Below are 132,708 nucleotides of genomic sequence, written 5' to 3'. Positions count from 1 at the left end.
AAAAAAAAAAAAAACCCAGAATACATTTCCCACTAATATTTGTTTTATTATTTATACAGTATTCTGCCTGCATGCACACCTACAGGCCAGAAGAGGGTATCCGATCTCACTATAGATGGTTATGAGCCATCATGTGGTTGCTGAGAATTGAACTCAGGACCTTTTGGAAGAACAGTCAGTGCTCTTAACCTCTGAGCCAGCACTCTAGCCCTTCTTATTTTTTATGATCTATTTGTTTTTACGTATGAGTGCTCTGTCTGTATGTACATCTGCATAGCAGAAGAGGGCATCAGATCACATTATAGATGGTTGTGAGCTAGGAATTGAACTCGGGACCCGGTACTCTTAACTGCTAAGCCATCTCCAGCCCCTTGTTTTATTTTTTTCATGTGTTTGTGTCTGTGTGTGGGTTTGTACATGAGTGCAGGTGCCACAGCGGTTAAGAAGAGAGTGCTGGATTCCCCTGGAGCTTGAGTTATAGACAGTTAGCCTGTCATGATGCTGGGAACCAAACTCAGGTGTTCTGCAAGAGCTGACATGCGCCTTACTGCTGATCAGTGTCTCTGGCCCAATTCCCTCACTAAAGATAGGCAAACTGAAACTAGAAAAGTTCTGGCACACATTCAGAGCTCTAATTCATCCTCAAGGCAGGTCTTCCCTTCCCCACCTCCCCAAGAGGGACTTTCCAAAGCATCCATTTGATCAGTTCACAGTCCTGCCGAGCAACCCTCAAAGAGTAACACGCTGGCACGCTTACCCCGTGACAGGCTGAATCTTACCCTCCTAATGGCAATCTTAGCCTTCTAACACTATTTGGCTTCTTGACCTAACCTGAGTTTTCCTTTTTGAGAGAGGGTCTCACTTAAATAGCAGAGAATTTTGAATTTTCATTCTTCCTACCTCGGCCTGGACCCATCTTTGTGTAAGATGGTTCTGGTGAAAGATCCTGAGGTGCTCCGTTTCCCTATCTCCAGTCACCCCGGGCTAGCCCATGACCTCTATCCAAGCAATGTTCCTATTTACTGCTCATTGCTGTAACTTCAGCATCTAGCACTGTGTGGGACAGTCTAGCAGTCACCGGCTCAGTCTCTGGCGAACGCATGTTCAAGTAAGTGTGGAGTCAGACAGCGAGATCCAAGTGGGGAGGCGAAGTATCAAAAAGTGGGTGTGTGTTTATGACGGACGTGCTGACACATGCCTGCCTTCCGGCACTTGGAAGGTGGAGGCAGAGACAGAGCTGAGACCCGGCAGGACTTGTCCAAAAAGCAAGCGGGTAACAGCAAGTACCCCTGTAGGAGTAAGGCGAAGTGTGTGCAGAAAGCAGAGAGAATTAAAAACAGGATATTCGCTCCGAACAGCTGCACCAGGCCAAGCTCGGTCCTGTGAAGGTACGGGCCACCTCCACAGTCAGAGGGGCCGTGCAGCCTCCACAGCGCACCTGACTCTTGGGGCGCAGCGCCCCGAAGCCACAGGAAGAAACAGGCACAGGGAGCCGCGACCCTAAGCGGGGAGAAGCGTGATGACCGTGCGCAGCCCGGGCCAGGGTGGAGAAACTCGCCCCGCAACCCGCAACCCGCCCGACAAGGAGGACGCAAAAGAATACCTGGGACTAGAGCCGGAAATGACGTAGCAGCAAGCCAACCAATCGGGAACCGCCTGACTCTGAGTCCCGCGAGGGTCACCGGGAGGCAAATGAGCCAATCAAAACGCGCCTTCTTGCAGGCCGCGGTGGTTGGCTTGGTGATTCACGTGATAGTGCGGGGTCGCACGTGACCGCGCCCTTGGCGACACGTGACCCGCCCGGCGCTCGGCAGAGGGGCCTTCTCGGCAGCGACGGTCGGCGTTTGGGCGTGGGTTGCGGCGGGGTTGGCTGGTGACCCGGGTCCCGAATTGCCCAGGGGCCCCGGGGCGTGGCCGCAGCGTGGGGGCACAGGCTGCCAGCATCCCGCCGCCGTCCTGAAGCATCCGGGAGGCATCCCGATGGACACAGGCGGCGACGGCAAACCCTCCCCACCTGGGCCCCGTGGAACCAACACACGCTAACGTACATGGGCCGAGGCGCTTGCTAAGTAAATAACTGCGGAGGAGCAGAACTTCAGCGATTCTGAGCTCCGCCTTTCCACTCCCACCCACTGGGCACCTTATTTCTCCGTTTTTAAGACAGGGTTTTGATTGATTAAGTAAAACGGAATGAGCTAAGGGCAAGGCGAAGGTGTATTAATATAAATGCAGTTCTATTGGGAGCATCGAGGGAGGGGAAGGGAAGCGGATGCTGCTGGCTGTGGAGGGAGGGAAAAGGGCGGTGGGACCAGGAGGTCGGGATTACACAGAGAAGGTGCTTCTGGGAGAGAAGCCCCGCCCCTAGAGGGCTGGGGATGGCGGCCGCGCCCCGCAGCAGGTGGGGACTTTAACAGGTTTCCCGAACTCAGGTCGCCCCCGCCTCTGCCTCCCGAGTTCTCAGAGTAAAGGCGCGCGCCTCCCGCCCAGTGTAGCTGTTCTTTCTTTCTTACACCTGTCTGTGTTTCAATCCATGAGTCTTACTGTTCCTAGGGCCTAAGAACCTGGAAATGTGTGCGGGTGCCCTCCGGGCTCACAGCTAGGAAAGCCCTAAGGATGCCTCTTGCCCACTGCTTCCTGCCCAAGATACTGGTAACCTGGAGTGCGCTATAAGAAACTTAGACACGGTGCTCTTCCCACTGGTAGAGTTTCTTGAATAATAAACTGGCAGTCTGCATCGCTTTTATTGACTGATTTGTTGAGTGGTCCTGATTTCACCCTCTTAACTCTCAAATCACACATACACCTCACACTGTGATCTATGTTACAGTATGGCTTCACAGGAATAGAGTTCCCTGAGTTCACAGAGGCCTTCCCAGAGGCAGAGGCAGATAGCTGCTACAAATGCAGTGTTTGTTGTTTTGGTTTGTTTGTTTTGAGAAAGGGTTTCACTGTGTAGCCTTGGCTGTCCTGAACTCACTTCGTAGACCAGGCTGGCCTTGAACTCACAGAGACAGGACTGCCTCTGCCTCCTGAGTGCTAGGATTAGAGGCGTGCACCACACCACCTGGCACAAATGCAGTTTTAGGGATTAAGGAATCCACCTGGAGAGCTGTTGGCGACGAGGAGTCAGGAGCTCTGGGACCCAGGCCTCGGGTGTAGGTGTTCAGCTGTACACTGGGCTAGATAGTTGAGTGTGTGGGTGGATCGGCGGCCTCTCTGCCTCACCGAGGGGTCAGCTTGGACCTGCTGTCGGCATCTTGGTGTCAGGCACCCCCGTTACACGGCCCAAGTTAGGGTGCTGAGCCCTTCATCCGCCTGGTGCATTTGGTGAGTTCGAAAGCTGCTTTTTCCGCTGTTTTTAATCTGCCCGTTAGGCTCCTTTGTTCGGTCGGGCGAGTGCGGACATTTTACTTTTAGGAACAAGGTAGGTGTCGGCATGTGCTTCACCTGTGGTACTGGACAGGAAGTGGTATCTAGGGGCGTGTAAGGTCGCAGCCGTCCTGCCTCCGCAACAGCACTCAAGGTGGAGTTACTGCTGCTTGTAACTTGGGGTCACACTGTGAGGACTCTGCCACCTTCATTTATCTGTGTGTGTGACATGCATGTGCACGGTCAGTGTGTGCACACCATGTGTGTGGAGGACAGCGTGCGGACCCTGGAGATCAACCCCACGTTGTTGGGCTTCACTTTATCTTTTTTTTAAGATTATAAGGAGATTGTATCATTTCTCCCTCCAAGCCCTCCCACGGACTTTGCACCCTTTCAAATTCACGGACTTTTATTTCATTAGCTGTTATTATGTGCCTGTATGTGTACACATAGACATTGCTGACTAGAGCCTGCTCAGTGTGTGTGCTGGCCATGTGTGTGTTTTCAGGGCTTCAGGTAAACAGGTTGGTATTTGATAAAGGGTAGGTGTGCTCTTGCTGAGGGAAGACTGTTCCTCCCATTCCTAGTTGCCTGTGGTTGGTTCCTTGTGCAGGGTTGAGGCCATCATTTTGGCATGTCATCCTTGTTCAGCTCATGTTTAGGCAGTGATGCTGGTGATGAGACTTTATGGGTGTAGCCTCTGACATTCCTCACAGCAAACTCCCTGTTCCTCTGGCTCTTAGAGTCTTTCTATCCCTTCTGTAAAGTTCCCTGGGCCTTAGGCACAGATGTTTTTTAATTAGATTCGCTGGGACTGGGCTCCACAAGTCTGCGTTTTGACTGGCTGTGATTTTTTTTTTTTTTTTTTTTTTGGTAGTGTTCCCCATCTATTGCAAAAAGAAGTTTCCTTGATCAGGGCTGAGAACTCTATTTATGTGTGGGTATAAAGACAATGTTTAGGTTGTTATGGATGGTATTGGTTTAGTGAAGTGGTGGTTGCAGGTTCTCCATGACCTGTGAGTTCAATAGTGCCCGATAGTTAGGCAAGTTTCCAGTCCTGAGCATGTTTTCCGTCTGGTTGAGTGGGTCTTTGCTCCAGTTAGGGAGCTGCTGGTTGCTGCCGAGGTTCTGCGTGCCACTGCTACGCCCTCAGGGGTATCATGCCTGGCCATTGTTGTGGTTCACGGGCATCATGGTTGAGTAGGACTGTGGGAAGCTTGCCTGGTGCCTTCTGCTGCCATGACTGCTAGTCCTCTGGGAGGAGGCATCCAGGTCAGTCCCAGCTCAGGGGCTTTGGGCCCTGTTTCTAGAGTATGTGGTGTGTTCGGCAATAGGTTCAGGTTGTTTTCGTTTTTACAGTTTTTCTTGTTCTTTTTTTTGGTGGGGGGGCAGATGTACTCTCATGTAGGCAAGGCTGGCCTCAAACGTAGCTAAGAATTCCCTGGAACTGCTGCTTTTCCTGTACCCACCTTCCCAGGGCTAGCGTTAGAAACATAGAGCGACCTGTGGTGCTGGGGCTGAAGCTGAGGGCTCCACACACACCGGGCGAGTACTCACCGGCTGCAGCACACCAGAGTTCTCGGCTCAGTTCTCATAGAAACAACCGCTTTCGTATTTATTTTTTATGGACCTTCAGGAAACGGAATTAAATTACATGGTTAACTGAAGTCAACTAAGACAGAAAAGACCAATTATTGGGTGATGATTTATTGTTTTTCATGATTTACCTAAAGCACTGCTTATCTGCCGAGAATGCCTTCACTTGCTGCCTGATACAGAAAAGGTGTGGGAAACAGCTGGGACGGGGGTCCCTGCCCGAAGTAACCTGCTGACGGATACGTAAGCGTCTGTAGAATTTCACTTGCTTTCCTGCCCCACCATGTGGTTCTTGAGTAGAGAATGAGAGTACAAGCCGGGCCCCGGAAGAAGACCTTCAGAATCAGAAGCTCCCCTGGTTTCAGTCACTGAAGACATCTTCACTGCCGTCGTTGGTGTTGCAGTGCTTATTCCAGAAAAGCCCCTGCAGCCTTTCTGGAGGCCCCTCCAGGTGGCCAAGGGAGCTGTGAAGCCCAGGACCAGAGCCTACGACTGCAGGAGGGTGAGACTAGGTAGGGTGCCCACACCGGGTAAGCAGCCTGGGGCTAGGCAGGAAGTGCTGGTGTGGGCGTGACCACCCTCCAGGAGATGCACACAGAGCCTCCATGGGATACTGAGGTGTCACTGGTCTCCAGACAAACGCCCCAAGGGGATGCTGAGGCACTTGTATTGGTTTCCAGAGAAATAGACAGACTAGGAATTTTTAAATGACTCAATTATTTTTATTTTATGCGCATCAGTATTTTGCCTACATATATGTCTGTGTGGAGGTGTCAGGTCCCCTGGAACTGGAGCCACAGACAGCAGTGAACTGCTATGTGGGTGCCGGGAGCTGAACCTGGGTCCTCTGGAAGAGCAGCCTTCTCTCTCCAGCGCCCCCACCACCTCTGCCCCAGCAATTTAAAGTTGGAATGTGAAACTTCTGGTGGTGAAGGAGCGTGTGGGTGCTTGTAACGACCCCACGGCCCTGTGACTGTGGCATCCAACTGGGCTTCAACCCCTGCTTCCACTGAGGTCCTTTCATCTGAAGGAGCACTCAGGTCTCATCATAGGAGGGACCAAGCGCGGGCTTATCTGTGTGGCCTTAAGGTAAGACCTCTTAAATCACTGCAAGGTGGGGGCCGAGGTGGGTGGTGAGACAGGCACCTGCTTGAGGGGGAAGCTGATCTTTGCCACCCTACTCACCACATGGGTCAGGCACAGAGAAATTCCTATTTAGGGAAGTCTGGTTATGGGGTTTGCACAGCCCTGATGTGAGGCCTGCTCGATAAAGACACCAAGGGAACACCCCCATCAGCTGCCCCACAGGAAGCTCTAATTGTCAGTACCCTGTGGTGCCAAGGCAGTCACAAGACCACCTGATCCTGACCATCCAAAGACATCTACCCCACCACTGAGGGAAATGGCAGGCTATTCTGTCATCCAAGAAGATGGCAACTGGTAGCTGGAGAGATGGCTTAGTGGTTAAGAGCGCTGGCTGCTCATCCAGATAGTCCTGAGTTCAATTCCCAGTAACCACATGGTGACTCACAACCATCTGTAATGAGGTCTGGTGCCCTCTTCTAGCATGCAGGCACACATTCAGGCAGAATACTGTATAAATAATGAATAAATACATCTTTGAAAAATAAAAAAAAGATGGCAACTATGTCATCCAGCCACATACCCCCCAAAAAAAGTCCCTCCATTATTGTGAAGAATTTTTAATATAAAATAGATTTTCTCCTTATAGTCAGACTTAAAAAATGATCCAATCCCCAAATCAGGTATGGAACCTTTTGCTGATGGGTGCCAGAGCCTACAACAGGCAGAACAGTCCCTCATCAACAGACTCAAAGCTCTCATATATTGAGAAGGGAGACTGCTTACCTCAGGGGGGAAAGAAATTAAAAACAGACCAGATCTTTCAGGGGGCAGGGCTGTGGCAACGGTGCACTGGCAGGCTCCCACAAACAGCCCAGGTCTAGTCTGGGAAGACACAGACCCTCAGCCCTCTGCCATTACCCCTTGGAAGGTTTCCACTCCAGGTGCTCTCAGAGCTGCACTCAGGTAAGCCAGGAGAAAGAGAATGAGCAACTGATGAAGGGGCTTCTAAAAATCAGGAGAACTGGCTGGTGACCACAGATAGGAAAATCAATCCAGAGATCACAGCAAACAGATCTCTGCAAGCAGAGACAAAGCCATGATTACCACCAGAGATTTCAACACCCTTCTTGAAATAATTAACAGAGCAAGTGTACTGGCAATTAGCAATGCAGCTCTGGCTAGAGCACTTGCTAAGAGTGCAGAAGAACCTGAGATCAGGTCAAAGCACAAAGAAGCAGAGGAGGAGGAGGAAGAAGAAAAAAAGAAATAGATAGAGAAAAATTAAAAACACTCCCAACCAACTTGGAATTTTCTACTTACTCAAGAGCTGTGGCACATCCTAATACCCCTCAAATGTTGAGGGCCAGAAGGTACATCTGTATTGCAAGTCAGGCTGAGGAGATGCTGGTTCAAGACCAAAAAGAGGTGAACACGAAGCCGTGGGCCATACCCTCGGAAAGAGACGGAGGAAAAGGATCCGGAGAGCCTGGCGGTAAGGACTGCTGTGCAGAGGCTCCAAGATGTCGAGCAAGAAGGAGACCGAGACCCAGAGACTGGCTTTGTCCAGGTGTGTAGAGTTGGCGACATGGACCCCAACACTTGCTGGGAACATAAGGACTGGGTAGGAGAGCTGGAAGTGTTCAGGGCTGAGCTCATTGCATTTGTTTCCAAGGTATTTGCTGGAAAGAGCAGCAGAGATATGGCGCTTGCAGAGGTGTGACCGAGTTTCTTCCTCTTGCCTGATTTGCTTTGCTTTGACCTGGCTGAGACACGGTATTACTACGTAGCCCAGCCTGTCCTGGGATTTGCAATGTCCCTGCCTGTGCCTCTCTAGTGCTGCGATTACATCGATGCCCGTCCCTGACCCGTTTAAAGAGGTAGGCTGGGTGAAGGAGGTGGAATCAGGAAGGCGTGAGGCGATATGGGGATGGGCACCCGGGAGCAGTGATCTCAGCTGGGGACACCGGTTCTGGGAAGAGATATGGATGGTTCTACCAGAGGGGAGAGGAGAGGTACTATCAGGCGCGTCGAGGGCTTGGGTGAACTGTCTGCCCAGGCCGATACTCTTCGGCAAATCTTCCCCGTAGGTAGTGGGATATGGGCTGAACCTCAGACTGGTATTCTCTAGGCGACAGGGCGTAGTGAAACAGATGAATGTGGAGATGGAGGTGGAAAGAAAAAGGCCCTAAAAGGGAGAGAAAATTCCCGACCACCAGAGGGCGCAAACGGACTGTTCTGTTCCTGCCGGAGAGCGGAGAGGATCTCCAATTCCAACCTGCTAGTCTTGAAACTTCTAAGACTTGGATTTAGTTCAGTCCTCACCCTGAGGTCCATTTAACACCAAACCAAGTCTACGGCCATACTACCCTGAACGCGCCCGATCTCGTCTGATCTCGGAAGCTAAGCATGGTTAGGCCTGGTTAGTACTTGGATGGGAGACCACCTGGGAATATCAGTGCTTGCTGTAGGCTTTAAACACACACCAAAACAAAAATCCACCAAACCAAGACAGAAAGGGAGGGTGGGCGGTGGATCCTGCAGCGGGGTGAATGCCGGCTGGGTCCTCCAGCAGCGCCTACCTCCCAAATGGTATAGTCTGTCTGAAAGTGTGGCAGGGAAGTTCAAACCTTTCCATGCTCTGTGAGACATTCCTGTACCCCTCCACCCCCACTGCTCCCATCCCCAGGCTGGGAACACACACTAAGCAAGTGTCCCGTGTTCTCTAGGCCTGATAGTTCTGTCAGAGGACTCGGAAAAATGACCCAACGCCAATCAGGTATGACAGGGCACTCCACAGTTCTAGCACTGGAATGACAGGCCAAGAGAGGAAGATGGCTCAAGTCTGGAGTGAGCATGCCCTATGTAGTGAGTACCAGGCCAATCAGGGATACATGAGAAGGCCTTGAATAAAAAAAAAATAAAAATAAAAATAAAAAAGTCCGGTATGAATTCAGAAAAGGCGTACATAGAAGCACAGCCTGGAGATGCTGCTTTGCCAGGGCCGCACTGAGAGACTGTGCTGTCCACGGGTTGGTAGAGGGGGCAGAAGGAGGAGGATGGGTCTCATACCACGTTGGGCCTGAGCAGAACTCCATGCAGTATTATAAAGGGATGTTGGGAATGGACATGATAAAACTGGTATAGCACCAGTTTATGACAAAATGAGTCACCATCATCCCACATCAGCCGAAAAAGGCTCTCTCCAGCACCTCTCCACAAGTGAAACCAGGTCCTTTCATGGACCAGAGACTATGGAGAGGCCAGGGTAGGGGTTCAGCTGAGTCCTATGCCATGAGTTAGAAGGGCACCTTCAGGCAAGTTCCACTTCCGCATCAGCCCTGTCTCAGTCTGGCCAGCCTCGGGGGTGATGCCCTTAGACGTCTCAGCAGCCTGTGTGCAGCAAGCTGCTACTCAAGCTTGGCTGTTCTTGCTGTATTAAAAACAAACAGGTTTAGAAATTTCAAAAAGAAAGAAAAAAAAAGCAAGCAGGTTTGAGCCATTTGTGAATCCGTGTAGTCAGATAATTTCTGTCTTCTTTGGAATAATAAAACAATCCACAGTCAAGCCTGCTGTCTGTTCCTTGACGACCTGAAGCCAGGTTTCAGATGAGTGTGTCCCTTGGGTGACTGAATGGCTGCACTTCCCAGGCACATGCTGACTCATGGTGCAGCCAGCATGCTGTCAGCCCCCACCCCCATAGTCCCTGAAGGTTTCTGGAGGTCAGGCTGTCGTCTCTGCAGGCTGTGCAGAGGGAGACAGTAACACCTGGCGGTAAGTGGACATTCAGCATGGGTCACTGCTGGTAGGTCAGCACCTCCATAGTACCAACACATCAAAGCTGCTTTGGGTCTGTCCTCTCACGTCTGGAAGATTCTTTAGAACATATCACCCCAGGGCGAACTAATCGAGGGAGGGAGGAAGTTGGGGATATTTATCTGTCCTCTCTCACAAGCTTCTGGAAGAGTCATCTGAGTAGTTTCTGGGCTCCATCAGCAGCCTCTGGGACCTGGCACTGGATGCTTGTACAAGGAATAAGCATATTGTAGGGCTCTTCGTTTTCCAAAGATGATTTGGGAGAATCAAATCATACCATCATCATCCCACCAATCAGGACTCAGCTTTCTGACTCTGCATTATCATGTTTTAAAAGATGACTTTGGCTTAGTTCCCTGTATGATGAAGAAGCAAGTTATGGATCTGAACTTTCAAAGGCCAATAACTATTCCTAAGAAAGCAAGCAGCTGGATTTTGGCCTTTGAGTTTTCTGTGTATGGGGGAAGGGGTGGGGGTCAGAAGCAGGGAAACTTCATTGAGAGGCATCCCAGGCCCTGCCTCCTGCCAACAAGATTCTTAAGTCCATAGAATGGTTGTGGAGATTCAGGGCTCCGGGAGTTCAGGCTCGGTCCTCCCCTTACGGTCACATCGTCCTTGTTTGGTAAGTGTCCTCAGAAGCCGGATCCCTTCCCAGCTCGATGTTACCTACCAGTCAGGTTTCTTTCGGCCTAATCTTGGGCTGCACTTCAGTCCTCCTCCACCCAGACATAGCCTTCCCTTCCCTGAGGCCAGTTCCTCAGTTAAGAACACCTCCCCTCACTCATGGCAGGCTGGTCAACAAAGTAAGTCCAGGACAGCCCAGGCTACACAGAGAAGCCCTGTCTAGAAAACCAAAACAACAAAAACAAACAAACAAAAACCAAACCAGTTTAGCAAGGTAATTGTGGGCACGCCCCTCATCTCCTCTCTCTCTGAAAAAACTCCCTCATGTGTATCTGATAACGAGTGGGCGGGCTGATGTTGATGTTGGCACTCCAGACTCATTCATTCTTTCACTTGTTCATTCAGTGGGAGAACGTAGATTGTTTAGAACAACAGCAGGTACAGGATGAGCTCTTATTAAACGTCAGCTCTCGTCGGTGCATCCTTCATACACTATTTAAGGAGCCTGAGGGGCTCTATGATACTCTGTCACTCAGCAATGGAGACAGACGCGATTCCTGGGCCACTCTAGGGTGGAGAGACGCCGGTTTCCCCCCTCCTCGCATATGGACTACAAATCCCAAAAGGCCACGCGGTGCCGCACCTAGCCCCTCCTCCAGGCGCATGCGTAACGTCACGACGCAGACCGCGAGCGGGCGCCGGTGGCTGCAGCCAGCGGGCGGGGCGGGGCCGGCGGGAGCGGCGGCCTTTAGGGCGGAGCCGGCTCCGCTGTCCGCAGTCGGCCGCGGGCTAGCGGACACAGCGTCTTCGCTCGTCCGTCCCTCTCGCTCGCTGCCCCCTCGCGCCGGAGGCCGCCCTTCTCGACTCTCTCTTTCTCTCTCTCTCTTTTCTCTCTCCCTCCCTCCCGCGAATCCGCCATGTCGGAGCCGGGCGGCGGCGGCGAGGACGGCTCGGCCGGCCTGGAGGTGTCGGCCGTGCAGAATGTGGCGGACGTGTCGGTGCTGCAGAAGCACCTGCGCAAGCTGGTGCCGCTGCTGCTGGAGGATGGCGGCGACGCGCCGGCGGCGCTGGAGGCGGCGCTGGAGGAGAAGAGCGCCCTGGAGCAGATGCGCAAGTTCCTGTCAGACCCGCAGGTCCACACGGTCCTGGTGGAGCGCTCCACCCTCAAAGGTGCGCGGCTCCCCCTCCCTGGTCGCGTGGGGCGGCGAGGGTGCCCGGACCGCCAGCGCCCGCACAGTGGGGTCGCTTTGTCTATGCGCCTTCTCAAGATGGCCGAGTTGGGTGGAGACGGCGTCTCCCGGGCCTGCGGCCGGGCATAGGGCCGCATCCCTGCCTCCGAAGTCACATGAGCTTTCCGGTTTCGATTCCAGGCTCAGCCCGCTTTGGGAAGGATGTGTTTAGGGTAGCCTAGGTGCTGGCCCCTGATTGGGCTCGGGGACCGGTGGGTTGGAGGGAGCCGGAGCGGCCAGGCCCTGTGCACTCAGCACCTCTGCTATCTGTCGCTGCCTACCGTGTAGGCCACGCAGCATCGTTGCTGAGTGGGTGCATCCTCCCCATTTACAAACCAGGAAGCCCAGTCCCATGGCTTGGTCCAAGGTCACCAGCAAGTACCGGACCTTAGACTAGACAAATACCAGTTTCCAGACCATTGCTTGTTTTGCTGATCATGACTTGAAATTGTTGCTTAGATGACCCTAATGACAGCCCTGTAACATTTAAGTCTGATGTCAAAGATCTAAAAACGGTTGGTTACCTAGTTGGGGAAGGAGGCAAAAAAGCTGACATGCTCCACTTGAGTGCCCCAGTAGAGACGCTGTCAGCATCCCTAGATTCGTCTGAAATCTGGAGCTTGCTTCCTCCTTGGGTCTCTAAAACCACTTTGTAGCATCTGGGTAGCATGTGTGACACGCTGGTGGATGGGTGTGGCATCCCCCTCGGAATCCAGAGGTGCTGTCTTAAGGTAGCCCTTCGGGATTGGAGATGGTCTGAGAACGCTTGCCAGCAAGTTCCGTAACCGTGGCTACCCTTTTGGATAGTTTGTATCCTTCAGGAAAGTTTGTATCTCTTAAAGGCTATTCTTATTAACAAAATGTTCGTTGTGGCTTTGGTTTGGGCCAGAAGTTAGAAAACAGCAAAATATTTTTCTTTGAGCCAAACGCAATGTTTACAGCATTATGCTAGGTGTCTGTTCAGTTAGTGTGGTTTAAGGTAGTTTCCTTAGCTTTTGGGGTTTGTATTTATCTCTGTGTTGAAATTACTAGTGTAAAAAAGGGGAAAAAAAAAACTTTTGCCCAAAAAAAAACCTTGTAACTATAGAAAATTTGAAACATACCTGAACTAAAAATCATCTGAAATCCTTACCGGGGTAGAGTGCCACGTGCCCTTTGACCCATACTTTTTTGGTCATTGGAGAGAGCTGTGTGTGTGCAAATACATCATTTTATTAAAATAAATTTTAGCGTATGTTTTTAAAGATTTTGAGTAGCTTGATTCCAGCTAATTCTTCATATTCTTTGTTGCACGGTTTGTGTGATTTTAACACATAAGCACACAAAACCATGAGTCATGATTTCTCTTTTTGAAGAAAATTCCCAGGTTTTGTTCTTTGCTCTAGAGAGGTCATTATGCATTTGTTTTTCTCATACATATCAATCTTGTACCAAGGGTGGAAATGGAACAGTGTCTACGCAGTGTACGTTTCTCTCAGCCAAGTGACATCCAGCTTCCCAGCTAGGTTCCATAATGACTTGCACTTTTGAAAGTTGACTAAGGAATTTTGACCGTCTTAGACTGAAATATTTTTGTTTATCAAAATCTTAGGTGTATTCCTAGTAATTTAACATATCATCAGCTTCTTGTTCACTTACAGAAACACAAGGAAAGATTAAAACTCCAAGTTTATGCCTTAAGGTCTCCTTATTAGCATCTGTGTTATCTGTGCCGAGGATTGCGTCCAGGACATTGCACACGCGAAGCCCACCCTTTTTGCTGTTGATGTTGTTTATTTGCTTGTTTGAGAAGTCTCACGGAGTAGCTCATGTTGGCTTGGCTTGGAGCTATGAGACCATGCTGACCTCACAGAGCTTACCTGACTGTCTCCTGGGGTCTGCAAAGCACATGTTGTAACATTGAGCTGGCCCTGTCCCTGTGCAGACCCTGGGCCCTTGCTAGGAGGGCTTGGTTTGGGTGGTTCTTAGGAGTTCACATTGGCTCTGCACTTAGGTATGTGAGGGCAACATTGATTGCAGTGAAAGGTGAGCGAATACTGCTAGCTGTGAGTAGTGATATAGCTGCTTTCCTGAGCTGGGAACGTTGTTTTTATTAAACTTTTTTTGGATGATTTCTTCTTGTTCTCTATGTGCATTGGTGTTTTTGCTTGCATGTATGGTTGTGTGAGGATGTTGAATTCCCCTGAAACTGGAGTTACAGACAGTTGTGAGCTGCCACATGTGTGCTGAGAATTGAACTGGGTAGGATCTTCTAGAAGAACAGCCTGTGCTGTTAACCTCTGAGCCATCTCTCCAGCCCAAAATCTGTTTTTAATTCTAGCTACCCCTCCTTTCTCTTTCTCTCTTTTTTCAAATGACAAATTCTCATGTAGCCCAAGGTGGCCTCAGACTCATGTAGCTAAGGATGGCCTTGACCTTCTGATCTTCTGCCTCAGCCTCCCAGTTGCTAAGGGGATTCCCACCATGGTCAGTTTTTACTGTGGTGCTGGGGAGAGCGTGCAGGATTTAATGCATACCAGGCAAGTGCTTCACTAGCTGAGCTGTTGAAGGCCTCTCCCCACTACCCTGCTTTAAAGAAATTTCTAATCACCACCAATATATAGAGACATTTTTTATGTCGCCAAATGTGTTCTTTTTTTAAGCTACCCCAACCACCTATAAACTTTGCATTGAAGTACAGAATTCTTCAAAGTGTAGAAGAAAGATGGTGAATTTACAGCTTATTTTGATGGTGAAGCTTCAGCAAGTGAGCAGATGAGTTACAGCTGTCACTTAAGAACTCTCCTTTCTGTAGTTCTAGTCTGAGAGAAATAGTTTTCTTCTAGATAAGAAGGCATTTGACTCCTAACCGGGTGCTTTACACTCTAAAGGTGTTTTTGCAGCACTTCTCACTATGGGTGCAGGTTTCTCTTGCGCCGTGTTCCTGGCAGGTTGGTGGTATCTAAGGAGCATAAGGGCTGTGCCTCTGTGACTGGTGTCCTCCAGCTCTGTGAGTGCTCGGCAGAGATAGGTAATCCAGTGCTGAGTGTGTGTGTGTGTGTGTGTGTGTGTGTGTGTGTGTATGTGTGTGTTGAGGGGGAAGAGGTTGCCACATGCTTGTTCTCACTTAACTCCGTTCTTATTCTTCACTGCTGGAAATGGCTGCTCTTAGTGTGTGTATCTTGAACTGGCAGCACAGTGTTTCCTAAGGTAGGTGATTTAGGTGTTCAGCTCTTCATTAGTGCAAGAAGTTTTCACATTTCACATGAAGCCTTTTATGAGTTCCAGCTTCATAGAAACGTAGCTGTGTGGAGATATAGGAAAATTGTTTCTGTGGGTTTTCAAAAGTTGTTTTTCCAAGGATTTAATATTCATGAGAAATTATGAAATCCAGTAATTGGTGGCTTGAGGAAATTCACACAGCCGTGGGCCCTTGAGGTGATGAGGACTGCTGGGCCAGGAGCACAGCCAGCACAATTTTCCTCTAATCTGGTCAGTCTTCAGATTGTGGATGTTCAGCCTGCACTCATTTCCATACTTACTGCCTCACGTGGTTAATACAACGATTACTAGATCAACAAGAAAAGTTTTCTGTACTACCTCCGTACTATCCAGGCACTTGAAGGAGGCCTGGGCTCACTGCCGGGCTGTCGGTGTGCAGGTGGCTTACCTTTACAGGGCAAGGCAGTCTGCGGCCAGGCAAATGAGAGTTGGCAGTGCAGTGAGAGGGCAGAGTGTCTCCACTGCTTTTTAAAACAGTAAAAATGGGTGGCCGAGAGCCCAGGAGAAAATCAGCTCACCCTGTTCATCACTGAGGAGTGAAGCTGGAACGCTAAAAGTGTGAGCCTGCTTAGAAAGAGGATGTTGTTAGAAAGGAAGAAGGAAAGGAAGGAAAGGAGGGAGGGAGGGAGGGAGGAAGGAAGAAAGAAGGGAGGGAGGAAGGAAGGAAGGAAGGATGTTGTTTCCTTTTTTTAATTGAAAACATTTTCCCATATAATATATTTTGATTATATTTTTTCTTCCCTCAGTTACTCCAGACCCTTCCATTCCCCTCCCCATACAGCGTTGTTCTTTTTCTCTTTCAAAACAAAAATCAAAAGACCAATAAGACCAGAAAAAAAGCCAAAACTCAGTAAAATGAAACAAAAACTCCACAAAAAATACCACTGAGTGGGCATATAGGCCTGCCCTGCAGCATGGTTGATTACCAAGGCCTTGGGACTGGGATGTTGCCTCCGTTGGTAGGGTGCTTGTGTAGCCTCTGGTTTGATTCCCAGCCCATGGTAGTGCACGGCCGTAATCCCAGCACTTAAGAGTGGAACCAGGAGGATCAGGTCAAGCTGGATTCCGAGGCCAGCCCAGACCACATGAGACCTGTCTCCAGAAAAGAAGTACTGAGTACCAAGTTCCTTAGGTGTCAGTGACGCTCCTTTGACGTGAGCTCCAGGTTTCTATCAGTTATGAGTGCGGAGTGCGGTGCAATGCTTCCTTAGTGCCTTTATGCACACCTTCAGGTTGAGAAAGCCTGGCTTTCTCAGAGGTCACTGGTGTGGCAGTGAAATCATGGTCCTCCGCACCAGAGGTGACAAACAAATAAAGCTGAAGCTGTTGCATGAGAAAGATGGTTCCTGTGGTGTGATGGTGACCATCATGACACGGTATTGATTTGTTTCACATTTTAAAGGGGAGAGAAGATGAAAGAAAAACCCAGGAACTTGTAACAAGTTATGTGGTATGGGGTGTGAGGTGAATGCCTTCATCTGGGCTGTGGCAGAAAGTTGGGAGGAAACTTTACTTTAGCAATTAAACCTTGAAAAGTACCAAGCTTTATCTCTTTTCCTGCTGCGCAGTCCCACACTTGATGAAATGCTTACTTACTGAGGTGAGGGCAGTGCAGTTCTTAGAGCAGTTGGGTGTCATTAGGGCACAGTGTGCTCCTAATTTTGCACTAGTGTTTGAGATGTGTTGGTCTGCCTGCAGAAGCAGGCCCATCAAATGCTGCTGCCAGGCGGCCAGTGTCCACCAGTGTAGCATGCAGCTCAGGAACTGGGGAGGCCGGCCCAGCGCTCCTGAGCCCTGCTCAGGAAGCCCTGACGTTTGATTCTTCACCTGTGTTAACTGTGCGTTAACTGGCAGCTCACAGGTACCAGGAAAGTGATTCAAGATGTATTGAAATGTGCACCTGACAAACATGTAGGTTGTGTCTATAGACAAGCTTCTGTAAGCTTTTGCTTCTTTGAGACAGGATTTCTCTGTGTAGCCCTGGCTGTCCTGGACTTTGTAGACCAGGCTGGCCTGAAACTCCGCCTGCCTTTGCCTCCCAGAGTGCTGGGATCACTTACAGGAGTGTGCCATGGCACCAAACATCTTCCCAATTATTAACAATCAGTAATGAATTGTCCTTCCTCAACTTTAAAATTAAAATTTTTACAGTAGTAGAATGTCAACTTTTTTACGGTTTAGAAGATGTAATAGTGTACAGAGAAACAAAAGGGAGAACACACACAGTTTTGGAGGCAGTCTATAACTCTAGCTAACATGGAGCTTACTTTGTAGACCAGGCTGACTGCAACTTGTGATCCTCCTGCCTCTTCCAACCCAGTGCTGAGATCACAGGTGTATGCCATCAAGCTTGGCCTTTTGTAAAGAGCATTTGGTAATAATGTATTAAACATTAGGACATGCTTTAAGTGGAGTATCGGCATATTCAGATTTTGATTTCTGCAGTTACCGAGTATGTACAAGACTGATGCGGATGTGTTTCTCTGACTGACTGGCAGTGACTTCCCCGAGTTATTCTCACGGGTGCTGCTGGAATTTCACCAAAGCTGCAGGACTGTCTTCGAGTTCTTCCTGTCTGAGGATTATGTCACTGGGCGTGCCTTCCCGAGCCCGCCTGAGCGGCTTTCTGCTGCACTGCAGTGCTCCTAGTGTTGAGCTGCAGCATTTGCTACAAAGCCCTGATTCACCTGCCGCCTGCAGTGGGCCCTAGAGCCCTGTGGATTAGGAAGTATTGGCGGCAGGTTGAGACTCGGTGCCTGGCTGCATCTCTTCTGTGATTGCATTTGTGTGAACGATGACTGTTGGGGAAGAAATGCTTCAAAGTTTTCAGTTGTGTCAGGATTTCTTTTAGTGGTTATAGAATGTTCTTTTATTGTCTGTGATACTTCAGTGTTATTCTGTGATGCATTTTATATGATCGTGGAAAATTTAGAGAGAGAGAGAGAGAGAGAGAGAGAGAGTGTGTGTGTGTGTGTGTGTGTGTGTGTGTGTGTGTGTGTGTGTAATAAATAGCCCTGTCCATCTTGGAACTCATCCACCTGCCTCTGCTTCCCGAGTGCTGAAACTGTCTTGCCCAGCAAGACAGTGTTTTGTAACCCGTGCCTTGACAGTTGTAGTTTGGGACATGTCTTTATGTGCTTGCAATTTAGAGACTGCAGGCATAGGTGTGGCCAATCTCAGGCAGCAGGATTATCTTGTAATATAGCTGGATTTGAGTGGTTGAGAAGACACTTGATTTATAAGGGGCTTTTTGAATCGTTTTTTTAAAGTTAAAAAATTAAACACCTCCTTAGGCATTCTAAAGCTATTTATTTGGACAGGTCCAGGGTAGGATGGCCTCTACAAGAAGAACATGTTGGATCTCTTGGCAAAGTGTGCCTTCATATTCTGGATGAATGAGCCCAGGCTCCATGCTGGGCCCTGCATAGCACTGGGTGACAGCTCCTGAGGGTCATGCTCCAGATTCGTAGACAACCGAGTGCTGCTGGGGAGCCATGCAGTGGGTAGATGCTGACGGTCTGCACCTTCAGGGGTTGCTTTTCAGCACTCACCCACACTATACAGTCTTTCCTCAGCTGAGACGCAGAGTATTAACACTCTAAGCCAGGCCAGTGGCACACGCCTGTAACCCTAGCACTCCAGGAGACAGAGACAGGTGGATCTTTGTGAGTTTGAGGCCAGCCTGGTCTACAGAGCGAGTCCAGGATAGCCAAGGCTATACAGGGACACCTTGTCTCAGAAAACAAGAAAAACAAAACATAAAATAAAAAGATAAAAATAAAAAGAGCAGAGAGCAGGGACTCTTATGCCATAAAGAGGTGGCATGCAAAATAAATAAATAAATAAATAAATAAATAAATAAATAAATAAATAAATAAGGAGGTGGCATGCAGCCTCTGGGGTGGGCACTGTCTTATATTATCAGTGTGCCTGAGGCCTTCAGGGTACTGTTGGAAGATGCCAACTCCCACATAAGGACAGTTATTTAAAAAAATAAGAAGTAATACTAGGCATACTAGAATGTTCTGCTACCCACTTCTTTCCCCCTTCCTAAAATTATATCAAAAACAATTGTTTGGAAAAAATTGTCTCTTGGATAGATACATATATATCATGCTTTTTAGTGTGAATTTTTGAAGTTAGCTTACAACAAATGATTTTTATTGTGACATTTGCATACATGGGTGTCATTTTGCTTTATCATTCAGCCCTGTTCCCTAGTGCTCGCCCCTGCTCCCCAAATAATTCCACTTGTATTTTCATTTCACATGTACACCATTACCCTTTTTACTCCTTCCCCACTTAAGATTGCTTCCTCACCTCTCAGTCCCTTTTCTACTTCCCCTCCAACTAAATCCAAAGCCCACATAAGAGAGAAGACATCTCATCTTTGAGTCTGCTTTATTCACTTAGCACAGTGATCTCCAGCTCCACCCATTTTATGCAAATGTCATGATTTTGAGTTTTGCTTTTGCCTCATCTTAAAACTAACAAAGCAGACAGTGTTTGCTCTGGCTCTGTGTTTTATATCTGAATTTTAAGGTTTAATTGCTGAAAGAAGCCTTGTGGCGCACCCAGTTCAGTGTTGCATGCCCTTCTCTGCTAATGACGTTCACACCACTTAGCTCTGTTAGCATCTTCTGTTAGGTTTATCGCCTTTTCACCCACCTCATGGCTTAAAAATGAAGGTGAGGCTGATGTGGCTCGTGCCTTTAATCTCACCATTCAGAAGGCAGAAGCCAGCAGATGTCTGTGAGTCCTGAGCCAGTCTGGTTTCCATAGTGAGTCCTACGCCAGACAGAGCTATCCAGTGGAACCCTGTCTCCAGGCTATTAAATAATCCCGTTAAATGAATTTGTAGATTATAGAGTTTGCTAATGCTGGTATTTTACATGTCTGAGTCATACATGTGGAGATAATTTATGTAGAATGTTCACATGCCTTGGAGGTTATTAATAGAGAAGTTTGCATTATCTTTTAGTCTTACTTTATTTCGAGAGAGTCTCGCTATATAGCCCTGCTGGCTTGAAACTGTAGATCCAGCTTGCTTTGAGCTCACAGAAATCCTCTTGTCTGTGTCTCCCTGGTACTAGGATTAAAGGCTTGTGGTACCACACCCAGATCATTCTTACAATTTTTTTCTATAATTTTGATTTTTAGTTTGGAAGTCTGGTTCTCTTGCCTCTGAGGCTGTTTACTGCTAAGTTCCAGTAAGCTTGTTGTGTGGCCTGTGTGCTGTGTGGACCCTATATGGCCCATGCTTTCCGTTAGCTTGAGTGGAAGAGGAGCTTCTATCTGGAGCCCACAACAGACTGACAGGTGCTTGACAGGCAAAGGGAAAGCTGGGTGACTGTCTCTGGGAATATTCCTTGACAGCAGTCTTCCAGGGCAGGCTGAACCCTTGACTAGCCCTGCTGTGTGCTGGTGAGAGGCTTGTGTAGAAGTCTGCATTCTCGTGTGTGCTTTCCAGCTGAGTGTCTTGGAGGTCATTTACACCGTACATGCAAAACAGGGCTAATAGTCCTGCCAGCCTAGGGCTGACTCTGTGACATGGAAATGCTTGTCATGTCATGTATTAAGAGCGGAGTATAAGCCAGGGCATGGTGGCGCATGCCTGTAATCCCAGGAGAGGCAGAGGCAGGGGATCTCTGTGATTTGAGGCCACTCTGGTCTACAGAGCCAGTCCAGGACATCTAAGGCTACACAGAGAAACTCTGTCTCGAAAAACAGAAACAAAACTAACTAACAAACAAAGGTGAGTATACAGCTGAGCAGACCACACTTGGGATGGAGAGAAATTTGTATTTTTGGGATACAGAGAGTGAGTCTAGTGGCCAAGAACAGTGAAAATTTGGCTAACACTTCTAGACTGCCCACATCTGATCTCTTACTAATCTTCGAACAACCCAGACCCTCACTGTTGCCTGGAAGATACAGAGAAGGTAGCCTCCTTGTCCCCATGATCACACAGCAAACAAATTCTTGATTTAGGAGTCAGGAAAAACAGTTGCCAGTACCAGTACCCTGGGACTTCAGGGTAGCGTGAGGTAGGCTGAGTGAGGATCAGTCTCTAAGATTTGATAAGACTTGATAAGAAATTGGAAATGCCAATGTGATTTGATAATACTATTGTGATTTGTAGAGGACGTTGGTGATGAAGGAGAAGAGGAGAAAGAATTTATTTCCTACAACATCAACATAGACATTCATTATGGGGTGAAGTCCAATAGGTAAGTACTGTGCGGCCATTATGATAATGTGCCACTGGTCTACTGCCCATGAATACACCTTAAGCACAGCCAAGACTTCTAAGTCAGTGTAAATTCTGAAACTTTCCAATTCTAATTGCCATACATGGTGCTGGTCTTATGCTTTGTGCTGTCATGTACGAACTAGTAGTTTCGGGTTTCTGTCACATTTTATTCTTTAGTTTAATAATAATGTCTGCTTTTATCTTATTTTTGTCATTATAAATGAGTAGTAAACATTCTTGTTAACTACATTGTTGGCCTATTTTTTTTTTTTTTAGGATAAATCCTTCAAACTAGTATTACTATTACATAGGAAAGGCATCGTTGAAGTCTTAATGCATGTTGCCAGGTTCACCCTCTAGAAAGTTTATATCAGCTTGTCGTCCCAATAGAAACATTCAAGTTTCCATAGGTGAAAACTGTCATTATTCCACACTGGCAATCAAAACTTCTTAAGCAGTTTCAAGACTACAGAGGAGTTGCTTAATGGCACACACTGTAATCCCATCTTTTAGAGGGCTGAAGCTAGGGATCTAATGCCTGGGGCTAGCCTGGTCTGCATAGGAGGGGACAACTTTTTCCATGGGAAAAGAAATAAGGGGGGAAAGGGTTGCAGAAGATGTGTGTGGATATTGTGTGACTAGAACTCTGAGATAGGAGTTGCTAGCATTTGCCATGCATGGGCTGGGGAGGTACGGCGACATTTGCCTGCAGCACTGCGAAAACACGTCTGTCAGTTTTCCCTTCAGTCCCCGTCTTTTGCAGTACTGAAAGCACGCTACCACTTGATAGGCCACAGTGCAATCTTTCCTCCACTTCCGCCATGTGGGTTCCAGGGCGGAAAACTGAGGGATTGGACTCAGGTTAGCTTGACATGAGGGGCCCTTATCTATTGAGCCATTTCATTGGCCCATGTGATATGTGTAGGAAAATAGGAAATCTAGTTGAAGGGGAGTCTGGAGGTAGGAAGAGAGGTAAAAAAATAAGAAGTGAGGCTGGGAGAACTGGCCAGTTCAGCAGGTGTAGCTTTTGGTTATGGAAGCTGACAGGACATTAACAGTTCTGTGGTGCACTTTGCTACAGATGAGATTGAGATGCAGCTTACAGTGGCTTGAGCGGTTGGTTTTAAGCCAGAACTCTGAATTCTGCCAGCCTAGTTGATAACTTTGTCTGGTGTCATGGGGACATGCTATAACCATGTTCTGATACTGGATACAGGCATTCTCTCACAGTGGGAAAGGACAGTCACAGTTAGAAAAGCAGCTGCTCAGTCTGGTTGTTTGGTTGGTCTGAGACAGGGTCTCACTCTCCATTCCTGTCTGGCCTGAAACTCAGAGATGCTCCTGCTTCTGCCTTCTGAGTGCTGGGATTAGAGGTGCGTGCCACCACACCCAGCTCAGTCTGCTCTTAAGTTAAACACTCAAAGTTTTAACTTGTTTCAACCCAAAAACTATAGTGGTTAAAACTAATTAAGAATGGGGCTCCTCTGTTGTTTCTTCTTTTTACTTTTTAGCTTGGCATTCATCAAGCGAGCCCCTGTGATTGATGCAGATAAACCAGTATCTTCCCAGCTCCGGGTTCTCACTCTCAGTGAAGACTCACCGTATGAGACCCTGCATTCTTTCATCAGTAATGCAGTGGCTCCTTTCTTTAAGTCCTACATCAGAGAGTCGGGCAAGGCGGACAGGTGAGAACTGCCTTCTTACTGCATCTTGGCTCCATCGAGTCAAAGGTGCAGCTCAGTGACACTCAGCAGACCTTAAGGAGCGCTGTGAAGGCCAGCAGTGCTCTGACTTTGAGACTCTCCCTTCTTTGTAGGGACGGTGATAAGATGGCTCCTTCAGTTGAAAAAAAGATTGCAGAGCTTGAGATGGGCCTCCTTCACCTGCAGCAGAATATTGAGATCCCGGAGATCAGCCTGCCAATTCATCCCATCATCACGAACGTGGCAAAGCAGTGTTATGAACGAGGAGAGAAGCCCAAGGTTACAGATTTTGGTGATAAGGTTGAAGACCCAACTTTTCTTAACCAACTACAGTCTGGAGTTAATCGGTGGATCCGAGAAATTCAGAAGGTAAGGGCACTGTAACCAGTGTCAGATGGTTTGCCTTTCAATGTCTTTGGGAAACTGCCCAAGTTCTTGTGTTGTGATATTGTGATGGTAGGAGCCCCTCCTGCTTAGAGGGATGTTCATGCAGGGCCAGAGTCTGGACAAAGTTTACTGTGAACTGTGGGAACATTTAAGCCAACCATCTTGCCAAGCTTCAAAACAAACCCGTCATGTGTATATGGGAGGGATTACCAGTCCATGTCATCTTGTCTTCAAAGGTGACCAAACTTGACCGAGATCCAGCATCAGGAACCGCCTTGCAGGAAATCAGCTTTTGGCTAAACTTGGAACGTGCGTTGTACCGCATCCAGGAGAAGCGGGAGAGCCCCGAGGTCCTCCTCACTCTGGACATCTTAAAGCATGGCAAACGTTTCCATGCCACTGTCAGTTTTGACACTGACACAGGTAAAAACCAGAACTAATAATCTGATGCATTAAGTTACTGATCTTACCTCCTAAGATCTTAGATGAGAATTAGTAGATGCACTGGGCCTAGTGGCTCAGGCCTGCAATCCCAGCAGAGGAATCTGGAAGGCAGAGGTAGATGGATCTCTGTGAGTTTGAGGACAGCCTGGTCTACATAGTGAGTCCAAGACAGCCAGGGCTACATAGAGAAGCCCTGTCTCGAAAGAAAGAAAGAAAGAAAGAAAGAAAGAAAGAAAGAAAGAAAGAAAGAAGGAAGGAAGGAAGGAAGGAAGGAAGGAAGGAAGGAAGGAAGGAAGGAAGGTGAGAGAAAGAAAGGGGCTGGAGAGATGGCTCAGAAGTTAAGAGCACTGGCTGTTCTTCCAAAGGTTCTGAGTTCAGTCCCCAACAACGTCATCTGTGATGAGATCTGGTGCCCTCTCTGGTGTGCAGGCAGAATGCTCTATAAATAATGAATAAATAAATCTCTGAGAAAGAGAGAGAAAGGAAAGAAAGAAAACAAAAGAAAGGAAGGAAGGAAGAAAAAGTTAGTAGATGCAGTTTGGGATCAGACCTAGGCTTGTTTGTACCAGTGTTTAGACACTCCCTAAACACTGCTATTCTGACTCTTAACTCTTTAACTTCTTTCTCTTTCTCTTAACTCATCTTATCCTCAATTTTTATAAAATTCTAGGACAGGTCTCCTCACGTACACATTTCTTTTCCCTTCATAGCCTTTGAGAAACTAAGAGTTTTTAGGCCTGAAAATAGTGAGCCTGGGACTTGCCCTCCTGTCTCTTTGCTGTGTGGTTGCTGAGTAGTCAAGTTAGCTTTTAGTCTGGACGGGAGATGACCATTGCCTAGTGCAGAAGAAGGAGGAAGAAAGAGTCAGTGTTGCTTTTCCTCCTCCTCTTTCCTTGACCTCCTCCACTTTCCTCCTCATCCTAAATGGTGTCAGTAAATGCTGGGCATGGTATGTACATTTCAGTCTCAGCACATCCTCTCCCTGCCCCCAGCGTTGAGAACTGACCCAGTGTCTCTCAGGTACTGAGTAAATGCTCTTCCAGCAAGCTGTCCCCAAACCTAGTTACAGAGCTTTGGAGGTAGAGGTAGGATTGACTCTAAGTCAAGGCCAGTCTGGTGTGCATAGCAAGATCTTTGTTTTAAAAAGACCAAAGGATATAAGTGTAGCTCAGTGGTAGAGTGCTTGCCTAGCAAATGTTGGTCTTGAGTCCAGGCCCCACTAGTTTGTTTTTTTAGTATGAATAGTGGGAGTGAAGTTGCATTGGTGTGTACTAAACAGAAATGTTTGGCCTGTGAAGAATTTCTATAGGCTCCATAGCCACAACGATCAAGTAATTAAGACCCACTTCTTTCCTTCCCACAAAGTATGATACGCATAATTTTAAGTGAGGGAACTTAAGGTAGAGCCCCCTAGGCCGCCATGACCACCTTAAAAATGTGGGCTGCATTCACCGATACTGATATGTCTTTATGTAAGTGCTGAGCATCTTTCAGCCCAACTCTGCTCCCTGACCTCCAAAGCAGCATTTCTCTGCGTAGCCCTGGCTGTCTTGAAACTTGTATTGTAGATCAGGCTGTCCTCAAACTTCCTCTGCCACCTTCCTCTACCTCCCAGCACTGAGATTAAAGGCATGTGCCCACTATGCCTTGCTTCAACTCTGCCCTTAAGTAAAACAAGTCCACACTAAGGTGTTGATTTTTTTTTTCAAATACGATGAATGATTTTTCTGTAACTAAAATATTTGCAGCTCAAAATACATTTCGTAGTTAAGACATGACTTTATTACTTCCCATGAAAGCCGTTTTTCTTTCAATCTAGGTCTCAAGCAGGCACTGGAAACAGTGAATGACTACAATCCTCTGATGAAAGATTTTCCTCTGAATGATTTGCTGTCTGCCACTGAGCTGGACAAAATAAGGCAGGCACTCGTTGCAATTTTCACACATCTGAGAAAAATCCGAAACACAAAATACCCCATTCAGCGGGCCCTGCGCCTTGTGGAGGCCATTTCCAGAGACTTGAGTTCTCAGCTGCTCAAAGTCTTGGGCACCAGGAAGTTGATGCATGTAGCTTATGAAGAGTTTGAAAAAGTAAGTCATAGTTCTTAGAAAACCACGCTGAACCAGTGAGGTAAGTGTGGCGTAGTGACAAGCACATCTCAAATTGCCGTAGGTCATGGTGGCTTGCTTCGAAGTCTTCCAGACATGGGATGATGAATACGAGAAGCTGCAGGTGCTGCTGAGAGACATCGTCAAGAGGAAGAGGGAGGAGAACCTGAAGATGGTGTGGCGCATCAACCCGGCTCACAGGAAGCTTCAGGCTCGCCTCGACCAGATGAGAAAGTTCCGTCGCCAGCATGAACAGCTGAGAGCTGTCATTGTCAGAGTCCTCAGGCCACAAGTATGTCTGTCTCAGAAGTTCACATACTCCTTGGTTTGATGCCTCCTTTTAATTCTTTGAGAGAATTAAGTACTTCGTGCTTAGTGTTTTTCATTAGTTTACTTTTGTCACTTGTTGTCCTTGAGATCTCATGATGCTGCATTATGTCGTTTAAGGGTTGGAATACTTAGTGTGCTCACATGAGTGCAGCTCAGAGGCCGAGCACTGGCCTGCTGTATGTGAGGCCCTGGGTTCCCCACCACCGGCAAATACAAACAAGCCAGTGCGTAGGTGCTCCACCTACTCCTTCTGCCCTTCACCTTGACTACACAAAGCCAGACGCCCTGGGCTTTAGATTGTAGTGTGTGACTCCAACAGTCTTTCAACAGAATACCATAATAAATTATGGGTAACTTTGTTTATCTCTGAGCTTTGTTAGAGCAAGTCTGTGGTTCTTTTTTCTTTGTACACTTTTGGGGTGTGGTGTTTTGTTTAGTTTTTATTTTGTCTTCTAGCATGAGGACTGAACCCAAAGTCCTGTGCATGCTAGTCAAGTACTCTTGCTGAGCTATATCCTAGTCCTGTGTATAGACCTTCTCCTGTCTTCATTCCCTCTCCCTTTTTACCAGTTCTTTCCTTAAGGTAAAAAATACAGTAGAGACAGAAATGTGCAAGGAGATCTTTATAATGTAGTCATGGTTGAATTGTGATTATAAAGTAATGAAGGTTTAAAAGTCTGTATTGCTGCGTAATAATCCTGTGCTATACATATGACAGACTAAACCTCATTTGCAAATATTTTTTGTTCCTAATTTTTATTTTAGGTCACAGCAGTTGCACAGCAGAACCAAGGAGAGGCACCTGAACCCCAAGATATGAAAGTGGCTGAGGTCCTCTTTGATGCTGCAGATGCCAATGCTATTGAAGAGGTGAACCTGGCCTACGAGAATGTCAAAGAAGTCGATGGGCTGGATGTGTCTAAAGAAGGTACAGAGGCTTGGGAGGCTGCGATGAAGAGGTACGATGAGAGGATCGACCGTGTGGAGACCCGCATCACTGCCCGCCTTCGAGATCAGCTTGGCACGGCCAAGAATGCCAATGAGATGTTTAGGATTTTCTCCAGGTTCAATGCACTGTTTGTCCGCCCACACATCCGAGGAGCCATTCGTGAATACCAGACCCAGCTGATCCAGCGTGTAAAAGATGACATCGAATCTCTGCACGACAAGTTCAAGGTCCAGTATCCGCAGAGCCAAGCTTGTAAAATGAGTCATGTCCGTGACTTGCCTCCTGTGTCAGGGTCTATCATCTGGGCTAAACAGATTGACAGACAGCTCACTGCCTACATGAAGCGAGTGGAAGACGTCCTGGGCAAGGGGTGGGAGAACCACGTGGAAGGGCAGAAGCTGAAGCAGGATGGAGACAGCTTTCGGATGAAGCTCAACACCCAGGAAATCTTCGATGACTGGGCAAGAAAGGTTCAGCAGCGCAACCTTGGTGTCTCAGGGCGCATCTTCACCATCGAGAGCGCTCGCGTGCGGGGCCGCACGGGGAACGTCCTCAAGCTAAAGGTGAACTTCCTTCCAGAGATCATAACACTGTCCAAAGAAGTCCGAAACCTCAAGTGGCTTGGCTTCCGTGTGCCACTTGCAATTGTAAACAAGGCTCACCAAGCCAACCAGCTCTACCCATTTGCCATCTCACTGATTGAGAGTGTCCGGACTTATGAACGCACCTGTGAGAAGGTGGAGGAGCGCAACACCATCTCCTTGTTGGTGGCCGGCTTGAAGAAGGAGGTGCAGGCCTTAATCGCAGAAGGCATTGCCTTGGTGTGGGAGTCCTACAAACTCGACCCCTATGTGCAGCGCCTGGCAGAGACAGTGTTCAACTTCCAAGAGAAGGTGACTTACCGTGATCCTTCAGTGTTCGTGGTTGATCTAGTCGCTAAGTCAGGAAACACGCTAGTTTTCCACAGCAGTCTGTAAGATTGACGCTAAGGCCACTGAAGCTGGGGGAGGAGAGTCATCTCCTAGCTGTTCACTGGTGGAATGGGGCATGCTGCCGAGCAACACCCTGAGAAACAGAGGTAGAACAGGACGTCAGATGCTGAGGGGCATGTGGGTACAGCTAGAGGGAGAGTGTCTCCAAACCTGTAGTAGGACTGCTTGTTCCCATGGCCAGGGCAGAGGGAGGAAAGAAGTTCATGGTGTTCCTAGCCCTTCCTTTTCTTCCTTGGGGCCATGCAGAGGACACAGCATCCTCACTCCCAGCAGCTAGGGCTGGCTGCTCATGGAGAACTGAGGAGAGTTCTTTATGACAGGAGTGTGAATAAGCCATAGAGCAAGTGATATTTCCATGCTAAATGCACCCTCCTCCAGGTGGACGACCTACTGATTATTGAGGAGAAAATAGACCTGGAAGTCCGCTCCTTGGAGACCTGCATGTATGATCACAAGACATTCTCAGAAATCTTGAACAGAGTCCAGAAGGCAGTGGATGACCTGAACCTACACTCCTACTCCAACCTGCCCATCTGGGTCAACAAGCTGGACATGGAGGTACACGGCGGGCTCCAAGCACTTTCCGCCTCTGCTGGCTCTGTGGCCTTAGTTTGTCTGGAAAGGATTTTTCTTAGATATTTACTTGGCATGTCCAGTTTCTCCAGAGCCCCTCAGCTAATGCCACAGCCACATGTTGGGCTGCAGAGGAGAGTCCCTCCTTTTGCTGGATACTTGACAGGGTTCTGTCATTCTTTTCCTCCTGTTCATGATTTAAAGTCCTTTTTGGTGGTGCTGGGGTGGAATCCAGGGCCTTGCTCAGCTCCCAGCTCTCCAGGCACCCTTCTCTGACAGCTGCCCCCTCCACACCTAAGGCTGCAGACAGTGAGGCCAGGGCCAGGCGGTTTTTCTTATCGCTGTGTTTGGAGAGGACATGTCACTAAAAAGGCCTAGGCAAGGACCTGTTTCATAGCAGAGGTTCCAGACTGAGCTTGGCTGGTCCCCTCACCTACAAATTTAAAATGGTATCTATGCCCAGGATACTGTACTAAGGAAAGTTAACAGTCTACAGATGCTGTGGGTGTCCCTCAGCCAACAGCACATTCCTGGGATATTGTGTGGCCTAGGGCATACTGGTGGCAAAGACATGCAGATTTTGCCTGTCTTTAAACAGGAAAATTTGCCTGCTTCTGAACAGAGGGAAGGATTTCTTGTTGAAGAAAACGGCTTGATCGCCGGGCTGCAGGGTTTCTAGTTTCATGTCTAGAGCTACCTTCTAGCCCCCATGACATCACTTACGTGAGTTTTCCATCATAACTAGCAGCTATCGAGCTAATAGCTGATCTTCAGCATGGTGTTAAGTCTCCTTGTAAATTAGGAGCTGGGAAGTCTGGCAGGTAGTTGACGAGTCCCAAAAGTGGCGAAAGCAGACAAGATGAGGCTGTGGATGTGATGGAAGTGAGACAGGACTGAATTGGAAACTTGACCGTGGCACACCTGCCCCCTTCTCACTCTTGTGCTTTGTGAGCTGACCTTCAACAGCAGTGGCTCAGTGACCCCACTTCCTCTGTAGATTGAAAGGATACTGGGTGTCCGTCTGCAAGCTGGCCTTAGAGCTTGGACCCAGGTTCTTCTTGGACAAGCTGAAGATAAAGCAGAAGTCGACATGGACACAGACGCCCCACAAGTTAGTCACAAGCCTGGTGGAGAGCCAAAGATCAAAGTGAGTATCTCCCATGATGCTCCTCAGTGTATAGCAAGCGGATCACAAGTTCAAGGTCAGCCTAGGCTTTGCAATGAGACCCTGTCCCAAAAACTGCTGTGCAAGGCAGTAGTGGCACACGCCTTTAATTCCAGCACTCAGGGAGGCAGAGGCAAGTAGATCTCTGTGAGTTTGAGGCCAGCCTGGTCTATAGAGTGAGTTCTAAGACAATTAGGGCTACACAGAGAAACCCTGTCTACAAAACAAAACAAAACAAAAAGTGCTTATGACGGCAAGGTCAGAAGGGTAGCTCAGTGTTAGAGTGCTTGCTTAGAATGTGGGAGGCCTAGTCTGGATCCCTGGCACTGGAGCTGGGACTGCGTGTGTAGTGCTTACAAAGACATCACCTGACAGACAAAGCATTTAACCAGATGATGAACATTAGCAGCATCAGTGACGTGGGTACCATCACATGCTGGTAATGCCGAGCGATGGCAAAGGCACCTCACAGCTGCTTTTTTCTCCAGAAAACTTACAAGAAAAATAGAAGCTCACCTGAAGGTCAGTCTGCACAGCCTCTGACCAGAGCAGAAAATGCCATAGGTGGGAATGGGTTGAGGAGATAGGACAACTAAATTGGAGTGTATGGTGAAGCAGGCAGTATCAGTGTCAGTGAACCTGCTGAAACACTTTGCACTTTCTTTGCAAATCTCCTGACAGTTTAAGATAATTTCAAAACAGAAAGCTGTAAAAAACTTAAAAGTCTATTTTAGGAAGCATGCGTAGGGCATGTGTACCGTTGCATGCTTGTGGAAGTCAGGCCACCTAGAGGGAGTCCAATGGATCCTAGGGTTCAAACTCAGTCGCCAAGGCTTAGCAACAGCCACCTTGACCAGCTGTGCCATCTTACTAGCCTGTAAGCGTGGTTTTTAGGATATTGTATCCTGGCAAAATGATGAATGTGTCTAAGTGCAGATAACGGTACAGCTCTGGACTAGCCTGAAGCACTGACCAGTAGCACAGATGGTGGACAAATCAGCCGTGTATAGTTGGCAGTAGTGCCACTGCTTCAGTGATGCTGTTTCTCAGGCCTCGAAGTCTTATTGAACGTGTGGATTTCCATGAGTACCTACTGTGCGTTCCAACCCAGGCACCAGGACACCTGGAGCGGATGAGGGGTGCCTGTCCCCAGCCTCTTGTGATCTTAGAGGGACAATATGAAAAAGCCCAGGAGTGCATCTGATAAAGTGACAGGCTTTGTGGTTCTAACCAAAGATGTTATAATTTAGACAAAGAAGGTTGTTAAGAACCAAAACCATTTTATTGAAGTATGTTGGTGAGTGAAAACAAAACCTTTCTTTTACAGAACGTTGTTCATGAGCTGAGAATAACAAATCAGGTAATCTATTTGAATCCACCCATCGAAGAGTGCAGGTACAAGCTATACCAGGAGATGTTCGCCTGGAAGATGATCGTGCTATCCCTGCCCAGGATCCAGAGTCAGAGGTACCAGGTAAGCTTCCAGGGCTCCAAGCACGTGCCTCTGATCAGCTCTCATCTGGGACTCTGATTGCCACCTCTTCAGTGTGTCAATACATGTCTTTTCCATACTCAGGATCCCGAGGTTCCATGTCCTAAGGGAAAGCTTGGCATTTGCAGCCTTTCTCATCACTTGAAAATTTCCTTCATGAACTTCTTTGGTTGTTTTCAAACAGGGACTCACTGTAGACCAGCTTTGCCTCAAACTCAAGAGTCTCCTGCCTCTGCCTTCTGAGCTCTGGTGTTAAAGGCATCTGCCACTATGCCTGGCCTATGACCTTTTTTAATAATCCCAGTTCCTACTGTTTTCCTCCCTATTCCTCTGTTGATTTGTTTATTTTTGGATATAGGGTCTCACTGAATAGTCCCAGCTGACCTCCAGTCTCAGCCTCCTGAATACTGGGATGGCTACACCAGCTCCTGCTTTCAGAGACATGTTCAAGCACATGTAGAAGTAGAAATCATGAGCTCCTGCCTGCAGCCTTAGTTATCACACATAGCTCTTCTTACTTAATCTGTAGATCCCTCTGACAAGTGTAAAGCAAATCCTAGATTATAGTCTTCCTGATACAGTTCTAGAGCCAAAGGAAACCCCACATTTAGTCTCTTATTCTAGCCAATGTCACTTTTATGTAGGACCAGTGGTTTTCAAAAAGATTCCACAGCTCTGCCATGAAGACTGTTTTAGAATTCAGCAATTCTGCTAGAAACACACCCTTCAAAATTAAAAGTGTGTGTGTGTATATTTTATTTTACATGTATGAATATTTGCCTGAATGCATATATGTTTACCATGTGTAACTGGTTTCCATGTCAACCAGAAGAAATAGTTGCCTCTCCAGATGCTGGGAACTGAACCCAGGTGTTCTGGAAAAGCAGCCAGTGTTCAGGACCACTGGGCCATCTCTCCAGCCCCAAAACATACCTTTTTCTCTTTGACTTTGATCATAAATATCACTCTTTAAGGGCTTGTTTGTTGTTTTAATTACATTTCTCTATTTGGTGTGTGGGCATACACACTCTCTCTTACATATCACAGTGAGAAAGTGGAGGTCAGGTACCCACTACCTTGTAGGTTCATTTTGAGAACTGAACTCAAGATGTAAACCTTGGCAGCAAGTGCCTACTGAGCCATCTTCCTGGTCCTTATAGTATGGTTTGCCCAGCTAATCAAAACCAGGCTATGAGTTTTGGTTTTGGGGATCCTGTTTGTCCAGTTCTGTGTTTAAGGGTTTTGCATTGTCTTGTTTCTGTCCAGACTGGACAGATGAGAGCTAGCCTGACTGTGGACAGTAGCGCTCACAGTGTCCTCAAGCCACTCTGCTGACAGTCCTCTCCATATTCGTACATGCAACCCTACCCTTCTATGAAGCCAGGCCCATCTCTGCAGTTGCTGATTTCCATCTCTGTTGGTCCCATAGCCATGACTTGGTACCCTACTTGCTCCCTTGGGTTTGCTCTTCCTCTGCTCCTTCCTCTCTTATCCTTCTTCCCACCCAGTCCAGAAATCATGTCGCCCGTGGCTTCTGTTAACACCATCTTTAAAGTTCATCCTGGTCTGTTTCACCAGTCCCTGTTCCCACTCCATCCAAGGAGCACCATTGCCTTGGCTTACTGATGTTTCTTTCCTCCTACCATTCTCTCTGCCTCTGCTCCCTAAAATCAGTCTTCCTTTAGGAGGTGACCCTGACTTTGCTCCTGTGAGCCCTCTTACAGCCTGCCATCTCTTGAGGAAAGCTGTGGTCCTGGTGCTTGTTGGCCCTATTGTTACCTGTTTGCCTTCCTGACCTTAGTTTCTGCTTTCCCCTCCTGGCTCCGCTCTGGCCTCGCTACACTCTTGCCCTCAGCCCTGCAGACTGACTGCTCAGGGGGCTTTGTTATGAGGCACTCTCTGTGCTCACAGACCCTGAGAGAACATATTCCTTCCACCTTTCCAATCTCTGTTCACATATCACCTTCTGATGAAGCCTTTCCTGTTTTCTGTTGAAGGTAGCTCAGTTGTAGAGTGCTTACCCAGCATGCTCAAGGCCCCTCTGTTCAATCCCCTGTACTATAAAAAATGAACAATACACAACCATTCCCTGACCCATCCTGTACTCGCTATGCTTTTCCTACTTGTTCTGCATAGGCTTTCTTCCCATATAATGGTCTGTACATAAATGTCCTTTGTCTCTTCTGCAGAGTGTGACTTAACCTGAGTGGGAGTTTCTGTTTATTGCACCTACATTGGGGCCTGGCATGTAGTAGGTACTCAGGCAGTGCAGGTGGACCAAAGGTTCCTTGCGTTCTTTAGCTAATCTCACCTTGTGCCATTAGTGACTCCACGTTTTCTGGTTTGCAGTTATTCTGATGTTCCCTTTATTGGTTTAACAAGCTAAATATAATCAGATTTCTCATTACTTGTGGCTAAGGAAAATAGATATTATCTCTTAGTGCATTTTGAGGGTGATTTTTCTTTTGAGTCATTTTCAGGAAGAGGTGACTGCAATTTGCATTGTATATACTAACATTCATGTTGGCTTTGGTTGGTCAGGTGGGAGTACATTATGAATTGACTGAGGAAGAGAAGTTCTATCGGAATGCGTTGACACGCATGCCTGATGGCCCCGTTGCCCTGGAAGAATCGTACTCTGCGGTTATGGGCATTGTGACTGAAGTTGAGCAGTACGTGAAGGTAAAGACACCTGATTCCATCCAAATGCCATGGATAGTCTATTCTTAACATGCAAGAAGGTCAGGGGTGGTGTTTAGAGGCATTGGGTTCAATCCTCAGCACCACCAAAAAAGGAAGAAAGAGAATACAGAAAGCTAAAAGGTCTTGATAGAGAATAAGGCTTAATGGGCAATGCTTGCTTTATTTATTGGTCTGTTTGTTATCTAGCTGTCTGTCTGTCTATTTTCTATATTTATTTATTTATGTTGAGACAGAATGTCCTTATTCTAGCCCTGGCTGGCCTGGAATTACTTGCTTTGTAGAGCAAGCTGACCTAGAACCTGTAATTCTTACATCTCCTGAGAACTTGGATTACACACCTGTGTCACCACACCTGACTGAATCTTCCTAGGTAGCTTTGGATAGTCTGGAACTATGTAAACCAGATTTGCCTTGAACTCACAGAGATCCACCTGTGTCTGCCTCAGTGCTAGGATTAAAGGAATGTGCCACCACTCAGCAATATTAGCTTATTTTAAAACCAAGAGTGAATAGTAGGGTAAATCTTGTGGTTTTAGCTATGGTTTTTAAGAAAAATAAATTTTACCTTTTGCTTTATAAATTCTGGGACTCTGAAGTGAGGTTCTCTAATGATGTGAAAACATGAATTTGGACTGTGAGCATAACAGTTACTGGTATATTAATAATAGTCTACAGAACTGCAGACTAGATTTGAACTGTTTCTTTTTTCCAGGTTTGGCTTCAGTACCAGTGTTTATGGGATATGCAGGCGGAAAACATTTACAACAGGCTGGGGGAAGATCTCAACAAGTGGCAAGCTCTCCTGGTCCAGATAAGGAAAGCCAGAGGAACCTTCGACAACGCCGAAACCAAGAAAGAATTTGGACCAGTGGTGATAGATTACGGCAAGGTGAGCTCAGCTTGTTCTCAAAGGTGGCAGGAGGCTTTAAGAGTAGTATTGGTGTTTCGCTCTGAGTTGCAGCTTAAACACACTCCAGGAAAGAGCTGATCGAGTGCTGCTGTCCACTTGACCTGCAGGTCCAGTCCAAAGTGAATTTGAAGTATGACTCTTGGCATAAGGAGGTCCTCAGCAAATTTGGCCAGATGCTGGGGTCAAACATGACAGAATTCCACTCCCAGATCTCAAAGGTGAGGGGAGCGGGGTGTTGCCCAGGGAATTGGCAGTTGCAGGTTAAGCCTGGCACCGTGTTGAAATACAACCCTCTCTTCAACAGTCTCGCCAAGAGCTGGAGCAGCACTCAGTGGACACAGCCAGTACGTCTGACGCAGTGACCTTCATCACCTATGTGCAGTCTCTAAAACGGAAGATCAAACAGTTTGAGAAGCAAGTTGAAGTGAGTTCTCATATTTGATTCATGAAACAGAGTGGTTTCAAATAATCTTGGCTGAGGTTGGGCTCTCAGAAGTTAGAACAAGCAGCTGTGACCATAGTATAGATTCCTCAAGGCAACAATGGAGTATTTCAGTTGGCTGCTGCTGGCTTACCTTAGTGTCGCTGGCTGTTTGACTGACAGTAGTGTGGAGACCTACACAGCTTAGGAATTGACCTAATGGGGGCCACAGGGGATGAGAAAATTGTGTTCTGAGGGAACACTGAGGGACTCGATACCTGAAGGAACCATTCTTACAGTGTGGTCGTCAACTGCCATAGCCACCTGATGAGCTTGGTAGAATGCACCATGGAAAGCCTGGGGTGGTGGCGCACACCTCTCCTTCCATAATTTGGGAAGTTAAGGCAGGAAAAGTATGACATTTAGGCCAGAATGGTTTTCCTAGCAAGATCTTGTCTCAAGAGGCTGGTGGAGAGCAGAGGTGTGTCTGAGCGGGTAAAGCTGCCTGCTGTCAGGACTGATGACCAAATTCTTCCTAGAACCACATGGGAAAGGAGAGAACAGACTTGTACAGGTTGTCCTTTGCTTTCCATACACGTGCTATGATACATGCCTGTGCACCTATATACATGATAAATAAATGTAGCACCATGAGAGTCTAGGAGTCTGTACTTTAAAAAGCTCTGTGGGTGATTGTTATGCACAGTTCAGTTTTGAGAGTTGCTGTCTGTTTAAATCTGTTCCTGTTTCCAAGTGCTTAGGATTTGAGTATTGTGTTAATTCAGGAGAAAGGGAGGAAGTACAGTACAGGGTACTCTCTCTGCCCACTTGGTGGTGTCAGGTGTAGTAACTGGTAGGCCACTCCAGGCATGGCACAATGTCCTCTGACCACAGTGATCTTATGTGGGCAGTTGTAGAAGAGCAGATGCTTTGACCTTTGTGTTGTGTGGTCACAGGGAGCATTCTCTTTTGTTTAGATGTTGATAGTTATTTCTCCTGCTATTATAGAAAAAAAAAATTTTTTTTCTTTTAACTCTCAAAGCTCTACCGCAATGGTCAGCGTTTGCTGGAAAAGCAAAGGTTCCAGTTCCCACCCTCTTGGCTTTACATTGACAACATCGAAGGTGAGTGGGGGGCCTTCAATGACATCATGCGCCGGAAGGACTCTGCTATTCAGCAGCAAGTGGCGAACCTGCAGATGAAGATCGTGCAGGAGGACCGAGCTGTGGAGAGCCGCACCACCGACCTGTTGACAGACTGGGAGAAGACCAAACCTGTCACGGTGAGCTTTGCTAAGCCTGCCAGCCAGCAGCACAGCATGAGTTCTTTTGTCAGACACAGGAAGCCGTGCTGGGGCTTAGCGTTTCAGTACTAAAAACGTGTTTGCCCTTCAGTAACTAAGAGGCTGTGCTGTCAGCAGTCATGTAGGCGGAGGCAGAAGGGTCATTCGAGTTGAGTGAGTTTAGGGCAGCGTAGCAAGTTACTGTTGCAGTAAAAAGCAAGATGCTGGAAACACAACTGGTAGAGACCTCACCCAGTGTGTGGATGCCCTGAATATCTGCAGACGCTAAATGTGAAAGCCAGGGTAGTATTTATTTACCCTGAGTGGTAGTCATTTAAGCCAAGAGGTGGTTTTATCTATTTACATGTGTCTACGGGTGTTTTGCCTGCATGCATGTCTGTGCTCTATGTGCGTTCAGTGCCTCTGGAGGCCAGAAGAGGGTGTCAGATCCCTGGGAACTGAGTCAGACAGTTGTGAGCTACCATGTGGGTGCTAGGACTCGAGCCCAGGCCCTCTGGAAGAGAGCAGCCAGTGCTTTTAACCACTGAGCTATCCCCCCAACCTGAGGAGGTGTTTTTAAATGGTTAAAATTAGTTTTAAACTGTCCTTGGGCATACTGAAAATTTAAAATTTGATTTCCCTAAGCACAGCTTAATCTTTACAAGGTAGGTGCTAGCTGTGTATGTCATGGAGAGGCTCTGTTTTGTCGCTTTTGCCCCTCCACTGTCTTTGCACCCCAGTGTTCCCCTCTGCTGAGGCAAGACTGTGCTCTGGCTATTTTAGGGCAATCTGCGCCCTGAGGAGGCTCTTCAGGCCCTGACCATATACGAGGGGAAGTTCGGCCGGCTGAAGGATGACAGAGAGAAATGTGCAAAGGCCAAGGAAGCATTGGAACTGACGGACACGGGACTCCTCAGTGGCAGTGAAGAGCGTGTTCAGGTATGCAGCTGCAAGGGAAGAGTCTGCTCTGGCAGACCCTACTACTGTCCACTCATCCCAGGGACCCTGCCGTAGGCTGAGGTGGTTGTAGTTTGTGTCTGATGAGTGAGTTCTTTAATGCCCAAGTTTAAACTGCCTTGCTGCTGTTCTTGATCACAGGTGGCCTTGGAGGAATTACAAGACCTCAAAGGTGTTTGGTCAGAACTGTCTAAGGTCTGGGAACAGATTGATCAAATGAAGGAGCAGCCATGGGTCTCAGTTCAGCCTCGCAAGGTACTTGTTGAAGTACATGTCCGTGAGTCTGTCTGTCTGTTAAACAGTCACAGGAAGAACTTTGCCAGTTCACAAGCTGCCACCTATGTCCTGCATGTTTTATGTAGTTCGTCCAGACTAAACCTGGTGTTAGAGCCATTCAGAAGGCTAGAGCTCAGCAGGTAGAATGTTTACCCAGGATGTACAAAGCCTTAGGTTCAGGCCCCAGGGTTCTGGGTGGTGGGGGCAGGTGGGCCTCTGTAAGTTCGAGGCTAGCCCTGGATACATTCATGAGGCCATGTGTCAGAGGAAAAAATAAACAACAACATAGTGTGGTGGTGGTGGCGGTGGTAGTGTGTGTGTCTGCCTGTGTGTCTGTGTGTCCGTGTCAGTGTCCATGTGTGTATGTGTGTCTGTGTGACTCCATTCTCTTGTGTCTTATGACAGCTTCGACAAAACCTAGATGGCCTGTTGAACCAGCTAAAGAACTTCCCTGCACGGCTTCGGCAGTACGCCTCCTATGAGTTTGTCCAGAGGCTGCTGAAAGGCTACATGAAGGTGGGCAGCTACCACGCGTGGGTGCAGGGTGTCTCTTCAAAAGACACCTGCTCATGCAGCTGTGTGTCCCTGAACAGATAAACATGTTGGTGATTGAACTGAAGTCTGAGGCACTTAAAGACCGCCACTGGAAACAGCTGATGAAGAGGCTTCATGTCAACTGGGTCGTTTCTGAGCTTACCCTGGGCCAGATCTGGGACGTTGACCTTCAGAAGAACGAAGCTATTGTGAAGGATGTCCTGCTGGTGGCACAAGGGGAGATGGCTTTAGAAGAATTTTTGAAGCAGGCAAGTGATGGGAGTGAGTAGCAGGCTGTTGTATGGCTCTAACCATGTAAGGTGAAGCTTTGTCTCTTACAGTCATCTCTGTCCCTAATGTCTGGTGCCCCTGCAAATGTTGCGTGTTGATTTGTCCTGGTAATGGCCTCTTCCTGGTTTCACACAGATACGGGAAGTATGGAATACATACGAACTGGACTTGGTCAACTACCAGAACAAATGCCGCCTGATCCGAGGCTGGGATGACCTCTTCAACAAGGTCAAAGAGCACATCAACAGTGTATCTGCCATGAAACTCTCTCCATATTACAAGGTAGTGTTCTGCATGCTTGAATTATACCTGAGATGTCTGTTTACTTAAAATGTGGGTCAGACAACTTGAGGGTTCTAATTTACAGTTTTCAATGAGCTTTGGCATATCCCTGAGTGAAAGGTTAGCGTGTGAGCTCTGCCCTCCTGTGCACCCACCAGGTTTTTGAGGAAGATGCCCTGAGCTGGGAGGACAAGCTGAACCGGATCATGGCTCTCTTCGATGTGTGGATTGATGTGCAGAGGCGCTGGGTCTACTTGGAAGGCATCTTCACAGGCAGTGCAGACATCAAACATCTGCTGCCTGTGGAAACCCAGCGTTTCCAGAGGTACAGCTGCAAGAGGGATCAGGCTGGCAGGCCTGAGAGCCCTCTGCAAAGGCTGACCCAGCTCTGCTTTGCTCTCTAGTATCAGCACAGAGTTTTTGGCTCTGATGAAAAAGGTATCCAAGTCTCCGCTTGTGATGGATGTTCTGAACATACAGGGGGTACAGAGGTCTCTGGAAAGGTTGGCAGACCTGCTTGGAAAGATCCAGAAAGCATTGGGAGAATATCTGGAACGAGAGCGATCATCTTTCCCCAGGTGAGCCTGAGACAAATTCAAGTTCAGCTTGAATTTCATCTTTTCCTGGTGTTGCTTAGTTTTGATGTCAAGGATTTTCATAGCCAAGTCATTGACTGAGTCATCTGCCTTGAAGCACCCATTTCTAACGCTACTTGAACTCCTGGTTTTTCAATCTTATTAAGCACCATTAAGCTCATTTTCCTCCTAAGCTATTTGTCACTCCGGGGTCTAGCTCTGCTATCTCCTAAGTGGTCTCTTTCTTTCTAAGGAGTTTGCTTAGGGTGAGTGGAGCAGATGCTGTCAAAATAACTTAAGTGAGTGACATTGAATTTTTCCAAGACTTACTGTAAACCTGTCTCTCACCAAGCCCTGGCAGATGTTTGTATGAGATCTGAGTTCAGGCTGGAGGTCTTTCTTCCAGTGGCTTTCCCCTGTGCATGGGCATTTTGCTCAGTCCCCCTGGGTGCACCAGGCAGCTGGGTTATTTTGATTTCAGGTTCTACTTTGTGGGTGATGAGGATTTACTTGAGATCATTGGAAATAGCAAGAACGTGGCGAAGTTGCAGAAGCACTTCAAGAAGATGTTTGCTGGCGTTTCCAGCATTATCTTAAACGAGGACAACTCTGTAGTCCTTGGCATTTCGTCCCGAGAAGGAGAGGAGGTAGGCTCAAGATGTTTGTTTCTTAGGAACTTGTCTCACACACTTGCACTTCTTCATTCTTAAAATGCCTTTTTATCTTCAGGTGATGTTTAAAACTCCAGTGTCTATCACTGAACACCCCAAAATCAATGAGTGGCTCACTCTGGTGGAAAAGGAGATGAGAGTCACCCTGGCTAAACTTCTGGCAGAGTCTGTTACAGAAGTGGAGATTTTTGGAAAAGCAACTTCAATTGACCCAAATACCTACATTACTTGGATTGATAAATACCAGGTAATCTATAGAAGCAAGCAGGCTGAAGATGGAAACTCTGACTGACTTGAAAATGACCCTTGGGAACCGGGCAGTGCACCTGTAGTCAGGCTCTTTGGGAGGTGAGACAGGAAGGCCAGTTGGAGTGGTGAATTCAGAGCCAGTCCAAGCAACATAGTGACGCACACCACTTCTCAAAAAAAGTGACCCTGTGGATCTCCTGTCTTTTTTTTTTTTTTTTTTCCAGGCTCAGCTAGTGGTATTGTCAGCCCAAATAGCCTGGTCTGAGAATGTGGAGAATGCTCTAAGCAGCGTTGGGGGAGGAGGTGGCGTGGCACCCTTACAGTCCGTGCTGAGCAATGTGGAGGTCACCCTCAACGTCTTAGCAGACTCTGTCCTCATGGAGCAGCCCCCTCTCCGAAGACGGAAACTGGAACACTTGGTGAGTCTCATACCTGAGCCCCTTATCACCTTTCAGGCCAAAGAGTGAAAGGAAAAGATGCCTTAAAATGTGCCTTTTGTATCAAAAGAAAAGCTGGGAGTTGTGGCCCACACCTGCAACCTTAGAATTGGGAATCAGCAGCAGGAGGATCAGGAATTGTAGGCCAGCCTGGCTTAGGTGATTGCCCATGGTAGTAAGTGGACATAGGCATTCAGTGTGCACTAGAATAGGGCTTGGTTCTCCGTTCCTCTGTAAAGCTGATCGTGGTGAAGGCTAGGTTGAGACAATGCTTGCTGCACAAGCATGAGGACCTGATGAGAACTGCTCCTAACGAGTGACAACACCCAGAGTTGACCCCGGCCTCTGCACACACACACGCATGCATGTGCACATCAGACCCACAGAAGTAAGGCCGTGTGGTATGGAGGAGTCAGGTGACTATGGGAAGAAGAACACGACCACCTTTTAAGGTTTTCGAGACAGGGTTTTTCTGTGTAGCCCTGGCTATCCTGGAACTCACTCTGCAGACCAGGTTGGCCTTGAACTCACAGAGATCCACCTGTCTCTGCCTCCTGAGTGCTTGGATTAAAGGCATGTGCCAATACCACACCACCCAGCTATGGCCAGCTTTTGAGTGTGTATGCTTTTTTCTTGTCACCATCTTCCCAGTGGGGTGGCTACAGCAGCATGGTGGCACAAGCGGGCAGCCCATGGGGTGGACATGACAGAGTTGCTGTCTGTGACATTCAGCTGCACAGACTTGTTGCTTACAGTGGGAAATGTGATACTGTTTCCAGTGTCCCCACCAGTGAAGTTCTGTTTGGAATTTGGAATATTTGCTGCCAGTCACTGTAACTGTCCTGAATACTACTGTAAACTTGATAGTCTGCAGGCTCAAACAGCACAGTGTTTCTTTAGCTTATGGCAATTTCTTTACTTCCTCAGATTACAGAGTTGGTTCACCAAAGAGATGTTACCAGGTCCTTGATCAAAAGCAAGATTGACAATGCCAAATCTTTTGAATGGCTCAGCCAGATGCGATTTTACTTTGACCCTAAGCAAACTGACGTGTTACAGCAGCTGTCCATTCAGATGGCGAATGCCAAGTTTAACTACGGCTTTGAGTACCTAGGTGTTCAAGACAAGCTGGTTCAGACACCCCTCACTGACCGTTGCTATTTGACAATGACACAGGCTTTGGAGGCCAGGCTTGGAGGTTCCCCATTTGGTAAGATCTTATTTTGACACACTAAGCTGATGGTTTGGATGCATTTCTTTATGCCGTGGTTTCAACGTTGTAAAATCTTCAATTTGCTTACATTTATCATACCTGAATTTCAAGATAAATTTTACTGCTCTCATTAAGCCAAGTATTTACAACCAACTAGGTAGTGGATTTGAGTTCTAAATTATTTTTCTTTCAATAATAGGGCCTGCTGGAACTGGGAAGACAGAGTCCGTCAAAGCCCTTGGCCATCAGTTGGGGCGGTTTGTCCTAGTTTTTAACTGTGATGAAACCTTTGATTTCCAGGTAAGAAATTTTTGCACATCATCTTAGAACCATTAAGCCTCCCATCTCCTAGCCCCAGTGCAATGTACCTTCTCTGCTGCTATTCTGAACTGCTCAGGGCCCAGCACACACTGAAGGAGCTTGACTTTCATTGTCTCAAAGTTAACCATTATTGTCTGAAATGGCTATTGCCTGTCTGTCTGTCTGTCTGTATTTATGTGTTTGACACTGGGTTTCCTTGTAGCCCAGGCTGGCCTAGAACTCATTATCCCCTATCTCAGCTGGGCCAGCAGGCATGCACTGTTACCTCTAGCAGTAATGTCCTCCCTTCCCAAACCAGGGACCTTTAAACATGCTAGGCAGGTGCTTTACCCCTGTGTTACACCTCCAGCTCTAGAAGGGAAGCCTTTTGAGCTAATGCTTGATGCCTGTGTCTGAAAACAATAAATGTTATGGAAAATGTTTCTAAGCTTAACAAAAAAGTGATGGAATAAAAATTACAGTTTTATCAGAGGGGTTTTATTGACACAGGTTGGAAAGAGTGTTTCTCAGTCCGTCTTTGTAAGGACATTGCTTGTATGTGACTGAGGAATGACTCACTGCGTGTCCACATTATGCTGCTCTCATTTTGAAGGGGGAGGTTGTAGGTTTCAGAAAGCCGTGACCTGCTCAGAGTTGGACAAGTTAATCATAGTTAACAGGCTGCACAGCTCGACTACAAAGATGACTCCCCACAATCCTGGAGGCCAGAGGCCCACTGTGGTTTTGGTAGAATTGGCTCCTAGTGAATCCTGTCTTCCCTGCATGTAGGTGCTGCTTTTGCACCCACTGAGCGTGTGCCCTTTCCTCTATGCAGAGAGGAAGGGAGGGGTGGCCGGAAGGGTGGACTCCGGTAACTTAGTTCTCCCTCCTAAGTGTCTTCCTTAGTTTTATCTCCTTAGGGCATGTTTCCCAAGTACAATAACCCTGTAAGTTAGCATGTGGGGAGATGACGCTGGGAAAAGACACGTCAATCCATAACAAATGGTTGAAGCCTCTTTGCTTCTTTTCACTCTAGGCGATGGGACGAATCTTTGTGGGGCTTTGCCAGGTTGGCGCGTGGGGCTGCTTTGATGAGTTCAACCGCCTGGAGGAGCGGATGCTCTCGGCTGTATCCCAGCAGGTGCAGTGTATACAGGAGGCACTGCGGGAGCATTCCAACCCCAACTACGAAAAGAGTAAGGCTTCTCTGTGGTTTTGGCTTTGTTGTGTGTGAGGGTTTTTTTGTTTTGTTTTGTTTTATCACTGAGGATCTGAAGGTAAAATCTGATGTGAGCTCATTTACTTATGGCAGCTTCCTCCCCTGGACAAGCAAGTACAGTGGCGCATGGTTGGAGACTGATATGAGGGCTGGTTGGTTTGGAATCATTTTTGTTTCCTGGTGCTGGCAGTAGTAGTACCAGTTTCTATGGGTCCTGGAGCAGAGCATCCTCTGCAAGGCTGAGGCCACGCTCATTCCTCTCCACACACATATCCTCCAGTGGCCCTCAGGGGTCTTTTCCTTTGAGCATCACTGGGAAAGCCAACCTCCTTAGCCATCTGTTTGACCTCAGTGCTTCTACCGTGTGGTTTGTGGAGTGAGTCCTCTGTCAGTATTAGGAGTAGCTCTTCTGGAAGGCTCCAAGGCAGCTTTGCTTTCTGCAGCTAACAGAGCCTAGGCACATGTGGCTGAGGCAGGCTTGGTGCCATATGATGTCCTTACTATGCAGCTAGGTGGGCAGGAGGCTTTCTCTCCACACCTAGTCCAGCCATCTCTTGTTTACTTTTTGTTTTGTTTTTCAAGACAGGGTTTCTCTGTGTGGACCTGGCTGTCTTGGAGACCAGGCTAAGCTCAAACTCAGGTCCACCTCCCTCTACTTCCTAAGTGGTGGGATTAAAGGTGTGCTACACCACTGTCTGGCTTTTTTGTTTGTTTGATTTTGTTTCTTTGTTTGGTTGGTTTTTTGAGGCGTTTGCTGTTTTGGTTTGGTTTGGTTTGGTTTGGTTATTTGTTTTTTTGAAACAGGGTTTCTCTGTGTAGCCTTGGATGTCTTGAAACTCAAATCTATAGACCAGACCTGCCTTTGCCTCCCTAGTGCTAGAATTAAAGGTATACGCCACCACCGCAGGGCCTCTGGTTTACTTTTATACCATTGCAATAGCAACTTATGTTACAAAGATTTTTCAAGACCTGAAGAAAACAGGACTATCCGTACAACCCTGTAGTCCCTCACAGAATGAACATACACATTCCTAAGTAGCTCAGGCGGCTGGAGGTTTGTCTTGTAAGTTGAGCTAATGCTAAGAAAAGATGATTCTCATGATCTTGGCACTCAGTGTCACTTGCATTCAGGACAGGTTTGTTCTGCTGTTGTCCTTGTTGACATTCAGCATTTTTGCAGTCAGTGAGCATCTTGCCTCTGCTGCATTGATAGCTACTCTCTGTGTGCCTGACTTTGGCAGTAATCTATAGAGGGGTTGGCCTAGCTGGTGAGGGCAGCCTCTGTAAAGCCTCTCCGTCACCCCACGAGTCGTGGGATTTGGTCTTGTGGTCAGTACGGAAGAAGTGATGCTGTCATTACAGACTTTGAGGTGTTTTCTTCTGGTGTCTTCAGTAAGGTCGTGCCATCTAATTTCAGCCTCAGCCCCCATTACTTGTGAGCTGCTCAACAAACAAGTCAAGGTCAGCCCAGACATGGCTATCTTCATCACCATGAACCCAGGCTATGCGGGCCGCTCAAACCTCCCTGACAACCTTAAGAAGCTGTTCCGGAGCTTGGCGATGACCAAGCCGGACCGGCAGCTGATCGCCCAGGTCATGCTGTACTCACAGGGCTTCCGGACTGCTGAGGTCCTCGCCAGCAAAATCGTCCCCTTCTTTAAGTGAGTAGTGAGAGCCGTTCACAGGCATGTCTGTAGCCAGTGGCTGATGCCCTTGTCCAACCTGCTAGTTCCAGTTCATAGTGCCCGCTTCTTTCAAACTCCTGTCTCATTCCTCGACTTAAAATGCTGCTTGCTTAAAGGGTGCCTTTTGTTTTGGTTTTGGTTTTGGTTCGAGACAGGGTTTCTCTGTGTAGTCTTGGCTGTTCTGGACTTGCTTTGTAGACCAGGCTGGCCTCAAACTCACAGAGATCCACCTGCCTCTGCCTGCCTGAGTGCTGGGATTACAGGCTGCACCGCCATGCCTGTTGCAAGGGTGCTATTTTTAAGAAACCTTTTTTCTCTTTCAGACTGTGTGATGAGCAGCTGTCTTCTCAAAGCCATTATGACTTTGGTCTTCGGGCTCTGAAGAGTGTGCTTGTGAGTGCAGGCAATGTGAAGAGGGAGAGGATCCAGAAGATAAAGAGAGAGAAAGAAGAGAGGGGGGAAGCCGTTGATGAAGGAGAAATTGCTGAGAATCTACCTGAGCAGGAGGTTTGTACACATAGGCTTTTGTTGTTTCTCCTTCACTCTGTAGACCAGTGTGGCGTGGAAGTTGAACTCCCTATACACTGTGTAGCCTAGGCTAGCCTTGCACTCATAGCTGTCCTCCTGCCTCATCCTCCCAAGTGCTGAGATGTTAGGTATCCACCACCACACCCAGCTTACTGTGTTCTGTTGAAAACATGAATGTTATGGAATTTAACAAACGACATGTAGGTCAAGACCTTGAGTTCTCAGTGTGATCTTCTGCCTGGGTTTCTCCCTCCCACCCCCACAGATTCTGATACAGAGCGTCTGTGAGACAATGGTGCCCAAGCTGGTGGCAGAAGACATCCCGCTGCTCTTCAGCCTCCTGTCAGACGTGTTCCCTGGAGTCCAGTATCACCGTGGGGAGATGACAGCCCTTCGAGAAGAGCTGAAGAAAGTGTGTCAGGAGATGTACTTGACTTATGGGGATGGAGAAGAAGTTGGCGGAATGTGGGTTGAAAAGGTACTGTAATTTCCTGTTCCCAAGCACAGGCTTCCAGCCATCTGAGACCAGTTCACCAAGGCCAGTGTGGCCATAGTGTGACTTAAGATTTTCCCTTTATTAACACAAGGAGCAAAGCTTGAAATGTCTTTTACATGTAGCACTAACTCTAAAATGCTGACTAAAAGTATGATTATAGTGAAAATTGGTTTATGCTCTAAAATAAATCTACTTAAGGATTTCCTGGTCTCGTGCACTAAGTTTCACTTGACAGTCAACCATGGTTTCCTTTCTAGACCAGTTTCTTTGCTTCCTCTGGGTCTGGTTATTTATACCCAACTATGAATATTGACCTGAGTATTCTATATCAGAATAATTCTTTCCATTTGACCTTTTGTCATTCTTGGAGGGTGTTTGGATGTTTCCATATTGAGAAAACAGACATCTCTTCCGCTGGCCCACACTTCCTCCCTGGTGTAGAAATGTCTTTGAGATGTGGTCCCCATTCTCACATGGAGTTTCCTGCTTTAGGAATCCAGAGCATATGTTTCCTGCTTACTGTCAGCAGAAGTGGTCGCAGAGCCTGTCTCTCTTCCCCTGAAGGTCTCAAGTGCTGATCTCTGGCCCTGCAGGTTCTCCAACTTTATCAGATCACCCAGATTAATCATGGCCTGATGATGGTTGGGCCTTCAGGAAGTGGGAAGAGCATGGCCTGGCGTGTGCTCCTGAAGGCTCTTGAGAGGCTTGAGGGTGTGGAGGGCGTAGCCCACATAATTGACCCCAAGGCCATCAGCAAAGACCACCTCTACGGAACCTTGGACCCCAACACCAGAGAGTGGACAGATGGACTCTTCACACACGTGCTGAGAAAGTATGTTCACTGTGGTTGATGTTGAGATTTTAGGGACTGTAGGATCCAGACCTTGCAGTCCCCGCGTTCATTGTCTTCCTCACCAAAGTCCACACAAATAACAGAATCCATTGGGGAGGGTAAGCATTTTAAATATAGGATTCCTGGTTTGAGGAAGCCGTTAAATTTTTTTTCAAACCAGGATCATAGACAATGTGAGAGGTGAGCTGCAGAAGCGCCAGTGGATTGTCTTTGATGGTGACGTGGACCCTGAGTGGGTGGAGAACCTGAACTCCGTGCTGGATGACAACAAGCTCTTGACGCTGCCTAATGGAGAGCGCCTCAGCCTGCCACCCAATGTGAGTAGCTGCCAGTGTGCCCAGCTAGGAAGCTGGCTCTGGAAAGAGGCTCCTTAGGTCGCAGCCCCCTCCACTAGTTACAGCTGGAAAATAATAAGTGGAGCATTCCAGAGTTCAGTGGCTTACAAGTTTTAGGTGTTTGCTGCTTGCTGTTGTTAATCTGTTCCTGTGCCTGTTTTGTAAGTTGAGCTATGTCAAAGGTGTGTGTGGAGGAGCACTCAGTGCTGTCCACAGTTCAAGTGCCCACTGGGAGTCTTAGACCCATCCTTGCAGATGAGGTGCTGAGTGGCTGGCTGCCGCTGCAGTTGAGTGGGGCCTGAAGGATTGCCTGACGGAGGGTGTGAAGGAAAACAGTGTGAAAAAGATGGGCGTTTGTGTGAGGATGATGCTTATGGCTCAGAAATAAGCCGAGGATTCTGAGTTCAGTCTTAAAGTGTGTGCTTCTTACCATCCTTCAATAGTGTCACCAGGTCCCTTTGGAGACTGGTGGCTCAGTAGATTCTGACTCTGGTTAGATAGCTTGATCTTGTGAGAAAAATGACTCTGAGGTGAAGGGTTTGGATTCTGATCTTCTAACTAGAATCTTAGCCCCACTGTTGGGCAGGTGGCCTATGTAAGTGCAGATAGAATGGGCCTGTCCTTCAGGTGGATGAGTTTGGGTGTGTGGAACGTGGGAGCAATGTTTATAGGAGACGCCTGCCCATTGAGGCTTGCCATGACAGCACCTCATGAGGCAGACGGGCCTCCACACCTCCAGGAACTTCCCACCAGGCATCGTTTCCTACCCAGATTCTCACGGAGAGAGGCTATGAGTATTGTAGTCATGTGAATTGTAGATGTTTATTTTTAAAATGCAAAAAAAAAAAAAAAAAAAAAGGATACTCTTTCAGTATGCATATAAGAAATTTTAATATTCAAGTTTCTGCCAAATTTCTATCATTTAATTTATCTAATTCTTTGTCCAAGGTGCGAATAATGTTTGAAGTGCAGGACTTGAAATATGCAACCCTGGCCACAGTGTCTCGCTGTGGCATGGTGTGGTTCAGTGAGGACGTACTGAGCACAGACATGATCTTCAATAACTTCCTGGCCAGGCTACGCAGCATTCCCCTGGATGAAGGGGAGGATGAGGCACAGCGCAGGCGAAAAGGCAAAGAAGACGAGGGTGAAGAGGCTGCTTCTCCAATGCTACAAGTATGCGGGTTGCTCATCCCTGAGGGTCACAGGCTTGGGTCTAAGAGGGTGGGAGTGAGAGTTGTAAATAGCCAGCTTTGCTTCACAACAGCTTTTGAGAAAACTCTTGGAGCCACTTGCAAACATTAAGAAATGGTTATTATAAAACTTAAAGTGAAAGAGTCATGACTCAGTGGTAAAGACACTTGCCTCCATCCTGTTAGTCTGAGTTCAGTGTCTGGATCGCACATTGTGAAGGGACAGAACCAACTCCCGCAAGTTTTCCTCTGGCTCTACTGTATATTATGGCTCGCTCTCTCGCTCTCTCACTCACTCACTCACTCTCTCACACATACAAGATAATTTTTTAAAAGGAAGGAAAAATGTGAAGTGCTCTTCATTTACTTCATTTTTCTTTGTAATTCATGAATGCCTGCCCTCCCTTGTTAGGGGTGAGATGTAGCCTGCCTGAAGAGCTATTAAGGTAAAGAAGTAAAGGATGAGGGTTAGCTGTTGTAGCATTGCCTGAAATTTTTTATTTTAGAGTCACATGACACACACACCCCCCCACACACACACACAGACTTAGGAAAGAAGAAAAAAACCACAGCAAGTTTTTTAAAACAGGCTCTCACTATGTGGCTCAGGCTAGCCTGGAGTTCACAGTCTTCCCACCGCAGTCTCCCGGGTGCGGACTCCTTCCAGCAATTTAAAGTGCTTGTTGTAAATTTTTGTTCTCTCTTTTAGATTCAGAGAGATGCAGCAACAATTATGCAGCCGTATTTCACGTCCAATGGCCTGGTCACCAAGGCCCTGGAGCATGCCTTCCAGCTGGAGCACATCATGGACCTGACGCGCCTGCGCTGCCTGGGCTCGCTCTTCTCCATGCTGCACCAGGCCTGCCGAAATGTGGCCCAGTACAACGCTAACCACCCTGACTTCCCCATGCAAAGCGAGCAGCTGGAGCGCTACATTCAGGTCAGGGCTGGGCTTGGGAGCTCGGGTCCTGAGCAGCGCCAAAGCGTGTCACTTCAGTGTGCTGTTTCCTGGGGGAGGCAGGGCTAAGAAAGGTACAGAGCAGGCTTCAGAGCAAACTCTACCATCACTGTCTTCATTTTGTTCAAATTTTTCTGTAGCGCTATCTGGTTTATGCCATCCTCTGGTCCCTGTCTGGAGACAGCCGGCTAAAAATGAGAGCAGAGCTGGGCGAATACATCAGGCGGATCACCACAGTGCCACTGCCCACTGCACCCAACATTCCCATCATTGATTATGAGGTAAGCACAGCCTGTTGCAGCCTTCCTCCAGCTCCCCTATGAGTGTGATTTGTCCAAGAACAGCCTGTTATGAATGCTGTATCTTTAGTGTCTTTGGTTTTGCAAGACAGTGGGGAGTGTGGGTTAGCCTGGCCTGTCCTTATGTTGGAAGATCTAAGCTGCGATAAAGTGAGCTAGCCCTGAGGAAAGGAGGTGCAGTAGCCATGGAGTGACTCATCCCCATCTTGTGTGCAGGTGTCCATCAGTGGAGAGTGGTCACCGTGGCAGGCCAAGGTGCCTCAGATTGAAGTGGAGACACACAAGGTCGCGGCCCCCGATGTTGTTGTGCCAACACTAGACACAGTCCGCCATGAAGCTCTCTTGTACACCTGGCTGGCAGAACACAAGCCCCTGGTCTTATGCGGCCCTCCTGGGTCTGGGAAGACCATGACGCTCTTCAGCGCCCTCCGGGCCTTGCCTGACATGGAGGTAAGGCCAGGAGATGATCCAGACAGAAGCTTTAGGGTGAAATGTGTGTTTGGGCTTAGTCACTCACATCTGTGCTACTTACCCAAAGGTTGTGGGCCTTAACTTCTCAAGTGCCACTACACCAGAGCTGCTGCTGAAGACTTTCGACCACTACTGCGAATACAGGCGCACGCCTAATGGCGTTGTCCTGGCTCCAGTTCAACTTGGAAAGTGGCTGGTCTTGTTCTGTGATGAAATCAACTTGCCAGATATGGATAAGTACGGTACCCAGAGGGTCATCTCCTTCATCAGACAGGTGTGTGTACACCAGTGGCCTTCTCCCCACAGTGTTTGTCACGTACATCTTGCTCCTAACTGTAACACGCCCTTCTCCTTCAGATGGTGGAGCACGGAGGTTTCTATCGTACCTCAGACCAAACATGGGTGAAGCTAGAGAGAATCCAGTTTGTTGGGGCTTGCAATCCACCCACTGACCCTGGGAGAAAGCCCCTGTCACACAGGTAGGCAGATCCATGGACTTTGACCACTGTGTCTCACACACATGCACGAGGTCCAGAACTGTTGTGAACATAGCAGAGTGCAATCTTACTGCAATTACAAAGGTAGCAGAAGTAGAGAAAGATGGGCTGGTGAGGTGGCTCAGCGAGTGAAGGAGCTTCCTGCCAAGCCTGACAACCCAAGTTTAATCCCCAGAACTCATAGGGTGGAAAGAGAGAACAACATCCACAAGTTACCCTCTGACCTCCGCAGGCACGCTGTACATGTGTGCTTGTGTCCCCACTACTTAATTGACTAAAGTAAACATAAAAAAGATTTCAAAGCATTGCTTATCAAGTGATTTCTCCTGAGTTAATTGTCCTGTACTGTAACCAAGAAGACCAGTTAAAAGAAAAAGCATTAGCAGCTGGCAAGTGGTATGTGCTGTAATCCCAGCCTTGGGAGGCTGGGCCAGCTGAGCTCGGAGTGAAACCATCTCAAGATGTTAAAAAGCAAAGCATTCGGGCAGAGGCGGTGCTCTGGTGCTCTAGTGCCTGATGTGCAGAAGGTGGGTGCTGGGTTCGATCCCTGCAGCACCACAAAAAATAGCAAGGGAAGGAAAGAAAAATGAGAGGGAGGGAAGGGGACATTGACTTTATGGGAATAATGAACTGCTCACACCCATCTGCAAGGCCAAAGTGAGGCTGGAATAAGCCTGAATTCTCTGCTTGGTTATTCCAGGTTGTGTAGGCTTCCTTCCCATAGTTACGTCAGACCCTACCCCAGCAGTGTGTGTTGCCAGTTAGCTTTGACGTGGGTCCTGCTGGTACATTAGGAGTGACAGTGACTGAGTCCTGGTGAGGTCTAAGCTGTGCTGTTCCGCTGCAGGTTCTTGCGCCATGTGCCTGTTGTCTATGTGGATTACCCAGGACCAGCCTCGCTGACCCAGATCTATGGCACCTTCAACCGAGCCATGCTGAGGCTCATCCCCTCGCTGCGCACCTATGCAGAGCCCCTCACTGCTGCCATGGTGGAGTTCTATACCATGTCACAGGTACACCTCGCCCAGAATTCTTTTCCTTTACAGCAACAAAACCTGCAGAAAGACTGGGGTCCAGCTAGGTCTGCTGGCATAAGCTTGTCATCTCAGCTACTCAGGAGATTGAGGCAGGAGGATTGCAAGCACATCATTTGATATTTTTTTTTGACATTTGAAAATCACATTGGGGTGGTAGTGAAATGGTTCAGCTGATAAAAGTACTTGCCACTAAGCCTGATGACCCCAGAAACCCATATGATTGAAGGAGAGAATCAGCTCCTTCAAGTTGCCGCCCAATAGCTCTCCACTCTAGTGTGTGCACAAACACACACACACACATACACAAATGTAAATACAATTTTCTCATTTTTTAAAAACTACATGTTAGATTCAGGCATGATGATGTATGCCTTTAATTCCAGCATTAGGAGGCAAAGGCCAATGGATCTCTGAGTTTATGCCAGCCTGCTCTACAAAGTGAGTTCCAGGACAGCCAGGGCTACAAAAAGAAAAGACAAACAAACAAACAATTAGATCTTTGGACTGGGGAGGTAGCGAGGTCAAGGATAGCCTATGTTACAAGAGACTTTGTCTCTAAGAAAAAAAACAAATAAACCTTTTTCCTGTTGAAGTGTTGTATGAGTTTTGACCTGTGTGGCCCTTTAACAGGGTGCAAACTGTCTTTGCTAACACTGTCTGCAGTGTTTTGGTTCTCTGCTACTCTATACTGCAAGGGCTTTTATCTGTGCATTTAATTGCTTAATTATTTTTGAAGGGCATTTTATAGTATAAGCATTAATTTAATTTTTTCTATATTTTTAAACTTATGTGTACAGAAGTTTGATCTGCATGTTTGTCTGTACCAAGTGTGCAGTGTTGAGGAGGTCTGAAGAGGATGTCAAATCCTCTAGGACTGGAGTTTGAGACAGTTGTGAGCCACTATGTGGGTACTGAGAATTGAACCCTGATTTGTTAGGAAGAGTGGCCAGTATTAACCACTGAGCTATCTCAAAATCCTGTTTTTTATTTCTGTGGGCTTTCCGTTTGTTTGATTTCTTCTTTTTGAGACAGGGACTTCCCGTGCAGCCCTGGGGCTCGTATATAGACCAGGCTGGCCTCAGATTCAGAGAGCCTACTTTTTCTGCCTCCCCAGCCCTGGGGTTAAAGGCATGTGCCACCACACCAGACCGTTGCTTTGGTTCTTTTGTATTTTGTTTTGTTTTTAAGATAGTGTCTTATGAGCTGGCCATGGTGGCACACAGCCGTTATCCCAGCGTTCAGGGAAGCAGGAAGCAGGCAGATCTCTGTGATTTTGAGGCCAGCCTGGTCTACAAAGCAAGTCCAGGACAGCCAAGGCTGCACAGAGAAACAAACAAACAAAAAGATTGTGTCTTATGGATCCCAAGCTTACCTTGGACTTATTATGCAACAAAAGGCAACACTGAACTCCACCTCCCACATGCTGGGGGCCAAAGGTGTGCTCCGCACCTGGTCCTACATGATTATTTCAATATAAAGTGAGAAGCTTGGATCATTTTGTGGTATAGTGCTTTGTTGGGTTTGTGGGAGGGGAGGACTGTCTTTGTCTTCTGGCCTTTCTGAGAGTTTATTCATTTTATCAAGTCTCAGGGGTGGAACCCAGGGCCTCTCACATCCTGAACAAGTGCTTAGCCGCAGCACGCCCAGCCCAGCTGTTTCAACCTTAGCAATGCTTACTCGTTTCTTCTTGACCACTTTAGGTCTAGATTCTCTTTACTACAGAATTGTTTTATAGCACTTTACTTTTTAGCCTCTTCTTTATCAGACGTTTACCCGAGCTTCCATTTTCTCATTCCTGTAGGAGAGATTTACTCAGGACACGCAGCCACACTATATCTATTCACCCCGTGAGATGACGAGGTGGGTAAGAGGAATCTTTGAAGCGCTGAGACCCCTGGAAACATTGCCTGTTGAAGGCCTCATTCGCATTTGGGCACATGAAGCCCTCCGTCTCTTCCAAGACAGGTAAGGGAAGCTGAGGACCCTCTGATTGCATTCTGGAGTCTTGTCAGCACTGTGCCAGGCTGGGCCACCCCTGCAGGAACCAGGCCATGTTCATGGCGGGCAGAGCAGAGGCAGCCTAGCATATTTTTATATCATCATAGCCACCTCCAGTTCTCTTTTCCATGAGATTGCTTAGTATTTGCTGCTGCTGTATGACTGGCCAAGGCATTTCATGGACCTTTTAAACTAACACCCCATAAACACAGCCATAGGCTCTGTAGAATGGAGTCACTGGCAGGGTCAATTGTTTCCCTACAGCTCCCTAGTGTTCAGCTCCTTCCTGCCTCCAGCCTCTGTCCTCTTAGGCAGTCTGCTCTGCTGGCTCTAGGGCATTGGCTGGGCAGTGCCAAGGGAGGAGCGGGTAGGGCTGAGTTGAGTCTCAAGCAAAATGCTGCTTTTGCCTTTCAGGGAGTCTTAGAGATTAATGATATTTTTTGTTATCTGAACCTTTTTTTTTGCCATCTTTATAGTTCAGTATAGTTTTCATTTATTTTTAAGGTCAGGGTTTCTCTGTGTATCCTTGACTGTCAAACTGGACTCACCTTGTAGACCAGGCTGGCCTTGAACTCACAAGAGATCTGCCTGTCTCTGCCTCCCTGAGTGCTGGGATGCTGGGATTACAGGCGCATGCCACCACACCCAGCTAGTTTTCATTTTATAGTAAATATATTTTTCCTTCTTACTCTGGCCTGTCCCTCCCTCCTTTTCTTTTTCTTTCTTTCATGTTTTTAATCTCATGTATCTTAGTATAAAAATCTTTTAGTTATATGTTGGGGTTATTTCTTTTTATGAAATTAACTTTAGTTTTCTAAACAGCAGCACTTTTTTGTTGTTTTGAGACAGGGTCCCAGTATGTAGCCTTGGCTGTACGAAACTCAGTGCGAAGAGCAGACAGGGATTCTCCTGCATCTGCCTGCTGAGTGCTCCGACTGAAGGCGTGTGCCCACACATAATGTGCTTGCAGTGTTTCTCAGGGTGCATATAAGGGCCTTCCAGTGCAGTCTTCCTGCAGAGGGCTCCAGCCGCCGCCTTTGGGCTTCTTGCCTTCTACCACGTTGCATTTCAGAGAAATGTTATAAGGGTACCTGAGGGGGAAGCCTCAGAACATAAGGGTGAGCCTCGCAGAGCCAGCACAGGCCTGTCATCCCAGCACACAGGAGGATCCTTGCAGTAGAGGGAGTCTGAAACCAGCCTGGCTGTGTGAGAAGGTCTTTAATAACAAAACAAAGATCTGTAGAAATAAACAAGAGTGAGGGCACTTTTATCAGCTGCTGCTTTGGAAAAGGCCTTTGTTATGTGACCTGTCTTCTCTGTTGCACACAACAAAACTGTAATTATTATTACAGGGTACCACATAAAGTTTTATTCCGACTCAACAGAAATAATTGTACATGTAAATTCTGTTTTGGAAGCCTAGCATGATTGCACATACCTATAAAATCCTAGCACCTGAGAAAATGGGACAGGATTTTAAATTCAAGGCAAAACTGGCTATAGAATGAGACTTGCCTTGCAGAGCAGGTGTCTTTTGTCTGCTCTGTTGATTTTACAGTAGATCCTCTATAGCACTCTGCAGGCTCCCAGATGCAGGTAGAACATTGTTCTTAGTAAGTATAAAGACAGATTTGGGCTGATGTGTCCACCACACAAGAAGCTAAGGATCACTTGAATAGGCATTTATCATTTGGCATTAAGAAACTTAATGGGGTTGGAGAAATGGCTCAGTGGTTAGGAACACTGACTGCTCTTCCAGAGGACACAGGTACAATTCCAAGCACCCACATGACAGCTCAGAACTGTCTATAGCCTGGATAAGACAGAAGAGGTTGGGGAAAAAAAGGAACCAAATTTATCATTTCACTTATTAAATCAGTCATGTGCAGTGTCAGGTGCCAGGGTTCCATACTTAGCATCAAAATGTCAGATTGCTTAAGCCGCAGTCCCCAGAAACTGAGAAATGGAGATAGCTCTCAGCCCCACCTCATGGCTGCTGTCCCCAGGCCTCAGTGGCTCTGACACTTGTGCTGCTGTCCTTACAACAGGCTTGTGGAGGACGAGGAGCGGCGCTGGACTGACGAAAACATCGACATGGTTGCTTTGAAGCACTTCCCTAACATAGACAAAGAGAAAGCCATGAGCCGACCCATCCTGTACAGCAACTGGCTGTCAAAGGTAACAGACCACAGCTCTTGAGAAACTCTTCTGGTCTTCTGTCCCTTTGGTTAGAGTTATCCTCTGATCTGGAGATCAGATACAGTTGCATGTCTCACTGCTCAGTGGTCTTGTTGATTAATGTGCATGCTGCCTTTTTTTCACCCCCAAATAGGATTACATCCCAGTAGACCAAGAAGAGCTAAGAGATTACGTCAAGGCCAGGCTGAAGGTCTTCTATGAAGAAGAACTTGATGTTCCCTTGGTCTTGTTCAATGAAGTCCTTGACCATGTGCTCAGGATTGACAGGTAGGCTTTTGTTGTCCCTGCTGAGTCCTCTCTCTGGCCCTGTGCAGATTGATGCTGACTTCTGCTGTCTTCCCAACACCTCCACCTCAGCCTTGCTGCTTAGCACCTTCCCCTCCTCTCTCAGACCAGGTTCATTGTCCTGACTTTGACTCTAAGAACCTTTCTTCCTCTAGAGGCCCGCCACCAGTTAGCACCCTTCAGCCTCCAGCTAGAGCTGGGTTCATCTCCTGTCGTTGCCATCTGGAGGGCAGGGCTGTGTCTTCCTGGTCTTTGAATGCCTGCTAGACGTGTCATACAACAGCTGCTCACCAAATCCTTTAATATACAGATTTAAGTTAAGACGTGGTGAAAATGTTGCAAACACCACTTCAAATGAGAAGTGAGGTATACAAGCCTGAAATTTTATCTCCTCTGATAATGTTTCAGAATATTCCGACAACCTCAAGGTCACTTGCTTCTGATTGGTGTTAGTGGAGCTGGGAAAACCACCCTATCTCGTTTTGTCGCCTGGATGAATGGCTTGAGTGTGTACCAGATTAAGGTAGGTGTTGAGCAGCCTCAGTCTCGGAGATGGAGTCTTGGTTCTGCCCGCAGCTGTTGGATGGGACAAGCCCTAACTTGGGGCTGCTTCTGTAGGTCCACAGGAAGTACACAGGGGAAGACTTTGATGAAGATCTGAGGACAGTGCTGAGACGTTCTGGCTGCAAAAATGAAAAGATAGCATTCATAATGGATGAATCCAATGTCTTAGATTCTGGGTTCCTGGAGCGAATGAATACCCTGCTGGCCAATGGAGAGGTAAAGGAGCAGTGTGTTTAAGGAGATGCACGGCGTCTCACTAGGAGGTGAGTGAGCCACAGTGAGGCTGTTGTATCCCCAGGTTCCTGGGCTCTTTGAAGGGGATGAGTATGCCACGCTGATGACCCAGTGCAAAGAGGGGGCCCAGAAGGAAGGCCTGATGCTGGACTCGCACGAGGAGCTCTACAAGTGGTTCACCAGCCAGGTGATCAGAAACCTGCACGTGGTGTTCACCATGAACCCATCCTCAGAGGGGCTCAAGGACCGGGCGGCCACGTCACCCGCCCTTTTCAACAGGTAGTGCTGACCTATGCTGGCTCCGGGTCTGACAACTGGGCTTCTGTGCAAGGCAGGCCTACTTTTGGGAGGTTTTTTGAGATGTGGGCGTCTTTTTCAGGTGTGTGCTCAACTGGTTTGGTGATTGGTCCACTGAAGCCCTGTATCAAGTTGGCAAAGAATTTACCAGTAAGATGGACCTGGAGAAGCCAAACTATATAGTGCCTGACTACATGCCGGTTGTGTACGATAAACTCCCACAGCCCCCCACACACCGGGAAGCCATTGTGAACAGCTGCGTGTTTGTTCATCAGACACTTCACCAGGTGTGTGCAGTATTGAGCGCAACACAGAAAGCAAAGCTAAATGGATTTAAAGTAGACCTTTGGGACCTCCACATCTGGCCTGTACTATCATACTTTGCCTCACAGCTTCATGACATGAGACTGCCTTCTTCACCCGGGGCCTTGTTCCCTCTATGGCAGGAGGCTCGGTCTCCCTAAGTGGTCAGAAGGGGACCAGTGAGGTGGCTCAGTGGGTACAGGTAAAGGAGAGGACCTACCTCCTGAAAATTGTCCTCTGACCTTCACACAGGAACCATGGAACACGTGCCCACACAGACATGTTATGTACACAACAGTACAAATAAGTACATAAATAAATGGCCAGGTGGGCAAAAGCTTTGCAGGCTTTGGGCGTCAGCACCGCTGTTGAAGTGCAGAAGCCCCATATCCTGGGTAGAAAAACAGGAGTGGCTATAGCAGTGAGTCTTCGCCATCCTGCACTGGAGAACTGCAGTGGTAGCCATGCCCTGCTGACCTTAGGGGGCTTTCTCCAGGAAATCCAGTGTCCTGTCTGTTAAGAAAGCTTCATGAAACACACGCAGAGCTGTGTGTGTAGCCTATCACCTAGTGTTCGCACAGCCATTCCAGTTGCCCTCTTTCTGACATCTCCCAGCCAGCAACCAAAGCTGTCCATCACATAAAACATTCCTAGTCTTTGTGCCCACTAAAAATGAGCAAAAGACGCCTAGGCTCCACCTTTGGTGAACATACCTACAATCCCAGCGCTCACTTGAGACACTAAGACAGGGTTAGAACTCAAGATGGCTGAGCATTTAAGAGCACTGGCTGCTCTTCCAGAGGACCTGGGTAGGCCCAGCACCTACGTGGCAGCTCACAGCTTTAATCCCAGTCATAAGGGGTCCAAGACTCTTCTGGCCTCCTTGGGTGCCTGCTATGCACATGTACACAGGCACACAAGTAGACAAAATACCCATTTTTTTTTTTTTTTAATTCAAACAAACAAAAAAATTCAGGAAAATGTGTATTGCGACCTATGTTACATGTTAAGACCCCATCTCAAACAAACAAAAGACCAAACCTAGCTGACATTAATAAATCAATTGTAGAACCTTTTCATGTAAAATATACTTCTAAAGCATGTGTGGTGGCCCACACCCATAATCCCAGGGCTTAGGAGATAGAGGCAAGAAGACCAGGAGTTCAAGTTCAGCCTTGGCTATATAAGTGAGTTAGAGGCCAGCCTGGGCTACAGGAAACCCTACTTCAAAAAAAAAGAAAGAAGAAAGAAAGCAGTGTCTCTAGGATGGCATTTTGCATGTTACTCACCCATATTTAAGGCTGTGAGCTGTGGCTGTCCTGAGTGTGGTGATTAGGGAGGGCTCGGCCCACTCCCTCTGTCACTGCAGTCTAACAAGAGTTGAGGCTGAGGAGTGCAGAGTTGGAATTTGTTCTTTAAAAGGCTAATGCACGCCTGGCAAAGCGAGGAGGCAGAACGATGGCCATCACACCTCGGCACTACCTGGACTTCATCAACCACTACGCCAACCTTTTCCACGAGAAGCGCAGCGAGCTGGAGGAGCAGCAGATGCACCTAAACGTCGGGCTCCGAAAAATCAAAGAAACTGTGGACCAGGTAGAGAGGAGCGGCAGCCCCGAGAGGACCACTGCGCCGTCGCTCGCTGCGCTGTCTCTGAGTGTGGTTCTGTTCCCTAGGTGGAAGAACTGCGCCGTGACTTGAGGATCAAGAGTCAAGAGCTGGAAGTCAAGAACGCAGCGGCCAATGACAAGCTGAAGAAAATGGTGAAAGACCAGCAAGAGGCTGAAAAGAAGAAGGTGTGTGCCTTTATCCCAGGGCCTCTAACCTCTAACCTCTAACATGCCCACAGACTGGGCATGTGCCGTCTGATGCCAGTGGGAGGCTGTGTGCTGGCGGGAGGGGAGCTGCTTAAGGTTCGCTTAGCGAGCTCACCAGGGCTCCAGCCCTGTGCACCTGAGCCATCCTTGCTTTCCAGGTCATGAGCCAAGAAATTCAGGAGCAGCTGCACAAACAGCAGGAAGTGATCGCAGACAAGCAGATGAGTGTCAAGGAAGATCTTGATAAAGTGGAGCCTGCTGTCATTGAAGCCCAGAATGGTATGTAGCGGCTGTCAGGGCCTGGACTCCGCTTCACTGAGGACGCTGTGTGGCACATATTGCACTTGGGCTTCCTGTGAGGCTCAGTGGCATACAGTCCTGAGGGTGTTGTAAGCAAACATCCGGAGCCCTTTTAAGCCCTTTAGCCTGTCTCCATCTCTTAGAGCAGTGCTCATAAACACTAATCTGAATTTACTGTAATGAAACCCTTCTTGTAAGAGAAAACTAGCAAAAATATGTCTTGATGAGCCTGGCGGTAAAAACTTGTAATCACAAGTACTAGGGAGGCCAAGGCAGGAAGATCTTGAGACCCTATCACAAAAAGTAAAAAGTGGGGCACTGGAGAGATGGCTCGGCTGTTAGGAGCTCTTGCAGAGGACCCAGGTTCAGTTCCCAGCACCCACACGGCAGCTCACAACTACCTATAACTCTAGTGTGACACCTCCGGGGTCTCTTCTGGCCTCCTCAGGCACAGCACACACATGGTGCGCATACATACCTATAGGCAAAATATGCGCACCACGCCTTTAACCCCAGCACTCAGCGACGCAGGCAGGCAGGCAGGTCTCGGAGTTTGAGGCCTCCTGGCCTACATTAATGAGACCTTGTCTATAAATAAAAAATATTTTAGCCGAGCAGTGGTGGCGCATGCCTTTAATCCCAGTACTTAGGAGGCAGAGGCAGTCAGATCTCTGTGATTTCAAGGCCAGCTGGTCTACAAAGTGAGTCTAAGACAGCCAAGGTTACACAGGGAAACCTTGTCTCGAAAAAATATATATATTTTTTTTTTTTTAAATAAAATAAAATGATGTTTAGGGATAGACCACTTGCCTAGCATGCTAGAGGCTCTGGGTTTTCTCCTCAGCACTGGGGAAAAAATGATGTTAATGCCTCTGCTTTGTTTTGTAGGGTGTTTTGTTGTTTTTATTGTTGGTTTTTTTTCCCCCCAGGATAGCAGTGTTATGACGGGGTCTCTCTGCTTCCCAGTCTGTCCTTGAACTTGGGGTCCTCCTTCCTCAGCTTCCTGGGTGCCAGGGTGATAGTCTCATACTATACATTTTCAACACTTTGGTTCTTCCTGACTTGAATTTGCTGAGGAAGTGTTACGTCTCGTAGTGACTGGAGTGCACTGACTAACTTGATGCGCACTAGCCACTCTTCCTCTGTTCCTAAAATGCCTGTGAGGTGCTCTGGCAGTAGCACCCCATGTTGGTGTGAGGTTCACCTGGAAGGAAGAGTGGCCTAGCTGTGCTCCTACCTTGCTCACTAGAGCTGGCTGTGTCTGATGGCCTGGTCACTACAGCATTCGCTTCACACTCAAGGCAGATTAAGCCATCTGTGCTCTTGAGTTTCCATGCTACTGAGTAACTGAAAACTTGAGTCTGAAACACTCCATTCCAGTTTATAAAGGTGTTGGCGGCTCTTTAGAACAACTCCCATTAGGCAGCTAGCTGTGAATTGTAGCAGATGAATGAGGCTTGCGCAGGCCTCAGCCTGTCTGTGGCTTGGGGTTGCTATCTGCCTCAGAAAGCAAAAATGGAGGCTTTATCTTCTAGGAGAGCAAGTCGTCTTCTCTGAAAGGTTTTCCTCTCCTATATATGTTTTTAAAAAAAGAAAAAATAGAGCTGGGTAATCCCAGCACTCAGGGAGGCAGAGGCGGGCAGATCTCTGTGAGTTTGAGGCCAGCCTGTTCTACAAAACGAGTCCAGGATAGCCAACGCTACACAGAGAGACCCTGTCTCATAAAGATGGGAAGTAAAATTTAAAAAAAGAGAAAATAACCATAGCTGATTGGAAATTATTTCTTGAAACTGCACCCTGTGTTTTGCAAGGAACAGTTTGCAGCTTAGGCTAAATGAGATAAGGGCTGCTGTTTGAGGGTTTGAGAGAGACTTGACCCTTTTTCAGCCTTAGTGGTGGTGGCTGGTCCTTAGTTGGATGCTGTCTTGTCTCCCTACCCCCCATGCCCCTACTGACCAGCTGTGAAGTCCATCAAGAAGCAGCATCTGGTGGAGGTGAGGTCTATGGCCAACCCTCCTGCCGCTGTGAAGCTGGCACTGGAGTCCATCTGTCTGCTGCTGGGTGAGAGCACCACAGACTGGAAGCAGATCCGCTCCATCATCATGAGAGAGAACTTCATCCCCACCATCGTCAACTTCTCCGCCGAGGAGATCAGGTGAGACAGTTGCTGTAGCACTTGAGAAGGTATGATTGAGTCTCGGGTCCTACTGTTTCCTTGTGACAGTTTGCAGTGGACAGTTTCACATTTTCCAGAGGCTGTGCTTGGTCATCTCTGGCATGCCATCTACCAGAGGGAGCATGGGTCACACTAATCCCACAGGTGCCTCTGACAATGCCTGAGAGAAAGCTGACATTCTCCTCTATGGATGTTTTGATATCACCTCTGCCAGCAATCGGTTTCATCCTTCCAAATAGCTCTGTGTGCTCAGGGCTCAGCCCTCGCTGCAGCATAGCAAGGATCTTCCATCTGTTGCACCAGAACTGGCTGAACATGCTGTGCTGAGGGGGTCAGAGCCAGAAGCTGGAAGAGCCTGTCCACAACAGCCCTGTCACCTTCACCTGAGGACCAGGGCTCAGCCAGCATCCTCATGCGTTCAGGGCCTTTACATTTGTATTGTGTGAAGACATGTCTTATTCTGTGCATGCTTAGAAATCCTCTCCTCTCTCAGTGATGCTATAAGAGAGAAGATGAAGAAGAACTACATGTCCAACCCCAGTTACAACTATGAAATTGTCAACCGGGCTTCGCTGGCCTGCGGCCCCATGGTGAAGTGGGCAGTTGCACAGGTAGGTCCCTCCCCACCACCCTGCAGGTGGGCGTGACTCTGGTCACTTCTTCACTTCCATTATCCCAGTTTTGCTGCTGTGGTGATTTTCCAGGTTTCTTATTGTTGCCTTTCTTATTTGTTCAAGAGCAAATTTGGTTTGGTTTGGTTTGGTTTGGTTTGGTTTGGTTTGGTTTGGTTTGGTTTGGTTTGGTTTGGTTTGGTTTTTCAAGACAGAGTTTCTCCGTGTAACACCCCTGTCTGTCCCGGAACTCATCTGCCTGCCTCTGCCTCCTGAGTGCTGGAATTAAATTCCTGTGCCACTGCCTGCCTTCAAGGGCAGTTTTATTGCAAGTTTAAAAGAAAAAAAATGATGTAGGTTAGGTGAAAAATACCTGTGGCTGCTGGGACGGAGAAAGAGTCATGCCATTTAAGTGGAATAGACAAAGACAGCTCCTTAGGAAAGGAAAAACATTCCCAAGGCTGGAAGTGGGCTAGTGACCTGAGGAGAGAATCGAAACAGCCAAATGATACGTAGGGATGTGCCAGGGCTTGTGCAGGTCAGGACAGCTTGTGGGGTCAGTTCTCTTCTACCTTTACATAGGTTCTGAGCTTTGGTCTCAGACTGGCATGACCAGCACCGTGACCTCCTTGAGCCATCTTGCTGTCCATAGGGTTTGGGTTTTGGTTTAATTTAGTTTGGGGTTTTTGTTTTTAAGGATATTGTGGGGGGGCGGGTGCGCACGCACATGCAGATGACTGAGGCATCTAAAAAGGACTCAGGCTTCCTGAAGGTGGAGGTACAGGAAGTTATGAACTGCCTGAAATGAGTGCTGGGAAACAAACTTGAGTCTTCTGTGAGAGCAGGAATTGCTTTTCCTGCTAAGTCATTCCTCTGACCCCCTGGTTCGGTTTTTGAGAGAATCCCCCTTTATAGCCCAGGCTACTTCAACCTCCCATGTGCCCGATTCACAAGCAGAACCCACTTCCCTCGCTCATTTTTAATTGGCTCTACTAAGCAATGGGCTTCGTTATAGCATCTGTCTGCGTTTGTCATCACACCTTGTGCCTTGCCCTGCCCAGCTAAATTATGCAGACATGTTAAAGCGAGTGGAGCCCCTGAGGAATGAGCTGCAGAAGCTGGAGGATGACGCCAAGGACAACCAGCAGAAAGCCAATGAGGTGGAGCAGATGATCCGGGATCTGGAGGCCAGCATCGGCCGCTACAAGGAGGAGTATGCGGTCCTCATCTCAGAGGCCCAGGCCATCAAGGCGGACCTGGCGGCTGTGGAAGCGAAAGTAAGTCTTGCCACGGCCAAGTCTCTGAACTCGGGTCACCTAGATTAACAGTGTTGACTCGTGCACCGTAGTAGTTGTTGAGGCGGTGAGCCACTGTGTGTGCATGTGTCTATAACAGGTATGTGCAAGCAGTGGCACACATGGGGAAGCCGGAGAACATTGTGTGAAGTTGATTCTCTCATTCCACTGTGTAGGTTGTGGGATGGAATTGTGGTCAGTGTGTCACGTCATTTTTTTCCTTAGGTAAACCGGAGCACTGCACTTCTGAAGAGTTTATCTGCTGAAAGGGAACGCTGGGAAAAGACAAGTGAAACTTTCAAAAACCAGATGTCGACCATTGCTGGGGACTGCCTCTTGTCCGCGGCATTCATTGCTTACGCAGGCTACTTTGACCAGCAGATGCGCCAAAACTTGTTCACCACCTGGTCTCATCACTTACAGCAAGCCAACATCCAGGTAACAGGCATTCCCAAGGGATGAGTCAACTTGGGGCCACACCAGCACTGGGCACCCTGACCAAGTCCTAGTTTGACAGTCACAGGGGAGATAACAGCCTCCCCTTTCAGTTCCGCACAGACATTGCAAGGACAGAGTATCTCTCCAACGCTGACGAACGCCTCCGCTGGCAAGCCAGCTCCCTGCCTGCCGACGATCTGTGCACAGAAAATGCCATCATGCTCAAGCGATTCAATAGGTATGTGCTTTTAGGCCAGAGGTGCAGCTAGAGATGGCTGGAAAGTGGTGTGTGGGAGGCAGTTCCCAGTGTTCATTTTTACATCTTTATTGAATTCTGTTTACAGCATAGTTTTTCAGGGAATAACTTGATTTAAATTGCATCTGATGGTGAATCTGGGAATGTCTAGAGATTGCCCGTGTGGAATGATGGTCTCTTCCCATCTGATCAGGAGGGAGATGGCCTTTCCTGATGGACCTTTTACTTACTCTCCTGTCACCTCACCCTCAGGTACCCGCTGATCATTGACCCCTCTGGACAGGCCACAGAATTCATCATGAACGAATATAAGGACCGGAAGATCACAAGGACCAGCTTCTTAGATGATGCCTTCCGGAAGAATTTGGAGAGTGCTCTGAGATTTGGCAATCCCCTTCTCGTCCAGGTTTGTATCTATGTTTGGATTTGTCACTCCTCTTAGAATACATCATTCTCTCTAGTGAATGGAAATTACATAGCACAATCACTGTGATGGTATTTGAACTTGTTAGATATGGTTTGATACTAAAACAAGAATAAAACTCTGAGATTGTGTTTCAGAAATGAAAGTCCTCAGCTGAGCATGGTGGTACACAAACTTTTAATCCCAGCACTCAGGATGCAGAGGCAGAAAGGTCTGTTAAGTTTACACAAAGTGCTCCAGAATAGACAGGACTACGTAGAAAGTCCTGTCTCAAAACCAACCACCAGGTGGTGGTGGCACACACCTTTAGGGAGGCAGAGAAAGGTGGATCTCTGTAGTCCAGGCTGGCCTCAAACTCAGTGAGTTCAAGGACAGCCAGGGCTACCTAGAGAAACCCTATCTTGAAAAAAACTGGAGTGTGGGGGGAATCTGAGGTGTTGAGTTTGGTGATGAACCATGTGGTTAGTGTGTCGTGAGCTGGGTTTGGTGGTTGCTGTGGTGGAACTCAGGCCTCACACTGTAAGACAAGTGCACTGCCATCAGGTACATCCGTGCACCTGCGCAACCACCTCCCTTGATTCAGATTCCTCACAGGTGGGGTCATGGGCAGGGCCCAGTGGCCTGTGGCCCAGGTAGGAAACTAAGGATCTGCTCTGTTTATGTGCTACATAGGATGTGGAAAGCTATGATCCAGTTTTGAATCCAGTACTGAACCGTGAAGTTCGGCGGACAGGAGGGAGAGTGCTGATCACCCTCGGGGACCAAGACATAGACCTGTCACCATCATTTGTCATCTTTCTGTCCACCCGAGACCCAACTGTAAGCAGGGGCCCTTCCTAGGTCAGCATGATGGCGGTATTCGGAGGTGAGTGACCCCACCAGCCTGTCTTCTGCCCTGACAGGTGGAGTTCCCACCAGACCTTTGCTCCCGGGTCACCTTTGTGAACTTCACCGTGACCCGCAGCAGTCTGCAGAGCCAGTGTCTCAACGAAGTGCTCAAAGCAGAGAGGCCCGACGTGGACGAGAAGCGCTCCGACCTCCTGAAGCTGCAAGGTATGCCTCTCTCTGCTCCTTGGCTTCCCAGTGGCGGGCGGGCGGCAGCCAGGCAGCAGCCGGGCTCAAGGGCAAGCGGACAGCGATCCCCAGTGGCACTGGTGTTACAGACCTGTCTTGTCTCAAACACAGGGGAGTTTCAGCTCCGTCTACGGCAGCTTGAAAAGTCTCTGCTCCAAGCTCTGAATGAGGTAAAAGGGCGCATTCTGGATGACGACACCATCATAACAACCCTGGAGAATCTGAAGCGGGAGGCCGCCGAGGTCACCAGGAAAGTGGAGGAGACAGACATTGTCATGCAGGAGGTGGAGACTGTGTCGCAGCAGTACCTGCCACTGTCCACTGCTTGCAGCAGCATCTACTTCACTATGGAGTCCCTGAAACAGGTGAGGCCATCGGCACAGCTGCCCTGGCTTCCAGCGGCGACCTGAGGCACCCCCTGATGGTCACGTGGCCTTCTTCCAGGTTCACTTCCTGTATCAGTACTCACTGCAGTTCTTCCTCGACATCTACCACAACGTGCTCTATGAGAACCCCAACCTGAAGGGTGCCACCGACCACACGCAGCGCCTCTCCGTCATAACCAAGGACCTCTTCCAGGTAGAGAGCAGAGCCTGCGTCTGTCCAGTGCGGGGGGACGGGGGGGGCACAGCCTCCAGAACACCAACATCCCCCTCCCCCTCCCCAGGTGGCATTTAACCGAGTGGCTCGAGGCATGCTGCACCAGGACCACATCACCTTCGCCATGCTGCTGGCGAGAATCAAGCTGAAAGGCACCGTGGGGTGAGGCTGGCTGCTCAGAATTGAGGTGGTCCTCCCAGCATGCGTTCTCCGTCCCTTTGTCTCGGAACCACAGCTGGGTCTCAGTTTCTGCTTAGAGACCCGCCTGACCTGCCCTCCTCCCCCTTGGCAGGGAGCCCACCTATGATGCAGAGTTCCAGCACTTCCTCAGAGGGAAGGAGATTGTGCTGAGTGCTGGCTCTACCCCCAAAATCCAGGGCCTGACTGTGGAGCAGGCAGAAGCTGTGGTGAGGTTGAGCAGTCTGCCAGCCTTTAAAGATCTGATTGCCAAAGTTCAGGCAGATGAGGTAACTGCCCTTTCAAGTGTTCCTAGTGAGATGTGTCAGTGAGCAGCTTGCTGCCTCTGTGCGCCTGTGTGTGCCTGTGTCAGAGGTCTACTCGTCCAATAGCACGAGACCCTGAGCGGCATGCCTAGCACCACACACAACACCTCATTTCTGTTCCTGACTTTCCCTGTTGCCTCTACAGCAGTTTGGCATTTGGCTGGAAAGTAATTCACCAGAACAGACTGTGCCATACCTCTGGAGCGAGGAAACACCTACAAGTGAGTCAAATCCAGGCCCCTGCTGTCCCCTCTCTGGGCCTGAATATAAAGTTGGGTGAGATGTTTGTCAAAAGGAGATGACACTGACTCCCTGTAGTATTTCAGCATCTCAGTGTGTTAGGAAGCCAGGCTGGAATCCAATTGACTCAGTCTCCTGACAGGTCCAGGCCAACCAAGACTACATAACGAGATGTTGTCACAAAACAAAATTGCCAGGCATGGTAATACACGCCTATAATCCTAGGCAGAGGCAAGTGGATCTCTGAATTTGAGGCCAGCCTGCTCAACAAAGCAAGTCCAGGACAACCAGGGCTACATAGAGAAACTCTGTCTGGAAAGAAAAAACAAAATCACCGTTTTAGGAAGCCATTTAGGGAGATGGCTCATAAGTAGGAGTTGGCTGAGAAATAAGAGGATCAGGTTTCTAATTCCTCCCTCAAGTCATTTAGTGACGCTACAGGATGGAAGAGGCGAGGGTAACTCCATGATAGAATTCTTACCTAGCAGGCATAGGCCCTGGGGATTTGCTTCACCTTATTAGGGTGTGAGAGATCCCTAACAAACAAAAAAAGGGGGGATTATTGTGCCACAAAGACTCAGGAGTGCATGAGGCCTGGCCTAATGAGCCACAGAGGAGGGGCAGGCAGCACTATGCAGTTACCAGCCAGTGAGGCCTGGGGGGCTGCACCCATCAGCATTTGTGGTGTGCTTCCATAATCAGCAGGTGAGGGCCAGCGCAGCGGTTCAGTGGGTGCAGGCCTGCATTCCATCGCTTGCTCCACGTCTTGAGAGAGCCAGACCTCCACACTCCGGTACACAACGTTCAGTCCACAAATGGGCTAGGTGTAGCAGCCACACCCAGTAAACACAAACATTTTCCCCAGTCAACCAAGAACTCCATAAAAAAGAGACCTTGTCTCAAAAATGAAGTTTTATTTTTGCTAGGCACCATAACACATGTGTTTAATACCAGCACAGAGGAGGAGGCAGACACATGGAGATCTCGGAGTTTGAGTCTAACCTAATTTGGTGTGAGATCAAGGCTACAGTGAGATCCTGTCTCCAAAATAAAATTTGTTAAAGCAACAGATGAGGGGGACTAGAGAGATGGCTTAGTGGGTAAAAGTGCTTGCCACCCGAGACGAGACAGACACCCTGAATTTGGCTCCCCAAAGCCTACACACACGGAAGTGCAATGCATGAGGAGATGGAAGGCAGAGGCAGGGATGAGCAGAAGTGCACAGCCAGCTAGCTTTCCCGCGCAGTGATAGATCCTCTGCTGCAAGGTGAAGCAAGGATTGACACCAGAAGGTTGTACTCTGACCTTCACACATGCCGTGGCGGTGAGCGCATATGCAGCCACGTGTAATCAACAGTATCTAAAGGGACAGTAGAACCGAGACAGGCGCTCCTTGGGCCCCAGAGAACCAGTAGGCAGTGCGCTTTGTTGGCTGGGGTTTGAGCTGAATCTCAGATGCAGATTGCTTGGCTGAGCCAGTGCCCTGGGTAGAGAACTCCTCCCCTTTACTCACCTTGCCACCATTTCAGCTCCCATCGGGCAGGCCATCCACCGCCTACTCCTGATCCAAGCTTTCCGACCTGACCGCCTCTTGGCCATGGCCCACATGTTTGTGTCCACAAACCTTGGGGAGTCCTTCATGTCCATCATGGAGCAGCCGCTTGACCTCGCCCACATCGTGGGCACTGAGGTACTATCCCAGCGCCCTCGCCTGGCTGCCCACAGCACCAGCAGCTGGCCACAGCCCAGGCGCACTGCTTCTTGGCCGTAATCTTCCCAGTGCCAGCGCTACCTCAGCCTTTCTCCTGACAAGTCCTGTATGACAACTGATCATCTTGGGTCTGCTTTTTCACTTCCAGGTGAAGCCAAACACACCTGTCCTGATGTGCTCTGTGCCTGGGTATGATGCCAGTGGGCATGTTGAGGACCTCGCTGCAGAGCAGAACACGCAGATCACCTCCATTGCCATTGGTAAGGACAGGTGCTGCTTTTGTGGACAGGCGGCATCCTAAAGCACAAGGCTGCCTGCTGTTGTTCACGCCCAGTTCCCTTGTCTCAGGCTCAGCAGAAGGCTTTAACCAAGCAGACAAGGCCATCAACACGGCCGTGAAGTCGGGCAGGTGGGTGATGCTGAAGAATGTACACCTGGCCCCGGGCTGGCTGATGCAGCTGGAGAAGAAGCTGCACTCCCTGCAGCCCCATGCCTGCTTCCGCCTCTTCCTCACCATGGAGATCAACCCCAAGGTGAGCAGCGGGGAGTCTGGTGCCGCTGCCTTTTGGCCAAAGTGCTGTAAACGTAGGCGAGAGGCTGCCTGTATCAGAACTGGAGGGCCAGCTGGCTGGGGGGCACCTGTCGGCAATCCCAGAACTTGGGGTGTTGGAACAGGAGGATTGCTGCAAGCTTGAAGTCAGCCACACCTCGTTCCCCCAAAATAAAAGCAGACGTCACAGGCCACCTTCTCCCCCAGGTGCCAGTGAACCTGCTCCGTGCAGGTCGAATCTTTGTATTTGAGCCGCCACCTGGAGTGAAAGCCAACATGCTGAGGACATTTAGCAGCATCCCGGTCTCTCGGATATGCAAGGTAAAGCGCATGCTCTCTGGACACACCTGCACCTAAATCCAAGACCTGGTGCCTCTCTGTGCACAGCGGGGAAGGTAGAGTGAGGAATAGCCCCTAGGTGAGCAGGTGCACCCAGCAGAACCGGGTCCAGAGCGGGCCCAGCACCCCCCAGCCACTCCCCATCCCTGTGCCACATGAGGGCAGGCCTCCTTCAAAATCCCTGCCAGCTCTTCCTGGGGGTTTTCAATTCTGTTTTTCTTGGAGCCGAAATCCACTGAGTCCACATTTGTAGAAAGCGTGTCTCCCAGAAACCTGTCTAAACCCAAGTGCTATTGTATCAGTCCTCGTGTTTAGAAAGCTGGGTGCTGCAGTCAGCCCTGCTGCTCGATTCCGCTGATGCTTCTGAGCTGCAGGTCAGGGGGCTGAGGTGTGAGGGTGTGGCTTTTCTGTAGATCTTCACTTCTGAAATAGGGTCTAGTTTTCTTAGACAAATACATGCTCTCTGATGATTCTGTCCATGGTCATTTTCATCATCTAGTCTCCGAATGAGCGTGCCCGCTTGTATTTCCTTCTGGCTTGGTTCCATGCCATCATCCAAGAGCGCCTGCGCTATGCTCCACTGGGGTGGTCAAAGAAATACGAATTTGGAGAGTCTGACCTTCGATCGGCTTGTGACACAGTGGACACATGGCTGGATGACACAGCCAAGGCAAGTTGGCTCCACCACAGCAAAGATGCCGGTGACTTAGGGACCATCATTCTTAGACAAGTGTGATGGGGAGGATAATGGATCTGAGTCCAGGGAGCGGTGATATTTTATAGCAACCAGAACTTGACAGTGGGGCACAAAGCCAGCCCCTCTAGTGTACACACGTAACCCAGCCCTTCTCTTCCCCAGGGCCGGCAGAACATCTCACCAGATAAGATCCCATGGTCAGCCCTGAAGACCTTGATGGCCCAGTCCATCTATGGTGGGCGCGTGGACAACGAGTTTGACCAGCGCCTGCTCAATACCTTCCTGGAGCGGCTGTTTACCACCCGGAGTTTCGATAGTGAATTCAAGCTGGCATGCAAGGTTGACGGGCACAAGGACATTCAGATGCCTGACGGTATCAGGTGTGGCTGCCTGTGGGAACAGAAGTCACGGCTGGCCAGTGGCGGGTCAGTGGGTGTCGGCCCCTGGCTGAGCCCGAATGTCCTGTTTTCTCAGGCGAGAGGAGTTTGTGCAGTGGGTGGAGCTTCTGCCAGATGCCCAGACGCCCTCATGGCTGGGCCTGCCCAACAATGCTGAGAGGGTCCTGCTGACCACCCAAGGTGGGTTGTGCCCCCCCCCCCCCCCCCAGCCATGCCTTTCCTCTGCAGCCTCTTGCAGTTCTGCACTAGGGTGTCCTGAAAAGGTTTAAGGGCTAGCTTTAGTTCAAGGGTTGGAGGCACTGATGGGGGCTCGATGATACAGACCTGTGCCCTAGTCTGGAGGCAGAGGCGGAAAAGTCATGGAGTTCAACATCTGGGCTACACAGCATGGCCTAGGCTTAGGCTACACGAGACTGTGCTGCCTCAAACAACATACCTTGTATTAAGTCTTTTTTTTTTTTTTTTTCCGGTCTTGTTTTACTTTTCACAACACACGGGGTAGAATCCAGAGCCTAACCCAAGCTAGGCAGGGTTCTGTCAGCGATCCCCAGACTCTCTAAAACAACCATTTAGATAGAGCCAGGCTTTGTGGTTCATATCTGCGATTGCAGCATCCACATGCTAGAGGCAATAAGGACAAGAGTTCTGGGGTAACCTAGATGGCATGAGACCCTCTAAAAAGAGAGGCAAAAGGCTGGAGAGATGGCTCAGTGGTTAAGCGCACTGGCTGCTCTTCCAAAGGACCCCGGTTCAATTCCCAGCACCCACATGGCAACTCACAGCCGCCAACTCCAAGGGATCTGACACCTTCATACTAATGTACAGAAAATAAAATTGAACAAATTTAAAAAACAGGCAAGATGGCTGAGCAGCAACAGCGTAGTTCCAGCCTGTTTCCCTTTGTCCTTCTGCTCTGCTTTGAGTTCTGTGGAATGGTACATGTCAGGATGCCAACAGGAGGCAGCGAGCTTTGTGAGGTGGGAAAAGAATGTTGTCTGCAGAGAGTGAGCAGTGTGCGTTGAGTGTGAGGAGGAGCCTGGAAGCTCAGCAGGTCCCTGCTGTTAGATCGCCTCCCCAGCATGTGGCGGCCCTCCAGATTGTGATTCTCGGCACTGCCATCACTCGCCCATTGGTTTTCTAAGTCCTGTGTCCTATCAACACTATCCAAGGTGGCCCAGGGTCGTTGCCCATCTTCTCAGGAATGCTCCTTTCTCAGCATTGGCCTTTGGTCTTCATGAGTGAGGGACAGGACAGGGACCAGTGTGCCGTCAGTCACAGCTGGGCATGGGTACTTGTATGAACAGAGTTCAAAGGAGTCTCCGCTGCCAACAAAAACACCCCCATGACAGGTTCTGCATTCAGATGGAGTGTGTGGCTTCTGAGGCCCACAGCTCTGTGGACAGGCTGGGAGCAGCCTCATGGGGCATACACAGGGCACTGGTTCTGTCTTCCTGTTGTAGACTTGGGCCAGTTTTTTCTGTTTACCTCTGCACCGGCCCTGGTCTGTGCCTAAGACCGTTTGTGACTACTATAGAGATGTAATGGTGTGCAGCACTGGCCTTCACACTGAAGTCCTCCTCCTTGCCTGCCTTCCCTGCCTGTGGCTGGCCTAGGTGTGGACATGATCAGTAAGATGCTGAAGATGCAGATGCTAGAGGATGAGGACGACCTGGCCTACGCAGAGACAGAGAAGAAGACGAGGACGGACTCCACATCTGATGGCCGTCCTGCCTGGATGAGGACGCTGCACACCACAGCCTCTAACTGGCTGCACCTCATCCCTCAGACGCTGAGCCCGCTCAAGCGCACTGTGGAGAACATCAAGGTAGCCGGGCTGGAATCAGTGTGACACCAGTCTTGAGCAAGAGCAGTGACCACCTTAATTAAACTCGGGCAGAGGTGGCCATTCTTGGCGTCAGGCCAGGCCACTCCACAGCTCTGGCTAGCTCCCAGAAGGCTCTGGTGCCACTGCTGCCATGTGGCTTGCTTATGGTGCACAGGTTTCACTGCTTCAGCCCTCTTCTCTTTGGCTTTAGGACCCTCTGTTTCGGTTCTTTGAGAGGGAAGTGAAGATGGGAGCCAAATTACTCCAAGACGTGCGCCAGGACCTTGCTGATGTTGTTCAAGTGTGCGAGGGGAAGAAGAAGCAGACAAACTACCTGCGCACTCTGATCAACGAGCTGGTGAAAGGTGCTGAGGGGCGCGGGGGTGCGGCTGGAGTGGAGGGGTAGGGGCTGGCCCACACCCATGTGTAGACACAGCACAGGTCCCAGGCCTCACTTACCTGTTTTTCAGACTTCCTAGTAGCAGGGAATGCCCCTGCTTCTTCTTGAACTTTGCTGAAGTTTTTGTGCAGCTTCTGTGACTGTTGGGGATAGTGCAGTGAAGGGGACACAGAACGAGTGGGAGCAGGGTCGGAGGGCCCCAGTGCAGCGACACAGGGCACAATGTGTGCCTGCAGTGGCGGGCCTCGTAGCCTGCACTCCACGCCATGACAACCATGCCCTGGGCCTTCTGGGTGTGGACAGGCACACCAGGCACAGCCTGGAAGGCGGGCTGTGGGACACAGGTGCTGGCGGCCTGAGCCACTTCCACTGCAGAGGAGTTGGCAAAGGTATGCCGAGACCTGGGTCCCTGTGCCTGCTGCAGGGATCTTGCCTCGGAGCTGGTCCCATTACACGGTGCCTGCGGGCATGACAGTGATCCAGTGGGTGTCAGACTTCAGCGAGAGGATCAAACAGCTGCAGAACATCTCACAGGCAGCTGCATCTGGTGGTGCCAAGGAACTAAAGGTGGGCGAGCACGACCCTGGGAAGTCACACTGCTGTCCCGGGCTGGGGTGGAGAAGTGCCTACGCCTGACTTCTCCTTTCCCTGGGCACTCCTCTTTCTACAGAACATCCATGTGTGCCTGGGAGGCCTGTTTGTGCCTGAGGCCTACATCACTGCCACCAGACAGTACGTGGCTCAAGCCAACAGCTGGTCTCTGGAGGAACTCTCCCTGGAAGTCAATGTCACTGCCTCCCAGAGTGCCACCCTCGATGCCTGCAGCTTTGGGGTCACAGGTGAGCGGGAGTCTGAGCTCTCAGTGCAGCCCTTCCCTGATTCAAATGAATGTGGTATAAGTGGCCCAGCTGGGCCTGTGGATGCCCCGTGAGCGGGCTAGGTGGCTGTGGACTGCACTTCAGCCCTGGTCTCCACCTCTCCTCACAGGGCTGAAACTTCAAGGGGCCACATGCAACAACAACAAGCTGTCGCTCTCCAATGCCATCTCCACAGTCCTCCCTCTAACCCAGCTGCGCTGGGTAAAGCAAACCAGCGCTGAGAAGAAGGCCAGTGTGGTAAGTGCCTCTGCCTGTGCCACGCCCAGACCCTGCCAGCCCTGGCCCCCGAGCCAGGCAGCACTGAGCCCTTCTGTGTGTCCCGCAGGTGACCTTACCTGTCTACCTGAACTTCACCCGGGCGGACCTTATCTTCACCGTGGACTTTGAAATTGCTACAAAGGAAGACCCTCGAAGCTTCTATGAGCGTGGAGTTGCGGTTCTGTGCACTGAGTAAAGCTAACCTTTTTCCAAATTCTCTTTCTGGAATAGTAAAATCCAGTATTTAACATGTATTCATCCTTAAACATTTGGAAGGTTCGATGGACTTGTGAAAAGAAAGTGGTTGGATTGCGTTGGAGGAAATGAAAGGTGCTGGCCGTGGTTGGAAACAGTGGGATTGGAAAGGTGAAAGTATGTGTAGCGAGGGCTGACGAACGGCTTGTTTTATTAAATAAAACACTAAGCATGACAGGCTCCCGGCTCTTGTGGCTCTGCCCAGTCTGGTGTGGAAATCCTTGCGGCTCATCCTTGGCACCTAGGTCCATACCCAGGAACAAGCTCATAAGGCCAGTAAACCTGCACTTGATCCCCATGGCCCAGCAGCAACTCTGTTCTTGATTGAAACACTAAGGCTGGGCTGACACCTCCATTCCCCGGGGACCTTTCCTGTCTCAGACACAGGCCTTCCACCAATCCCATTGTCCTGCACTCATTTCCACGCCACCCCATGGTGAGAAAGTGGCCTTGCCTCAGAGGAAGGATGAGTTAAGCTCGGCCTGGCAGCTCAGGGTCTCCAAAACTCACGGTGACTGTGAATGTGGTCCCTGGTGGGCTCCTGTGCAGAGAGGCACTGTCCTAATCGCCAAGGGCTCTGGGAAAACACTGCAAGTTCCTGAACAGGAGGAAGTGAATGGAAGCAGCCCCAAGCCAGCATTGTCCTCCAAGGAACACCTGGGCACGGGCCCGTGACTCGGGTCCAGGTCAGAGGCTATCATGCACAGCCCACAGCGCCTGTGGCTTTTCCTTATGCCTCCAAACACCTCAGAGGATATTGTCTGTGTCTAGGGGACACGCCAGCCCCATAACTGGACTTCGACGCCCCCACCCCTCCTATAATCACTCTGCTGGACAGGGTACCAGACACTGTCTTCCCTGGCAGAGTTGCCAGGGGCACCGATGAGCAAGACCCTAGCCACTAACCAGTGCTGGATTGGCCCCAACAGCACCCAGAGGTGGACCTTGCCCTGCCAGGAATGGGCACTCCTTATGGTGCTTTTTTTATTTGCACTTGGGAACCTTGTGGTCCTGTCGCCATGGGGTGGACATGACTTGGAGAGGAGACCAGGAGCTCAGCAGCAGCAGGAGATGTGGGTTCAGCTCGCTGTGCTCCTGCTACCTACCAGAAAGAACAAGTTCAGTAAACAAGCTGGGGAGAAACACCACTGTGAGCCCAGCATTCCTGCTGAGCCCAGCTGGCCATTAGAAACCCTGCTGGGGGGGGACGACAAAGGGCCAATCACACAAGGACCAGGAAGGGCTCTGCCCTACCTCAGCCTGAGATGCAGCCCTGAGGAGACTTGGGGGGAGGGGGGGGATTGCCAGGGATATATTTTTACCTTAGTGTGCACAAGCGCACACCACTAAGTGTCCCTGTGTGGAGGTCAGAGGACAGCTTGCTAAAGTTGGTTCTCGCCTTCCACCATGTGGGCCCTAGGGATTGAGCTCATCATCAGGCTTTGCAGCAAGCCCCCTGACCGCTGAGCCCTCAGCACCCCTGCACACCCATCTTTATGCCGGATGCTAGGGACTTAATCTCCCACTCATAACTCTCAGTGTATCCTGGGTCCCCGGCTCTGTCCCTGCCCGGGGCCCTGGCTCAGCCACGTACTTCTTCTTTCTCTTAATTCTCTCAGGCTCTGCAAGTAAAAGCTCCAGCTTCCTCTTGGAAAGTGACAGCCTGGGCCCCTTGTCTCTGTCGCTCCCAAGCCTGGGTGGTGAGCGGGGCGCTCTGGCTCTGCCCGGCAGGTGTTTGCCCAGCTCCAGGGCCTCCACAGGAATGAGGGGGCTGGCAGCCTTTGTCGTCATCCTCCAGTCCTCTGGTGATGGGCACAGCTTGGCAGGCAACCCACTGGCCTCTTGGGGGCCAAGTGCCTTCAGGTCACCCTCAGGCTGCATGTCCACGTCGTTGACTTCCAAGGTCATGGGGCCCCAGCCAGAAGCCTTCGTGGTGAGCTCCAGAGCCTTCGGTGGGAGCCAGTCTTCCCTGCTGGCCTCCTCGGCAGTCTTGAACCTCGCTGTGTAGTAAGGTGTGATGCGGTTCCTGTCTCCCAGGAGGCGGCAGGCACGCTGGCGGTAGCTTCGGCAGTTGGCATGGCCTGGGGGATCTGAGTCATCGTAAGGATCTAAAAACTGATGACAGAGGTTTTTGAGGGCTTGGCTCTGAGTGAGGGCCTGAAACTCCGTTCCCATCACCACAAAATCAAAGTTTCTGAGCTGGAGGGCAGGTCCTAGCAGCAGGGTAATACAGGATACACAAAACATGGCCACATCACTGTGATGCCCGGAACTTCTGATCCTCCTGCCTTCACCACCCCGTTGAGGTATCCTGGGGACCAGACTCCGAGACTCATAAATGTTGGCTAAGCGCTCTATCAACTCAGCTGACATCCCCAGCTGCTGGGTTTTGTGGGGTTATTTTTGTTTGTTTGTTTTGGGTTTTTAAAACAAGGTTTCTCTGTGTAGCCTTGGCTGTCCTAGACTCACTTTGTAGACCAGGCAGGCTTGGCCCCGAACTCACAGATACCTGCCTGCCTCTGCCTCCCTGAGTGCTGGGATTACAGGCGTGCACCACCTCGCCCTGCTTGTGGGTGATTTTTTTGGTGTTTTGTTTGTTTTGAGATGGTCTTACTACGCTACCTTGGCTGGCCTGTGTACCTGTGTAGACCAGGCTGGCTTTACACTCACAGTGCTCCACCTGCCTCTACCTCCCACGTGCTGGCATCAAAAGCGTGTGTCCCCACACCTGGCTTGTTTTGCTTTTGAAGACAGGACCTCAGGGCTGGGGAGCTGGGTTAGCAGCTGAGTTTCCAGACTCAACTCCTAATACTCAAGTGATGGCTCCCAACCATCTGGGACTCCAGTTCCAGCGCATCCGATGCCCTCTCCTCTCTCCTTGTGACAGCACACATGTCACAAGGTACTCAGACATAGGGAAATAGATTTCCAAACAAAAGAACAGGGTCTCAGGTAGTCCTGGCTGGCCTTCAACTTCATATCCTCCTGCCTCAGACTCCCCAGCGCTGGGATTACAAGCGTGTGCCCCACCACCTGCAACAGCAAACTCTTCTTCGGGGTGCTTGGCAGGGCCTCTGGGGATCAAAGTGCTTAGCCCCTGCCCTCTGCTGTGGGGATCAGAACTTCCTGTCTGCCCCCTTCCTTGCTTTCTGTGGGTGTATTTTGTCAATATTTATTCCTGTCTTGGAGTGGCACTACCTGTCATCCTTACACTGAAAGGGTAGAGAGACAGGAGGCCTGTCCTGAGGCCAGCCTGGGCTACATAGTAAGACCACCCTCCTTTAGTTAATACCAGGGCTGGAGACGTGGCTCAGAGGTAAGAGTGCTGGCTCACAGCCATCTATCATGAGATCTGGTGCCCTCTTCTGGCATGCAGGTGTACATGCAGGCAGAACACTGCACACAATAAATCTTTAAAAGTATACATAGCCGACCTCCTGTGTGCAGGGTTGTGCACACAGGTAGGAATGCTCACTGCTTGGACTCTGACCCCCACAGCCCATTCGCCAGGCTGGCCTTGGCTTTGGAGGGCTCCCTCAGGTCTCTGGACCCTACGGGCCCACAACATACCTCTCGCCAGATGCCTTCAGCGAAGTCCAGGAGGTTCTTTCTGGAGTTGACCTGTGGGGAAAGGCTTGATGCTGACTCTGCCACAGCAGCTGAACACACAGAACACTGCCGCCCACACCCCAGGGCATGCTGACATTCAACCCCAGTAAGGAGGGGACAGAGGAGGGGTGCCCTTCCTCAGCACGGTGGGCCACACAGTGCCTTGGCAGTGGTTCTGGGCCCAAACCCAAAAAGAGGTGGAGGACACTGAGCTTTCCACCTCAACTGGCCCCTCCACACAGGCAGAAGCCTGGCTTACAAAGCTCGTGAAGGAGCCCAGGCCTGGTCTCCGGGAGTCCAGCACCTCCCCACCAGCCCCAGGCCACCGAGAAAGGTAGCTTTTGTTTCCTTAAAGAATACTAGAGTTTGAATACTTTTAGTTTTAGAAAGGGAGGAAGGAATCCAAGCGTTACAGAGATGGGTACCCTCCCCACACACGCGGGACAGGAGGGCACACCTGCAGGCGATGGCGCGCGTGTCTCTGCCACTTCCAGAAGCTGGCTGCACTGAATGCCGCCCTGATGCAGGGAAGCCGGCTGGGCCTCAGGCTGGCCATCCCTCCAGGCCAGGCCCACAGACCGTCACTTAACTAAAGAGATCAAGGCAGGAGGTCAGAGGCTGGAGAGCACTGAAAGGGCAGGCCACAGGAGAGGAAGAGGCAAGGTCTGGTCCCACCCTCAGCTCAGGATAGTCTTCCTCTTGATTCTCTGGGAATATGAGACAGCTGAGGCAGCATGAACATGAGTTCAAGGCCAGCCTGGGCTACATAAAAGTTCAAGGCCAGCTTGGGATACATAGCAAGATGCAATGTCAAAAAAAAAAAAAAAAAAAAGCAAAGCAAGGCTGTGGCCATAGCTTGGTTCACCCACCACCCCCTCAGCACACTTTAGACCCTGGACTCAGTCCCAGAGACCCAGCCGTATACAGAGCGCTGACGCAGGTTTGAAGCCCACCACTCAAAATGTGGAAGCAGAAAGATCTCCTTTACCACATAGCAAATCAAGAGGCCAGCCTGGGCTCCATGAGCTCCTTCCTCCTCGGGGTGGGGTACATACAGCTCAGGGGCAGGGCACTTGCCTAGCTCTGCGCTGTGGGTGAAAACGGTTGGGGACATTAGCAGAGCGCAAGAGACAGTGCTCCAGAGAGAGAGCCATCTGGATACGTGAGACCCTCTCTTTTAAGTTTAAAAATAAAATCATGTGAAAGTGCTAAATGCGGGGCTGGGGAGACGATGGTTAAGAGCACTTGCCACTCTTTCAGAAGACCCAGGTTCGGCTCCCAGTTCCTGCCTGGTGGCCCACAGTCACCTGTCTGGAACTCCAGCCCCAGGGGATCTGACACCCTTTTCGTAAGTACCAAGAAAACTAGCAGTACAAACCTCCCTGAAGTTTCATGTCACTCAGCTTCTCCAGAATCCTTGAAGCATCTCTACGCCCTGTTGGAAAGTGCCTCAGTTATACGTGCACACATATCACATTGAAATTACCCCAGCCTTCCCAGACCGGGCTCCCGGGAACCCCACGCCGAAGCCTGGGAAGCACGCGAGAGCTGGCCCTGCCGCGCCCTGGGGAGCACCCAGGACTTGTGGTTGTCTTAAACACTCGAAAAGCCGAACAGAAGGAAACAAGCCTAGAGTGGTGTTGCTCACTGCCACCTCTGCTCCCAGCCCTGGAAGGGAGGCAGGAGGGTCCGGAGTTCAAGGCCAGTCTCTACTACAGAGGAAGCTGGGGCCAACCTGGGCTTTGTGAGACCCTGTCTCGGGAAAACCAAAAAGGAAGACAGAGGGAAAAGGCTGGAGAGATGGCTCAGACGGGAAGCCACAGCTGTTCTCCCACAGCCTGAGCTCAGTTCTCAGGAGCCACAGTCAGTGCTCACAACCGCCCGTAGCTCCGGGGGATCAGATACCCCAGCCTTCCTCGGGCACCTGCACACGTGTGCACATACATACATACATACATACATACAATAATAAATACAAAAGAAAGAAGAGAGGAGGGGAGGGCTGGAGAGACAGCTCAGTGGTTAAGAGCACTGACTGCCCTTCCGAAGGACCCAGGTTCAATTCCCAGCACCCACACGGTGACTCACAACTGTCTGTAACTCCAGTCCCAGGAGATCTGACTCCCTCTTCTGGCCTCTACAGGCATGGGGTACATGTATACATGCAGACAAAACGCCCATATGCCTAAATACTACACACAAAGGAAGGGAAAAATTATGACACATGTTACCCAGATTTCCCTTTTCTTCTAGGGACCTTTTCCTGCCCCGTGGCCCCAGGTGACGTTTAAAAGTCCTGCTGCCTTTGGCTTTGAGGCTGGAACAGCTTCTTAGAAAGCTACGTTTAGTGAGCTTACTGGTTTGGGGGACACACTGTGGAGTGACTGGGGCCGGCTGTGGCCATGCCTTCCAGGGCCTCCGTTATGAGGTCCACCCGTCTGCTGCCATCTTCAGAAGTGAGCGTCACAGCCCCACTTGGAAGGGTGAGGGCCTTCTGCCGAGAGCGCCGAGCTTCTTCATGGTCTCCATAGGACGATTTGGGTAGCAAACAGTGCAGAGGGGGAGCCTAGCACAAGCAGAGGGCTTGCTCAGCCCTTTCCTGGCTCCCACGTTATTTGATTGACACCAATTGAAGCGTTTACTATCATTATTTGTTTGTTGTTTTTTGGGGGGAGGGTTGTTTTTTGAGACAGGATTTCTCTGTGTAGCCTTGACTGTCCTAGAACTCACTCTGTAGGCCAGGCTGGCCTTGAACTTCAGTTTCGAGGAATCCAGAGCCCTCTTCTGAGCTGCACAGACACTCACACACAAAAATAAAGCTGGGCCTGGTGGCTCATGCCTCCAACCCCAGCGCCTGGGAGGCAGAGACATTCTCTCGGAGTCTGAGGTCCACCTGGTCTACAGAGTGAGTTCCAGGACTTCATAGAAAGAGTGCTTCAGAAGCAAGCAACACAACCAACCTTACTATGCCTTGGCTTTCCCAGGTTTTAAAACTACAGTGACATTTACAGTTAGACAGAAGTCCTGCCAGGCATCACGGCCCTCCAGCCCCGGCCCGGCCACTGACTGTCCTCTTCCATCAACTTCAGGACAAGGAACTTCAAAACATTCAAGTCCACTCCCTAACGCGTGTCCCATGGGAGGAAGGTCCCAGAGCCGTGGACCTCTCTCAGCACCCCTGCATGGGAACTTGTGTGGCTCTGGTTCAAACACCACACCCCACCTCAAGGTTAGTGGGTGCTAACATGATCCTCAAGACTGTTCTGGCACCTGCAGGGCACAGTTCACTGAAGGAAGGGCACCTAGCTTACAGCATGGAAAACTGGGGCTGAGAAAAGTGGATTTGCTCAGTGGCACAGAGTGAGGGCCAGGGGCGACCTAGCTGGCCAGGAGCAGCCTCCCGAGTGCCAGGATTAAAGGCGCGTGCAACCACCTGGGCTATAATAGCCTTTTCTGAAACTACGTCTTGCCTTCAGAAGCTCAACTTTTGCTGCACCTTGCAACCAAGTCAGTAATATACCTTGAGATCATTTAAAACTATGCACTTGAGGGGCAGAAGTGGAGGCTCAGTGATTAGAGCACTGGCTGCTTTTCCGAGAGGGACAGGTTTGCTTTCTAGCGTGCACATAGTAGGTCACAATGCTGTTACTCTGGTGCCAGCGGGACTCCGATGCCCTCTTCTGGCCTCAGTGGGCACTGCATGCACACACACGGTACACAGATTCAGGCGAACACTCATACACAGAAGATTAAAAATAAATCAATCTTATCTACGTGGTGGGGCACAACTTCAATGCCAGCACTCAGGAGGCAGAGGCAGGCAGATCTCTGAGCTCAGGGATAACCTAATCTACATCGTAAATTCCAGGCTAGCCAGGGCTCCATGATGAGACGCTTGACCCCCACAACCCCTCAAAGAAAAGGCTAAAAAACAAATATCCCATTGCCATTAGATGTAACACATGGTATACCTAACATCTGACTACAGTTTTGAGCGCTGTTTGGGGTCAGCTGGGGTCAGGAAAGTAGCAGCTTCCTTTGTAAATTCTGATCAAATGATTACGATGAAAGGGTCCTCATTCCTTTCATGGTTTCTGTTCTGGTCAGTAAGTGTAGCTCAAAGATAGGGACAGACCACAGACACCAGATGGAAGACTTTTTTTTTTTTTTGAACAGGATTTCTCTGTGTAGCCCTGGCTGTCCTGGACTCGCTTTGTAGACCAGGCTAGCCTCGAACTCACAGAGATCCACCTGCCTCTGCCTCAGAGTGCTGGGACTACAGGCTTGAGCTACCACGCCCAGCAGGAAAGACTTTTTTTTTTTTTTTTAAGATTTTTTTATTTTCATGTATGTTGGTTTTACTGCATTCATGTCTGTGTGAGGGTGCCGGGTCCCCTGGAACTGGAGTCACAGACAGTTGTGAGCTGCCATGTGGGAGCTGGGAATTGAACCCAGGTCCTTGGAGGAGCAGCCAGTGCACTTAACCACAGAGCCACCTCTCCAGCACTACTTCTTCTTTCCTATGACACCAGTGTATAAGCCCCCTCCACATGCAGGCACAGACCTGAGGACCCCCCCAGCCCCAAGGCACAAGCAACACCCCATGCCCACCAACCTCGGAAGACTGAAACGGCAACTGGCACTTGCCGCCCCCTAAGCCTGTCCCCACCCTTACCTTTTACACTGGAAAATGATTTGAGATCAAGTCTGTTATTGGCAAAGTCATACACACACCCCTGCAGCTTTTCATTTAAAGATTATGTATGGGGCTGAAGACATGGCTCGGCTGTTAAGAGCATTGGCTGCTCTTCCAGAGGACCTGGGTTCAATTCCCAGCAACAACATGGCAGCTCACAACTGCCTATAACTCCAGTTCCAATGGATCTGACTCCTTCACACAGACATACATGTAGGCCAAACACCAAATGTACATAAAAATTTTAAAAATTAATCATGTGTGGAGGGGCTGGAAAGATAACTCAGAGGTTAAGAGTACTGGCTGTTCTTCCAAAGGTCCTAAGTTCAATTCCCAGCAACCACATGGTAGCTCATAACCATCTGTAATGAGATCTGGTGCCCTCTTCTGGTATACAGGTGTACATGCAGGCAGAATACTGTATACATAATAAATAAATCTTTCAGAGAGAGAGTGAGTAAGTGAGTGAGAAAGAGCACACTGGCTGTTCTTCCAGAGGACCTGGGTTCAATTCCCTGCCTGAGTCCCAGGGGATCTGGTGCCCTCACAGCAATGAACATAAAAGGAAAAAGTGTATGTGTGTGTGTATCTGTGTGTATGGTGTATGGATTTTGCCATGGTGGATGTTTGCCATTGTGCACATGTGCCATGGTGAACATTCGGGGGTCAGAGGACAACTTTTGTTAGCTGGTGCCGAGGACCGATTGCCCTCAGGCTTGCACAGGGTAAAAGCACTTTTGCCTGCAAGCTGTCTCACCAGCATCCCTGCAGTGTTTCCAGTAAGACTCCTCCTAAGCCTGCCCCTTCAAGTTTCCTGGCCAAGCCTTCTGGAAAATTCTTTCCTAATTATGGTTAAAGTGGACCATGGGGTGGTGGCCAGTGCTGGGGGTCCCAGAAGGAAGGCTTTTCTTGGCCCCCTTCAGCTCTACTCCTGCCCTTAGTCTACATGCCCCCCACCCCCACCCCTGCGTCCCTCTGTCTCTGGATGCAGCTGCTTCTGGCCTCTATCCAGCTCCAGAGTGGCCTAGCAGCCCCAGAACTGGTAAGAGCCCTCTGAGTTCAGAGGCCTCCTCTAGGGACACTCTGAGGTGTGGGTGGGCTGGTCAGATAGGCTGAACCAGTCTCCACAGCCCTTAAAACTGGGAGAATGTGAAGCTATTCACTTTTGCTTTATGTTTGAAAGCCACCTAAAGAAAATTCTAGAAGTCAATGAGTAGATCTGAAGTTACCGAGTTTCCACATCCAGGCAAAACCTATTTATTAACCTCCAACCTGGCCACCGCCTCTGCTGCTCACTCAACATCTGTCTCTACCCAGCCCCTGACAGGCCATATGGCTCAAGGTTGTCCTGTTACCCTGATCTCATCTCCAAACTGCAAGGCCAGGCCCACTGCCCACCACTGCTGTCTCCAGTAGGGTCCAACCGGGCTCTTCCTGCCACACCCTACTCATGGGGCCAGCTCTGAGCTCTGCTAGCTCAGACTGAAGCACCATCTCACCTGACCCCTCTTGCTTCCAAACCGCACACCTAGCTGTTCAGGAAATGCTGGTCCCCGCTTCCCAACTGCCTGCCGGAAGGCAGCTCCTCCACACCCCTGCCCCATCCTGAGGCAGCCTCTCACCTGCCTCCCTAGGCGCATCCCCTGCAGACTCAAACCCCGCCTCCCCCTGGGCTGCCCTGTCCCTCGGGGCCATCTGTGTACCTTCCTCAGTCAATCCTCACAATCTGGTTTTAACCGCTGCCTGGCTGTCCCCAGCCCCCTGACCTTCAGCTGTCTTGAGCTTTTTTAATGTTTTTAATTTTTTTTTCAAGACAGGGTTTCTCTGTGTAGCCTCGGCTGTCCTAGACTCGCTTTGTCGACTAGGCTGGCCTCGAACTCACAGAGATCCACCTGCCTCTGCCTCCCACGTGCTGGGATTACTGGGGTGCACCATCACGCCTGGCTTTTTTTTCCTCCCATTTTCAGGTGTTTGTTTTGTTTGTGACTGGACTCGGGGACCTCATGCTCAAACACTCTACCTAAGACTGAGCTACAAATTCCCGGCAGCTATATTTTTGTGCTTGTTTCATTTTTATTTTTTTAGACATGATCTTCATAACCCAGACTGACCTCAGATTCCAGCTAAAGATGCCTCCATCTCCCAAGTTCTGGGTTATGGCATGTGTCACAAGACCCAGTTCATGGAGATGCTGGCAATCGAACTCAGGACCCCACCACGGCAGAAGGTACCCCACCAGCCAAGCCCTCACCTAGGGCTCCTTGCAGCTCCTGACCTCCTGACCTCCTGCTCCAATAACCCCCACAGACACACAGGCAGAAACACGTTACACGTTGACATTCACCAGTCCGACACACCCGGCACCCTCCATCATGGTTCTGTCAGTCTCTTCCTCAGTTTCCTGGAGTTTGGAGTATGTGGTCCATAGCAGTGTGCTCAGAGCCGATCCCAGCTCTGGTGAGTGCCCAGGGCCCAGCATCGTGTCTGCTGGTCGTGCCTGCCGAGGGTTCCACATCGACCCAGCGTGTCGAGAACGATGCGCTATCCCTCAGGTGTCCCTCCACTCGCAGAGCCACTACAGCTAAAGCGGCCGCATCACACCAGGAAGGAGGCTCGGGCCATCAACCCCAGCTGACAAGAAGGACAGTTGTTCAAGATCATTCTTGGCTACATGGTGAGGTAGGTAGAGGCTGGCCTAGCTGACATGAGCCTGTCTTAAAATCAAACAAAGAGGAGGAGGAGGGGCAGGGGAGGAGGGGAAGGAAGAGAGGGAGAAAAAGAAAGGGGAGAAAGAATAGGAGAGACAGGAGGAGAGGGAGAGAGAGAGGAAGAGAGGAAGGAAAGGGGGAAAGAAAGAGAAATGGAGAGCGAGGCAGGGAAAGGTAGACTGCTCCTAAGCAGGAGAGGAAAATACAAGTAACACACAGACCGAGCTGGCTGTATTTAGGGATATCTTTGTATATGCAAGATATGCATGTAACAGTGGTTAATAAAAAAGAGGCCATGAATTTGAAAGACACGTAAGGGGGAGAAGGAAGGTTTTTGAAGGGAACTATGGGAAAAGGAAATATGTAATTATATTTTTATCTCAAAAAATTTTTAAGATTTATTTATTATGTATGCAGTGTTCTGCCTGCATGTACACCTTTACACCAGAAGAGGGCACCAGATCTTACTATAGATAGTTGTGAGCCACCGTGTGGCTTCTGGGAATTGAACTCAGGACCTCTAGAAGAGCAGCCAGTGCTCTTAATCTCTGAGCCATCTCTCCAGCCCCATCTCAAAATTTAAAAAAAAAAAAAAAATTGTTTTTGTTGTTTTTGAAACAGGGTTTCTCTGTGTAGCCCTGGCTGTCCTGGAACTTGCTCTGCAGACCAGGCTGGCCTTGAAGTCAGAGATCCACCTGCTGCCTCTGCCTCCCATGTGCTGGGATTCAAGGCATGGGCAGGAAAAAAGGAGAGGAGAAATAATCTTGCTAGTTAGCCCCACAGCTGCTGGGTGGGTGGGAACCACAGTTCCCGGATATTCCTGCAAGCGCTGAACACTTCCCGGAGAAGGGAGGGAGAGGGGACTACCGGAGGGGCAGCTCACAGCTAGGGGGACCCAGAGGACCCAGGTTCGATTCCCAGCAGCCACAGGGCAGCTCAAAATGTCTCTCCTGTCCCCAGGGACCTGATTCCGTCTTCTGGCCTCGGCAGGCATTGCATGCCTATGGCGCACAGACAAACAGACATGCAGACAGTCATACACATAGTAAAAAACAAACCTGAAAAAAGAAACCTAGAAAACCTTCCTTACTAAATGTTCCCAGTGAATACCTCAGAAAAGAGCTATTAACTAGCAAGAAAATAACAACGCAAATTGGAAAAATGAAAGGTCTGCACCAAGGTAGGAGTGGGGGCAGGAGGCTGGCTGGGAGCTTGCCCAGAAGCCTTTTCCTGAGGACAGAGGGCAGCTGAGGCTCGCTTACCCTGCCGATGGCACCTACCTGGCCCGCTGGCCAGCCCGCGCCACTCAGTCCCTAGGGCTGTGTCCAGAAGGACAAGCCAGCAGGAATCCTAGCTGAAGTCCCAGGAAGTGGGAGTGAATCTCAAGGAGCAATCTCCCAGGAGAAAGGAGAGGGATCAGGACTGACACAAGATGGCCTCCTCCCAGAGGGACCCATCAACTGTACTCAGAATGGAGGAAAAGATGTGGGGGAGGGAGGCTGCAAGCTGGCTCAGCTCTTACTGTTCACACAAACCAAGAACAAAAACTGCCCATTCACACAACACACAAATTCACACACACACAAACATATACACACAAAATCAAATGAACAACAACAACAAAAAAAATCCAAGCAAACCATCACAGCCAATAACAGACACACAAGCCAAGTGTGGTGGCACAAGGCTTTACTGCCAGCCCTCCGGATGCAGAGGCAGGGGATCTCTGTGAGTTCTAGACCAGCCAGAGCTACACAGGGAGACCCTGATTCAAAGACAAACAGAAAGAACAGACACACAGAGTGAAGCAAAACACAGGTCCTAGAGGTAGCACACCTACAGCAAATGACCAGCAGTGAAAGCACCCAGAAGACTCTGGGAGCCAGGGCAACAGGGCAAACCTGAGAATCGCCACAGATTCAATCAGTACTGCAGCCCCCTCTCCTAATAGGAAAAAAAAAAAAAAAAAAATCAAGTTTTGTGAGGGGCCTAACTCACAGCGTGACAGAGGAAAACAGAACCCTTTGAGGATATCAGTACAGGGACTGACTTTTTAGACAGGGCCCCCAGGCAGAAGAGCTTTTGCACTGCAAGGAACCAGTGGAGCCAGGAGCCTAGGGGCGAGGAGAGAGCTTCTGCCAAGCTGCCCCTCTGCAGAGGTGATGGTCAGGGTGGGTAAGGTATTACACTATTTAGCCAAAAGAACCTAGTGACCAAAAGCAAGGTGGGGAGGAAGGGCCTACCTCACCTTGCATTCCCAGGTGTCACTGAGGGAAGGCCCGCGGGAACGGAAGCAGGGACCACAGGGGAAGAAAGCTGTTGCCTGGCTTGCTTGGCTTGCTTTCTTATGCAATCCAGGACCACCTGCCCTTAGGGGCTTGGCCTCCCAGCATCAATCACTAATCAAGAAAATGCCCCACAGACATGCTCACAGGCAAATGTGATGGGCGGAATAACCTCTTCCCAGGTGACAAAAAACCAACCAGCAGACACCCTACCGGAGAATCCAGTTTTTAAATTGTCCCAAAGTGGGAGCAGGTGGCTCAGCGGTTAAGAGTGGGTGCTGTGTAGTCACGGGGACTTCAGGTCCTGGCACCCACATCACAGTCCAGCTATTCTCTTCACGACTATAACCCTGGCTCTGAGCAGGGCGATCACTGATGTTAGATGAGAAAACACAGGGAGAGAAAATTCAGGGAGAGACCCTGCCTCCAAGGAATAAAGGGACAGACACCTGACACCCTTTTCTAGTCTCCAGGGACACAGGAGCAAGCACACACAACTGTATAAACACACCTGAGCACGCAGGCACACTGACACACAAACACACAAACAAATCAACTCTTTAAAAATGTGCAAAATGGGGCTGGAGCGATGGCTCAGTGATCAAGGGCGCTTGCTGCTCTTGCAGAAGGCCCAAATTTAAGTTCTCAGCAACCACAAGTCCACTTCCCAGGTCTGACACTCAAATTCTGCACAAAGTTCACATACACACATAGACACACATACGATTACACATTTAAATATATTTTTAATGTGCAAAAGATCTGAGTATGCCTCTCTCTTTCTCTGTCTCCTCTTTGGTTTTTTGAGACAGGGTTTCTCTGTGTAGCCCTGGCTACCCTGGAACTCACTCTATAGACCAGGCTGGCCTCCAACTCAGAGATCTGCCTGCCTAGTGCTGGGATTAAAGGATATGAATAATGCTTCTCAAAAAGAAAGAAAAACAATCGAAGCACATTATAAACATAAGAAACTGTGAAGCAAACTTCTCTTAAGCTTTATCTTCACATGTGTTGGTATTTTCTGCATATATGTCTGTGTGAGGATGTCAGATTGCCAGGAACTGGGGTTACAGACTGTGAGGTGCTGTGTGGGTGCTGGGATTCGAACCCAAGTCCATCTGAAAGAGCAGCCAGCACTCCCAACCACTGAACCATCTCTCCAGCTCCCCTGAAGGAATAGTTTTAAATGTAGGGAAAAGAGAGAAATATATGTGGCCAACAGACACATGAAAAAATTCTCAATATCGCTGGCTGGTGGTGGCACACGCCTTTAATTCAGTGGTTTGCCTAACTTTCCTAAGAACCTTGGGCTCACTGGTCATGGTGATGCCTGTAACTCCAGCCCTCTGGGAGGCAGAGGCAGGCAGATAATTGTGAGTTCGAGGATAGCCTGGTCTACAAAGTGAGTCCAGGACAGCCAAGGCTACACAGAGAAACCCTGTCTCAAAACAAACGAACAAAAAGAACCCAGGCTCAACCCTAGCACTACAAAGGAGTACTCAGTCAGGATACTCATCAGTCCACTTCTAGTCCAAAAACAAATGCCCTGGCCTAGTGCTAGCACGCTGCGAGGCTCCCTAATCACCTTTCCCCCAGGGTCAGGTGCCAAGAGGATTAACCTGAGTGCAGACTGCAGAGCTAAGCTGGGTCCTCCTGGCAGTCCTATCTCAGGACCCTGTGGGAGAGCAGAAGCCCACACTTTATGTGATGCTCCCTGCCCCCAACACAGGCCGAGGCGTGCACGCGTCCACGCACACCTGACAAGGACAGGTCCTCCTGGGGCAGCTGCAGCATCTCCAGACCCCCAGCTGGGAGCAATGCTTGGAAAGTACAGGCTTCTCAGAGCAGTCAGGAAATAGCAAGCTACCCGCAGATCACAAGCTGCCCTCGGAAGCCGGGCGCGATGGCTCACGCCTGTAATCCCAGCGCTCAGGGAGGCAGAGGCAGGAGGACTGCTGTGAGTTCCAGGACAGCCTGGTCTACAGAGTGAGTCCAGGATAGCCAAGGCTACACAGGGAAACCCTGTCTCAAAAAACAACAACAAAAAAACCCAAATGCCCTTGGCCTCTACCGGTGAGAACCGTGAGAGAGGATGCCAGGCCCTATATTTGGTGCATAGGTCACAGGTGATTTTTTTTCCCCATCATTAAATTTTCTGAGATTGACACCCCCATTCTCTACTAGGAACTATTTTGATCAAATACCTTTTATGTTTGCTCTTCTTCTTGCCATGTTGGCGCTTACTCCCCGAGTTTTGAACTGCTAGGCAAGTGAGTACCACTGAGCTAGTCCTAGCCTGAGCAGACACGTGGTACGCTCATGCCACAGTGAGCCTGTGTGGGCCAGAGGACAATTTCCAAGAATCAGTTCTCTCCTTTCACCAAGCGGGCTTGGGGCATGAGCTGGGTTTTGTCACTTGTGGCGGCAGGTGCCTGTACTGGCTGAGCCATCTTTGTAGTGGGGTCCTAGTGGAGTCATTCTATCTAGGGGAAACGTTAGAACGAAATTTGTTTTTCACTGTATCTCGGGCAGACATCAGAAGGAAGAGTTGCTTTCTAGAAGTACTTTGACCTTGAAGAAGTCATTGTAGAAAACAGCGATTGTTTTCTGTTGCCTGTTTTCCGTTTTCCTGAAGGAGCGTGACAGCCTTGGCATGACTTTGGTCACCGGCCGGTCCTGGCACACTTGGGATGTCTTGCATTGTTGGGTGCTGCCAGTGGTGCACACAGGGACTAAAGTTGCAGGCGCGTGATGTTTTCCTTCACGAAACACATAGATTCGATTAGGGGCTTCGGGGTGCAGGACTTGCTTTACCCAAAAAACAACTGTTGTGTAACAATCACTCTATGCTTCCGCACAGCTGTTGGAGGTTCGGGTCACCGAGGCTCTTCCTCCCTTTGCCTCAGAGCCGGGTTACATCTTGGAGTGACCCTCTTTCTTTGATCCACCTGCGCAGCTCAGAACACTGACACATCTTGACAGCCCTCTGACCGTTCTGACACTAATAGACTAAACAGGAACATTTATTTTTTTATAGTTTGCAATTTCCCATCCCTGATGACCCCTGATAAAGTGTCAGCACCAGGTTTGGGGTGTAACTGGTGGAATGGCTGCCGCACCCGGCTCTGGGGTCAGTCTGTAGCTCAGGGTCGGCAGTGTGAGGTAAAAGTGACATAAGGGGCTTGGCAAACTGGTAGACTCAAGTTCAAGCCAACGTTGGCCAGAGAGACAAACACTCCTGAAAGCCTCTTCCCCGGAGGGCAGTGTCTGTGTGGGGGTCGGCCTCTCTGAGGACTCCAGGTGTCAGCAGAACACACGAGACCACCAAGTTCTAGCCAGAAGGAACCTCACAGGCCAAGGCTGCAACTGGGGTTTTAGTCAGTTTTGTCTAGAGAAAACTTCCTCAGGTAAAAATAGTGTTTTATTTTAGATGCCTCCCTCCCCCACCATGGCTTGGCATGTAGATGCTAATCCGCCAGCCACCTTAATTCCAAGATGCCCCAGAATCCTCCTAGTGTTCCAGGAGAGGGGAGGAGGGGGGCAGGGGAAGGGAGGAGGAGGGGAGGGGAAAGGAGGAGGAAGGGAGAAGTGGAGAGGAAAGGAGAGGAGAAGGGGAGTGCTCTCTGAAAGCAGAGGTCTTCCCCAGGGATCCCCTGGCCCTTCCCAAACCCTACTCTTCATGCCCAGGGCAAATGAAGGGACCTTTTCCCTCATCCACCCACTTCACAGCAAGGGTCCCTGAAAGAGTAAGCACCTAGATATAGCAGGAGGACACCTATCCTGAGAGTTGCACCTTCATCCTCAAGGATAGTGACCCCCGTGTGGAATCTGGCCCCCTCTTCTCAGAGACCACCCTTCCACAGGTACACATCCTATCCTTTGTGCCCTGCGGGGACAGTGGCTTCAATGGAGGGCCACACCTGGAGGAGCACATGTGGCCACATCTGTCCAGAGCTCCGGCTGGACCACACTTACTCTGTTCCCAGGAATGTCTGCCCAAATTTAGCCTGGTAGAGAGGTGAATGAGTCCCTGACCTGCTGGACTGGGACCATAAAGTTAGGCCTCTGTGCTGGGCAGTGGTGGAGCACGCCTTTAATCCCAGCACTCAGGAGGCAGAGGAAGGTGGATCTCTGAGTCCGAGGCCAGCCCGGTCTACAGCATGAGTTCCAGGACCTGCAGCTAATGTTTATTTAAAGCAGTTTACTAGCTTCAAGCTTCTGGTTTGGAGGGCACAGGACTGTCATTCTAGACTTACCTCCTGGATGGGGTGTTCATTTTGGTCCCCAAGCGATCATCCATGATGCAAGAAGGAAGGCAGGGATCCTCTGCTGGGTCCTGTGTGACGTCACAGGTATCTCCATGGCGACACAGTGTGCATGTCCTTGGGAAAGTTGCTGGGGAAAGCTGCAAGTGTCCACCCAGGACCACAGGCCCCGAATCCCTTCCCACAGTTCCCAGTGCCTTTTGTCCTGCTCTCTGCCTGCCCCATGATGCCAGTGGCACCCGCCCTGTGCTGGCAGGCCTGATCTGTACAGTCACAGGACCCCCGAAAGCCTTCCCTTCCTTAGGTGAAGGGCGCTCTACAGGCCTGCACCTCAGCTCACAACTGTCTGTAACTCCAAGATCTGACAACCTCACACTGATGTTCATGCAGGCAAGATGCCAATGTACATAATTTAAAAAAAAAAAGAAAAAGAAAAAGAAAAAGCTCAGAGAGTCCTTTGCACTTAGGGGGACTGTCCTGTGCCCTAGGACAGCTTCCAAACTTTCATTCTGGCCCCACAGCTGGGCCTCCCTCCAGTTTGTAGTCCCCCATGACCACCAATAGTAACCGCCTGCACAAGGGGCTGGGAATTAAAAGAGACAGAGAACACAAAGGAGGGACACCAAGACAGTGCTCTGATCAAGGTGCCATCTTTGTTACAGAGTAAACCATTTACATAGGCAAACCACAAGGGACTTTCCAAGTAACCATATCCAAACCAAACAGGAGGCTTAACCAAGCCAAACAGGAGGCATCTGCTGAAAACAACAAGCTTGCACACACGTGACCACCTTGGGTCCAGTGGAATGGCTACCTCAGTTCCCCCTTTTTTGTTTATGACCAAAGACTCATAATGGATCGTGCCTGTCTTAGGTCGGAGAACAGCCAATCTCTTACTTGTCATCAGAATTTCAGACTGATGTTCTGAAATCCTGTCTTAGGTTGATAGAGTGGCTGACTAATCTTTCTTAGCTGTCTCTGGCTATCCGACCCTCTGTCAATGGAACCAGGGGGACTAAGCGAGGTGACGCTTCATTTGGGCAAGCCATATTCCAAGCTGTGGACCTTCTTGAGGGGCAAGTTGTTGGTTTAAGGCTGCAAGAACCTTAAGAGCAGACTAATTAAACCCCTGTGTTGGCGTCTATATCTAAACAAGCATCGAATACAGCAAGCAATATGGCACCGCTGACAGCATAAAGGAATATCCATGAGGGATCAAACAAACCCTTCGGCTGAACCAGCTCCTGACCCTCCATTGGCCATGGCCGGCAACATGAAGAAGAGCTCGGGAGCAGGCGGCCTGATTGGGCTCATGAAAAACGCCTTCCAGCTGCACCTCCACCATCATTGATCTGACCTGTGACACATCCAGGACACATGGCATTTCCCATGTACAGTGAGGTTAAAGCATGACTACAGAAACATAGCACCAAGCCTGGAAGCTACATTTCCCAGCTAGGCTGCACTCAGCTGGGACAATGGGCCGCCGGCTATGTGGCTGGGCTGCAACGTCCTACATCAAGCAGCAGTTTGACCACTACAAACCATTCTCCTTACTTTGTGTCCAGAGATCATCCAAGCTATATCCAAGGAAGTGAAGATTGAGCCCTGCGGACACCTCCCATGCGCATCCTGCCTTTCCTCCTGGCAGGAACCAGAAGGTCAGGGCTGCCCAAATATTCGATGTTGTCCACTTGAGGCACCAACCTTTCTGGTAGCCAGCAGGCAGCATCATTTTCCTATGAGAAAACACAGACAGATCCTCATCCCCAAATAAGTACAGGCTCGGGTCCAGGCCGTTGGTTGGTTGGAGGATCCTTCCACCTAACCATGGCGTAAGCGGAAGTAGACTTGGGATGCCAATAAATCCACTGCAGATTTGCCTTCCTTGTCCACTCGTAAGAAGTTTAAAATGAAGAGAACATAGTCAAGGTGAGCTCTGGGGGACTGAAGCGGATACAGCTCCCCCGTCTCTGTTTTTGACAGATGATTTTTGATCATCAAATGGGCTCTCTCTACTATACCTTGACCTATAGGATTGTGAGGCATGCCAGTTTTATGTATTATAGAAAATTGTTTACAAAAGTGTGTGAAAGTTTTGCTTGTATATCCAGGACCATTGTCTGTCTTAACTTGTGTCAGAACATTAAGAATGGAAAAAGTTTATAAGCAGTGGGCCATGATATGATGAGTGGATTCACCACATTGTAAGGATGCTAATAAAAACCCTGAATAAGTATCAACTGTAACATGAATATACTTTAATTTACCAAGTTCAGGATAATGAGTAACATCGATCTGCCATAACTGTCCAGGAATAAGGCCCCTGGGATTTATCCCCAAATGAGGCACAGGAAGGAGCAGGGCACAGGTCCCACAATTTTTAACTATAGTTCTGGCTTATTCCGGGCTATATTATATTTTAATCTTAAAGTTGTACTATTAAGATGATGTAGGTTATGGGCTTCTATAGCTTTATCCAATTGACAGTAAAAGACATTGGAGGCAAGTGCATGATATATTTTTTCATTGCCAGTCCTTAAAGGTCCAGGTAGTCCGGTATGAGCTCTAACATGACCCACAAAAAATGGAGCGTTGCGGGACTGTATGCAATATTGAATTTGAGCAAATAATTGACTAGCTCTAGCAGTTGGTAGTATTTGACCCGCTGTTTCTAGTTTTAAAAGCACTTGACACACATATTTATTGTAAGTAAATAAGTCGAAGGGTTGAGGAAATGTTGAAAAAACAGCCAGTACAGCCACTAGCTCTGCTAGTTGAGCTGATAATCCTTTCACATCAAAAACAGTACTTTCACCTTGGGTGAAATATCCTGCTCGGCCTTTGTCAGAGCCATCAGAAAAAATAGTCAGTACATTTTCCGAAGGGGAAAATCGGTGGATTTGGGAAACACCACATCATGTCTATTAAAGAAATGAATCAACTTATCTCGAGGATGGTGATTATCAAGTTGTCTTACAAATCCAGCCGATGCCAGAAACCATTCATCAGAATTAGCATAAAAGCCATTCTACTTGTTGTTTGCTATAAGGAACAATAATAAACTGAGGTTCAGAGCCGAAAAACATAACAGATTGTTCTCTTCCTGACACAATAATTCGAGCAATGGCTTCATAGTATGGTAAAATAACTTTATTAGGGCTGGAGGGCAAATGTATCCAAAGGATGGGTGCCTTATACCAAATGAATCCAGTTGGAGTAGAAAAGGAATTAAATATAAGCAAATACAGAGGGGACTCAGGTCCCAGGATGTTACAAACTGCTGTTCCATAGCTCTCTGCACAGAAGTCAAGGCTTGTCTCCCCTGAGACGTCAGAGAGCAAGGGGAAGCAGGTGAGGGATCCCCTTTTAAAATATCAAACAAAGGCTGAAGTTCTCCTGTAGTGGGTCTAAGCCAATTGATATCCCCTAGCAATTTTTGAAAATCATTCAAAGTTTTTAGAGAATCTAACCTGAGATGCACCTTTTGACAAAATATCTGTTGAGAGGATAGATTGAATCCTAAATAACTGTAAGGATCTCTTGTTTGCACCTTTTCAGGCGCTATTTGTAATCCCCTCTGTTCCAGGACAATTTTCATATCTTTGAAGCATCCCATGACAGAAATTGCATCTTTATAAGCTATAAGAATGTCATCCATGTAATGAATAATATAAACATCCTTCCAAGTATAGCAGAAGCCACGAACTTTTGACACAGGGTAGGACTGTTAGGCATTCCCTGAGGCAACACGGGCCAATGGCACCGTTGAGACGGCTCTCTAAAATTAACAGAAGGCACACTAAGGGCAAATCGGATGCAGTCCTCAGGATGCAAAGGAATGGTAGAAAAGCAATCCTTTAAATCTATAATAATTTATTTGTATTAGTAGGAATGGCGACAGGTGAGGATTAGGCAGGCTGGAATGCTCCCATAATTTGCATAGTTTCATTGATTTTCCTTAAATCTTGAAGGCGGCGATATTTGCCAGGCTTTTTTTTTTTCTAACAAAATTAGGAGTATTCCAAGGAGAATTAGAGGGTTCTATATGTCCAGCTCGCAGCTGTTCCTCAACAAGGCAGCTAGCAACTTTTCTGAAGTTAGGGGTCATTGACCAACCCACACAGGCTTACCTGAGTACCAGGTAATTTTGTCTGCATGAGCAGCAGGCTCATCAATGGCCCTCACTGAGAAGACCCCAACCCCTTTTTGCCTAATTTAGGCTGAGGAATCATTGGAGAAGGGGTTCCTTGAGCTTCCTTTCCTAGGCCTTTCCCTGGCAAATGGCCTTGCTTAATCGTCTGCATAATCACAGCATCATTGGGGCTACACATCATGACTGCCATCTGTCCCAAGACATCTCTCCCCTATAAATTAACAGGCAATCCTTTAATGATGACAGGTTTAACAGTTCCTGCATTCCCCTCCTCATCTTTCCAAGTAAGCATTTGAGAACTTTGTTCAGTGTTTGGAGAATGCCCAATTCCCTGAAGATGGGTAATGGTAGGCCCGCTAGGCCAATTCTGGGGTCACCAGTCAGCAGATATGATGGTAACATCCCGCTCCAGTATCAATTAGTCCCTCAAATCTTTTACCATTCAAGCTTAATTTTAAAATGGGGCGCTCTTGTGTCAGTGCCCGGACCCAAAAAACCCCAGAGGAGTCAAAGCCATATGCACCACGGCTCTCTCTGGCTGTCCTATTATTACTTTTAGTTAAAGGCAATAAGATCGATTGAGCTATGAGCATTTGAGAAGGAATGCCTGAAACTCCAGCTGGGAAAGCTTCCATGCTCCTTATCTCTCCAGTGTAATCATTATCTACCACTCCTGGGTGGACCTGAATGCCCTGGGCAGTGGCACTACTTCTTCCAATAATAAGACCTACAGTGCCAGGAGATAATGGGCCATGTATTCCCATAGGCAAAGTTTGTACCCCCATTTCAGGAGTCAATACTGTAGAGGTGGTGGAACCGAGATCCAGCCCTGCGCTTCCTGGGGTTGCTCTGATAAGTTCAGAAATGGATCGGCATTGCTTTGAGGCACAAGCTTCATAGCCTCGTACGCCTGTGTGCTGGACAGAGGGGCCTGGGGCTGGCTGCACTTCCTGTTTCCCTGATCCTGATTACTAGGTTGACCATTGACAGTTTTTGACCTGCATTCGTTGGCCCATGCCTGGCTGTCGCCCTTGAGATCCGGACAATTTCTTTTTACATGGCCTGGCTTGCCACAAGAGTAACAGTTTCTACCTTTATCCCTCTGTGCTAGCATTGCTGAAACAGTAAGTCCCTGCATAACAGTTGCCATTGCAAGAACCTGTTGACAAGATGGCCTGATGTCAGCACAAAGGCGTATATAACTGGACAAATCAGTCTTAGCTTAATAAGGGCAAATGGCCGCCTTACAGGCTGTATTGGTATTTTCAAAAGCTAATTAGTTTACCAAGGGAACTCCACTATTTGGGTCCCCAAAAGTTCTTCCTGCTGCCTTCAAAAGCATATCAACAAACTCCTGGAATGGTTCATCAGTTCCCTGCTTAATTCTGGCCAGGCTAGAACTTAATTCCCCTTTAGAAGGAAGACTTTCCAAGTTCACCATGCAGCTGCGGCTATTTGAGCATAAACAGCTGGTAGGTAATTGGTTTGATTGTTATTCCCCTCATATTGGCCTTCTCCTGTCAATATTTCTAAGTTCCATCTGGATTTCCTGCTTGTGTGTTAAGCAGTTCTTTTAGCATTCTCTCTGAATTCAGCTGCCCATAACAAGTAATCACCTCCAGACAGAGTAGCTCTAGCTACAGTTTTCCAGTCTGTAGGAGTCAGTTTACCTTCTGCTATAGTTTCAAGCAAGGCTCCAGTAAAGGGGGCAGTAGGGCCATATTGCAAAACTGCCAATTTAAATTCCTTCAATTGTTTGAATTCAATTTGCTGATATTGCCTAATCCTATTTCCTTGACTGTCTAAAATTTCGATTACTGGGTAAGCATATCCTTCAGTGTCTTCCTTGCTGCAAGTTTAACAGCTCTCTCTACCAGGGACAGATAAGATCCCTGGACACCTTTCTTCTTTTCTCCCCATAAGGAGGGGGACAGCTAAGGCCCCGTGGAGGCCAATCAGGATTATGATACTTGGCTGCTTCTCCTCTAATTGAGCCTCGTTCCCAGGATTTAATGGCTCATTTTCTTCATCACTACTACTCTCTAAAGCAGATTGCTGAATCTGTTGTCTCTCTGCACACTAGCATAGATATTTTTCCTTTTTGCAGGTTCTAGTGGAGCTGAACAAGTGTTAGACCCAGTGGCCCCTCTCAGTGACAATCTTTCTTCCCTTTCAGAGAACCTTTCTTCCTTTATTTCTTGTAATTGCTGTCTTACCTCAAGAACAAGCTCTTTGGTCTCATCATCTCCATCTTCTTTTCTGAGGGCCTCATTAATGACAGCCCAGAGAGCAAAAGCAATAGGACCTGCTCCCCTTTTCTGTAGTTTTTTACCCATTCAGTCCCAAACCAATATATTCAAAGTCCCACTTTCAGGAATCCAGGAACAATTAACATCTACTTGATTCAAAAAGTCCTCAAGAGTTTGACTTTCAAACCCAACTCCTCGTGTTTTGAGTAATTGAGCGTTTCAATAAACGCTCCCCTGCTATTGCTCTGTCCCATATTGTGCTGTCTGACCCTTACCTTGCATTCTCGCTGATGGACGATCACCGATGTGCTTTCCTTTTGGCCCAATGGATGTCTTAAGTCATAGGGTTCCTCAGCAGGTCCTTCGTTGTCAGGTTCAATCCTGGGTTCTGGCACCACCTGTAGTCACCTGAGACTGCCAATAGTAACTGCCTGCACAAGGGGCTGGGAATTAAAAGAGACAGAGAACACGAAGGAGGGACACTAAACAGTGCTCTGATCAAGGTGCCATCTTTGTTACAGAGTAAGCCACTTACATAGGCAAACCACAAGGGACTTTCCAAGTAACCATATCCAAGCCAAACAGGAGGCGTCTGCTGAAAACAACAAGAAAAGCGAGCCAGCATGACTTGCACGCACGTGACCATCCAGGTCCGGTGGAACGGCCACCTCAGCGGTTTATGGTTTTGACCCACACTGTCACCCTAGCTCCTCTCATCGTTCACCAGACCACCTCCCTTCATGTGGAGGTGTTAGGAGCTGCCCCTCTGCAGTCTGGGCAGGCGCTGTATGTGTGGTACCATCTGGTTCCTGCACTGTCATCCCTTCCCCACCCCCGCCCCCATCTGCCCTGGGGACTTTGAATCCCAATTTCTGAGCCAGCTTCAACTCCCAGGGCGCTTAAGCAGATAGATGAGAAACGACATCCTTTGACCACCTTATGCATTTAAAGGTGTTCCCGGGCTGGAGAGATGGCTGAGAGGTTAAGAGCACTGGCTTCTTTTCCAAAGGTCCTGAGTTCCACTCCCAGCAACCACATGGTGGCTCACAACCATCTATAATGAGATCTGGTGCCCTCTTCTGGCCTGCAGGTGTACATGCAGGCAGAACACAGTCTACATAATAAGTAAATAAATCAAAAAGGAAAGGTGAAGAAAAGGTGAAATCAGGCATACATTCTCCTTTGGAGTCCAAAGGACTAACAGAAAAATAAAGAAGTAAGAAAGACATGTGTTCCTCACACTGGCACTCCCAGCACCCAGGAGATGGAGGAAGGCTGGTCAGGAGTTCAAAGTCATCTTTGGCTGCTTAGTGAGTTCAAGGCCAGCCTGGGCTACATGAGACACTGTCTCAACAACAAACACCTAAGGAAGTAAGAGTGGGCTATAAAGGATATAAAATATCCCTTGAGCACGGTGGTGCAAGCCTGTGATCCCAGTACTCGGGGAGGCAGAGGCAGGCGGATTGCTGTGAGTTCCAGGCCAGCCTGGTCTATAAAGCAAGTCCAGGACAGACAAGGCTACACAGAGAAACCCTGTCTGGAAAAAAAACAAAACAACAACAACAAAAGGACCGTTTAGAAACTGGATCTCTAAGCAAGAAGCTGGGGCGCCTACAGCCGATTACACCCATGTGGTGAGTGAAGACCAGCAGAAGGAAGTGCAGCACCCTCAAACTACAGGCCAACACGTGGAGGCTACAGCTGGTACTGGCACTTTTTGTGTGTGTTTGGTTTTTTGTTTGTTGTTTTTTTTGAGATAGGGTTTCTCTGTGTAGCTCTGGCTGTCCTGAACACACTTTGTGGACCAGGCTGGCCTCGAACTGACAGAGATCCGCCCGCCTCTGCCTCCTGAGTGCTGGGATCACAGATGTGCGCTGCTGTGCCAGGCTCCTTTATTCATTTTAAAAGAGTACCATTATCTTAAATTATTTTTGTTTTATGTGTTTGAGTGTTCTGCCCACATTTCTGCACACACAGTGCCCGTGGATGTCAGCAGAGGGTGTCAGATTCTCTGCAACGGCAGTGGTTGTGAGCCGCCACGTGGGTGCTGGGAACTGAGGCCCGGTCCTCTGTAAGGGCAGCAAGTGCTCCTAACTGCGGAGCCACCTCCCCAGCCCCATGCTTCATTCTTGCATCCCAGAGAGCTCGCTCATTCGAGCTTCCCCACCGGATGACACACCAGGCTGCCTCCAACTTCCCTCCTCTTTTTCCTCCATGCTTAACTTGACGATTTCATCCACGTGTACAATGCAGCTTGGGCTCCTCCACCCCAACTCCTCCCTGCTACTTCTGACAACCCCTTCACATGCTCACCTCCCCTTTCCAGGTCCCCTTTTTTTCCTGCAACCCGCTGAGGTTACCTAGTTTGCCAGCTGGAGTGTTAACTGACCCTTTTGGCTTGACCTTGTCCGGGTTTTGTGCAGGTAACGAGCTGCCCATGAGCGCAGCAGCTTTGTCTGGAGTGGAGACAGCATTTCACAGCACTGCTGCCCCCTCCACCAGCTCTTACGCTCTTTCCAGCCCCTCTTCTCCCTTTCCTGATCTTGGGTGTTGACAGAGATGTTCTACTTCAGGCTGAGCCCTCAACAGTCCCTTATTCTCAGCACTTTGACCAGTTAGGAGTCTGCATTGCTGTCCACAGCAGTGAGTGGATATCACCGATGAAGTTCATTACATAAGCTTCATTTACTATTCTTATATATTTAATATATACAAAAACACATTTAACATGCTTAGCTAAGCGTGGTGGCTAGTCTTGGTTGTCAGCTCAACTACATCTGAAATTATCTAAAACCCAAGTGGCTGGGTATATCTGTGAGGGATTTTTTTGTTTTTTCAAGACTGTTTTTGTTGTGGCCTTGGCTGTCCTGGATTCCCCATAGATCAGGCTAGCCTAAAACTCACATTGATCTGTTTGCTTCTATCTCCCTGAGTGCTGGGATCAAAGGCATGTGCCACCAAGCCCAGCTGAGGGATTTTTTTTTTTTTTCTTAAAACATTTGAAGTGGGAAGACCCACTTTTAATGTGGGCTGCACGTCCTGCCGGCAGCCTATTATATAAAGGACGTGGAAGAAAGCCTGCTTGGTCTCATTCTCCCTGGCAAGTTCATTTCCTAACAGGCATTAAAGCCTGCTGCTTTGGGATCCTGATACATACTGAAGACCAAGCCTGTAAGCCTGTAAGCCTGTAAGTCTAACAAATCCCTTCTATCTGTCTATAGTCATTCTGTAAGTTGTTCCTCTAAGAGCTGTTCCTCAGCTCTCCTAATGCTGTGACCCTTAATGCAGTTCCTCATGTGATGGCCCCCAATCATAGAACTATTTCACTATTATTTCATAACTGTACTTTTGCTACCGTTATGAATTATAATGTAGATACCTGATATGCAAGATATCTGAGATGTGACCTCCACAGGCTGAGAAGCTCTGCTCTGGAGAGGTCTGCTTAATACAGATAGATAAGGTGACAAATACATGTAATCTAGCACTTGGAGGCCAGAGGGAGGTTTGTTAGTTCTAGATTAGCCTGGGCAATGTTAGTGAAACCCTGTCTCCAAATTAAAAAACAGGAGAGTGAAAGGGGCCTGAGGCATAGTGCAGTGGAGATTGCTTGCCTAGCATGTATGAGAGCCTGGGTTTGATTCGAGTAACACAAACACAAAGCAAGAAAAGTGACATAGGAAAGGCTGAAGGCTAGTGAGCGGTCTGCCAGGGGAGACGATGAATTCCATGTTTCAAACTGCACTGAAATCCCCGGCTTCTGGACAAGGGCCAGACTCATGTGCCAGTGGTGGCCAACTTTGCTGTCTACTTGACCACCTCTGTAATCAACTAAGACCCAAGCATCTGGGCCTGCCTGTGAGGGACTGTCTTGTTTGGATCACTTGAGGCGGCCTGGCTACAGGTGACAGCAGCACCAATCTATGCTATGAGCATAAATTGTGACAAGTCCATTCAGCAAAGCAGTGGCAGGCGCTTCTCAGGGCTGTGACAGATGTACAGCGCCAGGGATGAAGTTGTTCCTGTGGAACACACCTCAGATCCCATCACAAAGTGAGTGGTTGCCCCGTAACCTCATGCTGCTGCACCAGCGGCATGAGGTTGCCTGAGGTGGGTATCAGAGCATGCGAGGGCCCAGTGCCAGCTGGGTAAGCTACTAATGGCTTTTCTCCCCCAGCAGCCTACACAGCCCCTTCTAGCACAAGTTCTTAGCTCAGTTCCAGCTTGACCTATGCCCTACAAGCCAAACCTATGGTGTCTTCAGCAACAGGGTCTTATCAGCTAGTTGCTGAGCAACCAATACCAATGGTAATAGCTTGTATATTTGAAGGGCTTTTGGGCTCTCCCTGACCAATTATTTGGTATTTTAAATATCCATATTTACTTAAAGTGAGTGGCTGTTTTATACCACTTGTATATATCTGGTGCATGTAGAAGCCAGAATAGGACATCAGATGCCCTAGAACCAGAGTTATAGTTGTGGGGCATCAAGTGGGTGCTAGGAATCAAATCCTGGTCCTCCATAAGGGCAGCCAGTGCTCTTAACCACTGAACCATCTCGTCATTCCCCAATAATTTTTTCTGAAAAGGATCTCCAGTCTCATGTATCCCAGGTTGGCCTTGAACTCACCACATGGCCTGTATAGTCCTACATGCTGGAATTACAGACACGTAGCATCAGCCGTTTAACAAGGTGCAGCCTAGGTAAGTACTCCTATCAATTGAGTTCCCACCCCAGCCCTTATTTTGATCTTGGGCTGTTATTTCATTTTACTTTGAGGCAGGGCATCACTATATATCTGGCCTCAAACTCAAAATCCTCTTGCCTCAGTCTCTCCCCTAAGTTCTTAAGTAGAAGAGAGGAGACAGAATATTCAACATGTCCCTTAGTTTTGTGTGGATGCTTCTCCAGTGTTACTCAGCATGTTTGCTCTATTCCCTTTATTTCCTACCAGCTAGAATTACCAGGCTTGTCGAATTTCAGGACAGTTAGGCATCTTTGAACTCCCCATGCTACCCTCACAAAACATTTCTATACATTTCTCCTAAGCAGGTAAATTTCTCCAGTTCAAGCCAGTTATCACTCAGGGGAAGAGCTGTGACGTCTCAGCTGTGCTAAACCGACATAAAAGGTGAAGGTTCACACCTTCAGAGGGACAGTATACTTACATACTTAGATCAATTTATTTTGTGAGATGGTTTCCTTTGTTTCTGAGGCAAGGTCTCACTAGGTAGTCCTGCCTGTCACTCATTAAGTAGACCAGGCTGATCTTGAACTCAGAGATCTGCCTGACCCTGGTTCATGAATGCTGGGATTAAAGACGAGCCCCCACTAAGCTCAGCACTTTCTGGGGCTGGTGAGATAGCTCAACAGGTACTTGCTGCCAAGTCTGACAACTTGGACCTAAGTTTGATGTCTGGAACTCACCTGGTGGAAGAACTGACCCCTGAACGCTGTCCTCTGACCTCCACACATGTACTGTGGCACACGCACACTGTAATTTAAATGAAAAAAATGCATTTCCGCATGGTGTGTAGCAGGCCTGTAATTCCAGCAGTCGTGAGGCTGAGGCAGAAACATGTATCACCATGAGTTTTAGGTTAATCTGGGCTACATTATAGATGCTGTCTCAAAAACACAACACCAAAATGGCACATGCCTGCAATCCCTGCACTTGGGAAGGAGAAGCAGAGAGAACAGGGGGTCAAAGCCATCTTTAGTTACATAAGGGTTAAGAGGCCAGTCTGGGCTACATTAGATCCTGTGCCAAACAAACAACTAAACAAAAAAACAAGAATAAACAGGGGTTTATTCTGGCTTAGTGATTAAGGATACTTGCTGCTCTTGCAGAGGACCTGGGTTTATTCCCAACACCCACACGATGGCTCACTGCCACCAATAACTCAAGTTCCAAAGGATTCATTGTCTTCTTCTGGCCTCCTTGAGCACCTGCACATATGTGGCACGCACACACACAAACACACACACAATACATGCAAGTTAAAAAAATATTTTAAGACTGAATAAAATCCACCTGCTCTGCTTTCTCCTGGTGCACAGTGGGCTTGGGCAGCTGGTCCTATCTACCGATCCAGGAGATGAAGATAACAGAAGTCAGAAGTCATAGGAATTGGTAGCTGTTGTACAATTTTCTCCAAGATTGAAACGTCCCATCCTGCAGCGCAGCTCTTTAAACAGGAGGAAAACTCAAAATTGCTTCAGGAGGGGTCCCTGAAACTGACCAGATTAACGAGGCCTCTCCCTGCCAGAGCAAGCAATAAAAGATGCAAAGAGGACTGAGCTTCTGAGGACTGAAACCAGTCCAGCTGCCTGGAAGAGGGTTAGACTGAGACACCCGGGACACTCTCCAACCTGCTGAGCTGCTTGCAGGCTGTGCACTGTGCTACAGGTTCCCAGTCTGGTGAGCCGTCACCTGTGCTAGAGTGGGCTTTGGTGATGCAGCTGTCGCTGAGTCATTTCTGCTCCTGTGACCCCTCACCCATATTCCTACAAGTAACCCCAAGAAAGCTCATGGTTCACCAAGTTGGTCTTTGGTGATCTGTACCTGTCTGGGGTGAGTATATTGTGTCTCTCCAGGTAAAGTTTTGTTACACAAGTGTTAAAAGACTGTAAATCTGGGCTTACTAGCAGAGGAAGTACGAAATGGCACTCAGGTGATCAATGTTCTGTTCATTTTAACCATCCAACTGTTCAACAAATGGCTAACTTCTGTTATAAGCTTTTTTTGTTGTCTTTTTGAGATTTGGCTTCTGTGTGTAGCCCTAGCTGTCCTGGAACTCAATTCTGTAGACCAGGCTGGCCTTGAACTCGAGATCTGCCTGCCTCTGCCTCCCAAGTGCAAGGATTAAAGGTATGTGCCATGCCCTGCTGGAATCTAAAGTGCTCCAGTCTGGAGAGATGGTTCAGCATTAAGGGCACATACTGCTTTTGCAGAGCACTTAGCTTTGATCCCTAGCACCCACATTAGGAAACTCACAACTGCCTGTAACTCTAGCTTAAGGGAATCTAATGTTTTCCAACTTCATATTGTACCTCATCACATGCTCAAACCAACTGAAGACACATTCTCACAACTTAAATTCTTTGAAGCAAAAGTGCTTCCACACCTTCAGTCCTAGAATTTCCTGTTTGAGTGTCAAAGCTTCACAGTGCTTTCATGGGAAGCCATGGCAGGCCAATACTTGGCAGAGTCTGGTAAGCTCCTTGGATCTGCAAGGATGTACTAATTTTTGTTCAGATTTTGGTGGTGTTTAACCACCACAGTGACTCAACCAGAAGCAGAGCTTCCTGGATGTTCCTTCCCATGGAAACTGCAAATCAGAACAAATCAGGATCAAAGCTTCCTAAATACAACTATAAATGCCTGCAAGGCAAATTATCAGTTGTATTTACCAGCTACTCATTCCACAAACATCAAGTGCCTGCTGTGCACCAAGCCAGCAGTGAACAATTTCTATTCACACCTTTCCAGCTGGCAGGAGGGGCAGGCTTGCAATTGTGCCATTGGCATGTGATGCTACTATGGAAGGTACAAGGTAGGCTAAAGGGTTACACCTCACTGGTAGACTATGGGAATTAACCTAGTGCACAAAAGCAGAAGCCATGTCACCCAAGTTATTGCTCAATCTGCAGTTTGGGGATAATGAAGTTCTGAAAAGCTGTGAACTAGGCTTAGTGGCTCATATCTATAATCCCAGCTCTGTGGCAGATGTCAGAGCAGTGATATAAATTACAAAGTCGAGACATCCTGGGTTACAGAATTCTCACAAAAAAAAAAAAAAAAAAAAAAAAAAAAAAAAAAAAGCTAGTGATGTAGTTCAGTGACAGAGCCATTTGTATTCACCCCCAGAACTGCACACGCTCAGAGGGTATGATGGTGTATACTTGAAATGCCACACATGGCAAGAGCTCATTTTTAACTATGGGACTACCATGGTAGCCCAGGCTGAGACTGTCAAATTCCTGTGCTGGCCAGCTTTGTACCAACACAAGGCAAACCCCAAGTAAGCAAGCCTCCAAATTCCTGACTCTTGAAAAGTGCCGAATCAGGATCCAGCAACCCCCGCCCAACACACACACTTTTGACAGTATCATTGTGGAAACTCTATCCCTTTACTATAATTGGGCCAGTGGGCATGAGGGTGTTCATGAACATTTATAGTTCTTACTGTTGTAAATGTGCTGTGTAACTACCATCACCCAACTCCACTTCCCCTCTATCAACCCAACTTGGTTTCCTCCTTCTCAATTACCGAGCCACCACCCTGCAACTTTTTCTACTGCTTCTCAGACAAGCTTTCATGCAGCCTAGACTGCCCTCCAACTCCACCTTTGTGTAGAGAGATAGGCTACATGCATGCTCCAGTTCCTCTTATGCTTACTACTTGTCCCTCAACCCCCAACACTCAATCCACTGGGCCCAGATATCCTTTTATGGAACAAATGACCAGCCATAAAACCCCCAATTCTTGGGGGGTAGAGAGATGGCTCTTCCAGGTCTTGAGTTTAATTCCCAGCAACCACATGGCAGCTCACAACCATCTGTAGTAAGATCTGGTGACCTCTTCCGGCAGGCAGGTGCATACGGGCAGAACACTGTATATATGCAATAAATCTTTTAAAAAGGACACATTCCACACTTTCTTTTTATCTTGTCTGTATTTACCTTTTAAAGCAGAACGTGGTTGGGCACTATTTCCATTCACAAGCCTTGCTGAGTTACAAGACCTAGGGAAGAAGCTTAGGGTTTGTTCTCAGTATTTCGAAAAACAAGCCACAAGGGGAATTCCTGTCAAGTTGTTTTTAACTTGTGTTCTTCTAAGACTAGTACATGCAGAATTAAAACTACAGGGGACGAAAAAAACTGTAAGATGAAACTTAAGCCATCTTAATTTTTGTCCTTTCTATAAACATGTATTATCTCAGAACACTTAAAGTGACAAATGATTTGGTCTAAGGAATCCAGCTCAACAGCCAAACACTTCAGACCACAAAGTTAACAGTAGGTTACATTATGTCTTAATCTATCAACCTGTGGAATCAAACCTATATATAGCATCACAGTACCACAAGTAGAAAGGAATTTTATCTTCCCTTAGTTTTCATGCCATAGATGCTTTAAATGTTAACAAAAATAAACAAAAATCCTGGAAAATATATTATCAGAAGGAATGAGGGTAAGTGTAAACACATAGTTCTTCAGGTGAGGATTAGTCTACTTCTTCCATGCGTGATGTGTCATCGTCTCCTTCCAGGGGTGGCATTTCTTCAGTTACAGCAGCACTGCTGTCATCCACAGTAGGATCATCCTCATCAATACCTTGTGTTTTGGAAAGAAATGTTACAGTTAATGCCGGCTAAGGTAGTTGGGAGACTTATTAAAAACAAATCCCAAAGACCCCTGCCCCCAAAAGCAGGAAAATCCCATCATTTGGGAGTAAGTCCGAGCTAATTTGAAGCTAGTCTGGGTTAAATATCAAACAGCACAAAGGACATTTAATTATCCCCTATATGTCCCTTAGCTGAGGTTTTCCCTTGACAGTAACAATCCAACTTCTCAACTCAAAACCTAATACCTCATTCAACAGTTTTTAAAAGGGTTCTCTGTGTAGCCTTGACTCTCCTGGAACCAACTCTGTAGACCAGGTCTGCCTCTGCCCCCTACCTGTCTACTGCAAGATTAAATAACCACGCTTCTTTTCCTCATAACATGTCTGCAATTTACCTAGACCAAGCTTGATCATCCTGTAGATCCTGTTAGCGTGTGTCTGGGGATCTTCCAGACTGAAGCCAGAAGACAGGAGTGCAGTTTCATACAGCAAGATGACCAAATCCTTCACAGACTTGTCATTCTTGTCAGCCTCTGCCTTTTGCCTTAAGGTTTCAATAATGGAGTGATCAGGATTGATCTCCAGATGTTTCTTTGCTGCCATGTAACCCATTGTTGAGTTGTCTCGGAGGGCCTGAGCTTTCATGATTCTCTCCATGTTTGCTGTCCACCCATATGTGCTTGTGACAATACAGCATGGGGATGTCACCAATCGGTTTGACACAACCACCTATTAATAACCGAAAATGGTTACACTTAAAAATACAGGCATTACCAGCTATATTACCCCAAGTTCAGGTTACCACTGATAGAAATATTTACATACCTTTTCAACCTTTTTCTCCAAAATGTCCTTCATAATTTTGCAGAGGTTTTCAAATTTTGTCTTTTTTTCTTCTTGTTTCTTTTTCTCCTCTTCATCTTCTGGAAGTTCCAGTCCTTCTTTGGTAACTGATACCAAGGTCTTGCCCTCAAATTCCTTCAGCTGTTGCACACAATACTCATCAATAGGCTCAATCATATAGATTACTTCTAAACCATGCTTTCGGAGACGTTCCACAAAGGCCGAATTAGCAACCTGGTCCTTGGTCTCACCTGAAATATATTGTAAAATTACTTACAAAATGGTTTCACGTACTCAACTTCTCTACCCAGTTACAGGCTATCATAACCAGACTAGACATTTTTGGGGGTTTTGATTTTGAGACAGGGTTTCTGTGTAGCCTTGGCTGTCTTGGACTCACTTCGTACACAAGGCTGGCCTTCAACTCACAGGGATTGACCTGTCTCTGCTGAGATTAAAGGCATGCACCATCATGCCCAGGTTCTGACTGGGCATTCTTGCTTATGTAAATCCTATCACACAGGTAGAGAAACACCCATTTACTAGACTGTTACCTGTGATAAAATAGATGTGCTTCTGGTTTTCCTTCATTCTGGTGCAGTAGTCCTTGAGAGACACCATCTCATCCCCAGAAGCAGATGTGTAGTATCGCAACAGCTCTGAAAGCTTCTTCCGATTCTGAGAGTCTTCATGAATTCCAAGCTGAAATGAAAGCATAGCAATCAGCTTTTAGTCTCAATACTTGGGAGGCAAAGGCACACAACACAGCAAGTTCCAGGACAGCCAGAGAGAGACAGTTGAGAACCATCTCACAACCCAACCAACTAAAAGTTGAAGAGTGTGAAAGCTACCAGTATCAGGAAAATGTGTCAACACCAACCTTTATATTTTTTGAGAACTGCTCATAAAACTTTTTGTAGTTCTCTTTATCTTCTGCCAGTTCAGTAAATAGTTCTAAGCATTTCTTGACCAAATTCTTTCTGATAACTTTCAGAATTTTGCTTTGCTGCAACATTTCACGGGAAATATTTAGAGGGAGATCCTCAGAATCCACTACTCCTCTAATGAAATCTGAGAAAGAAAAGACCAATCAAATACATCTATTTAGTCATTCTGAAAACTAATGAATTACTTTTGGTTACAACATTATCCTCTAAAACAATACAGACTACAGAAATGTAGTAATGGAATTTCCTTTATCTTTTTTAAAGATTTATTTGTTTTATTATGTATATAGTGTTTTGCCTGCATGTACACCTGCACTCCAGAAGAGGGCATTATAGATGTCAGATCTCATTATAGATGGTTGTGAGCCACCTTGTGGTCACTGGAAATTGAACTCAGGACCTCTGGAAGAGCTGCCAGTGCTCTTAACCTCTGAGCCATCTCTCCAGCCCAAAATTAATTCTGATGACTGCCAACAGTGCTCATTCCTCCTATTCATACTTACTCAGATACTCAGGGATCAACTCCTCACAGTTATCCATGATGAAAACTCTGCGTACGTACAACTTGATGTTGTTCTTTTTTTTTCTGTTTTCAAACAGATCAAAAGGAGCACGTCTTGGGACAAAGAGAAGGGCCCGGAATTCCAATTGCCCTTCAACAGAAAAATGCTGCAATAAAATGAAATTGCTTTAATGGACATGGACAAAATTAATTTATTGCTTTTCCAATGACCTATGATAGATGTACCACCTGGACCCCTGCAGACTAACCTTAAGTCACTCACCTTTACTGCCAAATGTTCTTCCCAGTCGTTGGTTAAGCTCTTGTAGAACTCTCCATATTCTTCATTAGTAATGTCATCGGGATTTCTGGTCCAGATAGGCTTTGTTTTGTTGAGTTCTTCTTGATCAATGTACTTTTCCTTTATCTTCTTCTTCTTTTTCTTGTCACCATCCTTCTTTTCTTCCTCTTCTTCATCAGAACCAACATCTTCTATTTCAGGCTTGTCATCAGATTCCTTTTCTTCTTTTTCTTTCTCTTCCTCTTTATCTTCTTTTTCTTCAGCCTCATCATCACTGACTTCCTTATCACGCTCCTTCTCCACCTTCAAAAATACAAGTCACTCCAATTACCTGCATTACACAACTGAAGGACAGACCCAAGAAACATACATAACCAGACTTTTCATCAGTATTTTCTATCTTCTCAACAACCTTTTCAGAGTACAGACCTACCAAACTGGTTCCAAAACAGGCTTCACATCAGCCTAGTACACACTTACACACAAAACTTCAGTTAATTCCAATTACCATATAGAAATTTACTCTACAATTCAAAGATAAAGCTTACAAAGAGAGTAATAGGATAGCCAATAAACTGAGAGTGCTTCTTCACAATCTCCTTTATCCTCCTTTCCTCCAAATACTCAGTTTGGTCTTCTTTCAGGTGCAAGATAACCTTTGTTCCACGGCCCATTGGTTCACCTGGGGGAATAAAGACGAAAATTTAATACTAATATAGGGCCTCCTGGAGTTAAAATTAAGAAAAAAAAAAAAAAAAAAAGTACCACACTCTACTCCTCAGCAGCCTGCCTTCCCCACAGCTTTAGTCAACTTTCCTTGCCCATGATGTATTACTGAGCAAACAAAATTTGCCATACAATTTTCCTATTTCCTCCAATCCAGTTCCTGAAACTCTGCCTTTAGATTAACAATTCTGTTAGAGGGCTTAGGACTAAGTCTGTGTATCCCAGAGTGCTCTCTTGAGCTCTCCAATTCTCCAAGCTTATTTCCCCGTGCACTCCACAAAAACTGGCCAGGCAATTCATAGTCTGATTCTCTGGGTTTCTGCCTACCTGTGTCGGTCCTCACTGTGAATGATCCCCCCGCTGAAGATTCCCAGGCATACTGCTCATCATCGTTATGCTTGGTGATGACAGTCACCTTCTCAGCAACCAAATACGCAGAATAAAAACCAACACCAAACTGGCCAATCATAGAGATATCTGCACCAGCCTGCAGAGCCTCCATGAAGGCTTTGGTGCCAGACTTGGCAATAGTGCCAAGGTTATTGATCAAATCGGCCTTGGTCATTCCAATCCCAGTATCCACAATAGTGAGGGTGCGATCCTGTTTGTTGGGAATGAGATTGATGTGCAGCTCCTTGCCGGAGTCTAGTTTACTAGGATCTGTCAGACTCTCGTATCTGATTTTATCCAGAGCCTATGAAGATGAAAAACACATCAAGCATACAGCCAAGCCCCAAGGTGAAATTTATTATTGAAACCAAAACCCAATTCTCGAACGCCACACTCACGTCTGATGAATTTGAGATGAGCTCTCTCAGAAAGATCTCTTTGTTCGAATAGAAAGTATTGATGATCAAGGACATTAACTGGGCAATTTCTGCCTGAAAGGCAAAAGTCTCGACCTCCTCCTCCTCCATGGGTTGGTCTTGGGTCTGGGTTTCCTCAGGCATCTGAGAACACAGGACTACTGTAAAGCCTCGCAATAGGTCACCACGCGTACCCGGGGCTACCCTCCCTGCAAATATTCCTTTAAAGACCTCTATTTTGTTTAAGGAAGAAGCGAAATAGAGAACGGCGAGGAGGGGAGGGCGGATGACAAAAGGGATGACCTCATTTCAGAATGCGGTAATTACGAGGCGCATGTGCACGCCTCCGGAGGGCGTTCGGACCCCGGCGGCTCCACGCACGCCGTTCCCAACGGCCACCCCCCCCCCCCAACACACACGCCCAAGCCCTCCGCCATGGCGCCCGCCCCCTCCGCCGCCCGCCCGCGATGCGGCCTCCGCAGCCCAGGGCCGCGGCGGCCCCCGCCCCGCCCCGCGCCCGGCAACCTCGCCGGCGCTCCCCATCCCCCTCCGCGGCAGCGCCCGCAGCCTGGGCCTGGTGCTGAGGCGCGGAGGCCGCCTGCGGCCTAGGGGCCGAAGCCACGGCCGCGCACCCCCGCGGGCTGGGGGAACCGGCATCGGGGCCCCGCGCCGCAGGGCACAGCTTCCCCCCAATGCCCGCCAAGTCCCCCGGAGAGAGCGCTCACCTTGGCTGAATGACCGCGCACGGACCGCGACGAGCCGCACCACCACACCGAAGCAACTGGCGCGCCGCGCCCCCGCGCCTGCCTTATATAGACTCGGGCCCGCCCAGCGCGCGGCGCTTTTTCCAGAAGGCTCCAGAACCTTCCGGAAGAACCCTCCCCAACCGTCGCCGCGGCCCCGCGCCTGCGCCTGCGCACCGGCCGAACCCGGCCCCCCCCCCCCCCGCCAGGAGCGCGCGGAACGAACGCAAGCCCCTCCTCCACGGCTAGGTACCCCGCACATGCGCGGCGTGGAATTCTCGACTCTTCGGGCGCCTTCCCGCGCGGGCACGCGGGCCGGCGCATGCGCCTGAGGCCTCCACGTGAGCGCTCTGGGCTGGGGCTCGTCTCCCGGTGGGGGTGGGGCTGTGTGGGAAAGGGACGTTCGGCTGGGAGCGCGCGCGCGTGCGGCGTGCAGCCCGGGGCTCCCTGCGGCCCACGGGCTGGGCGGCGGTTCGTGCTCAGCGCCGAGCTGGCGGCTGGGCGAGGATGCCCTCGGCCTCCCTTTAGGAGGCCTTTCTTTGCAGGCCCGCGGCGGAGGCGAGGCCGGCCCCCGGATCCCCCTTGGTGGGAGGAGCTGCCCCCGGAACCTGACGTGCGGCCTCACTGGGCCGTGCACGGCGGACACGGCGGACCCTCCACGCCTGTCCAGGCTGCCCAGGGGTTTCTCTTCGACCAAAAGCCATGACCCTTAAACTCAAGGGTCCTTCGGCCGGCGATTTGGTCAACAAATTTGTGCCACCCTGTTTGATACCTGGAACCCACGTGGCGGAAAAAGAACTAACCCTCAGTGCTGTGGCACCCACGTCCTGTCCGCCATCCCCCAGAAACACACCATGTAAAAATAAGTAAAGGGGGGCTGGAGAGATGACTCAGAGTTAACCCAGATGAGCACTGTCTGCTCATCCAGAGGTCCTGAGTTCAATTGCCAGCGACCACATGGCTCACAACCATCTTTATTAAGATCTGGTGTCTTCTGGCGTGCAGGTGAGCATGTAGGTAGAACATTGTATACATAATAAAATCTTAAGTAAAGGGCTGGAGAGGCGGCTCACTGTTCAAGTGCACGCAGTGGTTAAGAGCACACAGGCAAGGCACCTCACAGCCACCTGTAACTCCAGTTCTAGGAGACAAAATACCCTCTTCCGTTGTCTGCGGGCACCACAGAAACACATGGTGCACAAACACGCACTCAAAACACCCACAGTCCTTAAAAAAAAAATAAATAAAACAAAAACCCCTATCCTGATTTTTAAAGCACCCTTGATATCCATATGGAGTTACTTTGGGTGGTTAACATGACTCAAAAGGTGGTTTCCTTGCTTGTTTCTTTAGCATAGGCTTCCGTTTGGTTTTCCGTACACCTTTCCTTTGTGTTACTCCCCACCCCTATTTCCCCCCAGTTCCTATTTCCGCATCATTTCCTGTCAGCAAAACACAATTACTCATTCTGATTAGAAAAGAAAAAGAAGAAAGAATAGCCGCTGTGGACAAAAACACAGCAGGCAAATTCTCGTGGAAAGGAATTGGATTACACCCCTCCAAACATCCCAGAGGGCATGAGATCCTTACAGAGCAGTTAAGAAAAGACATCTGGCCTTGCTCTCTGAACCATTTGAGTGGGAGTAATATCTGAATAGAAACAGTTTACTATGTTAAGGTAGTAAAATTTTTTTGTTTGTTTTGATTTGATTTTTCGAGACAGGTTTTCTTTGTGTAGCCTTGGCTGTCCCGGACTCGCTTTGTAAACCAGGCTGCCCTCAAACTCACGGAGATCCACCTGCCTCTGCCTCCCTGAGCACTGGGATCAAAGGCGTGTGCCACCACTGCTCAGCTATATGCAGCATTTTAAATAGACCTGTTTCTGATTTCTCATTTGTCCCCTTTTTTGAGATAGAGACCATACAACCCAGGCTAGCCTCCTAGCTAGCCTAACGGTTCCTCCTGTTCCCATCTCCCAGTGGCTGGCAGTACAAGCAGTCACTGCCAAGGCTGACTCTATGCTGCTGCGCTGGGGAATCCGAGGCTTCTTACAGGCTAAGCAAACTACCAAGTGAGCGCACCCCTAGCCACATATTTCTTTCTGGTAGAGCTTTTTGTGTTGCCCTTTGTTTCGTTGCTTAGTTTTCTCTATGAGAGTCATGGATTGATGAGTCCTTCTTAAAACAGTCAAATACATGAGACCAGAGAGCAGTGTGTTGGTTTTTGTTTATTGATCTTAGTGGGAAATTGCCTCCAAGGCTTCTTGCTGTCATCTGGGTTGGCTGTTTTTCGTGCCCAGCTCATCTCCCAACTTTCACTCTCCTGTTTTTGTTTGTTTGTTTGTTTTTGAGACAGGGTTTCTCTGTGTAGCCTTGGCTGTCCTGGAATTTGCTTTGTGGACCAGGCTGGCCTCAAACTCATAGCAATCTGCCTGCCTCTGCCTCCCTGAGTGCTGGGTGCTGGGATATAGTTCATCGCTTAGAATACTGATAAAGACATGGTGGCACGAGCCTGTAATCCCAGCACTCGGGAGGCAGAGGCAGGCAGGTCTCTGGGAGTTACAGGCCAGCCTGATTGGCAAAGCAGGACAGCCAAGGCTGCACAGGGAAACACTGTCTTGAAAAACCAAAAAGAAAAAGAAAAAAACCCAAAAAACCAAAAACAACCATGGCCCCTCTTCCAGATAAGCTGGCTTCAGTTCCCAGCACCCACATAGCAGCTTACACCTGTCTGTAATACCAGTTCCAGAGCTTCTGACACAGACATACATGCAGGCAAAACAAAGTAAAATAGTTTTTAAAAGGCCATAGGTCTGGCCAGCCATGCCTCTAATTGTAGTCCTTAGGAGGCAGGTGGATCTCTGGGTGTTCAAGGCCAGCCTGGTTTACATAGTGAATTCTTTGCCAGGCAAGGACATGAGACCCTTTTTAAGATAGAGCAACAACAACCAAAGAAAAAACAAACAAACAAACAAAAAAAAAAACAGCCTTGGGGCTGGGCAGATGGCTCAGTGGTTAAAGGGCCTGCTATACAATCATGAGCTCAGATCCCCAGAAACTCATGTAAATGCCAGGTGAGCATGGAGGCCTGCCTTACTTCCAGTTTTGGAAGGCAAAGATTTGATAGCTTAGTTCTAGTGCTGTGAAGAAACACCATGACCAAGGCAACTATTATAAGAGAAAGCATTTAATTGGGGCTGGCTTACAGTTTCAGAGGTCAGTCCACTGCCATCATAACAGGAAGCATGGCAGCATGCAGGCAGATTGAGCAGTAGCTGAGAACCACATGTGTAGGCAGAAAGAGAGAAACAGCAACAGAGGGTGGGGACTGGAAAGCTCAAAGCCCACCCCAGTGACACACTTTCTCCAACAAGCCACATCACTTAATCCTTCCAATCCTTTCAAATAGCGCCACCCCCTGGTGACTAAGCATTCTTATTCAAACCACCACAGATGGGATCCCTGAACAAGCCGGCTAGCAAGATTATTTACATCAATAAGCTCTGGGTTTGATTGAGAGACCCTGACTCAAAGAATCAGGTGTAAAAATGATTGAAAATGACTTGCAAGGGCTGGAGAGATGGCTCAGAAGAGCACTGGCTGCTCTTTCAGAGGTCCTGAGTTCAATTCCCAGCACCCACATGGTGACTCACAACTATCTATAATGGGATCTGGCACCCCCTTCTGGTATATATGTAATAAATAAAAGAAATCTTTTTTTAAAAATGATTTTCAGTTTCAACTTCGACACTCTTCATGAACTTGTATACATGTGCTCACTTACCCACAAACTTAAAAAAAAAAAAAAAAACAGAAATGTGCACGCTCATCCACACAGGTGTACCTACTCAGGCATACACGTGCACACGCACAGGTGTGCACAGAGGTTCTCGAGCGCGCGCGCGCACACACACACACACACACACACACACACCCAGGAAACATGGGAGGGGACCCATGGCTCTGAATCCTAAGCTGGAAGCAGAAGGACCTCAAGTTTTAGACTACCCTGTCTCTCACCCTCCTATTTCCTACTCACTTCCTCTACCAATAAAAAAAAAAAAAGTAAAAAACTCCCAACAACCCAACAACCATCAGGAAGCTCTGATTCATCTATAATCCCAGCCTTTCTGAGGCAGGGATAGGAGGCTCTCAAGTCTGAAGCCAGTCTGGTCTACACAGTAAGACCCTGTTTGAAAACTAAAAGGCAGCAGCAGCAGCAACAACGAAAACTAATTCTGGCTGGGGTTGTAGCTTAGGGGCAGAATATTTGGCTGGCATGTGCAGGGATCCTGGCTCCAATTCCAAACTAGGAGACAAATTCCCTGGGGTTAGAGAGATGGGTCAGTGGTGGCTCCAAGGAGTGTTTCTGCTTTGGAGTTGTTCCAGGGGGAACGTTGGTGGGTCTGTGACCTGGGGCCCATTTCCTTTTCCCTAGGGTCTCTGAGCCTCCTTTATCTTCCTTGCACTTTCATGATTGTTTTGACAGTTATGATACTAGATTCATAAAAGTGTTCAAATAAACAAGTCTGTATTAAAAAAAAAGAAAAAGTATTTGTTGCTGTTGGAGAGGACCCAGGTTTTACTCCTAACACTCACATGGTGATTCCAGGACCAGGAGACGCCATATCCTCTTCTGACCACTGAGGGCACCAAGCATGCACGTGCTGCACATACATACATGCAGGCGAACATAAAGTGACTAAATATAAAACAACAAACAAAGCCTCTCCATACACCTGACCTGTCATCTCTCTGTCACACACTCCCCAGTCCCTGCTGATGCTATTCCTAATACTTCCAGGACAGAGAATGAGCGCTTCAGTCCAGTTAGGAACAGGAGGAACAGAACCCGGTATGTGGCAAAGGTTTGGCCATTTGAGTGTGTGAGGCCTGTGGAACCCCATTTCTGAAAAAGAAACTTTGTCTTAAGGATAAATGACCTAGGCATAAACTCCAGTTTCAAAAAGGTAAAAAACCCACAAAAAAGTGCTTTGACCACTCCTGGTAATATTTAACCATCACCCCCAGCAAGGGCTAATCAGTGAATACCTGAAGTTTACCCCAGTATTTTTTAAAATATTTATTTATTATGTATACAGTGTTCTGCCTGCATGTACACCTGTACACCAGAAGAGAGCATCAGATCTCATTATAGATAGTTGAGAGTCATGATATGGTTGCTGGGAATTGCACTCAGGACCTTTGGAAGAGCAGCAGCCAGTGCACCTAACCTCTGAGCCATCTTTTCAGCCCCTACCCTAGGAGTCTTTCAAATAGGATGAGTAAAACAATTACAGTTTGGCCCTCCAGACACCTGATATTTGCTAAAAGTCAATCAGTCATAGAGTTGCCAAGCTGGAATTCCCCGAACCTTGCTGTAACCCTAAATAAAAGCCCCTTTATCCCTAAGCTTGGGACTCTACACTTGAGAAGTGCTGTGTCAGGGTGTGGGCCAGAGCTCAAGCTTGCAATAAAGACCCTACTGAGTTTGCATCATGATCCGCTCCTCTGTGGTCTTTGGGGTCTTCTAGACTTGACATAGCAAATGGCAGTAAGAAATAATGAGGGCTAAATTTCCTGGTCTAGAAGGTCAAAGGACTCACAGGGTGGCCCCAAGATAATCATTTGCATCTGTTCTGACTATGGTATGAGTGAGGGTTGGGGCCAGTGACCCTGAGAGGAGCTGGTGAAGGGAGAAGGGGCAAAACTGTGAGAGTGTGTAGAGAATGGGTTGGGGGCCAAAAGGAGTGAAGGGGCTAGACAGATGGCTCAGTGGTTAAGAGTGATACACCGTCCTCCATGTAACAGACTGTGTTCCTCAAACCCATATCAGGCAGCTTACTACTGCCTGTAAACCAGTCCCAGGGGATCTGACACCCTCTTCTGGTCTCCACGGGCACTTCACGCATGGACCACACATGCCATCACAGACACATAAACATAAAAACGCTGGGCCCGGTGGCCTACACCTTTAATCTAAGTAGTCAAGAGGAAGAGGCAAGTGGATCTCTTAAGTTTGAGGCCAGCCTTGTTTACAAAGCGAGTTCCAGGATAGGCAGGACAGTGAGACCTTATATTAACCAACTAACCAACCAACCATCCAACCAATCAAATAAACCTAAAAAGGAAAAAAGGTGGGGGGAGCAGCCTCAAGGGTCCTGGGTGTGTTGGGCCATGGTCATCATGAGGCAGCTTAGAAACACACAGAAAACCGAAGTGACATGATGAAGGAAAGGCGTTTATTCATTCCAGAGTTTCACTGAAGTCTCACAGAGTCAAGAACTTCAGAACAGTTAATAGCATTTGCTCGTGAAATTGCCTGCAGAAACTATATTCCTTGTATATAGAAACATTTCAGGTAAGAAGGTTAAAATGAGAGGCTGAAGAGATGGCTCAGTGGTTAAGACCAGTGGATACTCTTCCAGGGACCTAGGTTCAATTCCCAGCTCACACACGACAGCTCATCATCTGTAAATCCAATCCCAGGGGACCCTTGTCCCAGGCACTGCATGCACATGGTACACAGACATTCATTCAGGCTGACCACTCATAGACAGAAAAGGAAAATCTGAGCAAAAAGAAAGGCTAAGATGAGCCATACATAAGCGCTAAGCATCTGGTCTGCAAAGCAAGTCCAGGACAGCCAAGGCTACACAGAGAAACCCTGCCTCGAAAGAAACAAACCAACCAAAGACCTAAGCATCAGGCTGGAGAGATGGCTCAGCGGCTGAGAGCACAGGCTGTTCTTCCAGAGCGTTGTGGATATAAACATGTTTTTGTTTTGGTTCCAGGTGTGGGATGTGGGGCTGATTTAGATGGTCCACAGCATTTGGTTCGTGTGGGCTCTGAAAGGAGCTCTCTGCCAGCCGCAGATAATTTAATTCTGAGGACTCTGGAGAGAGAATAAATGCCAGAGCCCAGGGAGTGTGGAGCTGGGAGAAAGAGCAAGGCTGCTCCTGCTCCCCCCCCTCGCTGCTCCTGGCTGCTGTTGTGAGACAAGAAGTTGGAGATCTGCTGAAATGAGGATTAGACTGGCTCTAAGGAACACAGTGACCCTAACCAGCAGGAAGCAGCAGAGAGAACTGCGCCCCCTCTCCCACTAACTCCTTCTCTTTCCTACCTGGTGTTGGCGTGTTGGAAGAGATTGGGGTTGAGTAGGGAGAAAAAGATAGAAGAAATGTAAGTAAAAGAGTTTTTAAAAAGCACACCTATATCAGAGAACCCGGGTTCAATTCTCAGCACCCACATGGCAGCTCACAGCTGTCTGTAACTTCAGTTTTAGAGGGTCTGATACCCTCACACAGACTTACATGCAGTCAAAACACCAATGCACACAGCAACAACAACAACAAAACCCCTGAAATACCTAAGCGTCTATCTGGCCTCACACCCTCTTTAGATGTGAGCCTGAAATGTTCTGGCGACCTCACAGACTAGCTAAAAACGTTGGCTTGTGATAAAAACATCTAACTGCTTGCCACATTGCTGGCCTGTGTCTTTTAGCTTATCAGTTGTCATCCAGTGCACCCCAGGAGCCACCCTAGGACCTCATTTAAGTTCTTCAGTAGCCCTTTGAAAGGTAACTCTAGAAGCCACTGGAGACATATGTATGTAGCTACTGAAATGACACTTGAGTGTAACTCTCCTGAGATGTTCACACACACGCTTGTGTGTGGCTTGTGCTTTTCCGGAGTGCCTATTAATCTCCACGCTTAAATATAATGTTAACATTTCCTCTTCTACCTGCAGGAGGCAGCATGGAACTCTTTCTGTCCTGTGTCCCAGCGTGACTGACAGCTATTGGGAAATGGATGGGCTTGTGCAAGTGAAATGACAGTTCAATGGAACTAAAGACCCTGGAAAATGAGGGTGAGAGAGACTGGGGTGTGTGAGAGTGGGGTCCAGTACTGGTGTCTGCCCTGAGGAGTGGGTAAGAGAAAAGCAGTAGGCTCTTCCCTCCCGACCTGTCTTCTTTACCCCCAAAACACCCCCTCATGGTGTTCTGCCCAGTTCACGAACCCCAAAAGACCAGGAATAAGCAGACTCCACTGTAAATACAGGAGGTTCTTTTTATTGTAAATTACAAGCTGCAGCTTGGGCCCACACACCCCCACCGCCGAAGTGGTGGGAGCCGAGAGCACGTGCCCAGGTTAGTTGGGTCATTTAAAGATTCTGGTCTATCCCAGCATGCCCAAGGCAGGGGCGATTCCTGCCTGGCAAATATCTATTGGTTACATTTTGAATCGATTGGCTATAGGAAGGTTCCCAGACCATAATGACCTGGTGTCCCTCCCTAGGGGGATGGTCCAGTTTCCTAGCAACTGTTATCTCTAGTGGGTGGGGAAAGAATGCAGTAAGGCGGTCCTTCCCCTCTGGGCATCACTGGACTTCTCCACCCAACCTACTTCAGGTCTTAATAATAGCTGCTAATTTATCTTTTGGTGTCTCAATGGAAGTTCAGTTTGTAATCCACTAGTGCTTCTCTGGAGTCAGAAGTGGGACTCGTGTGCCTGAGTCTCACATAGCACAGGGTCTAGCCTGGAGTAGAACGCTTCAAGGCTTTGAGAAGGAGGACCAACCAGAAAGAGGCGAACAGCCAGTGAGATGGACTTAGTGTAAGGTTACCGGACAAACTGAAAAATGACGATTAGACGTACAACAGATCTTATATAAAGAGGTTTATTAGGTGGATATGAAGAGAGGAAGAGAAGGGAGAGCAGGACATGATGGGGGAAGAGAGGCGGGGGGGGGTGCCCCGAGAGAGAAAGGGGAGAAGGCCAAGAGCCCAGGAGCAAGAGAGACCCAGAGAAAGACCAAGAGAGAGACCACATTTCGGGTTGTCCCTTTAAGGGGCAAGGTAACCACGCCTTCTAGGTGTGGTTGGCAACACATGATGACATCATACATTGCTAGGCAACCCAGAAGCAGGTTTGGTTCCAAAATGCTAACAGTCAGGGTCTTCAGTCCTGTCAGACCAAAGGTCTTGTGTGTGACCTGGAACTCCTTTCTCTAGCATGCTAGCATTGTCTTCAAGCCTGCTGAGTCAGCTGACTCCTCCATCTTCTGCTGCCACAGCTGAGAGCTGCTAAGCCTAGCCAGCTTTTCCTTGGGACTGCACTTTTTCCCATACTCATGAACTCCTCTGGAACAATCCGAGCCTTCAGTGCCCACACCAGGCCCTTTTTAACTGGCTCTTGCTGAACTGATTTGTGTCTTTCTTGGCTGCCATTTTCCAGAGCAGAAAACCCTCAGATTTCCCAGACACTGTGCTCTTACTTTCTATCTAAGCGGTCAGTCCTAGGGTCCCACCAGCCAGCTCATCTCTCCTGTCCCCTGTCTGGAACCCAGTCCCCGCAGTCACTGCCTGGGGGGAGCCTCTCCTATTTGTATCTCCATGCCAGACCCAGGAGCCACAGGCCCGGCATCTGGGCCACGACAGCGCTGTCCAATGCCAGCTCAGCTTAGAGCAGCTGGGGCAGCTTTGTCATTCATGGTAGATCATTTGGCAAGCTTGCAAAGAATGTGGAGGTTAGATTTGCTCAGTGGCAGAAGGCAAGGTCAGTGCATGTGAGGCACTCAGGTCCAGCACCAGCATACACAGACACACCAATGCACACAGAGCAAAGACACAGATTCAGGGAGAGGAGAAATAGACTCTAAAAGGGTGATGGCTGCTGCATAGTTTTCTGGTCCATTCCAGCCTCGCTCTTCCTCTCTTGAGCTACGTTTTTCTCACCCCTACTTAGCCTCTGCAGCAGGGCAGATCTTGTAGTGTTTATGGCTCTTGAGGTGAACCTGGAAGAATGGAACCTAAAACTGAGGAAGCCTAAAGTCTTGTGGACTTTAAGGAGACTCACATGAGTAAGGTGTTCAATCACAAGGATAAGCCACTCTCGGCAAAACCATGTTTTCCCATAGGGCATATAAACAAAAAACAATAGCCAGTTGTAGTGAATAACCTGACATAAACTCCTATCCACTCTACCTGGGAGGGGCACAAAAGCACATTCCAGGAATAACTCCATGTTTTTTAAGAAACTGAGGTCACAAGACTCTCGTCTTGTTTTCACGGAAATTTCCGAACAAGCACCCAGAGTTCCCCTCACAGGACTCCATTTCGGACCTTGCTCTGCCATTGTAAAATGCACAAGGACCCGCCAGGGCTATTCAGCGCCTTCACTACCCCTTTCTTTATTTAAATTACAACGGCAGCTCAAGGGGCTACAGGGCCCGACCTCTCTGCACCCTGAGTGGTTCCCCAGAGCCTGGAACCTCCCTTTGGACACTTTATTGAGCTCAGCTCTCTCTAGGTACCTCCTCCACTGCTCTAAGCTCACCCGGCTGAATTGCACTTCCATGCTGTCCTCTCTTTACCCTGTGGCCATCTCCAGACCCGGCACAGGGCAGACAACCGTGTAACTGGGTAAAAAGAATTAGTTTGTAAGTAGTCAGAACCCTTCAGTCCCAGGCAGAGGCACCAGTGTTTAGCGCCACCTGCTGGTCAGCTGTTTGAGGCTTTCCAATCGGAACGTTTTCCTAGGGAGAATTAGAGAACGATTATTGAGCTGCAGCAGAGGTGACTGTCATTTGGGGTCTTCACTCAGACAGCCTGGAATTCCCGGGAACCTTCCTGCCACAGCTAGGACTGCGGATACCCTGCTGCAATGTTTTGAAAGAAGCAAGCCTGGGTGCATTAGGTAGTACTGGCCTATAATCCCAGCTATTCAGGAAGCTGCTAAAACAGGAGAATGACAAGTTCAAGGCCTGCCAGGGCTACGCCGTGAGTTCAGGGAGCGGTGTGAGTTCTGAGCTACTACCTAAGAAGTAATCTACTAGCGAGCTATAGTCTTCAGTCTTCTTCACTTTCCCATTCTTATTGCTGTGTATGAGGGGCTGGGGTTGATGCATTGCTGGTCCAGTTCTCCACCACTGAGCCACATTCCTGGCTCCTATTTTTAGTTTTGAGTCAGGCCTTCACTATGGTGCCTGGGCTTGTCTGGAACTTTCCGTAACCAAGGCAGGTCATGAAATATTAATTTTCCTGCCTCCGACGCCTGAGTAGTACAGATTATAGACCTGTGCTATAATTTGGGGGAGTCAAGATGTATAAAAATATGAGTCTCTTCCTTTTTTGAGAATCACGAGGGCATGGCAAATAATGACCTCCCTTCTTGCTTGCCTCCCTGAGCAATTCTGTACTAAACAGCTATGAATGCATGTGTAGACACCAGCAAGCTGAACACGCCAGTGATGTAACTACCAGACTTCTGTACCCTGTATCCCGATGACCTGGGCTGGCATTCAGACTGCCAAACTCTTGTTTCCTGAGTTTCTCCCTATTTGTTGGACCCTGCTTAGAGCCTGCTTCCTGCGACTATTTCAGGGATTACACTTCATGATGAGGGGCGAATGTGGTCTTTGAACTGAGCCACTTTAAAAGGATGGGATTTTCTCCAAAGGAACAAAGCTACCTGGATCAGGTGACACAGCCTGTGGAAGGGAAGGCCTGGCAGGTCCCCAGAGAACTCAGGGGCAGTGGCTGACCCTTGGCACAGCAAGAGGGAGTCACACACCGGAGAAAAGGATGGCAAGTGCAGAGGCTAAGAGCTGTTTGTTGGTGCTTAGGGACTGTCTGAGGCAGGAGTGAACAGCTGTGGGTTGTCCTAAGGAGTTCTTGATCATGGAACTGAGGGCAGGGCCCCGCTCATCAGCCTGAGTTCTAGTGCTGTACTTGTATCTGTTAGAGGGGTCCTGCATTTTGCACTATGTTAGGGTCCAGTGGCATTCGTGAGGCAGTGGAGGAAAATGGAGTCACTCACCAGGCTGGTAAATGGCTACTGTTTCTGTTACCTATTGGTTATTTCAGACCTTTCTTGTGGTGTCAGTACTTTTGTTTCTTTGGGCACGCACCTTACCAAACCCTATTGTGTTAACTCAGGTTGGGTAAATGATCTCAACTCCCCCCACCCCTGCGCGCGCGCACACACACACACACACACACACACACACACACACACACACACACACCTGTAACAGGCCCCAGACCTCAGCACAACTGACTCCATGATGGAAGTACCATCTAGGCTGTGAAACTCAACATGTGGACAGTACCACCTGCCAAAATGAAAACAAAGACCTAATCTATCGAAATCTACAGTTGTGGGAAAGTCTTGAAATGTACTAATATTGCTTTCTAGCTTGTCATCCTGCTTTCTTGTTGACTGAAGTATGTCAATCCAGGACACAGTTTCTGTGCTTAAAGCTCACCCTGAGGAAGGCAAGGTGTTATACTGGGATTCCAAACAACCAGTGCAGTCACCGCTGGCTAATAAAGACTGTCTATTGGACCAATCAGGACCAATCAGGCTTGCTTTCCTTTTCAATGCTTTTTTTTTCTTTTTTAGAATTTTAAAAACATATCTTTTTATTTTATGTGTATTGATGTTTGGCTATAGCTATGTCTGTGTACCATGCATTCAGTACATAAAGAGGGCAGGAGAGCAATTGTTCTCTTGGGACTGGAGTCCTGGCCAGTTGTAAGCCACCATTCAGCTAAGGGCGGTTAACTCCAGGCCCTTGCTTTCTGCTCTGGATTCAGGGCTATTCAGATGTAAGCCTGGAGGCTCTATGCCTGGTGTCATGGTGGATGAAACCATCAGGGACTGAGGATGGGGATAAGAGATGTTCGGGGATAAGAGATGTTCAGTGACAGGCTGCTGGCGGTCTGACACCATGGAGCCTAAGCTTCTCCCCAGCATGGGCTACAGGCTGCAGGCTGGTAATCGCTTTTTCATTTGGGCTAATGAGAGTTGGGCTCCTGCTGCTCATGACTATAGCTGAATGTAAACATCCATCCTCATTCCTGGGAATTAGTTGGGGAGGGGTAATCGCAAAAGAGTAATTAATTAATTTTCCTTCATAAATAGAGCTCCGTGCCTTACACACTGAGGAGAGGGAGCCTTATTTGCTCATGAGGTGGGACTCCTGGGTCACGTGAGAAAAGAACCTGGAAGTGTTCAGTGCTATTTCTACTCAGAGTGGCAAACACTCTTGTTGTCTAATCAGTCTTTTCCAACAGCCTTTCCCTCGAGTTCCAGGCTGAGGGCTGGAAAGCTGATCATCAAGTGTGCTTTCTCTGTCTTCACAGTAGCTAGGGGGAGCCATGTGACCCTGTCCAGGCAACAGGACAGAAACAGGAATTGGGATACTTGTTGGGGAGGGGAGAGAAGGGACATGTTTTGATTACTTTTTAAGTTACCTCAATTTCTTTCTACATTTATTTGTGCATTGGTTGTGTGTTCATGCTGTGGTTCATGCCATAGCTTAAGTGTGGTCACATGAAGTTCAGAGGGCAACCTGAAGTAGTCAGTCTCTTTGCCATTTGGGTCCTGGGAGATGAAAACTCAGGTAGCCAGGATCAGGGACAAGGGCATTCACCTGCTGAGCCATCTTACCAGCCAACCTCACACAACTTCTGGAAGATAGCAGATGTATAAAGATAAATGAAAAAAAGCTGGGCGTGACAGCAGAAACCTGTAATCCTAATGCTTTGGAGGTAGGGGCAGGAGGATCAAGAGTTCAAGGTCATCCTTGACTACATAGCAAGTAAAAAAAGAAGAAAAAAATTAAATAATAAGTTTTTAATTTTTTTTGAGGCAGAGACTTGCTACATAGTTTAGGTTAACCTTGAACACTGGGCCCTTCTACCTCAGTCCTCCAAGCGCTGGGAATACAGGTGTTGCCACTGTGTCTGACGCCTTCATTGTTTCTGTCTGTCTCACTATTTAGCCCAGGCTGGCATGGAACTTTTGGCCTTCTGAGGGCTGGGGATTAAAGACATAAACCACTGAGTGCAGCCTGACCTAGTTTTCTGAATGCTGGGACTTTGTTCAGTGTAGGGAGTCAGAGATCCACAGGGCCAGTTCCAATTCAGCAGCTTACGGTGGAGAAGGAAACCCAGGAGTAGGTCATTGTGTGCCCTGACATAAGTGCAATGCTAAAAAAGGCTTCAGGTGTTATGGGGCACAGTGAGGACAGAGAAGGTTTCCTGAGGGCAAATAACACTTGAGCCAAGCTGTATTTGGTGGCATCAGGGGCTCTGCTCACCACTTTCCCCCAGATTAACCCCTGGGTTGTTGGTTTTTAGTTTATAATTTATGGTTTTTATTTTTGTGGTACTGGAACTTAAACCCAGATCTTGTGCTTGCTAAGTGCTATACAACTGGGCTGTCTCCTGGCCTTGTTTTATTTGGAGGCAGGGCATCCTGTCCATTGGGTTAGCCTTGAACTCACTACGTAGCCTAAGATGACCTTAAACTCGTCCTCCCGTCTCTGCTCCCTAAATGCAGGAATTAGAGGCATTTGCCACAGGCACCCCTCCAGCTTTAACCTGCAGGAAGAATAAAGCACTTCCTGTGTGACTGCAGCAGGAAGGGACTCCTGATTGGGCCTGGTCTCCTCCAGACTTCACCTCACTGCCTCTTCCCTCCGCTGGCTGCTCTTTTGCTGTGATGACGACGCTATATCACAGCTGGTGACAGAGTTTGGAGACAGGAGGTCTTCAGGCCTCTTGACACCCAGTGCTTAGTACAGACTGTAAGAAACAGGAGCACGGTCGGCTGGGCTGCCCCAAGAGGCAGATGCATGTGCCTGCTTCCAAGGAAAGGTGTTGAGGTAAATGGGGCTGTCAGGATGGCTCAGCAGCTCCAGGCATTGGGTCTGGTGACCGCAACTCAATCCCCAGGGCCCATGTGAAGGTAGCGGGAGAGAGCCAATCCTAAAAGCTGTCCTTTGATGTCTGCACATATAAACACACATATATAATTTTAACAACTAGGAAAAGATAAATGGGATTTACTGTATTTCTGCTTCTGTTTGTTTTTTGTTTTTTCCGAGACAGGGTTTCTCTGTGTAATCCTGTCTGTCCTGGAATTCACTGGGTAGACCAGGCTGACCTCAAACTCACAATGATCCACCTGCCTCAGACTCCCTGAGTGCTGGGATAGAAGGAGTGCCTGCACCATCAGGCCCTGAGAAGATTATTTGTGTCTTAATGTAACCAAAGACCCTTCAACAGAAATCCTTTGTTTTGCCTTCTCCAGAGGCAAGTAATTGCAAGCAGCAAGAACTGCACTTGCTGGGTCAAGAGTGCATGCCTTTTAGACCGTTATTAGCCTCTGCCAGACTGTTCTCTACTGAATGTATGCCAATTTAAGAAATTGCAATTTGAAGAAATGTGTTACCTTGCACCTTACAAATAGTCACCGAACTTTTTGACTGTGAGGTCTTCTCTGTTACTCTAATTTGTATTGTTAAGCTTGAGATGGCTATGCATTTATGACTAAGGTGTTTATATTTCCATCCTTACACCCTGCCGTAAGTGTTTATTCACATCTTTTGTCAATGAGATTATTAATATTTTGAGACAGGGTTTCTCTGTGTAGCCCTGGCTGTCCTAGAACTCCATCTGTAGACCAGGCTGGCCTCAAACTCATATCCCCATGCTTCTGTCTCCCTCCCGAGTGCTGACACAAAAGGTGTGAGCACCACTGCCCGACTAGACCAGTAATCTTTCATTTTTTTTTTTTTTTTTTTTAAAGACATGGTCTCACTGTGTAGTCCTGATGGGCCTGGAAATTGCCATGTAAACTAGGCTGGCCTCAGATCCACATAGACTTCCCTGTTTCTGCCTCCTGGGAGCAGGGACTAACGGTATACACAACCATGATCAGGCAGGGCAGAGCTTTGGAGATAGGGTCTTGATGCTGCTGTGTTGCTCGGGCTAGCCTTAAACTCCTGGGCCCGAAAGATGTCCCTGTCTTCACTTCACTCGGGTAACTGGAGCTCCAGCTGCAATACATGTCTAGCTCAGAAAAACTTTGTGTGGCGTGTGTGTGTGCATGTGTGTGTGCGTGTGTGTGTGTGTGTGTGTGTGTGTGTGTGTGTGTGTGTGTATACTTGGGCATGTGAGGGCAGTGCCCTCTCAGGCCAGAGGGGTGGAATAGAGCCCCTGGAACTGGAATTACAGGCAGTTACAAACCTTCCTACATGAGTGCTAGGGTTAGAACTGGACTCCCCCGCAAGAGTAGTCCAAGTTCTTAACTGCTAAGCCACCTCCAGCCCCAGAAAAGCCTGTAACCCCACCCACCACCACATCGCACTTGTTTAAACTTGTTCATATAGCTGAATCTAGCCTTAAACTTCTGATTCTCTTGCCTCTATCTTGGGTAGGGAGATGACAGGCATGTATCATCACACCCCATTTATGCCACGGGGATCAAGCCCAGGGCCTCCCGAACTGTGGGAGCCACCTTTCCAACCAGCCAGGAATCATATTAGAGGAGGCCATTTCTGTGTTTTCTCTCTTTCTTTCTTTCTTTCCTTCCTTCCTTCCTTTCTTTTTTTCTTTTTGAGACAGGGTTTCTCTTTGTAGCTTTGGCTACCCTGGACTCTCTTTGTAGACTAGGCTGGCCTTGAACTTACAGAGATCCGCCTGCTTTTGCCTCCCAGAGTGCTAGGAGTGCCCAGCCACAGCAAGAAATTTCTGTGTAGCCATTATAGGAAACTTCAAAGTCAGAAGCAAAAGCCTGATGATTCAGTTTCTATGACTTCAGAAGTCTTGCTTCTTTTTCTCCTCCTCCTCTCTCTCTTTCTTTTGACAGTTTTACTATGTAGCTCTGGTTTGCCTGGAATTCAATTTGTAGATCAGTTTGGCTTAGAACTCAGAGATCCTCTTGCTTCTGCCTCCAGAACACTGAAATTAAAGGCAGGTGCCACCACACCTGGCATGGTGTCTTTTTTTTTTTTAATGATTTTACTATTTTATGTATATATGTGTTTTGCCAGCATGCATGTCTGTGGACTTCTTGTGTGCTTTGTGCTTGTACAGACCAGAAGAAGGCATTGGGTCCTCTGCAACCAAGTTAGAGATAGTTGTGAGCTGCGTGTGGGTGCTGGGAATTGAACTGTGGTCTCTGGAGGAGCAGCCAGTGCTCTGAATTGATAAGCCATCTTTCTACATCCAACTAGTTTCTTTTTGACTAATTAAGTAATTTTTTTTGTTTTGTTTTTAGAGACAGGGTTTCTCTGTGTAGCCTTGGCTGTCCTAGAACTCACTCTGTAGACCAGGTTGATCTCAAACTCAGAGATTCACCTGCCTCTGCCTCCCAAGTGCAGGAGATTAAAGTCATGTTTTATCCTACTTGGTTGATTCCTTAATTTTTATATAAGTCATTGATCTACTTGGAGTTCATTTTAGAATTAAAAAGGAAATATAGAAATACATGTAGAAATCTATATATTTTCTACGAGTGACTAACTGGTTGTTTCAATACCTTTTATTAAATTAGTTTTGCTGTTCCCATCAGAGATTTCATTACGCCTTTTGAAATTTAGTTTGTTTGCATGAGCATTTCCTGTGCATGTCTATATATGCATGCCCTTCCAACCTGCTCCTGATAAGGTCAGAGGGCAACAGATCCTCTGGAACTGGAGTTAGGATGGTTGTGGGCCACCTTGTGGGTACTGGGAACCGAACCTGGTCCTCTGCAAGAACAGGTTTGTTTTTTTGTTTTCTTATTTAATTTTTTTTTTTTTTGAGACAGGAGCTCACTGTGTATGTGGCCTTAGCCAGCCTTGAACTCATGGAGCTCCACCTGCCCCTAAGACTAAAGGTGTGCGCCACCACTCTGCTTAACAAAGGCCTTTGAGCCATGTCTCTAGTGCCCCGAGTCCTGTTAAAGCATAATTTTCTCCCTGTACTACTCCATCCACTTGTTCCAATTAAGTAGGGCCTAAAATATGTAGTAATACATGGGAAACAAGACCCCTGACTTCACCATTGATTTAGGCTTTTGCTTGTTTGGTTTGTTTTGAAGCTTGGGCCAGCATCTGGTTTACCATGTGGCTAAGGACGGCCGACCCCTGGCCTTCCTGCTTCTACATTCCACGTGCTGATCACACACCCTGAAGCTGTTCTTGCTGAGAGAGTTTGAGTCCTGGCTGAGGTTTTGCTTTGTTTATTTGGGGTTTTGGGGACATAGTCACTATGTAGCCTGGCCTGGCCTAGCATTTTCAGTAATTCTCATGCCTCAGCTCTCTGAGAGGGTATCATGGGTACATGTTACTGTTATACTCAGTTCTCGAGCCCCCAAAAGATCTACAGGAATCGACTCCGTTGCAAAACACATGAGGGTCTTTTTATTGTAAATTACAAGCTGCAGCTTGGGCCTACACAGCACCCACCGCCAAAGCGGTGGGAGCTGAGCGCGCTGCACCCAGGTTAGTTGGGTGATATATAGATTCTGGTCCCTCCCAGCACGCCCAAGGCAGGGGCAATTCCTGCCTGGCAAGCATCTATTGGTCAAGATGCTACATTTTGAATCGATTGGCTATAGGAAGGTTCCCAGACCATTGACCATGACCAGGTGTCCCTCCCTAGGGGGAGGGTCCAGTTTCCTAGCAACCGTATCTCTAGTGGGTGGGGAAAGAATGCAGTGAGGTAGCTCTCCCCTCAGGGCATTACTAACTTTTTTACTGTACCTACTTTAGGTCTTAACAATAGCTGCTACTTTATCTTTTGGTCTCTCACAGTGATTTTTAAATAACTTATTTTCCAAATGAAATTTAGACAGTTTAAACAAGTTTGGAAGAAAACTCTTAGATTATATTCAATTTATTTATTTCTAAAGATTTATAATTATTTATTTGTGTGTGAGCATATGTTGTGTGTGAGCATATGTTGTGTGTGTGTGTGTGTGTGTGTGTGTGTGTATGTCTGAGGAGACCAGAATAGAGCACCAGATCTGACTTTCCCCCCACCCCCAGAGGTGAGGACCGAACCCAGGGCCTTGTGCTTGCTAGGCAAGCACTACTATCACTGAGCTAAATCCCCAAGCCCAAACACCAGGTCTGGAGTAAGAGTGATGGTCAGTTGGGAGCTTCCAGGTGGGTTGTTGGCTAATGAGTGCTAGGATTAAAGGTGTGGCCACCACACCCAGCTGGCTCTTCTAAGTTTGTGCTTTTAAAGTCTTTCCAGCAAATTTACTACTCTAACCTACTAAATGGAAGAATTTCAACCCGAAACAAAGGACCTTCCCCCAAAGAGCCATCTCTCCAGCCCAGACAGTGTTTTGTTCTATTGTGTTTTGAGAAGGATGAGCTGGGACCACTGTGGAAGAGAACAATGAACATGCTAAATAGATACACACTTGAAATCAGCTTTCTCAACAGTCCACAAGGGATGGAACTCCCTTCTTTGAGCCAGAGCAGAACTATCTGAAAACACAGGTCAGAACCTGGAGGCAGAGTCTAATCTCAGGAGCACGGTCTGCGAAAAGAAAGCAAGAACGAACATGTTCTCAAATACATGACCTGCAATCATGTGTAGCTAACACTCTAGGTGAGCGGGGACAGGTAACAAATAGCGTAATAACGTTAAACATTAATGTAGGTGCTGAATGTTGGTGACTGTTTCCCATAGGAGGAAAGGTTTGGCAAATACACATAATTACCGTGTGTCAGACTCCAGTCTACGTACAAGATGTCAA

At 48.5% G+C, this 132,708-nt stretch overlaps 3 protein-coding genes and 1 non-coding gene across 4 annotated transcripts; 2 read left to right on the top strand and 2 right to left on the bottom strand.

Moving 5' to 3' along the window:
• Positions 1-8,400: 8,400 nt before the first annotated feature.
• Positions 8,401-8,522, top strand: LOC129666217 (5S ribosomal RNA). Its single transcript, XR_008718508.1, has one exon. It is a non-coding gene; the product is annotated as a 5S ribosomal RNA (ribosomal RNA).
• Positions 8,523-11,249: 2,727 nt separating this feature from the next.
• On the top strand, positions 11,250-75,147 carry Dync1h1 (dynein cytoplasmic 1 heavy chain 1). The gene is made up of 77 exons (XM_055593028.1): positions 11,250-11,658; positions 21,121-21,208; positions 22,743-22,916; positions 23,048-23,303; positions 23,558-23,744; positions 25,585-25,856; positions 25,939-26,166; positions 26,970-28,046; positions 28,524-28,703; positions 29,716-29,865; positions 31,211-31,357; positions 33,917-34,057; positions 34,791-34,967; positions 35,096-35,206; positions 35,293-35,412; positions 36,452-36,691; positions 37,475-37,630; positions 37,790-37,903; positions 38,330-38,440; positions 38,518-38,727; positions 38,885-39,031; positions 39,190-39,356; positions 39,436-39,609; positions 40,088-40,253; positions 40,336-40,524; positions 40,751-40,945; positions 41,891-42,173; positions 42,376-42,476; positions 43,513-43,672; positions 45,113-45,356; positions 45,704-45,887; positions 46,174-46,386; positions 46,998-47,236; positions 47,418-47,574; positions 48,541-48,768; positions 49,495-49,725; positions 49,884-50,024; positions 50,259-50,492; positions 50,581-50,787; positions 50,871-50,992; positions 51,858-52,023; positions 53,849-54,012; positions 56,094-56,223; positions 56,378-56,511; positions 56,938-57,052; positions 57,148-57,309; positions 57,392-57,606; positions 57,707-57,911; positions 59,350-59,523; positions 59,604-59,723; positions 59,903-60,023; positions 62,004-62,199; positions 62,714-62,831; positions 63,893-64,108; positions 64,352-64,564; positions 64,675-64,802; positions 65,073-65,226; positions 65,917-66,063; positions 66,147-66,297; positions 66,430-66,683; positions 66,763-66,897; positions 66,986-67,080; positions 67,211-67,385; positions 67,567-67,642; positions 69,191-69,351; positions 69,521-69,632; positions 69,721-69,905; positions 70,130-70,243; positions 70,761-70,931; positions 71,121-71,338; positions 71,433-71,536; positions 72,970-73,181; positions 73,393-73,546; positions 74,006-74,148; positions 74,252-74,420; positions 74,569-74,696; positions 74,785-75,147. Exons 1-77 carry the CDS (start codon positions 11,406-11,408, stop codon positions 74,911-74,913), a joined length of 13,938 nt encoding a protein of 4,645 aa, XP_055449003.1. The 5' UTR covers positions 11,250-11,405; the 3' UTR covers positions 74,914-75,147.
• A 1,331-nt stretch (positions 75,148-76,478) lies between these two features.
• Positions 76,479-79,137, bottom strand: LOC129666058 (uncharacterized). The gene is made up of 3 exons (XM_055593090.1): positions 79,039-79,137; positions 78,543-78,593; positions 76,479-77,087 (listed from the first exon to the last, which is right to left on the bottom strand). Exons 1-3 carry the CDS (start codon positions 79,135-79,137, stop codon positions 76,479-76,481), a joined length of 759 nt encoding a protein of 252 aa, XP_055449065.1.
• A 28,464-nt stretch (positions 79,138-107,601) lies between these two features.
• On the bottom strand, positions 107,602-113,287 carry Hsp90aa1 (heat shock protein 90 alpha family class A member 1). The gene is made up of 11 exons (XM_055592937.1): positions 113,142-113,287; positions 112,399-112,560; positions 111,938-112,304; positions 111,433-111,566; positions 110,867-111,187; positions 110,585-110,750; positions 110,015-110,205; positions 109,689-109,836; positions 109,117-109,385; positions 108,687-109,020; positions 107,602-108,281 (listed from the first exon to the last, which is right to left on the bottom strand). Exons 2-11 carry the CDS (start codon positions 112,558-112,560, stop codon positions 108,172-108,174), a joined length of 2,202 nt encoding a protein of 733 aa, XP_055448912.1. The 5' UTR covers positions 113,142-113,287; the 3' UTR covers positions 107,602-108,171.
• Positions 113,288-132,708: the final 19,421 nt, after the last annotated feature.

Source organism: Psammomys obesus, unplaced genomic scaffold (assembly GCF_907164565.1).
Source record: "Psammomys obesus unplaced genomic scaffold, mPsaObe1.curated_primary_1811, whole genome shotgun sequence".
In the NCBI taxonomy this organism is placed as follows: Eukaryota; Metazoa; Chordata; class Mammalia; order Rodentia; family Muridae; genus Psammomys; species Psammomys obesus.
The sequence above is the reverse complement of the archived record's forward strand: the minus strand, read 5'-3'. Positions and strand labels throughout refer to the sequence as shown.

What these genes read in the sequence shown, in the direction of transcription:
- Dync1h1 (XM_055593028.1), top strand. Translation starts at nt 11,406, where the DNA reads ATGTCGGAGCCGGGCGGCGGCGGCGAGGACGGCTCGGCCGGCCTGGAG. An exon ending in TATGGGGTGAAGTCCAATAG is followed by an intron (nt 21,209 to 22,742) that starts GTAAGTACTGTG and finishes TTTACTTTTTAG; the next exon opens with CTTGGCATTCATCAAGCGAG. An exon ending in CTGCTTCTCCAATGCTACAA is followed by an intron (nt 48,769 to 49,494) that starts GTATGCGGGTTG and finishes TCTCTCTTTTAG; the next exon opens with ATTCAGAGAGATGCAGCAAC.
- Hsp90aa1 (XM_055592937.1), bottom strand. Translation starts at nt 112,560, where the DNA reads ATGCCTGAGGAAACCCAGACCCAAGACCAACCCATGGAGGAGGAGGAG. An exon ending in CACAGTGAGGACCGACACAG is followed by an intron (nt 111,567 to 111,937) that starts GTAGGCAGAAAC and finishes TTATTCCCCCAG; the next exon opens with GTGAACCAATGGGCCGTGGA. An exon ending in GCTATCCTATTACTCTCTTT is followed by an intron (nt 111,188 to 111,432) that starts GTAAGCTTTATC and finishes GTATTTTTGAAG; the next exon opens with GTGGAGAAGGAGCGTGATAA.
- LOC129666058 (XM_055593090.1), bottom strand. Translation starts at nt 79,137, where the DNA reads ATGGCCAGCCTGAGGCCCAGCCGGCTTCCCTGCATCAGGGCGGCATTC. An exon ending in ACGCGCGCCATCGCCTGCAG is followed by an intron (nt 78,594 to 79,038) that starts GTGTGCCCTCCT and finishes CTTTCCCCACAG; the next exon opens with GTCAACTCCAGAAAGAACCT. An exon ending in CTGAAGGCATCTGGCGAGAG is followed by an intron (nt 77,088 to 78,542) that starts GTATGTTGTGGG and finishes CTCTGTCATCAG; the next exon opens with TTTTTAGATCCTTACGATGA.